Source organism: Vicugna pacos, chromosome 36 (genome assembly GCF_048564905.1).
Source record: "Vicugna pacos chromosome 36, VicPac4, whole genome shotgun sequence".
In the NCBI taxonomy this organism is placed as follows: Eukaryota; Metazoa; Chordata; class Mammalia; order Artiodactyla; family Camelidae; genus Vicugna; species Vicugna pacos.
This window is the reverse complement of record NC_133022.1, coordinates 7,871,434-8,015,612: the sequence shown is the minus strand read 5'-3', so window position 1 is coordinate 8,015,612 and position 144,179 is coordinate 7,871,434. Positions and strand designations below refer to the sequence as shown.

At 51.4% G+C, this 144,179-nt stretch overlaps 1 protein-coding gene across 1 annotated transcript; it reads right to left on the bottom strand.

Moving 5' to 3' along the window:
* Positions 1-38,928: 38,928 nt before the first annotated feature.
* LOC140691683 (uncharacterized) lies at positions 38,929-112,142 on the bottom strand. The gene is made up of 4 exons (XM_072955535.1): positions 111,998-112,142; positions 107,201-107,265; positions 103,615-103,798; positions 38,929-39,826 (listed from the first exon to the last, which is right to left on the bottom strand). The coding sequence occupies exons 1-4, from the start codon at positions 112,140-112,142 to the stop codon at positions 39,543-39,545; spliced, it is 678 nt and encodes a 225-aa protein (XP_072811636.1). The 3' UTR covers positions 38,929-39,542.
* Between the last annotated feature and the right edge of the window lie 32,037 nt (positions 112,143-144,179).

The following is a 144,179-nucleotide window of genomic DNA, read 5'->3' as shown; positions in this document are numbered from 1 at the left end:
CATCTACACCTGTCGTGTCCCTGAGGACTGCTAGACATCCAGATGATGGTGAGGTCAGGCCCGGGTCTCCTTCCTCACCCCACGCATCTCTCCAGGGTCCCCCTCTGCCCTATGTGCTCAGACATGACCCTGTGTCCTAGTTGGCACACTCTGTGGACATGAGTCAGCCATAGCCATGACCGGGGGCTGCAGAGGACCTTCTGGGGGTGGAGGGTCCTTGGTACCTGCAAGTCATGGCACCCACCCCTTCCATCTTCCAGACCTCAGAGCACCTGGCAAAGGCTCCGCACAGACTACCTGAGGATCGGATCTCTGATGTCATCCAGACACTGGTGGAGCTCTCCCAGGATGGGACCAGCTACAGTGGGGACTTACTCTCCACCATCGACATCCTGAGGAACATGACTGAGATCTTCCAGAGGGTGTATGACAGCTCAGACCCGGGGAAGTGCAGGTGGGCACCCAGGGGGGCGGTCCTCAACTCCAGCCTTAGACTGCGCTCTCACCATGGTTACAAACTGAGCCCTGATCCTGGTCACATACTGAGCCAAGACCCTGGTCACATACTGAGCCCTGATCCTGGACACATACTGAGCCCTGATCCTGGTCACATACTGAACCAAGACCCTGGTCACATACTGAGCCCTGATCCTGGACACATACTGAGCCCTGACTCTGGCACATACTGAGCCAAGACCCTGGTCACATACTGAGCCCTGATCCTGGTCACAAACTGAGCCCTGATCCTGGTCACATACTGAGCCAAGACCCTGGTCACATACTGAGCCAAATCTGGTGCCTTATTCTCAGCTACAGGACTTTCTTCCTCTTCTTTCCAGAACTTTGTCCAGGTCATCAGCCACCTGCTGGCAGAGGAGAACCATGACAAGTGGGAGGAGGCCTGGCTGGCACGGACACCAGTCTGGGGCCCTTGGAGTCAGAGGAGCGGGATGAGGACAGAAGTCTCATATGCTTCCCTGAGCCCCAGGCTGGACCAGGGTGGGATCTTGGCCTCTGCCATCATGGCCTCTGCCAGTCTTGTGACTTTGAAGAAATTGCTTGTCCTTCTGAGACCTAGCATCCCCATCTGTTAGAGGACAGTGGCTCACCACGTGGGGCCCAGGGTGGGGTGTGAGAAAACACGTTGGCTGTGTGGCATGCATCACGGGGACCGGGACGTGGCGGTTCTTTGTCATCTGGAAAGAGCCGCCCACCTCCCTTCCTCCAAGACTGACCTGGAAGCTGCCACTCCTCGGGTGCCCAGGGCAGCACCTGAAATGAGGGCTCCACTCTCCTGCCCTCTGGGCTCTGTGTCCTCATCCACAAAGTGGCAGTGGAGTCTCAGAGGTCCCGACTCAGCTTCCTGAGTCAGGTCCAGAGCCCTGTGGTGCTAGGGAGGGAGAGTCAGGAGCGTGACAAAGAGGGACCGGATGAGGGGAGGAGGTGGGCGGAGGCAGAGGAATGAGAGCGTGTGTCCCCTCTGGCATCTCCGATGACACTCATCTCCGGTGGCTGGCATTCTCGGCAGGGCTCCCCACTGTCTTGGGGGCTCCCTGAACCCTGCCTCTCCCCAGATGGGCCCCAATGCCAAGGAGGTGTTCTGGCTGACGGAGGACTTCGTGGATGTCATCGGCTTCCGCAAGAAGGAACTGTGGGATGTGAACCAGGTGACAGAAAACCTGGGTAAACCCTCCTGTCACTTTACCAACTCCCACTCCCATGCTCTGCAGCCCTGGGCAGGGCCCTTGGGCCTCAGTTTCCTCATCTTTATACAGGTAGTGGCCAGACCCCCTCTGCGGGCCCCCCGGACCTGGTTCTAAGATGATCTTTGTGTTTTCAGGGGCACAGACCTGTGTCTCCTGACAATGGGTCCATGTGACCCTGGGAGGGGGTCGGCAAGGGGGCTCTTAGATGCAGACAGGGCCCTGGAGACCTCAAATTGCGGGGCACACCAGGACCCGCAGGCCGCAGCCAGCCCCTTGTTTGCACCTCCTTAGGGCCGGGCCCCGCTTCCACATGTTGCCCCCAGTGCCCTCCCTGGGCTTGGATGGCCTTGTAGATTTCAAGGCAGGACTGTGTCGCCCTCCAGGCCCAGGGCACCTTGTCAAAGAGGCCTGGTCTCCACCCAGCTCTGTGGCATTGACCGTGCCCCTCAAGCGGGAAGGCGGCAGTGCTGGCATCACGGAGGGCAGAGCGCAGGGCAGGGGCCTGGGGCCTGGCAGGTGAACGGGGTCATGCAAGCACCTGCTACCACCGTATTTAGTGGTGACCACCGGTGTCACCTGAAATAGCTCTCTTGGGCCCCATTTGTCAAATCCTCCCTGTGTCAGGGCACCTCCCCAGACTCTGTCTGTTGTCAGGGTCCCTCCTCACAGTGGAGAACCCAGAAGTGGGCGCTGGACCCGTCTGTGGTCCGAACAGCACCCAAGAGGGAGATTGTCACCTCCCTTGTAGAGAGACTCAGACCTCTAGTGACATGCCCTGGGTCAGCTGTGCTGCGTGAGCACATGCTTGGGGATTGGCCTGGGCTGGGACACATGTTTGCTGAGCTGGAGGTTCCCAGAGCAAGGGCCCTGCCTTCCTGCCTTTGAGCTCTGGACCCCAGAGTTCGGTGAGAGCTGGGGAGACCTCTGCGTGCAGTGGGGCAGGGGCAGCCATCATGTCACAGGTGGGGAGACTCGGGCCTGGGGGTCCAGTGCTGTTGGAGGTCACCTGGCAGGTGGGGTCAGTGGTGGCTCCAGGCTGGCTGGGTCGGACTGGCCCTTCCTTCCCTCCCTCGCTGGGCTGGGCTGGCCCTTTTCCTAGGTGAGGTGGGGGTGGCTCGGAGAGCGGCGGGCTTTCTTGCGGCTGCCCGGAGGGGCCGCTGCAGGCTCTCACTGTGGAGGTCTGCTCGCAGGGGTTGGGTCCTGCAACCTCCTGGCTCCAGGAAGCTAGTCCATAACTGATGGACATCCAGTGCCAGCTCTTGTCACCAAAGGAAGCCCTGAGCACCTCCCCACCTCCACTCATGACCAGTCCCACCTTGTACATCCCCCACACCCCCATAGACCCCACACACGCCATACAGCCAACATCCCCATAGACCCCATAGACCCCATACCCTCTATGCACCTGTATGCACCCCACCCACCCCGTGCACCCCACACACCCCATCCACACCATACACCCCGCATTCCCTGTACACCCGGCCCACCCACAGGTTCCCTCCATCCTGCGCCTGCAGCGCTCACCCCAGGAACCCAAGCAGCCTGACCCCCTCCAGGCCTTCATCCAGAGGCCACCTCCTCAAGGAGGACTTCCTGACCACCTGTTTGGAAGGACACCCCCCCGGGGTCATCACTGCCCCACAGACCACAGACCACCTGTTTTCCCCTCTGCTCCGGTCGCAGTCTGTCTCCCCTGCTACACATCAACACCAGGAGAGGGTCTGTCTCCTGCATCCACAGCGTTAGACCCATCCCGGACACATGGTCGGTGCTCAGAGACGTGTGCGTGATGCATTTGCTGCCCTGTGCTGTCATCAGTGATGTCCTCAGCAGCAGAGGGCCAGCCTCGTGCGGGGCTAGGCATCCAGAGGTGGGGCGCATCCCTGTCCCCAGCCTCTTGCAGGGAAGACTTCCTGGGCCCCAGAGCTGTGCACGAGGGAGCAGGGAGGGCGTGGTCTGTCGTGGAGGGAGGGCGTGGTCTGTCGGGGAGGGAGGGCGTGGTCTGTTGGGGAGGGAGGGCGTGGTCTGTCGGGGAGGGAGGGCGTGACCAGCACGCTGGGCCTGGAGGAGAAGTGCACGTGGGCCAGGCACTGCGTGAGCAAAGGCACAGAAGTGGGAATCAGCGGGGGGGGGGGGATGCTGTTGGGGGAAGACCCCGGCGATGGAGGACGTTCAGGTGACAGCTGGACGTGTGAGGCTGTTTCCTACGGCCCTCCCCATTCACCGCACACCGAAAGCACCCCCCCGTGCACACCCAGACCCAGGCCACGGGCGCTGGGTGATGGGAGCAGAGTCTGCCTGGAGTGGGTGGGCCTGGAATTAAGGGGCTCGGAGACGCTGGGGCCTCCACCTCATCCTGTCCTCCCAGGCCAGTCTGCCACTTTGCCTGGGATGTCTCTGTCAGGGCCAGACAGAGCCCACTGTGGCTGTTTTTCAGGCGCAGCTTGCTGGGGGCCTAGCGGGGCACAGAGTTCTCAGGAGGTCAGCTGGGCCCCCGCAGCAGGAGGAAGGAGGAAGGACTGCAGATGCCACCAGCTGTCTCTGCTCTGGCTTCTCCCCAAATGTGCTGTGTCCCCATCAACCCCTTCCCCACGCCCAGCATCTTCCTTCCCGGGTCCCCCTCTCACCTCCTTCCATCCATTGTCCCATTACAGTCGCCAGCCCCTTTTACAAAGCAGAGCCAGGGGGGATGGCTTGGGCTCCAGCATCCCAGGCAGGGACGCCCAGGGGACACCACTCCCTGTGGTCTCAGACCTGCTGTTGGAACGCATTTCTGGCACCCTCTAGGGCTGTGTGCAGGCCTGGGTTCTCACCGGGGCCAGGGGACTCCTGCTGGGGTCAGGGGTGTCAACAGAGGGCTTGGAAGGGACCAGGAAGTTGTCCAGGCCCTGGGCCTCATGGGGAGTTTGGCATCGGGCAGCAACCTGACTGGGTGGCCCCGGGGGTCCTGCACCCACGCTGAGCCACGAGCACCCCCGTGTGATGACGCTGGACTCCTGGGCCCGCTCCCAGGCTCCTCAGCGTGAATCCTCTCTCCGTCTCTGCCTCCCTCTCTCTGTCTCTGTTGTCTCTCACCCACTGCCACCCTCTCCAGTCCTCGCCATACATGAGCTCCCGGCCAGAGGAGCCATGGACATTAGCTTCGCCATGAAGGGCTGGTGGGCCATGGGCGACTGGGCCAAGAACAGGGTCACTGTGTCCAAGATGATCTTCTCCACGGGGTGGGAAGGTGAGGGTCATCAGAGTGTAGAAGGCGGCACTGCAGTGTTTGAGGCCCACCCACCTGTGATCTACCTTCTGGAGTGTGGTCTGCTGTTTTAAGGGCGAGGGTGGCATCCATTTCTTCTCCATGTTTCTGCAGTTGCCCCCTCCTCCAGGAAGCCCTCCCTGCCCTCCCTGTGTTGGGAAGCTCTCAAGCGACCTTGGCTGAGTGGACCAGTGGACTGCCTCCTGGAAGGGAGGGCAAGGGCCTCACCTAGAGTCACACAGCAGGTGACTCTGGGTCCTAGGAAGAAGAACTGTCTCCTGTGGGGTCACCAAGGGCTCCATGGCAGCCACCCCATCTCCACTGCATACTGCATCCGCGGTGAGGGTGGATGTGACGGCAAAGCTCGGGCACACGCTCCCCTCAGCTGAGCAGGTCCCTGGCCTGTGGGTGGGTCGGGAGGAGGGTGACTGGCGGCGCTCTCCTGCAGAGGGAGGCACCGTGGGTACGTGGGCTGGGGGGGGCCAGGGTGGGGAAAGTGGGGACCCATTTGCGGCTTTTGCCCCCAACATGGCCCGCTGGCTCCCCCAGAAACACAACAGTTCTGAACTCCAAGGTCATCTCCGTGACCATGAAGCCCATACCTCGCTGCCATTGGAGATCAAGTTTGTCCATGTGTGTGATGTGGTGCCCTCCATGTGCAAGTCTGAGAGCATGTGTCACACCTGACCCCACGTGTGGTGAGCGTGCTTGCGCATCTTGGCCTCATGGCAGCCTTCAGAGGGAGCTGCCTTTACCTCCAGGTGATGGTTGGGGCACACCGAGGCTGGCAGGGGACATACCGGGGTCACACAGCAAGGTCGTGTGGGGGCCAACACCCAACCCACGTCTGATGCCACTGCACCCATGGCATCTTCGGCCTGGCCGTTCCCTTGGGGAAGACAGAACCATCCTCTGCTAAGAAATGAGTCTGCCCCCATCACGGGCCCTCCGTGCACTGTGCCTTGGGGCAGTGGGCACCGAGATGCCCTTTGGACCAGCTGAGGGCCAGGACAGGGCTGCGAGGAGAGCCGGGCCGCCCTTTCCCGCCGCCGTGTGGCCTTGGGCCTTGCTCACCGTCCCTGTGCCCTGGCTCCCTCCCTTACCAAGTGGGAAGCCCCGCTAGTGTCACACCGCAGCCTGCGGGACAGGGGCATTTGCTGAGGCCCTACCTGCGCCCCCTGCCCCAGGGTCTCCCTGTGGCCCCGCTGTGCATTAAGCTGGACTGGCCACCTGGACATCAAGAACTGGGCTTCAGCGCCTGCCCCCCAGCCCGGCCCAGAGAGGGGACAGGAGCTGCCCAAGGCCACACTGCGGGGCTGGGGGGCCCAAGCCAGGCCCTTCCTCTCTCTGGGCCTCAGTGTCTCCTCAAACTCTGCCTCTGTGGGAAGAGCTTAGGCAGCATGCCCAGCACAGGCTGGGCCCCGCAGGGATGGGCGGGTGGGGCTCACAGGGCGGACAGGCGGCCTGACGGCTCCCCCTCCCTCCCAAGGCCCCATCGACCAGCTCTGTGTCCTGTGTGATGGGACTGGCCTGTCAGTTCGTCTGCACTTTGTGACCCCGGGGCCTCGGGCTTGGGGGCGGCCAACCATGCAGGGGAGGGGTGCAGCCTTCAGGTTTGGGGTCTGCTTACTCCCCCACTCTGTCTGTCCTGCACAGTCTCTCCATACCCAGGTCAGGCTCTGAGGCAGCAGGGGGCCCACCCAGCTGGCCTCCCACCCCTCCCAGGGAAGGCCATGGTTGCTGGTCCAGAGGCGTGTCGAGGTGCCCCCCACACCAGCCAGGTGACAGGCAGGTAGTTTAGCCTTGCAGGAGCACCATCAAGGACTGGGGTGGTGGGATGCGCCCCCCAGTGATCAGATGGGAAGCAGACCCAGTGGCTCCTGGGGTCCCGGGCCCAGTCCCTTGTCAGGCAGTAGCGACAGCCCGTGTCCGGAGCAGCAGCAGCAGGAACCAGGGGGGCAGGGCACTGGGCTGGACTGGCCGGGCTGCGATTTGGAGTCACAGGGAAGAGTTTGTGCAAAGGCCCCAAAGTAGGGGTGGCAACCAGATGAAGGGGGTCAGAATTTGGGGAGATAGAATGGGAAAGAACTTAGTGACCAGATCCCAACGTGCCAGGTGGGCCTTGTGGGGGCGGGGCCTCCCTTCCCAGAGTTTCGGTGTCCATTGAGGTGGGTGTGGTGAGAGCTGCATGTCACTGTCACCACCCGCCCCCCTCAGCCCCGGCTCTGGCATCCTCAGGCCAGCTGCAGGCCTGAGGGTACATGTGCCAAGTCCCTCATGCCGGGGGCAGGGCAGCGATGGATGTGAGTCTGGGAGATCAGGGAGGCTCTCACAGTGGCTGCCCCTAGAAGTAGGTGTCTTTTTCTGACAGAACAGGAAAAAGCGGCTTAGGCAGAAGGACACTCGGTGCACAGTTGTGGAAGTTAGAGGGTACAGGAGGAATGTGAGGCCAGGGCGAGTGGGCCACCAGAGGGGAGGCTGGATGTGTGCAGGGTGCTGGGGGGAGGCTGCAAGGGGGTGGGGTCAGTTTGTAGGGCTGTGTGTCAGCAAGTCTGGAAGTTGTTGTGGAGGAACGTGACTGCCATTCATCCGTCCATCCTCCATCCACTTATATCCATCTTCCATTCATCTATCCACCCACTCAGCCATCCACCCACCCACCTTCTATCCATCCACCCACTTGTCTACCCACCCACCTCCCTGTCCACCCATCCACTCGCTTATCTGCCCATCCAGCCCTTATCCATCCATCCATTCATCCATCCATCCACTCATCCATCCACCAACCTAATTATCCACCCATCCACTCATCTACCCATCCACTCACCCATGTAGCCCCCATCCACCCATCCACCCATTCACACACCCATCCATCCATCCATCCATCCATCCATTCACCCATCCACCCACCCATCCAGTCTTCAGTGATTTCTGGCCACTGACAAGGCACTGCTCTTTGACGACTCCCTTGTGCGTGGTCAGTAATCACTCAAGACCTCAGACTCCTCCAATCCCCAGTGAGAAGGGACAGGAAAGAAGAACATACAGATCTCTGTGAAACCGTCAGGTCATGGCACAGGCCAAGAAGTGGACCCAGTGGACCGAGTGGCAGGTGGGGTGAGGTGCCTTTCAGGGCAGGTGGACGGAAGCCTCTCTGGGATTGTGTGTGAGAAGCCTGACACAGCACTGTGCACGTGGGTGTCTGGGAACAAGTATTTTGGCAGAAGGAACAGGCAGTGCAAAGGCCCTGTGGTGGGAATGTCCAAGGCCATATGGCAGATTCCACTGCCCTTTCCATCTCTAGGTCTGGGGTTGTGAGGACAGGGGCTGGGGCAGGGGCCTGGGCGAGGGGAGAGCTGGGGGAACCTCATACCCTTAGGAAACTGGCCCTCTGGTTTTAGTTGCTGTCAACTGCTTTTCTCTGGGTTTTGCATGTGACACATGCTCTTTGTACAAATTGGAGTATTTAAAAATGATGAAAAAATAAAAAGCAAGAAATAGGGCCCACGTGCTCACAGGACCCATGCTGGCCATCGTGGGTGGTTACGCTGCGGCTGCAGATCCATTTTGTCTGGCTGCTGATGTTGGAACAAGCCCCCCCCCACAGCCCAGAAACCCTCCCCAGGGGCTGTTCCAAGGCTGCCCGCAATGCCCTAGGGGTGCCCGTTCACCCAGCGGCCCGGCACCCTCACTTGGACAGCTCTGCCCACGTTTCTAATTGTTTCTTTGCCATTGAGCCCCCTGGACAGTTTAAAGATCTTGGTGGCAAATTGCTTTCCAGAAAGTTGGCCCCATCCCCTTGGCCCCTCCCCCTGGGCCAGCAGGCTGTGAGCGGTCTGGCCAGTCCCCTGAGTGTGGTCCCCAGGGCTGCGTGACCTGGGGCAGATTCCACCGTCTAGGTGCCTCAGCTTCCCATCCCCAGGACCAAAGTCTGCCTGCTTGTGGGAGGGGGAAGAGTGGGCGATGGGGAGTGGGCTCCAGCCAGGTCCATGGAGTGCTCACCAGTGGCCTCCACACCCACCCACTGCCCACCCCTGGATGAGGCTTACAGGGTCACTATGCCTGGGCCCAGGGCTCTGAGGACAGCAGGAAGGTGCTCCAGAACACACTTTGCCCGCAAGCTCCCTGTTCAGTCCCGGGCACAGCCCTAGGAGCCCGGTTAACTGTGCCTGTTACCTCTGGGGAAGCTGAGGCTCTGAAAGGACCACGGTCCAGCTCAAGATGGAGAATGTGGTATCTGATCAGAACTGGGAAGCTTGGGCCAAAGGCTTGGGGAGGGGAAGGGGAGGTGAGGGTGGGGGCTGTCTCACCCCTCCCCCAGCCTTCCCCATTTTGCTCTGCCCTGTGCTGGACAGAACCTCCTTCCTTGTTCAGATGGGACCGCCCCTCACATAGCCAGGCTCAGAGGAGCCAAGCATTTCCTGAAATGGCGACCAAGGACAGAGCCCAGGTCTACTTCCACCAGTGAGCCCAGAGATTGCGTCTGTGCTGACCCTTCCACAGGGAAGGGTCTGTGTTTGTGTGTGTTTGGGTGAGAAAATGTCTCACGTCTGCAAAATTGTGTGTGTTGGGGTGGGTGCCACTGAGGGCTGAGAACCATCAGTGACATGACCATCCTCTGAGCAGGAGTTCAATGTTTTGATCCATGACTGTGATCCATGACTCTGTCCCTGGTCACTGATGGGGCCTAGATTCCAGACTCAGACTGAGCCCTGGTCCTGGTCACTGGTCACACGCTGAGTCTTGACCCTGGTCACACGTTGAGCCCTGACCCTGTGTCTCATCAGGAGCCACTTGTGCACGTTCACATATAGTTATGCATGTGTCATGTTCTTGAAGGGCTGCCTGCTTTTCCAGCCACACGCAGCTGTCAGCCATGTGACATGCTTGTCTTGGAAAGTCTGAGCCACAGGCTCCACCAACAGAGCAGACCCTCTGCCTGCCTCGCCCCCAGTTGTACACACACACTTGCACACATGGGCTCAACTTCTACACTTGAGGTGACTGCTCCCAACAGGGCCGACGGCCCCACCTCCCACACACACCCCTACACCAGCCTGGCCAGTGGCACTGAGGGCCTTGGGAGCAGGGCCACTAGGGAGGGAAATGGGCGGTCTTTGCAGAATTCCCAGATGTTTAGGTTGGTGGGTGGAGGATGCGCCCAGGACGGACGGACTGGTGCTGGGGGTTAAGGAAGGCCAGGAGCACATCGTGGGAATTAAGTCCTGTGGTTCTGAAGGGACAGCTCCTTTCCCTCATGGAGGCTGCGCGTAACCCGGAGTTACAAGGAGCAAAAAATTCAGAGCAGGCAAGACCCTTGTGAATCACCTGTTCTGCTCTCAGTTGAAAATGGTGGAGGTGAGGGCCAGCTTAGGGACATCAGTGCAGGCCAGGCCTGGGCCAGACACCCTCCAGGGTGCTCCTGCTGCTACAGCAGCCTTTTAGGAGATGTTCTGCCTGACGCCGATGCCACGCGGGCTCCAGGAAGGGCAGACTTCCATACCCGCCAGCTCTTTTGCTCCTGGGTCCTCGTGCTTGGCAAACGTAAAGGCTCTGAGAAGTCCTACAGCAGGCTTCTGTTCAGTCGGGTTCAGGTTTCCTTAATAGTGGGCACTGGGTACCCTCGCTGAGCTGGCAGATCAGACACTGGGACTGGCTGGTGGAGGGTGTAACCTTCCTGCACAGTCTGTTGGGGTTTTTTTCTCAAAGCCTGACCCTGCTCTAGGCAATGTTAGACCAGCCTGGCTGAGGAGACTGGGACACGGGGTGGCACTGACATGCCCAGGGTTGCCCCATGGGTCATGACAGTCTGTGCCGTCTCCCTGCCCAGGCAGACCATAACTGTGTGGGGTGCAGCCGTCCAGGGGGCGCTCAGGACCCAGGCTCAGCCCCTTCCCAGTGTTCCTAGCCCAAGTGCTTGTTGGTCCCTGAAAGAGCCTTGCCCCACCCCATCCCTGGTTTCCTTGGAGACGGCAGTGAGGGGGCAGGCCCAGGGAGGCAAGCGAAACGGAGACTTCTCAGGGTTCCTTGGTCACTGTCAGCCGCGGCTCAGTTCCCTGCCTGATGTCTCCCACGCTGGCTGGTTCTCGATGGGGGCAGAGGAGGCGGCTCCGGGTGGGTGGATTATGAGGGGGATGGGACGGGAGACGGGATCGACACAGACGTCCTCTTTGGTGGCCTGGGAAGGGTCTCAGGGTCCGCACCGCCAGTGAGCGTGGGAGGGGGGTGTGCTGTACCCCCCCATCTGGGTGGGGTGCTGGGGCTGGGGAGATGATGCTCTGTTGCTCTCAGAGGGGAGGTCACCTACCCATGGGCTGCTCTCAGAGGGCCCTGGATTCAGCCCCCTGCCCCTTCCCCAGTGCCCCTTCCTTCTCTGAGTTCACACCACTTTGTCCTTGGGGAGCAGCGGGGCTGGCAGAGGCCCAATGTGGGCCTGCCCTCTCCTCAAGGGTGTCTGAGCCCGGACCTGCCTGTCCCCTGCCAGGCGTGGGAGCTGGAGGGGACAATGAGGGCGTGGCTTAGGGACTGCCGCTGTGCTCTGAGCCTGGGGCAGTGAGCATCTCCCCTGCCCAGGCATGCAGCCCTGTCCCCCCGAGCTGCTGCCCTCCACCCTGTGGGCCCCCTTGTCACTCTCCTCTGCAGCGCCAGCTGGAATGCTTGGTGCTCTTGTCCCTGGTCCCGCCGCCCTCTTCTCCTCCAGCCTCAAAAGCCACCTGCTCTTGGAGGCCTTTCTGCCCATTTTCCGACGTCCTTGGCCCTGTCGACTTCCACAGCTTGGACCTCAATTTTGCAGGAAGTCCGTGTATCCTCAAGTTTGCCCCCCCCAGCAGAGCGTGAGCCCCATATCCCCCTGTCACCTGTGCAGCAAGCCCTCGGGAGGCAAACAGAAGCAATTGGAATGGGCTGCATGTGAAGAGGGTCCATGATCCACCAAGGACCGGGGATTTACTCATTCATTCGTTCATTCATGAACTCACTCATTCATTCCCCCAAACACGTCATTCCTGCATCCAGTCTGCCCAGGGTGGTCTGACCGTGGTGACGGGGTCCTGCCTCCAGGTGCCCCCATACACCACCCACCCCGCAGGACATCCACCACGGTGCCTGGCCCCGGTAAGCCCACCCCCTCCCACTCTTGGATATGGGGAGAGGGGCCCACCCAGGAGGCTGGGGACCGGAGGGGCTGGGCTCCTAGTTGCCCCCCCCGCCGCAGTGCCTGGTTAGGTCTGTACATCCGAGCATTTGGGGTCTGTCATGTCCTTGAGTGGCAGATCAGGATGATCAATCCTTCCATCCCAGGAATCCTTGTCTCTGCCCGCACCGGCCACACAAGCCCCAGCCTCAGTTTCCTTAGCTGTGCAATGGGACTAAGGAGGAGAGGCCCAACTGCCCCACCCAGCCCCAGCCTCCGCCAGATGCCTCCCAGGCTCCCGCAGAGGATGGGCGGCCAGTGCCGGCCTGGAGCCGCCTCCTCCCCACCGCTCCTCTTTCTGGGGGGAAGCGGGCTGCCAGCTGTTGCTAGGCCAGTGATGCTGATGAGGTGTGTCTGGGGGGGACCATCACAGACATGCGCTTGAGGGTCGGGGCACACTGGCGTGGTGGGGGCAGGGGGCACCTGGGTGTGGGAGCTTTCCCAGGTGGAGTCAGGGCGCAGGAGTCTCCCGCGGCATCTCATCCGTGTGTTTCCCCACCTCTGTGGGGCCCCCGTGTCTGGGTCCCCGTGTGTCGGTGGTGGGGGTCTGCAGTGCAATGAACGTGATGCTCACAGATACTCGAAGGTAAGGGGCTGGGACTGACAGTCAGGGGAGGTAGTGGGTATGGCCAGCCCTGAGCTCACGGGATGTGTTGGATGGGATGGGGGTGCGCAGGGCAGCTGCGGGGTGGGGCCAGGTGGAGTCAAATGCTGAGTGGTCGGGGAGAGTGGCACCAGCAGGGGAGCTTCGAGGCCTCCCTTACTCCCTGCCTCCTGGCCTCTGCCATCATCCAGCCAGAATCTGCGCAGGCACTGGTTTGGGGGGTGGGTGGGACAGAGCCTTAGACATTGTCAGTGCCTGGAGAACCCGCCCACAGGCAGGAACACAGGCCTGAGGGGACATGGCTCAGCAAGACTGAGATGAGGCAGATCTCCATCCCCTAAGGTCCCCTTGGTGACAAGCAATGCCCCCAGGACCTGAACCGAGAAGGCATGGCACTGACCTGGGGAAGCAGACGTGGGCCTGCCCGGGGGTGGGCTGGTTCTAACAGGCTAGTGGTCAGATGGGAGATGGGATGGAGTGGGAGGTTGAGGAGGCTGCCAGGAGATGGCAGAGCCTCAGGAGAGCCCTGAAGGATGAAGCTGAGTCAGCCAGCGGACAGGAGGGGATATGGTCAGAGGGAATGGCCAAGATCAAGACCTGGATGCAGGAAAGGGCGCCTGTGCTCTGAGTCACCAGTGGTTGCATCCTGGTTGGCACAGGAAGGCAGGGCTGCCAGGCCTGAGGGGGGCTTAAGAGTCCTGATGAGCTATAGATGCTGGGGGAGGTAGGACCCAGGAAGGGATCACCAGTCCAGCAGCCGGGTAGGACCTGTAGGAGGAGCCAGGTGCAGTGTGCAGGAACTCACAGCTTATCCAGGTGGGCTCGCTGGAGGCGGCAACCCAGCGCAAGCCGTGGTCTGTGGGTGGGAATTCAGTAGGCAGACGTGGGAAGTGGGCACTCTGGACGTGTGAAGCCTGATTCACCAGGGCCTGTAAATGGAATGGGTGGTTTCAGGAGCATCAAGGCACAGCTGAGGAGTTTTGAGGGTCTCCTAGACGCCCCTGCCTGCAGAAACATCTTGCCCACTCCCTGTTCCCTCACTGGGGCAAGCTGTGCCCTCTCTGGCTTCTTTCTGTGTGGAAGGACAGCTAAGAGTCATTCCCACTCCAGTGTGAATTAGCCCATCACCCCAGGAGACCCCGATGCACACAGTCCTATAATAACACCTGCTTCCTGGGCCAGCACGAGGCATCCTGAATGCCGAGAATGCCTAGGCCCAGTGGGAGGCCGGGCAGACGGGTGCTCTCCATGCACACTGTGTTACTGGCCCCTGCTGTCCCATGAGCATGCTGGACCCTGTGCTGAGCCCTGTGTCCCTGCGGCCTCCCTGAACAGCACATGGGGTGAGGGTTTGTGCCCCCGATAGATGAGGCAGCTCAGACCTGAGTGGCCCGCGGCGGTCTTTGCTGCCCAGTTTCCCCTCCTGGGGATGGGCTGGGCCAGCAATATCTGGGCTCTGCAGGGAGTAGGGTGGCATGGGACCCCAGGCTGAGCCTCCTCCCAGGGCCTCCAACATGCCTGGGCCCTGGGGGAGGTCCCCTGGGTCCTGCTCTGAGCCGAGTGGGGGCCAGGCTGCTCCCCTCTGGTGGCTGGTGGCGGGAGCCAGGCTGCCTTCTCTGAGCCACCTCACCTGGGACACCAAGATAAGGCTGTGGCCCCACACAGGCGCTGGAGTCAAAACGAGGCGGATCTCCCAGGGGGAGATTGCCGCGAGCTAGGGTTCCCCGCCTGAGTGTGGCCGGAGGATACACATGAGGGGAGGTGGGGAGGGTCAGGGATAATGGGCCAGCCCCTGTGGGCTGTGGGTCCCTGAGGGCTGCATGGCCTTTGTTCTGAGTGAGGAGGGAGTGGCGGGGAGGTTTTGAGCAGAGCGTGTGTCCTGGCAAATTGCAAATGATGGCAGTGTTCTGGGGACAGGCAGAGGCGGGCCATACTGCCCAGCATCGGGACCTCGCTTATACACCCATAGCAAGTCTTGGCTGGGCTCTCTGCCCCTACTGGGGTGCAGGCAGTGGGGTGAGCCAGCGAGGCCCCGGGCCCGCCCTCCCAGAGGAGGATGCCAGCAGGAACATAAAGCCATCATGTGGTGCGAGAACCCGGCAGAGTTGGGAGAACCCACAGGTGGTATGCAGCCAGTGGGCGTGCAGGCCAGGTACAGCCACCAGAGGACAACTTGGGGTGGGGGTACACAGGATCAGAAGGCCGGCTGTCCAGGGAATGAGGTGGGTGGATGGGCTGGTGTGGGGTGAAGGGAGGACGCTGCATGTATTCAGGACTGGCCAGGGGGTCCGAGGGGTGGGAAGCAGCAGAGGAAACTCAGGTCTCTGCTCAGGGTCAGTCCCTGGGAGCCAGTATGTAGGGGCTGCTGGCTCAGGGCAGCAGAAGAGCCCAGAAGTGGAGCAAAAGGGACAGGCAGCTGTCCCTGGGGTTTGATGACAGGGGGACTTTGGCCAGAGCAGGGTGGGAGGAGCACGTGGTGAGGAACTGGTGGCCTGCAGAGGTGTGGGCAGTGGCTGGACCTTCTTGGGGACCCTGGTCAATGGGAGAGGCATAGCCCTGCTCTGGGGGATCCTAGTCTGAAGGGGAAGGCATGGCTCTGTCCTGGAGACCCTGATCTGATGGGGGAGGAACAGCCTCTTCTCTGGGAGCTCTGATTTGAGGGGCCCAGGGCCACATGCATCCTGTCCTCAACTCAGGCAGAAAAGGGCTTCCCCTCGCCCAGTGCTGGGAGGGACCACTGCTCCAGCTCCTTCTGTCACCCTGGACCGGCAGGGTGGGGAGCAACAGGTGTCACTGACCTACATTCCTCCGATCTGAGCCCAGGAGTGGGGACCTGGCTCTGTGACCCCCAAAGTTCCAAGTTTCTGAAGCTCAGACGAGAGGTAGCAAGTGGTCTCCCATGCGTGGGAGCGGTCGCTGTGTGCCCGAGGAAGCAGTGACCAGCTTGTGTTGCAGCGATGATAACAGGTGTCCCCTGCAGCAGGAAGGATTGCAGTCAGACGTGGGGAAGAACTTCCAGATGTTGTGGGTACAAGATGATGTGTCCTAGAGGTCTCACTGAAAGGAGGGCCAAGGGGCCCCTGACCTTTGCCAGGCCAGGGTGTGCCTAAGATGCAAGTGAGGGTCCTCTAGCCAGAGACCATCACGCACCTGTCCTGCCTGGGGCCAGTCCTTGGCCGATGCCCAGCACAGCCCAGAAGGATGTGCAAACAATTTTGTAAACCTCCTTTGAAGGGCTCTGCCCTGGAGTGGGATGAGCCTTAGGCAAGTCCCCTCTCCGCCTGGTCTGGGTGTTAGGACATCCTTGAAGGTCACTGTCAAGTCTGTGTTTCAGAGTCCCGTGGCTCAGATGTTGCAGGCCGTGGGGAGGGGCAGTGCGAGGCGGTCAGACAGATACAATCTGCTGGAACCCTCGCCTTCCTGCTGTCTTGCTGTGTGGCGTCTGGCAATCCCACCACCTCTCTGAGCCTGAGTTTCTATATCTACACAGCTGAGCTGAGGATGACTTCTGAGATTAAATGATAAAATGCACAGGAAGCTGTTAACATTGAAAAGGTGGGAAGGGACAAGGAGAAGCGGCCTGTGCAGGTGCTGGAGGCCAGGAGCCTGCACGTACTCCCCTGATCCCGGCTGCCAGGGCCTGCTGGAGCCAGGGGACACTGGATGGGGGACACCTTGAGGCCCAGGAGCCTGCAGCACAGTCCTGCTCCCCCAGCTACCCACCTCCTAGGCTGCCAGCCGAAGCAGCTGGTTGTCTGGACCAGGGGCAGAGGCCTCCTGGCGCCCTCTGTGAGGGAGGCTGCAGGCGTAGGCCCAGGCCGAGCCCCTCAGCGAAGTGGGCCGTGCCCACTGCCCTCCCCTCTGCTGGGAGGCTGACAAGCTTATTAGTGTCCGTAGCAGGAATCCTGTGAGGGGAGTCAGAGGGGGCCGGCAGCTGTCACCCTGGTGCCCTGCAGGGCCACCAGCGCTGCCTGGGAACCTGCCAGGCTGCTGTCCCCAGCCAGCCTGACTCCTGTCACCCCAGGCCTCAGGGTGCTCTCCCCTCCTGACCCTCCCAGCAGCCTTCGGCCAGCAGGAAAGCTGGGTTCTGGGTCCCACCCTCCACTCGGAGGAGGAAGCCTGAGACAGTGTCCAGGCCTGGACCATGAGAAACTGAGCTGGGGTTTGAAACCCGGACCGGCCAGCCACGGACCCCCGCTCTTGGGACGAGGACGATGGTGGCAGCGGGGCTGGCCCAGCTGGTGGTTCCCGGAGGGCAGGGCCCCCAGTCCGGACCTGACCCTGCGGCAGGCGCGCTGGGTGAGGACACCCGGACGCCTGGCTCTCAGGATGAGCAGGAAATGCCGGTCCTGGTGGAAGGCCCGGGGGCACCTGTCATCCTCGCAGCTGCTGACTAGCGCCGCCTAGTGTTACATGGATAAACGAGATTTACTTTTTCAGGACTAGCGCTGAAGAGGGCTGGTTCAGATACTCGAAAAGCAAGACACGTCACTGGGGAGAGGATGTAGCTCAAGTGACAGAGTACGTGCTAAATACACACGAGGTCCCAGATTCAACCCCCAGTACCTCCTCCAAACGGAAATAAATGAACACACCTAATCTTTAACAAATACTGAACTTTTAAATCTTAGATTTAACTGAATGATAAATAATGTTGCTGTTATTAGTGGGTTCTATGTCTATTTTTGAATTAATGTTTTTATTTGGGGGGCATATACGTCAAGAGTGGAATTCCTGGGCCGTATGGTGGTTCAATGTTTAGGCTTCTGAGAACCCTCCAAATTGGTTTCCATTGTGGCTGCACCAATTTGCTTTCCTACCAACACTGTACAAGGGTTCCCTTTCCTCCACATCCTTGCCAACATTTGTTTTTGTGTTCCATTGGAGAACGCTCATTCTTACAAGTGTTGGATGATATCTCATTGTGATTTAGATTTAAATTTCCCCGACGTGAGTGATGTTGATCAACTTTTCGTGTTCCTCTTGGCCATCTGCATTTCCTCTTTTGGAAAAAATGTCTGTTCAGTTCTTCTGCTCATATTTTAAATGGGTTGTTTGCTTTGTAATTGAAGCACAGTTGATTCAAAATGTTGTATTAATTTCTGGTGTACATGATGTTTTGAAGAAGTTTCAGGGATATCATTTTGAGTTACTTATGGCTGAGTTAATAAATGCTTCCTAAAATAAGTCTTTGAAAATAAGACTGTAATTAATACAGCTTATAAAGATGGATTCTAATGCCCTAAGCCTTTCTCTGAACTACAAGTATTTGATGCTAATTTGAGTTGCATTCTAAGCAGCAGTGACTTGCAGGGTTAAGGAGAAATCATACCTCGTAGTTTAGTAAGATGATCCACACATTTTTCTAAACATAACAAAACAAAACAAAACAAAACATAAAGCCTTGATTCTTATAATCCTTTGTGACTCTCCACAAAATAAGGGGACGTGCTCAACAAAAAGAAACGAACCAACCAACCTGCTGGAATCTCAGTGACATTGACTTGCGAAGAAATACTTTCCTTCAGATATAAGGATTTATTTAGTAAGACAAGGTGAGTGGATATGGTGGTTTTAAAACATGTCTACAGATTCTTTGAGGCTTCTCTCATGGACTTCCCTCCCCTTAAATATATGCAGGCCTCAGTAACTGGTTTCCTGGGGACAGAATATGGGGGAACTGCTGTGTGATTTCTAAGGCTAAATATATTCTAGCTCTCACTCCATGGGGATGTTCACCCTTAGAATCCTGCTACCATGTTGTGAAGAATTCCAGGCCACATAGTGAGCCTTTGTACATGCAGGCGTCCCAACCAATGCCAAATGTAACTACCAAGCATGTACATGAACAAGTTTTAGATGATTCCAGTCCTCACCTTCAAGTCATCCTGGTTGATGCCAAATGGAGAAGAAATGAGCTGGCTCCACTGAACCTTGCTGAAATGCAGATTTGTGAAATGAGCAAATGCTCTTTTAAGCCACCATGTTTTACGTGGTTTAGTATACGATTTACTAGCAATAAATAACTGGCACACATATTGATGTTAAAAGTGGGGTGCAGCTATGAAAAAGAATGAAAACATATGGGGATGCCTTTGGACCTAGAGGTAGTTGCATTCTGAACGGATATACAGAAGAGTAAGTAGGGAAACACAAAGGGCTCCACAAGGCTGTTAGTGGAAGCCTCAGGGCCCTTGAAGGGCTGAGAGTGAAGGCCTCTAGGCCAGGGAAGAAAATGACACTGAAACTGGAGGAAATGGGACTCTTGCTACCAAACAGTAAAAAGTAAAATTGATGAGGGAGATAATTTAAAAAAAAGAGTATTAAATATAAAGGAATCAGGACATACTGGTTTCTAATATCTGTATCTCATTTACAGCCTCTCCACGTGTCCAACTGTCAAATAATGGTAAAACAGAGAAACGGCTTCTGGGCTAAGATCAAGTCTAGGATGCAGCCAGGAAAACATGGTATAAAGATGAAGCTGAGACTTTGTTAAGATCTTGGAAAGGTTCAAGATGCTGTCTCAGATTCCTTTAAGGGTCTTAAAAGCTTAAGAATTTTAAAGGCTGTTGTCCCACTACAGCTTCGCAGGAAGCCCCAAGTGAAGAGCTTATCTCAAAAAGACTTGTGAGGGTAGCTTTCCCAATAGCATGAACCCCAATAAAAATTCACAGGAAACTCAAAGTTTTAAAGAGAACTGGGGTAGCAGAAACACTTCTTGCTAGCTTGGACTGAAAGAGACAAAGACTGTACAAAATGCGAAGAGACCTCGGGTTTTTTTCTTAGAAGTTCTATAAGGAGGAAGCGGGCTTGGGGAAAATTTTAGTCAGCTGCAAACACAGGTCATTTGTTATGAAAGGGACAGAACAAAGAGTTCAGAGAGGACAGCAAAGGAGAACCCTTCCCATGGTTAGGACTGTATTTCGAAATGCTATGGACCAGTGTGCCTCCATTTTCCATTTGTGAATGGGAAGGTCTTTAGAAGTTTAGCAGAAGGTTGGGTGTGTGGCGGTAAATAACCTGTCCCTTTCATCATCAAGTCTCAGCATTGAAAGGAGCGTGCTCAAGAGGCTAAACTCTAGAAATCACACCTTCAGCCCCATCTTTATATGATGAAGATGGTAAGATCTTGGGATGGAGCCCGACCCTAACACCACAGCAATGGAGACGTGTGTCACTACCGAGAAGTGTATTTTTCATGTGGAAGCAATATAAAGCAGCATGGCAAGTGATTAGATTATGCTGGTTTTTCAACGTATGCATACGTTTTTTTTAAATTAATTCCATAAAAAGGTAGACATTGGGCCAACCTTAAATCACTTGCTCCTAATGAGCAGAATGTGGTGAGGGTGGCCCTGGGGGAATTGCAAGGCCAGGTTAGAAAAGGCAACACAGCATCTTCCTGGCTCTAAACCCTGGAAGCCAGCCTCATGTGTGGAGGAAACTCAGGCCACAGAGAGGGCGTAGGTGTTCCAGGGGAGGTTCTCCACCTGCGTACCCCAGCTAAGTTTGCAGCCAACCACCAACTTCAAACATGAGTGGACAAATCTTCAAGTGATTCCAGCTCCCAGCCTTCGTGCTGCCCCACCTGAAGCTGAGAGGAATACAGGCCAGCTGTCTTGGCCGCACTTTTCCTAAGTGTAGGCTGTGAACAAAATAAATGTTTATTTAAGCCGCTGTGCTTTGGGGGAGTTTGTTAAGGGAAAATAGATACATAGAATAGTGGATTTAAAAAGCTAATAAGAAATGTAATTTAAATACAGTAGACATTGGCTCCTATAAATGGGAATCTAATGAAAATTGAGATTAACTTACTAATACCAAACAATGCTGATGAGAAGCAGCAGATAATGAGAAGTGAGTGCTAAGAACGATTGAGAAGAAAGTTTTTTCAGAGTTTCCTTCAGTTACAATTTCTTACACATAGGCACGTATGCCTCTTTAGAATTTCCCCTCAAGTTTGAGGATAAGGAAGACAAGTAAGCAGGGAGACATATGGTCTGAAGCCTAATGGTTGAAAAACAACTGGAAACAGTCAGTTTAGTTACCAAAATCAGACTTTTTACCTCATTTATTGAACTGAAATTCTAAAAGAGATAGGCAACTTTGAGATTTATTACTCTAGCACTCAATTTTTATTTTCCTTTCATCAGAGAGAAAATAAAATATTATGAAATCATTTTTAATCTTCTCAGTCATAAAACAAATGTAGTGTCCTTGGGCAGCATTTAAATTAAATACAAATTTTCCTTTACTTTACTTAAACTTGTTTGCATGGGAATGTAAGACTACCTCACCTTTATGTTGTAACACAATGCTTCTTTTTTTTAACTTTTTTTGTTGATTTATAATCATTTTACAATGTTGTGCCAAATTCCAGTGTAGAGCACAATTTTTCAGTTATACACGAACATATATATATATTCATTGTCACATTTTTTTCACTGTGAGCTACCACACGATCTTGTGCATATTTCCCTGTGCTACACAGGATACTCTTGTTTATCTATCCTACAAATTTGAAATCCCAGTCTATCTCTTCCCACCCCCTGCCCCCTTGGCAACCACAAGTTTGTATTCTATGTCTATGAGTCTGTTTCTGTTTTGTATTTATGCTTTGTTTGTTGTCGGGTTTTTTGTTTGTTTGTTTTAGATTCCACATAGGAGCGATCTCATATGGTATTTTTCTTTCTCTTTCTGGCTTACTTCACTTAGAATGACATTCTCCAGGAGCATCCATGTTGCTGCAAATGGCATTATGTTGTTGGGTTTTATGGCTGAATAGAATTCCATTGTATAAATATACCACAGCTTCTTTTATCCAGTCATCAGTTGATAGACATTTAGGCTGTTTCCATGTCTTAGCTGTTGTAAATAGTGCTGCTGTGACCATTGGGGTGCTTTATGTTCATGTCCACGATGCTTCTTGATATCATATAGATCGACTTTGAAATTTAGAAATTAAAGTGCCTAATATATTATCTGTTCCTGATGAATTGATTGATTATTATCTGATTTTAACAGCTGTACTCTTGAAAAACTTTCCTTGGATGGGATGAAATATTTGTTTCACTAATCATGTATTAAGCTATAGAATACAGCTGGGCATCTCTCTTTTATAAGCAAAAGGAGGGAGACACAGGGGGCAGTGGTTTCTGAGAATGCAGGATCTATGCTAAGAACAAGTTCAGCACCAGTGTTACGCACAAGAACCAAGTCAAAAAAGAATTTGATTGTGAACTGCAAGATGATGGATTAGGGAGACTTCCAAAATGGAAATTTGACAGCCTAGATTTAATCTTTTGCTTCTGGAGAGTGAAATCTATGGATGAGTCTATGAATTATAATGAGTTCAACATAATGAAGTATATTGCAGACTGATTCAGCAGATCCTGAGACCATGATTTGATGGAAATTGGAGTGAAGTGGGAGGCACTGGGTGAGAAACTAAAGGTTTGAATGGAGGGGGGGGAAGGAATGGAATTTATCTTTGTAAGCCTACTTCCCATCATGTCATGGAGTCAGCAAGGCATAAGCTGGTCACAGGCTCCTTCAAGAAGCAGAAAATGTCCACCAAAATAGAGTTGAAAACATTACACTACACTGACTTTTTATTTTGTAAAATGACTGGTAATATGAAAGAGGACTGGGAAAAAGTTCTCATAAAATCTGACTAGGTACTGGCATAGGACAGACATCAAGATCAATGTATTACCACTGAGAATCTTAAAAAACAAAAACAAAAACAAAAACTCACATTTATGGTCAACTGATTTTCCAAATAATTGAATGAGAAAATAATAGTCTTTTTAAGAAATGATACTGGCACAATTGGATATCCACATGCAAAAGAACAAATTTCAACCTCTACCTCACACCATATATAAAAATCAATGCAAAAAAAAAAATCAATGCACAATAAAAGAGCTAATACTACAAAATTATTAAAAGAAAACATAAGTATGTATTTTCATGACTGGATTTGACACTTATTTCTTAGATAGGACACTAAAAGATAAAAACAGATTAACTGAACTTCGTCAACATTAAAAATTTCTATGGTTCAAAGAACATCATCAAGAAGGTGAAAAGTCAAGCTCCTGAATAGGAGAAAACATTTGAAAGACCTATATTTGATAAAATGTTTAAATCCAGGATACTAAAAGAATTCATACAATTCAATAATAAAAGACAATCCTATTTAAAAATGGGCAAAAACTTGAATAGACAGTTCTTCAAAGAAGATACACAAATGTATAAGCACATGAAAAAATCCCCAACATTATTAGTCATCAGAAAAATGCAAATCAAGACCACAATGAGATACCACTTCACACCTACCTGGATGGCTGTGTTAAAAAAAAAAATTACAGCTACTGAAAATTGTTGACAGGAATGTACAGAAATTGGAACACTTGTACACTTTGGATAAAATGGTGCAGCCACTCTGGAATCCAGAATGGAAGTTCTTCAAAAGGTTAAACAGAATTACCGTGTGATATGGTGATTGCATTCATAAGTATAATCCCCCCAAAATGAAAACATGTTCACACTCAAACTTGGGCATAAATGTTCACAGCAGCATTATTAACAGTAGTCAAAAAGTGGAGACAAACCAAAGGTCAGTCAACTGATGAATGGGTAAGTAAAATATGGTATGTCCAAACAATGGAATATTATTCGGCAAGAAAAAAATGAAATGCTGATACATGCTACAAAATAGATGGACCTTGAAAACATTATGCTAAATGAAAGAAGACAGTCGCAAAGGACCCCATATTATGTGATTTCATTGATATGAAATGTCCAAAGACAGGGAGTAGAGTAGTGGTTCCCTAGGGCTGGGAAGAGTGGGGAAGGGGAAATTGGCACAGAGTGATGGCTAAAAGATACAGGCTTTCCTTTTAGGGTGATGACAGTGTTCTAAAATGGATAACTGCATAACACTTTGAATAACTAAAAGTACTGAATCAAACACTTTAAATGAGCGAACTGCATGGTATGTTCATTATATTTCAATAAAACTGTCACCAAAATACAATGGATGCCTGGGGGTCTGGGATGGTGCACTGCTCAGGTTCAGATCACTAGTCAGGGTTCATGACATAAGGGAGTTAATATTAATATTAAGCCCTTTTTATAGAAAATGATATAGGACAAATGCTGTCTTTTTTTACTGGTATGAAATTTGGAAAATTAATATTAAAAAAATCTATGTTTCAGTGGTCAAAGCACTGAGTGACTTATATTTCCCCAAATTAAGTAATTTTGATGTCCCAAAATTGATTAAAAATTGCCTTATGCTTTAGCATATTAATCTGAATATCCAATTCAATTTGATTATTTTTCAAATCTCCATGGAAACTAATCTCTCCATTTTCATATTCATACAACTTCCTTCTTGTCATTTTAAAGTTTCTTAAATCTGTAGAAATGTGCTCAATGAGTAAGTCAAGTTCTTTAAAAGTAAATATTGAATTATTATTTAAACAGATATATATGTTCAAGCATATAAAATAAACCAATAAACTATGATCTTTTCTCATTTGTTCTAATCTAATATTGTTTGAAATCATAATAAATATATTATAATTTTAGGTAAATAATATGAAGAAAAACCTTATGAAGTATATGGCAGGTAAAATTTAACATAATATATGTATTACATAAACAATTTTAAACATAAGTTATAATTAATATCCATTTTTAGTATATTAATATGAAACATTCACTTATTAAATATTAACAGTAAACCAAAGGTCAAAGTATCCAAAGTGAAGAAGACCATATTTATAAAATGAATGTTTTGAAAAGACACAAAAATACATTTCGGTACATACTGGACCACAGCCTACAAAAAGAAAAGAAAGTACACACAAAAAAAATCAAGGTACTCACTCAAAACAGAAAAAGAAACAAGGAAGATAAACCTTTGGCGTCTGAGTTGTTGGCGGGGGGGATCCAGAGCTTGAAAGAAGGGGAATCAATGGAGAGTGAATGTGTAAGTCTCCTCAAGAATGTTTTAAGGGATCTAGAAATCTTGGCGAGCGCAATGCTGACAAAATATAAAACAATGTAGAGAAAATTTAATGAGAGAACAATGTTGATATGCATCAGGAAACACCGTAAGTATAACCATCTCTCAGTGTGCACAGAGGTTGCAATACCCCTTCACACCCCATGGATTCCAAAATCCACAAACGCTCGATCTCCTACATAAAATGGCATAGTATTTGCATGTAACCTGCACAACATCCTCCCACATATTTTAAACCATCTCTAGATCACTTATAATAACTAAAATAATGTAAGCACTATGTAAATAGTTGTAAATTCAATGTAAATGCCATGTGAATATTTGCCAGCCTGAGGCCAATTTAAGTTTTGCTTTCTGGAACTTTCTGGAACTTTTTTTCTGCATTCTTTCCATCTGAAGTTGGTTGAATCTGTGGATGCTGGAGCTAACTGTGCTCAGCAAATAAATGGAAAGGAAGCCAGGTGGGCACTTCACAGACTTTGGGACGCACTTTAAAAAATCTGAGTGGTTGAAACATGATCACTAATTTTATTATTAAGTCATACATATATTTTTGTATGTACATTTTATGACTAAAATGAGAAGAAATTATAAGCCCAATTAAGATAAGTTTTGATATTAAACACTGACACAGGTAAGTTTTTAGATACTAAAGTACTTGAGTTTTGAACAACACTACTTAAAGAAGGAAAAATTACCAAAGAGAGCGAAGATATCTTACAGAGATGAAAATTCAAGGAAGACAATGAAGAGCAGAGTAATATTATTATATGCAAGCAGCATGATTCTTATTGTTTTAGATCTTTATAAAGCAAGTGTAATATTGTCGCATTCAAAAAAGTTTCAGAATGTGCTGTGAGTGTCCAAAGTAAATATTTAAATATGATAGTTTGTTTACTTATGAAAATACATACATAAAATGAATTTGCATCTAGGTTTTAATAAAATATAATCATAGTTAAATCAATGAATTAATAATTGAAATGATCTGAAATATTAAAATCTTATCCAGTAATCTCTTTCTTTCTAATTCACTATTTTTCTTCATTTCTTGACCCAAACTATATTCCAGAGATCGCTTTAACTCTGTTAATTTTTTCATTGTTCCTTTTCATCCTCAGACTTTGAAAAAAAAATTAAAGAAAATTATTTTTAAAAACCTAGAGACTTCTTTCTTAAAAATATTATTTTTCATGAGTTTGAGTCATGTGTGTTAATACTGAAACATAGTTTATAAACCGAATGCCAATGGCGACAGATTTCCAAAAAAAATGACTTTCCTTAAAACAGCTTTAATTGATTTTTCATTATCATCATCCATCTTCTGAAACTTAAATTGCCAAAATGTATCTGTTACAAGCAGAGGTTTTTACACATAAAATGTGAAGTGTTAATGAAATTCTTTGAGTGGCTACATTTACATTTTAGCTTCTAAAGATGCCCTAGAAACATTTTCATCAATAGTTCCAAGATAATTGCAGTTTTTATTAAATCACAACTTACTAAAACACTCTTTGAAAAATTCTCATGCAATCTGCATTACATTTTTTATGATCAGGTGACTACAGCTTTTGATAAAGCCTCTCATTCTCTGTAAGTATCCTTCCACAGGATTCAATTTCTCCTTTTCTATCAACCATTTTTCTCTTTAAATTAAGTGTAAGTCTTCTCTATACTATATAAATATGTAACTTTTTCTTGACCCTTGTAGCTTTTTCTATCATCCTTTTTATTCCCCTTCTATTGGACTCTTAACATTCTTTAATGCATGGTCTCATCCACAGATTCATCTTTCTTTTATATTAAAATCTCGTTCTTCTTTGACACTACAATCTGAATTTCAACTTTATAATTCCCCTAAAAAAATAGTGAGGGCTACCAGGAACCTTTTTCTTTAGTCTTTTTCCTGCTTTTTTCTCAGCAGCAGCTGATAACATGGCCACACCCTCCCTTTGCTCCTCTAAGCCGACCTCATGTCTGAAGTTCGGTCCTTGACCCTTCCTGATCCTCTTCTAGAATTCTCTGAGTTCCTTAAGTTCCAAGGCTTCAATTCAGATTCCTGAACCTACATTTCTGACTTGAGCCCTTCACTGAGGTCATCTGTATTTTTCCTCTCCCTTCTAGGTCCTCCTACACAATATCTTCAGCCACACTCATGAACCATCACTTGCTGTGGGGTTGCCTCTATAGCGCGCTCATCTTAAGACACTTGAGGTTTATTCTCATTGGTGTTATTTTGATTAGAGTGTTATTTTCCAGTCTTGTTGATAAGCATATTGTGTCGGTTTTCTGTTATAAAAAAATGCAAAAGTTTTCCACAAAGGTCAGGTTTTCACCTTTCTTTTCTCTTGAATAATTTCCAGTCGCATATAGAGACCTGATCTTATGGAAGCCTTTTTCTGACGCTCCTTTCAGATGAATGACTCAACCCAACTGTTTGGAGCTTTGAGTCAGCAAGAGTTATCTCTTCTTCCCAATCCAGATTCCTCCCCTCAAAACTGTGTTGTTCAGATATCTTAACCCAGGTTAATCTCTCGCCAGGGGATTCATGATTTGAGAACCCTGCAGAGAAGCTAGCGCTATTGACTGAGTTTGTTAAAACCTGACTCATTAAATTTTTCATTCAGGTCGACCTTAAAGTAGCTAATAATTCTATGTCACAACCCTAACTCATTTCTATAGGAATTTACAGAAAATCCCTCAGTATTAAAAATAACATGCTTAATCAGTGTTCGGTATTCCTACAATTTCTTTTCCATTTCTGATACCTTAATAGATTTCCATTTCACAATGTAAGGGGACTTCTGGCACATTCAAAGAAAAGTCTTTTTATCAACAAATTGTGTTGTCACTTGTATGAAAAGTACTTTAATACAATGTGACTACTTCATGTCAAGTCTAAATAACTAATTTTCATTCTTTCTTCAAACACAGGAAGGATTAGTCAACTGAATGTTCAAGTTCCCCTGATAGGTGCATATCTGCAAAGTGACCCTGCATGAATCTAGCTACTGTGACTAAAAGAAATGAGTTGGACACCTCACTGCTCCATCTCAGGGTTCACAATGCAATCTTCTGATTTTTATATCGTGGGTAACTTCTACAAAGGAGACTATAAATGGAAGGAGAATCCTGCTCTGCTTGCTAAACTGATAAATAGTTTTCATTCTCCATCGACAAATTGCAATTCTGAATTACACGTCAATCTTTTCTGAGGCTGGCTGTTAAATCTTTGAAATGCTGATTAACTCAAGCTAATGGGAAAAAGAAATTACTTCTGAACTTGCAATACCGGGAGCACCTGTTCCTGTGTAAGGCCCTGACTGAGCAGCCATTTCCACTTTTGCTCTGCTATCTCTTTCCTTTTTAATTTTAATCCAACAAAGGAAAAATATATTCCTTTTTGTAAAATGCTTGTATAGTGACCCAGTAATCATTCTTGATGAAGAGAACAGAATACATTAAGGGTAATTCAGTCTCAAAACCCCACTGAAGCATTTAGATCGCAAGAGAAATTCAGAATTCCAGATCAAATCATTACTCAGATTTCTGGACTTCAGGAAATATCTGTAGATCCATGTTTATAGCAGCATTACAAACAATAGCCAAAATGTAGACAAACACAGATGTTCACTGACATTTCAATGAACAAAATGGGGTATATATTGCTTTTGGACTGTCACAAACTTTTCAACTAAAATCTTACTATGAAAATTATTTGTGAATTTAGTCAGCTTCCTCTATAAAGGGAATTATATTACTAGTACCAAGTAATATCAGTATAAATGCAAAAAATACTTTTATCAATGAGACAGTTCATATTATCTCAAATATTCTTATATACTACTAGGAAAGAAATTAGAATTCTTCTTCTCTATGACACAAATTAAGAGATTGACTCAACCAAATTTGTACTTAACAGGTTCTTCGTAAGCTGTTCAATTTTACCCCCTTGCTTTTTGATTATAACTTTTAACTTGGAATCTTCAATTTCAAGCCTAAATGTCTATTTTAAAATAATTATTCTGATTTTTAAAATACTACACAGTTTCTGAACAAACAACTCCGTGTTCAAGAACGTAAGTTCTTAAAAGTTTGAAGAGTAGATGATTTGGTAATTGTGGCCTTTTTTTAGTTGGGTTTTGTGGAGAATGTGCAAAATTTACAAATAACAGGGAAAAATTACATATTTCAAAACAGCTCAAAACTGAAAATTTTACCCAGCTTCACAAAGATGTATTTACTATCATTACTGACTTAATTCTCAGGTTAATTACTGCTTTCTTCTTATACTCATTAGTTTCTTGCTGCTTCAAATTCTACTTTTGTATGTGACCCTGCATCTTCCCAGCACATCTCACGGTCTCTGTATATCAATCCTGTTCTTCTCGGAACCAAAACAAAGGGAAAAAATGTTTTTAATGACGGATAGCCTAGTACGTATCTGCCATTGTCTATTTTGTGTTTTTCATCTGCACAGTGTTTATGGCTACTTTGGGGCCATCACAGCAGAGCTGAGTTACAACAGAGACCTCATGGCTGGCAAAGCCTAAAATATTTACTATCTGGCCCTTTAAAAGTTACCGATCTCCCCTCTAGTACTAAAATGCAACATTATTTGTGCTTGAAAATATATTTTATCAAGTAAATACAGAATTTTATAAATTGGCCAAATGGGAAAAGACATTTACCTTATGGTAAATATTTTTATTTTTGGACTCCAAGCTCCACATCAGCTATAACTTAAAATATTTACATATGTGAATGATCAGGGCTATTTCAGTGAAAATAAAAGTTAACACTGCTTTGGGTGACAACCAGAAGTTTCATGTACTAGTTAGAGAGGCTGTATCTATGCAGGAGGCAGAAAGCATGGGTCTGAGTCTAAATCTCCACCAGTTAAGCTGTGTGTCCTTGAGCAAACTACTTACATTTTCTGTGTCTGTACTTCTCCATCCATCAAGTGGAGATGATCAGAGCATCTATCTCACTGGGAAGTTGGGAGGATAAAACTGAGGAAAATACATAATGAACTTAGAAGAGGATGTGGCACATAATAAGTGTTAAGTGTTTGCGGAGATGGGCCAAGATGGCAGAGTAGGACGCTTTTAGCTCACCCTCTCCCACAGATACACCACACGCTCACACCCACAGACCCACCTAGCCAACCAGAGCATCTGCTGAACTCCGACAGAACATCATCCTCTTTAAAAGACAAAGACACTATTAATCTGGTAGGAGAAAGGGGAAAAAAAGAAGAAAAAGCAAAACAGTGCGGGACCAGTCCCGTGGGGAGGGAGCAGCAAAGAAGGAATAGTGCTTGTTTGCTAGGTCTGCCCCCTCCAATGTAGAAGTCAGAGGGATGGAGGGGGAGCCTCTGAGTCTCAGATCTGTATGGAACAGACCTTGACTCACAGAAATAAGTTAATTGGGCACAGAGGGTCTGCACAACCCCCAGACACAGAGGCAAATTGGCAGGTGGGGAATGGGACAAGCTGACCGAGTAGGGCAGAGGACTGGGGCAGGCTGCCCTGAGACAACCCCGGGGGACTGCAGGGTGCTGCGTGCCATGGATATGTGGGTACACAGGGCAGAACAACCTGGGCCCTCCACAAAATATGGAAAAAAAGCAACATTGCTCATGTGCCCTGGGGAGAAGGGTGCCATACCCCCATCTCCAAATACCCACCAAACTGGTTTTCAGAAGAGAGGCGCAGCTCACCCACAGCTGCCATATCCTACAGTGCCTAGCACTCAGATATGGGTGGGGTCAAATCCTGAATTGACCTTAGGTGTACCTAAGGGCTTAGGGGCCGCAAAGGCGAGATGGAGACTTGTTTACAGGCCGAGACAGATAGGATCGTTCTGCCCTGGTACCTCTGAGAACTTGTGCCTCCACACAAACAAACAAGGAGCTGAGTTTTGGCATGGAATGGGCAGGGCTGTTCTGTGGTCTTCCCCGAGCCCACCTATGAAGCGTGGACCTGAGGTGGAGTGGGCAGCTGCACAGAGCAGGAAGCGACCGGCACCAGGAGAGGGTGAGTGGTCACCTCTTTCCAGCAGGAGCACAGCACGTGATCGCAGTGCTGGGAGGGGGCAAGACCTGCCCGCCTACCTTGTAAGAGTACAGCACCTGACCGTACTGTTGGGGGGGCACGACCTGCCCACCTAACTTGCTCAAGTGCAGCAATGACCACAGCACTGGGAAGGGGAGTGATCCATCGCCCACCATACAGGAGCTCAGCTCCTGACTGCAGTGTTGGGAGGGGACATGATTTGCTTGCTGACCGGCACTGGGAGCATCACAAACCAGGGGAATGAACTGAGGGCCTCAGGAAGCAGCGGGCTATGTCCACGCATCAGGGAGAGAACAGAAAGACTTCTCAATAAAATAATTAAGAGTGCACAGTCTCCATAAAAACACATCCACTTTTTTTTTCTTTTATCCTTTTTTCTTTGTTCTATTTTCTATTACTTCTTAAATTTTTACTTTTTAAACAATTGTGTATGTCTCCAGTTTTAATCCCTTTAAAATTTTTCTTTTCAAATATTTTTATTATTTTTTTAATTAACCTCAATTTCATTTTTATTTCTCTTGGTTTTGATCTCCTGTTATTGATTACACTCAGGTTTCAAATATCTTTTTCTCCTTTTTTAAGGTTTTTAAAAGACTTCTCAACTCAATTGTTATTTTGCTTCAATTTGTTCTTCTGTTATTGATTATATGAGTTTTCAAACCTTTTATCCTCCCTTCTTTTACAATTCTCTCTCACTTTTTTAACCTTTATTCCTGCATAAGCTTTAGATAGATAAATAAACTCCTTAAGGACCACAATAGATAACTGATACTCCATAGGCCACAGTGCCAGAGATATGAGCAAGATGAACAAGCGGAGGAACCACTCCCAATTAAAACAAGAGAACTTCCCTGAAACCATGATCAATGAACTGGACATTGATGGCCTACTAGATCAAGATGTCCAAAAAGGAGTGATCAAGTACTAAAGAAACTAACAGAGAGTGTTAAGAGATATAAAATATGTCAAAAATGAAATTGAAGCTATAAAGAAGAGCCAAGTAAAGTTGCAAAACTCATTTGCTGAGATGAGAGCTGACCTAAAGGCTGTACAAAGCAGGCTAGATAATGCAGAGGAATGAATAAATGACCTAGAAGACAGGACAACAGAAAGCACCCAATCAGAACAGCTGAGAGAAAAATAAGTAAAAAGCAATGATAACAGTATAAGGGATCTATGGGGTAATATAAAGCAAGGCAATCTACGCATAATAGGGGTCCCAGAAGGGGAAGAAAGAACAAAGGGGACTGAAAAGGTATTGGAAGGAATCATGACTGAAAACTTCCCGAACCTAAAGAAGGATCAGATATCCAAGTACAGGAAGTTCAGAGGGTCTCAAACAGGAAGAACCCAAACAGACCCACACATAGACATATTAGAATCAAGATGGCCAGGGCCAAGGATAAACAATGATCCTAAAAGCAGCAAGAGAAAAGCAAATAGTGAGTTACAAGGGAAGGCTTTCAGCTGATTTCTCTACAGGCCAGAAGGGAGTGGCAAGATATATTCAAAGTCCTGAATGAAAAAAAAGATGCAGCTTAGGATACTTTATCCAGCAAGTCTGCCCTTTAGAAGAGAAGGAGATAAAAGAACTTCACAGATGAGCAAAAACTAGAAGAGTTAGCAACACTAAACCCACGCTAAAAGAAATACTGACAGGTCTACACTAAATAAAAAAGAAGCAGGATGTCACAGAACTGAGAAAATCATAACTGAAAAGGTGGTAACTACCATAAGTTACAAATAGAATAAACATGAAATTGTAAAAGAAGACATCTAAATCATTAAGAGTGGGAGAGGGAAGCAGGAAAATACAGAATTTTTTTTTTCTTTTTTAAATTTTCTGTTCTCGGTAGGATGGGCTTGAGCTAATATTACTACTTGTTTAATACAAACTGTTACAGTAGTAGGTTAATAGACTTAAAAAAACGGGTAACCGCAAGACAAAAACTTACAAATGAGTCACAAAAACTAAATAAAATCCAACATAATGCAAAGGAAAATTATCAAACCACAAAAGAAGAAAGGAACAAAGAGGAAATATCAAATCAACTGAAAAAATAAGTTCAAAATGGCAATAAACACTCATCTATCATTAATTACTGTATATGTCAATGGACTAAATGCTCCAATCAAAAGGCATAGAGTGGCAGATGGGATAATAAAGGAAGAACCCTCAATATGCTACATACAAGAGACTCACTTCAGTGAGGACACGTACAGAGTGAGTGAAAGGATGGAAAAGGATACTCCATGCAAATGGAAAAGCCAAGAAAGCAGGTATAGCAATACTGATTTCAGACAAAATAGACTTTGAAACAAAGGCCTTAAAGAAAGATAAAGAAGGACACTTTATAATGATTAAAGGAGCAATACAAGATGAGGACATTACACTCGTTAATATATATGCACCCAATATAAAAGCACCTAAATACATAAAACAATTACTAACAGAGATAAAGGGGGAAATTGATGGGAATACAATTGTCAGAGAATTTACCAATGCATTAACATCACTAGACAGATCTTCCAGACAGAAAATAAATGAGGTAACAGAGAAATTAAATGATACAACAGAAAAATCAGACTTGGTGGATATTTTCAGAGCATTACACCTCCCAAAAATAGGATATACATTCTTTTCAGGTTCACATGGAGCATTTTCCAGGATCGATGAGGTACTTGGACACAAAAGAAGCCTCAACAATTTTAAGAAGACAGAAATTATCTCAAGCATCTTTACTGACCACAATGCCACAAAACTAGAAATCAACTACAGAAAAATAAAGGAGAAAATAATGACAGAATGGAGATTAAACAACGAGCTACTAAAAAACCAATGGGTCAATGAGGAAATCAAAGTTGAAATTAAAAAATACCTTGAGACAAATGAAAATGAAAAAACAAGCACAAAAAATTTATGGGATACAGCAAAGGCAGTGCTAAGAGGAAAGGCTATAGCAATACAGGTCTTCCTCAAAAAAGAAGGATCTCAAACAATCCAACCAACCAGCTTAAATAATTAGAAGGAGAAGAGCAAAAAAGCCAAAGTCACCAGAAGGAAGGAAATAATAAAAATCAGGGAAGAAATAAGTAAAATAGAGTTTTAAAAAAGACAGAAAAAATCAATCAAACCCAAAGCTGGTTTTTGAAAGATTAAATAAAATTGACAAACCTCTGGCCAAACTCACAAAGAAGAAAAAAAGGGAGAGCACAAACCAGCAAAATAAGAAAGGAAAATGGAGAAATTACAACAAATAACATAGAAATACAGAATATCATACGAGAATATTATGAAAAACTATATGGAAGCAAACTGGATAACCTAGAGGAGACAGACAAGTTTCTGGAAATATACAGTCGACCAAGACTGAATCAACAAGAAACTGACCACTTGAACAAACTGATCACTAGAAATGAAATTGAGTTAGCAATAAAAACTTCCCTACAAATGAAAGTCTAGGACTGGACAGCTTCACCAGGCAATTCTATCTAACATACAAAGAACTCTTACCAGTCCTTGTCAAACTCTTCCAGACGATTGAAAAGGAGGGAATACTCCCAAACTCATTCTATGAAGCCACCACCACCCTGATACCAAAACCAGGCAAAGACACTAACAAGAAAGAGAATTACAGACCAATATCACTGATGAACATAGACGCCAAAATCCTCACCAAAATATTAGCAAATAGAATCCAACAACACATGAAAAAAGATTATACATCATGATCAAGTGGGGTTCATCCCAGGGACACAGGAGTGGTTCAACATATGCAAATCAATCAATATAATACATCACATCAACAAGAGAAAGGACAAAAACCACATGATCATCTCAGAAGATGCAGAAAAAGCATTTGATAAAATTCAACACCCATTTAATGATAAAGACTTTCACCAAAGTGGGTATAGAGGGGACATATCTCAACATAATAAAAGCTATATATGACAAACCTACAGCCAGCATAGTACTCAACAGTGAAAAACTCAAAAGCTTTCCACTAAAATCTGGGACAAGACAAGGATGCCCACTGTCACCACTGCTATTCAACATAGTCTTCAAAGTCCTAGCCACAGCAATCAGGCAAGAGAGAGAAATAAAAGGGATCCAAAATGGAAAAGAAGAGATAAAATTGTCAATATACAGATGAAATGATACTATATATAGAAAACCCTAAAAGATCCACACAAAAACTACTAGAACTAATCAAAGAATTCATCAAGGCAGTAGGCTACAAAATTAATGTACAAGAATCCGTTGCATTTCTTTACATTAATGATGAATCAACAGAAAAAGAAAGTAAAGAAACAATCTCCTTTAAAATAGCACCCAAAGTAATAAACTACCTAGGAATAAATCTAACCAAGGAAGTGAAAGAATTATACACAGAAAACTATAAACCACTGATGAAGGAAATTAAAGAAGACTTTAAAAATGGAAAGATCCCCCATGCTCCTTGATTGGAAGAATCAACAGTGTTAAAATGGTCACACTGCCCAAGGCAATCTACAGATTTGGTGCAATCTCTATCAAATCACCCAGGACACATTTCACAGAACTAGAATAGATCATATAAAATTTATATGGAACCATAAAAGACCTAGAATTGCCAAAGCATTATTGAAGAGAAAGAAAGAGGCTGGAGGAATAACTCTCCCAGACTTCAGACACTACTATAGAGCTACAGTCATCAAGACAGCATGGTATTGGTACAAAAACAGACATATAGACCAATGGAACAGAATAGAGAGCCCAGAAATGAACCCACAATCTTTTGGTCAACTAATCTTCGACAAAGGAGGCAAGGACATACAATGGAATAGACAGTCTCTTCAGCAAATGGTGTTGGGAAAACTGGACAGCAGCACGTAAATCAATGAAGCTAGAACACTCCCTTACACCATCCACAGAAATAAACTCAAAATGGATCAAAGACTTAAACACAAGACAAGATACAATAAACCTCCTAGAAGATAACACAGGCAAAACATTATCTCACATACATCTCAAAAATGCTTTCCTAGGGCAGTCTACCCAAACAATAGAAATAAAAGCAAGAATAAACAAATGAGACCTAAGGAAACTTACAAGCTTCTGCACAGCAAAGGAAACCATAAACAAAACAAAATGACAACCTACGGAATGGGAGAAAATTTTTGCAAAAGATGAAACTGACAAAGGCTTGATCTCCAGAACATATAAGCAGCTCATGTGACTTAATAAGAAAAAAAAAAAACAATCCAATCCAAAAATGGGCAGAAGACATAAACAAGCAATTCTCCAAGGAATAAATACAAATAGTCAATAGGCACATGAAAAATAGCTCAATATCACTAATTATCAGAGAAGTGCAAATCAAAACTACAATGAGGTATCACCTCATACCAGTCAGAATGGCCATCATTCAAAAATCCACAAATGACAAATGCTGGAGAGGCTGTGGAGAAAGGGGAACTCTCCTGCACTGCTGGTGGGAATGCAGTTTGGTGCAGCCACTGTGGAAAACAGTATAGAGATTCCTCAAAAGACTAGGAAAAGACTTACCATATGACCCAGGAATCCCACTCCTGGGCATGTATCCAGAAGGAACTCTACTTCAAAAAGACATCTGCACCCCAATGTTCATAGCAGCACTATTTACAATAGTCAAGACATGGAAACAGCCTAAATGTCCATCAACAGATGACTGGATAAAGAAGAAGTGGTATATTTATGCAATGAAATACTATACAGCCATAAAAACGACAACATAACACCATTTGCAGCAACATGGATGGTTCTGGAGAATGTCATTCTAACTGAAGTAAGCCAGAAAGAGAAAGAAAGAATACCATATGATATCACTCATTTGAAGAATGTAAAAGGAGGAGGTGGAGAAAAAAATGAAATTATATATAAAACAGAAAGAGACTCACAGACATAGAATACAAACTTGTGGTTGCCAGGGGGGAGGGGGGGTGCAAAGGGACAGAATTGGAGCTTAAGATTTGTAGATACTGATAGGTATATATAGAATAGATAAACAAGTTTATACTGTACAACACAGAGAAATATATACAAGATCTTATAGTAGCTCATGGTGAAAAAGATTATGAAAATGAATATATGTACATTCATGTATGACTGAAAAATTGTGTTGTGCACCAGAAATTGACACAACATTGTAAACTGACTATAACTCAATAAAAATGTTTTAAATTCACAAAAAAGAAAATAATAATTTTTTTAAATTTCTAAATGATGAATGGATAAAAATGTTGAACACACGCGCGCGTGCGCACACACATACACACAAACGGAATTATTATTCAGCCTTGAGAAAGGAGGACATCCTGACACTTACAACATGGATGGACCTTGACTATATTATGCTAAGTGAGCTAAGCCAGACGTAGAAAGACAAATACTGCATGACATCACTTACATGTAGAATTTAACAAAGCCAACTTTTTAAAAACAGAATAAAATGATGACTACCAGGGGATGCAGGGAGGGGAGGACTCGACAGATGTTTAGGATACAAACTTACAACAAGCAGTATGTAAATCCTAGAGATATGATGCACACTACAGTGAACAGAGACTATATTATATTACAATGATCAAAAACCAAGACACGATAATAATTCTTCCAACTACTAAAAAGAAAGGATAATTTTCTAATGAGACAGAGGTGCTAATTATCACTATAATGGCAATCATATTACAATACATTCATGCATTAACATACCTTACATCATACATTTACATACATTTATTTGTCCAATACATTTTAATTAAAAAAAAAAAAAAGAGGATCAGGGTCAAGGAAGGTCTGGGTGAGGCTGTCATGTTCAGTATCAAGGCAAGGGTGAGCAGGAGGGTCACAGTCAGATACAGGATAAGGGCCAGGGTCAGGTTGAGGATTTAGATGAAGTTCAGAGCCAAGGTCAGTTTCATGATCAGTATGTGGGTGGATCTGGGTTCTGAGGGTCAGGGACATAATCAAGTCCAGCTGAGTTTGTCAAGGTCACAGTCAGCGTAATGGTGAGGGTCAGAACTTCTGGTTAGCCAGTATTAGGATGAAAACGTGGAACAGAGGGTCAAGTTCAGATGAAAAGGCAGGTTCAGGATCAGATTGAGGGTGAGGGTTTGTCAGAGTGAAGGTCAGAGAGGGTCAGGGTGAGGGTCAAAGTCCAGTCAGCTTGAATTTTGTCACAAGGGTACCAGTGTGAGTCTCAGGGCCTGAACGACAACTTTGCGATTGTTGAGTCTTAGAGCAGGGTCAAGAGCAAGGATGGATCTGTGTGAAGGAGTGTCTGGGTGAGGGCTGTGTTTCAAGGTCAAGGTCAGCCTCAGAGTCTGGTTTAGTGATGAGCGAGAGCCAGAGTTAGGGTCATATTTAAATGATTTACTGGTTCGTGGAAAAGGTTATGATGAACGTTTGGGTGAGGATCACGGTCAAAGGAAGCATCAGTGTTACCAGTTAGGATGAGTTGAGTTGGGGTCACAGGAAGGGTCGGGACAGTGTTAGCATGAAGTTTTCAAAGCGAGGTTTTCTGCATGTCAAGGGCACAGGGTCATGGTCAGGGCCAGGGTGAGTCCATCAGTCTAAGGCCCTGGTGGACACCCTCAGGTAAGTGAGGTTGAGGGTAAAGGTCAAGTTGTGGGTAGAATCAGGGAGAATCAAGGGTTAGGATCAGAGTGGGCATTAGCGTCCAGGACCAAGTTAAGGGTATCAGGGTCGTGGTCAAGGGGAGGGTCATCGGCTTCTGGGTGGAGTCGAAGGTCAGCAAACCCCGCCCCATTTCCCAGTACCACGTGCAGCTCCCGCAGATAGCACGTCCCTGAAACGTTCTTCCCTCGTTTACAGGCCTACCTACCTCCCTCACCTGCCTGGAGTCTTCGATGCTGCCCATCCGTCTGCCCCCTTCCACTGGGATACAAGTGCTGTGAAGGCCAGGATCCTGGAATGGAAGGTTCTGTTCCTTGATGGGCTCCCAGCTGAGTGTCTGGCACAGTGTAGGGGCAGTTAAAAGCTTAATAAATAATGAGCATGCAGTACAGGATTTCTGGGGGGAAAAGTACACCTGGAAATAAACTACAACAGTTTACAGTAGTCCTTCCTGGGGAAGCATTACAAGTAAGCTTCATGGTTAACGTCATACATGTCCATATTGTTTTTACTTGTTTTTTGAGGGGGAGGTAACTCGGTTTATTTATTTAGTTATTTCAATGGAGGTACTGGGGACTGAACTCAGGACCTCGTGCATGCTAAGCATGTACTCTCACCGCTGAGCTATAACATTCCCCACCATGTCGGTATTGTTTTGATTTTTAGAAAATTAACACTGCTTGAATCTTTCCATTTTTAAGAGGCAACGAAGAACTTCAGGTAAAGTTCCTGACACAATTGGCACAAAATACTCAATGAACTGTTAAATATTACCTAAACCTTACGTAACTAGCCGCCTTCCTGGGAAGCCTACAGCATCCTCAAGGAAGCCCTGTTTTAGTTCCCTAGATGGACTGAAAGGCAGGACAACATGGAATAAGTCTATTTATTCGAGGGCAACTTTGAAAACAAAGCCTCAGTAGTCCGATGGGACCTACTTCCCCCATTTCTACTTCAGCCCTTTCCCACAGGTTTCTGTCCTTCACAGGCTAGAGCTTGATGCAGAAGGGGCAGATGGCCTAGATGTACTTATACACAACCTTGGAGGGCACAGTTTGCAGGTGCAGACGCACAGGACACTTGTAGAAGTGGGACAGCAGGGTCTCGCTGTAGCCCACGAGGAAGTAGAACTTGTGTGCTGGCAGCTGTCTCAGGACCAGGGCACAGATCTCCAGCTGGTTAGCCCGGCGCTTGAGGACAAGCTGGTCAGCCAGGCAGCCTGGGAAGGTGCCCAGCATAAATTTGCGGAGGAAGACATCTTCCACTGTCCGCTCTGCGGCATGCTCCTCCCCATCCAGGTTACCTGAAAAGAGAAGGGCACCACGGCACGTTGGTCAAAACTCTAGCGGTAACATCCAAGGGCCCTGGGCACTTGATTCCACACCCGACCCCAGCCTCTTCTCTTTTGTCCTATAAAGGGAATAAAAAGAAATACACTTTAAACGCAAAGTACATTATGCCAATAACCCCCAAACAAATCCTGTGAAGTACATATGATCAGTACCCTTGTTTTACAAAAAAAAATTCGCCAGGGCACAAGACTCAGGTGATTCCTCTGCCAGCCCCCTTCCCGCTCCTTCTTCACCACCGTATAGAAGCCCTCGCCAGCCCACGGGCCAGAGATGAGGCCACCAGCTACTTCTGAGTTTAAGGATGTGAGTTCTCTCACTGGCCAGCGCCGTGACCTCAACCACTGGATTCTCGTTCTGGACCCTTAGCTGTTAAGGGTCTCTACACCCACCCCCAGACTTTAGACCCAGAACTTGAAATGGGTGGGGAAAAGAAATCCGTATTTTAAGTACGTTCTCTAGATACATGTATCTCAAACATTCAAGTTGAGACTCTCATAGGAAACAAAATACTATTGATTCTCATTAATCCATAGTAGTTATATTCTATAAACTCACTAGTTATGTTCCATAAAATCACCGTGAATAATGAATTAGCAAATAATGAATCACTGTTCCTGATGGAAATACATGGTTAGGTTTCTCAAGCCTTTGGTTACAATATTTTTGTCAACAGATCAATATGTAAGGTTTTATTTTGTTTTTCTGTTTAAAGATATCTGCGTGTGGCTGGTTAACACTGAACTCTTTCCCAACACCTTTGTTAACTCATGCCTGAAGAAAGCTTTTTTATCATGTTTTCCCTGTAAGGTAAATTGAAGCCTTCTTGTGCTTAGGAACACTAGACAGAACTTCAGTATTATATGCTACTTTGAGGCAGTGGAATCACCAAAAAAAAAAGCACAAAACTTGAAAACACAGCACTAATACATTTCAAAATGGATATCTGTTTACAGCATGAAAGCTGAAGCTAAAAGGCAGAGCCTTGCTTGCATGGCAAGATGCATGAGGGGTTCTGCTCCGCCCATGTCTCAGAATGAACGTGAAAGACCAAGAGTGTGCAAATTCACAAACATGGAATCTGTGAATAATGGAGGGCAACTTGTAGTGAAACGTGTGCTTCGGGGGGAAACTGCAATATTCAGTTTTCCGGGTCATCGATTTCTACTGGGTTATAACTCTTTCCACTGCCTCTGAGCTAGTCTACATCTCCTTAAATTACAGACACCCAATAGCAATACAAAATAATTGCCTTCAGGCACCGTGAATGAAAAATATTGCCAGCCGTATCACGTCTCTCCCTTTTTACTTCTCCTTTGAAGGCGCTAACTGATTTCTGTCTCTGCCACTAATTAGTGAGTCAAATAAAACTTCTGACACGTGTTCATTTCCTGTTTTTGCGACAATCACGATTAAGAACTCCTGAGGTGGGGCCTGGGGTCGCATCACCGACCCCCGGAAGGCCTCGTCAACCTCTACAAACGAGACAGGCATCGCCCCCTCACTTGTGTGCAGCGACAGCCAGCCTTTGCGGTGCGCGATGTAGTGAGGTGCGTGTGCCTCCTCGTAGGTCACTGGCTAGTCCCCCTTGCCCACTCGGACTCGGGCCGCGCGATTCTAGAAGAAAAGAAGAGTCATGACTTCACGCGACCACTAACCCAAACAGCGACCACTGGCCCAAACCGCGCCTGAAGTCAGGATCCCATAGCCACTGACCCAAACGGCGCCCCAGGCAAGGCCCCAGCGACCACTAGCCCAAACCGCTACCCAAACCAGGCCCCCGCGACCACTGACCCAAACTACTCCCCAGACCAGGCCCCCGCGACCACTGGCCCAAACCGCGCCCCAGGCCAGGCCCCCGCGACCACTGGCACAAACCGTGCCCCAAGCCAGGATCCCGCAGCCACTGACCCAAACGGCGCCCCAGGCCAGGCCCCTGCGACCACTGGCCAAACTGCTCCCCAGACCAGGTCCGCGCGACCACTGGCCTAAACCGCTCCCCAAACCAGTTCACCACGATCACTGGCCCAAACCGCTCCCCAGACCAGGCCCCCGCGACCACTGGCCGAAACCGCTCCCCAGACCAGGCCCCCGGGACCACTGGCCCAAACCGCTCTCCAGGCCAGGCCCCCGGGAATACTCCCCAAACCGCTCCCCAGGCCAGGCCCCCGCGACCACTGGCCCAAACAGCTCCACAAACAAGGCCCATGCGACGACTAGCCCAAACCGCGCCCCAGGCCAGGCCCCCGCGACCACTGGCCCAAAACGCGCCCCAGGCCAAGCCCACGTGACCAATGGCCCAAACCGCTTCCCAGGTCAGGCCCCCGCGACCACTGGCCCAAACCGCTCCCCAGACCAGGCCCCCGTGACCACTGGCCCAAACCGCTCCCCAGACCAGGCCCCCACGATCAATGGCCCAAACCGCTCCCCAGACCAGGCCCCTGCGACCAATGACCCAAACCGCTCCCCAGACAAGGCCCCCGCGACCACTGACTCAAAACGGTCTCCAGGACAGGCCCCCGCGACCACTGGCCCAAATCGCGCTCCAGGCCAGGCCACCGCGACCACTGGCCCAAACCGCTCCCGAAACCAGGCCCCCATGACCACTGGCCCAAACCGCTCCACAAACAAGGCCCCTGTGACCACTGGCCCAATGCGCGACCCAGGCCAGCCCCCCGCGACCACTAGCCCAAACCTCTCCACAGACCAGGCCTTCGTGTCCACTGGCCCAAACCAGGCCCCCGTGACCACTGGCCCAAACCGCGCCCCAGGCCAGGCCTCCGCGACCACTGGCCCAAACCGCTCCCCAGGCCACGCCCCCGCGACCACTGGCCCAAACGGCTCCCCAGGCCACGCCCCCGCGACCACTGGCCCAAACCGCGTCACAGGCCAGGCCTCTGCGACCACTGGCCGAAACCGATCCCCAGACCTGGCCCTCGCGACCACTGGCCCAAACCGCTCCCCAGACCAGGCCCCCGCGACCACTGGCCCAAACCGCTTCCCAGGCCAGGCCCCCGTGACCACTGACCCAAACCAGGCCACCATGACCACTGGCCCAAACCGCGCCCGAAGCCAGAATCCCGTAGTCACTGACCCAAACGGCGCCCCAGTATAGGCACCCGCGACCACTGGCCCAAACCGCGCCCCAGGCCAGGCCCCCGCGTCCACTGGCCCAAACCACTTCCCAGGCCAGGCCCCCGTGACCACTGACCCAAACCAGGCCACCATGACCACTGGCCCAAACCGCTCCCCAGACCAGGCCCTCACGACCACTGGCCCAAACCGCACCCCAGACCAGGCCCCCACGACCACTGACTCAAAACGGTCCCCAGGACAGGCCCCCGCGACCACTGGCCCAATGCGCGACCCAGGCCAGGCCCCCGCGACTACTGGCCCAAACCGCGCCCGAGCCAGGATCCCGTAGTCACTGACCCAAACGGCGCCCCAGGCCAGGCCCCGCGACCACAGGCCCAAACCGCGCCCCAGGCCAGGCCGCCGCAATCACTGGTCAAAACCGCTCCCCAGGCCAGGCCCCCGCGACCACTGGCCCAAACCTCTCCCCAGACCAGGCCCCCGTGTCCACTGGCCCAATCCAGGCCCCCATGACCACAGGCCCAAACCGCTCCCCAGACAGGCCCCCGCGACCACTGGCCCAAACGACTCCCCAGACCAAGCCCCCGCGACCAAAGGCCCAAACCGCGCCCGAAGCCTGGATCCCGGAGCCACTGACCAAAACTGCGACCCAGGCCACGCCCCCGCGACCACTGGCCCAAACCGCGCCAAAGGCCAGTCCCCCACGACCACTGGCCCAAACCGCTACCCAGGCCAGGGCCCCGTGATCAGTGTCCCAAACCTCGCCCGATGCCAGGCCCCCGCGACCACTGGACCAAACCGCTCCCCAGGCCAGGCCCCCACGACCACTGGCCCAAACCGCGCCCCAGGCCAGGCCCCTGCGACCACTGGCCGAAACCGCTCCCCAGACCTGGCCCCCGCGACCACTGGCCCAAACCGCTCCCCAGACCAGGCCACCGCGACCACTGGCCCAAACCGCTCCCCAGGCCAGGCCCCCGCGACCACTGGCCAAAACCGCTCCCCAGACCAGGCCCCCGCGACCACTGGCCCAAACCGCGTCCAAGGCCTGGCCCCTGCGACCACTGGCCGAAACTGCACCCCAGACCAGGTCCCCATAACCACTGGCCCAAACCGCTCTCCAAACCAGCTCACCGCGAATACAGGCCCAAACTGCTCCCCAGACCAGGCCCACGCGACCACTGGCCCAAACAGCTCCACAAACAAGGCCCATGCGACCACTAGCCCAAACCGCGCCCCAGGCCAGGCCCCCGCGACCACTGGCCCTAACCGCTCCACCAACAAGGCTCCTGCGACCACTAGCCCAAACCGCGCCCCAGGCCAAGCCCCCTTGACCACTGGCCCAAACCGCGCACCAGACCAAGCCCCCGCGACCACTGGCCCAAACCGCTACCCAGACCAGTCCCCCACGACCACTGGCCCAAACCGCTCCCCAGACCTGGCCACCGCGACCACTGGCCCAAACCGCTCCCCAGACCAGGCCCCCACGACCACTGGCCCAAACCGCTCCACAAACAAGGCCCCTGTGACCACTGGCACAAACCGCGCCCGTAGCCAGAATCCCGTAGTCACTGACCCAAACGGCGACCCAGTATAGGCCCCCGCGACCACTGGCCCAAACCGCGCCCCAGGCCAGGCCCCCGCATCCACTGGCGCAAACCGCTTCCTAGGCCAGGCCCCCGCGTCCACTGGCCCAAACTGCTCCCCAGACCAGGCCCCCGTGACCACTGACCCAAACCAGGCCACCATGACCACTGGTCCAAACCGCTCCCCAGACCAGGCCTCCACGACCACTGGCCCAAACCGCGCCCCAGACCAGGCCCCCGCGACCACTGACTCAAAACGGTCCCCAGGACAGGCCCCCACGACCACTGGCCCAAATCGCGCTCCAGGCCAGGCCACCGCGACCACTGGCCCAAACCGCTCCCCAAACCAGGCCCTCACGACCACTGGCCAAAACCGTTCCACAAACAAGGCCCCTGTGACCACTGGCCCAATGCGCGACCCAGGCCAGACCCCTGCGACCACTGGCCCAAACTGCGCCCCAGGCCAGGCCGCCGCAACCACTGGCCCAAACCTCTCCCCAGACCAAGCCCCCGCGACCAAAGGCCCAATCCGCGCCCGAAGCCAGGATCCCGGAGCCACTGACCAAAACTGCGACCCAGGCCAGGCCCCCGCGACCACTGGCCCAAACGGCTCCCCAGGCCACGCCCCCGCGACCACTGGCCCAAACCGCTACCCAGGCCAGGGCCCCGTGACCACTGACCCAAACCGCGCCCGATGCCAGGCCCCCGCGACCACTGGCCCAAACCGCTCCCCAGACCAGGCCCCCGCGACCACTGGCCCAAACCGCTCCCCAGGCCAGGCCTCCGCGACCACTGGCCCAAACCGCTCCCCAGGCCACGCCCCCGCGACCACTGGCCCAAACCGCGTCCCAGGCTAGGCCCCCGTGACCACTGGCCCAAACCGCACCCCAGGCCTGGGCCCTGCGACCACTGGCCGAAACTACTCCCCTGACCAGGTCCCCGCAACCACTGGCCCAAACCGCTCTCCAAACCAGCTCACCGCGAATACTGGCCCAAACTGCTCCCCAGACCAGGCCCCCGCGACCACTGGCCCAAACAGCTCCACAAACAAGGCCCATGCGACCACTGGCCCAAACCGCGCCCCAGGCCAGGCCCCCGTGACCACTGGCCCAAACCAGGCCCCCGTGACCACTGGCCCAAACCGCTCCCCACACCAGGCCCCCGTGACCACTGGCCCAAACCAGGCCCCCACGATCACTGGCCCAAACCGCACCCGAAGCCAGGATCCCGTAGCCACGGACCCAAACGGCGCCCGAGGCCAGGCCTCCGTGACCACTTGCCCTAACGGCGCCCCAGGTCAGGCCCCCGCGACCACTGGCCCAAACCCCTCCCCAGACTAGGCCACACGACCACCGGCCCACACCGCGCCCGAAGCCAGGATCTTGTAGTCACTGACCCGAACGGTGCCCCAGTACAGGCTCCCGCGACCACTGGCCCAAGCCGCTCCACAGACCAGTCCCCCGTGACGACTGGCCCAAACCAGGACCCCGTGACCACTGGCCCAAACCGCTCCCCAGGCCAGGTCCCCGCAACCAATGGCCCAAACCGCTCCACAAACAAGGCCCCTGTGACCACTGGCCCAAAGCGCTCCCAAGGCCAGGCCCCCGTGACCACTGGCCCAAACCGCGCCCCAGGCCGGACCCCCGAGACCACTGGTCCAAACCGCTCCCCAGATCAGGTACCCGCAACCACTGGCCCAAACCGCTCCCCAAACCAGGTCCCCACGTCCACTGGCCCAAACCGCTCCACAAACAAGGCCCCAGTGACCACTGTCCCAAACCGCGCCCGAAGCCAGAATCCCGTAGTCACTGACCCAAACGGCGCCCCAGTATAGGCACCCGCGACCACTGGCCCAAACCGCGCCCCAGACCAGGCCCCCGCGTCCACTGGCCCAAACCACTTCCCAGGCCAGGCCCCCGTGACCACTGACCCAAACCAGGCCACCATGACCACTGGCCCAAACCGCTCCCCAGACCAGGCCCTCACGACCACTGGCCCAAACCGCACCCCAGACCAGGCCCCCACGACCACTGACTCAAAACGGTCCCCAGGACAGGCCCCCGCGACCACTGGCCCAATGCGCGACCCAGGCCAGGCCCCCACGACTACTGGCCCAAACCGCGCCCGAGCCAGGATCCCGTAGTCACTGACCCAAACGGCGCCCCAGGCCAGGCCCCGCGACCACAGGCCCAAACCGCGCCCCAGGCCAGGCCGCCGCAATCACTGGTCCAAACCGCTCCCCAGGCCAGGCCCCCGCGACCACTGGCCCAAACCTCTCCCCAGACCAGGCCCCCGTGTCCACTGGCCCAATCCAGGCCCCCATGACCACAGGCCCAAACTGCTCCCCAGACAGGCCCCCGCGACCACTGGCCCAAACGACTCCCCAGACCAAGCCCCCGGGACCAAAGGCCCAAACCGCGCCCGAAGCCTGGATCCCGGAGCCACTGACCAAAACTGCGACCCAGGCCAGGCCCCCGCGACCACTGGCCCAAACCGCGTCAAAGGCCAGTCCCCCACGACCACTGGCCCAAACCGCTACCCAGGCCAGGGCCCCGTGATCAGTGACCCAAACCTCGCCCGATGCCAGGCCCCCGCGACCACTGGCCCAAACCGCTCCCCAGGCCAGGCCCCCGCGACCACTGGCCCAAACCGCGCCCCAGGCCAGGCCCCTGCGACCACTGGCCGAAACCGCTCCCCAGACCTGGCCCCCGCGACCACTGGCCCAAACCGCTCCCCAGACCAGGCCACCGCGACCACTGGCCCAAACCGCTCCCCAGGCCAGGCCCCCGCGACCACTGGCCAAAACCGCTCCCCAGACCAGGCCCCCGCGACCACTGGCCCAAACCGCGTCCAAGGCCTGGCCCCTGCGACCACTGGCCGAAACTGCACCCCAGACCAGGTCCCCATAACCACTGGCCCAAACCGCTCTCCAAACCAGCTCACCGCGAATACAGGCCCAAACTGCTCCCCAGACCAGGCCCACGCGACCACTGGCCCAAACAGCTCCACAAACAAGGCCCATGCGACCACTAGCCCAAACCGCGCCCCAGGCGAGGCCCCCGTGACCACTGGCCCTAACCGCTCCACCAACAAGGCTCCTGCGACCACTAGCCCAAACCGCGCCCCAGGCCAAGCCCCCTTGACCACTGGCCCAAACCGCGCACCAGACCAAGCCCCCGCGACCACTGGCCCAAACCGCTACCCAGACCAGTCCCCCACGACCACTGGCCCAAACCGCTCCCCAGACCTGGCCACCGCGACCACTGGCCCAAATCGCTCCCCAAACCAGGCCCCAGCGACCAATGACCCAAATCGCTCCCCAGACCACGCCCCCGCGACCACTGGCCCAAACCGCTCCCCAGGCCAAGCCCCCGCGACCACTGGCCCAAACCCCTCCCCAGACTAGGCCACACGACCACCGGCCCACACCGCGTCCGAAGCCAGGATCTTGTAGTCACTGACACGAACGGCGCCCCTGTACAGGCCCCCGCGACCACTGGCCCAAACCGCTCCACAGACCAGGCCCCCGCGACCACTGGCCCAAACCAAGACCCCGTGACCACTGGCCCAAACCGCTCCCCAGGCCAGGCCCCCGCGACCAATGGCCCAAACCGCTCCACAAACAAGGCCCCTGTGACCACTGGCCCAAAGCGCTCCCCAGTCCAGGCCCCCGTGACCACTGGCCCAAACCGGGCCCCAGGCCGGACCACCGAGACCACTGGTCCAAACCGCTCCCCAGACCAGGTCCCCGCAACCACTGGCCCAAACCGCTCCACAGACCAGGCCACTGCGACCAATGACCCAAACCGCTCCCCAGACCAGGCCCCCGCAACCACTGGCCCAAACCATTCCACAGACCAGGCCACCGCGACCACTGGCCCAAACCGCTCCCCAAACCAGGCCCCCACGTCCACTGGCCCAAACCGCTCCACAAACAAGGCCCCTGTGACCACTGTCCCAAACCGCGCCCGAAGCCAGAATCCCGTAGTCACTGACCCAAACGGCGCCCCAGTATAGGCCCCCGCGACCACTGGCCCAAACCGCGCCCCAGGCCAGGCCCCCGCGTCCACTGGCCCAAACCACTTCCCAGGCCAGGCCCCCGTGACCACTGACCCAAACCAGGCCACAATGACCACTGGCCCAAACCGCTCCCCAGACCAGGCCCTCACGACCACTGGACCAAACCGCACCCCAGACCAGGCCCCCACGACCACTGACTCAAAACGGTCCCCAGGACAGGCCCCCGCGACCACTGGCCCAATGCGCGACCCAGGCCAGGCCCCCGCGACTACTGGCCCACACCGCGCCCGAGCCAGGATCCCGTAGTCACTGACCCAAACTGCGCCCCAGGCCAGGCCCCGCGACCACTGGCCCGAACCGCTCCCCAGACCAGGCCCCCGCGACCACTGGCCCAAACCGCTCCCCAGACCAGGCCCCCGCGACCAATGGCCCAAACCGCTCCCCAGACCAGGCCCCCAAGACCACTGGACCAAAACGCTCCACAGACCAGGCCCCCGCGACCACAGGCCCAAACCGCTCCCCAGACCAGGCCCCCGCGGCCACTGGTCCAAACCGCTCCACCAACAAGGCCCCAGCGACCACTAGCCCAATCCGCGCCCCAGGCCAGGCCCCCTTGACCACTGGCCAAAACCGCGCACCAGACCAAGCCCCCGTGACCACTGGCCCAAACCGCTACCTAGACCAGGCCCCCACGACCACTGGCACAAACCGCTCCCCAGACCTGGCCCCTGCGACCACAGGCCCAAACCGCTCCCCAGACCAGGCCCCCGTGACCACTGGCCCAAACCACTCCCCAGACCAGGCCCCCAAGACCACTGGACCAAACCGCTCCACAGACCACGCCCCCGCAACCAATGACCCAAACCGCTCCCCAGACCAGGCCCCCGCGACCACTGGCCCAAACCGCGACCGAGCCAGGATAACGTAGTCACTGACCCAAACGGCGCCCTGCCAGGCCCCCGCGACCACTGGCCCAAACCGCGCCCCAGGCCAGGCCCCCGCGACCACTAGCCCGAACTGCTCCCCAGACCAGGCCCCCACGACCCCTGGCCCAAACCGCTCCGCAGACCAGGCCCCCGCGACCACTGGCCCAAACCGCTCCACAGACCAGGCCCCCGCGACCACTGGCCCAAACCGCTCCCCAGACCAGGCCCCCACGACCACTGGCCCAAACCGCTCCACAAACAAGGCCCCTGTGACCACTGGCACAAACCGCGCCCGTAGCCAGAATCCCGTAGTCACTGACCCAAACGGCGACCCAGTATAGGCCCCCGCGACCACTGGCCCAAACCGCGCCCCAGGCCAGGCCCCCGCATCCACTGGCGCAAACCGCTTCCTAGGCCAGGCCCCCGCGTCCACTGGCCCAAACTGCTCCCCAGACCAGGCCCCCGTGACCACTGACCCAAACCAGGCCACCATGACCACTGGCCCAAACCGCTCCCCAGACCAGGCCTCCACGACCACTGGCCCAAACCGCGCCCCAGACCAGGCCCCCGCGACCACTGACTCAAAACGGTCCCCAGGACAGGCCCCCGCGACCACTGGCCCAAATCGCACTCCAGGCCAGGCCACCGCGACCACTGGCCCAAACCGCTCCCCAAACCAGGCCCTCACGACCACTGGCCAAAACCGTTCCACAAACAAGGCCCCTGTGACCACTGGCCCAATGCGCGACCCAGGCCAGACCCCTGCGACCACTGGCCCAAACTGCGCCCCAGGCCAGGCCGCCGCAACCACTGGTCCAAACCGCCCCCCAGGCCAGGCCCCCGCGACCACTGGCCCAAACCTCTCCCCAGACCAAGCCCCCGCGACCAAAGGCCCAATCCGCGCCCGAAGCCAGGATCCCGGAGCCACTGACCAAAACTGCGACCCAGGCCGGGCCCCCGCGACCACTGGCCCAAACCGGGCCACAGGCCAGTCCACCGCGACCACTGGCCCAAACCGCTACCCAGGCCAGGGCCCCGTGACCACTGACCCAAACCGCGCCCGATGCCAGGCCCCCGCGACCACTGGCCCAAACCGCTCCCCAGACCAGGCCCCCGCGACCACTGGCCCAAACCGCTCCCCAGGCCAGGCCCCCGCGACCACTGGCCCAAACCGCGCCTCAGGCCAGGCCCCTGCGTCCACTGGCCCAAACCGCTCCCCAGAGAAGGCCCCCGCGACCACTGGCCCAAACCGCTCCCCAAACCAGGCCACCGCGACCACTGGCCCAAACCGCTACCCAGACAAGGCCCCCTTGACCGCTGATCCAAATCGCTCCCCAGACCAGGACCCCGCGACCAGTGATCCAAACCAGGCCCCCACGACCACTGGCCGAAACCGCTCCCCACACCAGGCCCCCGTGACCACTGGCCCAAACTAGGCCCCCACGATCACTGGCCCAAACTGCACCCGAATCCAGGATCCCGTAGCCACGGACCCAAACGGCGCCCCAGGCCTGGCCACGGTGACCACTTGCCCGAACGGCCCCCAAGGCCAGGACCACGCGACGACAAGCCCAAACCGCTCCCCAGGCCAGGCCCCCGCGACAACTGGCCCAAACCGCTCCCCAGACCAGGCCACCGCGACCACTGGCCCAAACCGCTCCACAGGCCATGCCCCCGCGACCACTGGCCCAAACCGCTCCCCAGGCCATGCCCCCGCGACAACTGGCCCAAACCGCGCCCCAGGCCAGGCCCCCGCGACCACTGGCCCAAACCACTCCACAAACCCGGCCCCTTCGACCACTAGCCCAAACTGCTCCCCAAGCCAGGCCCCCGTGACCACTGGCCGAAACCAGGCACCCGTGACCACTGGCCCAAACCGCTCCCCACACCAGGCCCCCGGGACCACTGGCCCAAACCGCTCCCCAGGCCAGGCCCCCGCGACCACTGGCCCAAACCGTGCCTCAAACCATGCCACCGCGACCACTGGCGCAAACCGCTCCCCAGACCAGGCCCCCGCCACCACTGACCCAAACCGCTCCCCAGGCCAGGCCCCCGCGACCACTCGCCCAAACCGCGCCCCAGGCCAGGCCCCTGCGGCCACTGGCCCAAACCGCTCCCTAGACCTGGCCCCCGCGACCTCTGGCCCAAACCACTCTCCAAACCAGCTCACCGCGAATACTGGCCCAAACTGCTCCCCAGACCAGGCCCCCGCGACCACTGGCCCAAACAGCTCCACAAACAAGGCCCATGCGACCACTAGCCCAAACCGCGCCCCAGGCCAGGCCGCCGCGACCACTGGCCCAAACCGCGCCCCAGGACAAGCCCCCGTGACCACTGGCCCAAACCGCTCCCCAGGCCAGGCCCCCGCGACCACTGGCCCAAACCGCAACCCAGGCCAGGCCCCCGCGACCACTGGCCCAAACCGCTCCACAAACAAGGCCCCTGTGACCACTGGCACAAACCGAGCCCGAAGCCAGAATCCCGAAATCACTGACCCAAACGGTGCCCCAGTATAGGCCCCCGCGACCACTGGCCCAAACCGCGCCCCAGGCCAGGCCCCCGCATCCACTGGCGCAAACCGCTTCCTAGGCCAGGCCCCCGCGTCCACCTGCCCAAACTGCTCCCCAGACCAGGCCCCCGTGACCACTGACCCAAACCAGGCCACCATGACCACTGGCCCAAACTGCTCCCCAGACCAGGCCCCCACGACCACTGGCCCAAACCGCTCCCCAGAAGAGGCCCCCGCGACCACTGACTCAAAACGGTCCCCAGGACAGGCCCCCGCGACCACTGGCCCAAATCGCGCTCCAGGCCCAGGCCACCGCGACCACTGACCCAAACCGCTCCCCAGGCCAGGCCCCCGAGACCACTGGCCAAAACCTCTCCACAGACCAGGCCCCCGTGACAACTGGCCCAAACCAGGACCCCGTGACCACTGGCCCAAACCGCTTCCCAGGCCAGGCCCACGCGACCAAAGGCCCAAACCGCTCCCCAGACCAGGCCCCCAAGACCACTGGACCAAACCGCTCCACAGACCAGGCCCCCACGACCAATGACCCAAACCGCTCCCCAGACCAGGCCCCCGCGACCACTGGCCCAAACCGCTTCCCAGGCCAGGCCCCCGCGGCCACTGGCCCAAACCGCTCCACCAACAAGGCCCCTGCGACCACTAGCCCAAACCGTGCCCCAGGCCAGGCCCCCTTGACCAGTGGCCCAAACCGCGCACCAGACCAAGCCCCCGCGACCACTGGCCCAAACCGCTACCCAGACCTGGCCGCCACGACCACTGGCACAAACCGCTCCCCAGACCTGGCCCCCGCAACCACTGGCCCAAATCGCTTCCCAGACCAGACCCCAGCGACCAATGACCCAAATCGCTCCCCAGACCACGCCCCCCGCGACCACTGGCCCAAACCGCTCCCCAGGCCACGCCGCCGCGACCACTGGCCCAAACCCCTCCCCAGACTAGGACACATGACCACTGGCAAAAACCCCGCCCGAAGCCAGGATCCTGTAGTCACTGACCCAAACGGCGCCCCAGTAGAGGCCCCCGCGACCACTGGCCCAAACCGCGCCCCAGGCCAGGCCCCCGCAATCACTGGCCCAAACCGCTTCCCAGGCCAGGCCCCCGCGACCACTGGCCCAAACCGCTCCCCAGACCAGGTCCCCGTGACCACTGGCCCCAACCAGGCCACCATGACCCTGGCCCAAACCGCCCCCCAGACCAGGCCCCAATGACCACTGGACCAAACCGCTCCACAGACCAAGCCCCCGCGACCAATGACCCAAACCGCTCCCCAGACCAGGCCCCCGCGACCACTGGCCCAAACCGCGCCCGAGCCAGGATCCCGTAGTCACTGACCAAAACGGCGCCCAGGCCAGGCCCCCGCAACCACTGGCCCAAACCGCGCCCCAGGCCAGGCCGCCGCAACCACTGTTCCAAACTGCTCCCCAGGCCAGGCCCCCGCGACCACTGGCCCAAACCTCTCCCCAGACCAGGCCCCCATGACCACTGGCCCAACCAGGACCCCGTGACCACTGGCCCAAACCGCTCCCCAGAACAGGCCACCGCGAACAATGGTCCAAACCGCTACCCAGACCAGGCCCCCGCGACCACTGACCCAAACCGCTCCCCAGGCCAGGCCCCCGCGACCACTGGCCAAAACCGCGCCCCAGGCCAGGCCCCTGCACCACTGGCCGAAACCGCTCCTCAGACCTGGGCCCCGCGACCACTGGCCCAAACCGCTCCCCAGGCCACGCCCCCGCGACCACTGGCCCAAACCCCTCCCCAGCTTAGGCCACACGACCACTGGCCCAAACCCCGCCCAAAGCCAGGATCCTGTAGTCACTGACCCAAACAGCGCCCCAGTAGAGGCCCCCGCGACCACTGGCCCAAACCGCGCCCCAGGCCAGGCCCCCGCAACCACTGGCCCAAACCGCTTCCCAGGCCAGGCCCCCGCGACCACTGGCCCAAACCTCTCCCCAGACCAGGCCCCCGTGACCACTGGCCCAAACCAGGACCCCGTGACCACTGGCCCAAACCGCTCCCCAGAAGAGGCCACCGCGAACAATGGTCCAAACCGCTACCCAGACCAGGCCCCCGCGACCACTGACCCAAACCGCTCCCCAGGCCAGGCCCCCGCGACCACTGGCCCAAACCGCGCCCCAGACCAGGCCCCCGCGACCACTGGCCCAAACCGCTCCAGAGACCAGGCCCCCAAGACCACTGGACCCAACCGCTCCACAGACCAGGCCCCCGCGACCACTGGCCCAAACCGCTCCCCAGGTCAGGCCCCCGCTTCCACTGGCCCAAACCGCTCCACCAACAAGGCCCCTGCGACCACTAGCCCAAACCGCGCCCCAGGCCAGGCCGCCTTGACCACTGGCCCAAACCGCGCACCCGACCAAGCCCCTGCGACCACTGACCCAAATCGCTCCCCAGACCACGCCCCCGCGACCACTGGCCCAAAGCGCTCCCCAGGCCACGCCCCCGCGACCACTGGCCCAAACCCCTCCCCAGACTAGGCCACATGACCACTGGCCCAAACCCCGCCCGAAGCCAGGATCCTGTAGTCACTGACTCAAACGGCGTCCCAGTACAGGCCCCCGCGACCACTGGCCCAAACCGCTCTCCAAACCAGCTCACCGCGACCACTGGACCAAACCGCTCCCCAGGCCAGGTCCTCGCGACCACTGGCCCAAACCGCGTCCCAGGCTAGGCCCCCAAGACCACTGGCCCAAACCGCGCCCCAGGCCTGGCCCCTGCGACCACTGGCCGAAACTGCTCCCCAGACCAGGTCCCCGCAAACACTGGCCCAAACCGCTCTCCAAACCAGCTCACCGCCAATACTGGCCCAAACTGCTCCCCAGACCAGGCCCCCGCGACCACTGGCCCAAACAGCTCCACAAACAAGGCCCATGCGACCACTAGCCCAAACCGCGCCCCAGGCCAGGCCGCCGCGACCAATAGCCCAAACCGCGCCCCAGGCCAAGCCCCCGTGACCACTGGCCCAAACCGCTCCCCAGGCCAGGCCCCCGCGACCACTGGCCCAAACCGCGCCCCAGGCCAGGCCCCCGCGACCACTGGCCCAAACCGCTCCACAAACCCGGCCCCTTCGACCACTAGCCCAAACTGCTCCCCAGGCCAGGCCCCTGTGACCACTGGCCCAAACCAGGCACCCACGAACACTGGCCCAAACCGCTCCCCAGACCAGGCCCCCGCAACCACTAGCCCAGACCAGGCCCCCACGACCACTGGACCAAACCGCTTCCCACACCAGGCCCTCGTGACCACTGGCCCAAACCAGGCCCCCACGATCACTGGCCCAAACCGCACCCGAAGCCAGGATCCCGTAGCCACGGACCCAAACGGCGCCCCAGGCCAGGCCTCCGTGACCACTTGCCCAAACGCGCCCCAGGCCAGGCCCCCTTGACCACTGCCCAAACCGCTCTCAAGGCCAGGCCCTCGCGACAACTGGCCCAAACCGCTCCCAAGACCAGGCCCCCACGACCACTGGCCCAAACCACTCCCCAGGCCAGGCCCCCGCGGCCACTGGCCCAAACCGCTCCCCAGACCAGGCCCCCGCGACCACTGGCCCAAACATTTCCCCAGGCCAGGCCCCCGCGACCACTGGCCTAAACCGCGCCCCAGGCCAGGCCCCTGCGTCCATTGGCCGAAACCGCTCCCCAGACCAGGCCCCCGCGACCACTGACCCAAACCGCGCCCCAGGTCAGGCCCCCGCGACCACCGGCCCAAATCGCTTCCCATACCAGGCCCCAGCGACCACGGACCCAAATCTCTCCCCAGACCACGCCCACGCGACCAGTGGCCCAAACCGCTCCCCAGGCGAGGGCCCGGCGACCACAGGCCCAAACCGCTCCCCAGGCCAGGCCCCCGCGACCACTGGCCCAAACCATGACCCCGTGACCACTGGCCCAAACCGCTCCCCAGGCCAGGCCCCCGCAACCAATGGCCCAAACCGCTCCACAAACAAGGCCCCTGGGACCACTGGCCCAAAGCGCGCTCCAGGCCAGGCCCCCGCGACCACTGGCCCAAACCGCGCCCCAGGTCAGGCCCCCGCGACGACTGGTCCAAACCGCGCCTCAGGCCAGGCCCCCGTGACCACTGGCCCAAACCGCGCCCCAGGCCAGGCCCCAGCGACCACTGGCCCAAACCGCGCCCCAGGCCAGACCCCCGCGACCACTGGCCCAAACCGCGCCACAGGCCAGGGCCCTGCGACCACTGGCCCAAACCGCGCCCCAGGCCAAACCCCCGCGACCACTGGCCCAAACCGCTCCCCAGGACAGGCCCCCGCGACCACTGGCCCAAACCAGGCCCCCGCAACCAATGGCCCAAACGGCTCCCCTGGCCAGGCCCCTGTGACCACTCGCCCAAACCGCGCCCCAAGCCAAGCCCCCGCGACCACTGTCCCAATCCGCTCCCCAGACTAGGCCCCCACGACCACTGGCCCAAACCGCTCCCCAGACCAGTTCCCCGCTACCACTAGCCCAAACTGCTCCCCAAACCAGGCCCCCACGACCACTGGCCAAAACCGTTCCACAAACAAGGCCCCTGTGACCACTGGCCCAATGCGCGACCCAGGCGAGAACCCCGCGACCACTGGCCCAAACCGCGCCCGAGCCAGGATCAAGTAGACACTGACCCAAACGGCGCCCCAGGCCAGGCCCCCGCGAACACTGGCCCAAACCGCTACCCAAACCAGGCCCCCGCGACAACTGGCCCAAACCGCTCCCCAAGCCAGGACCCCGCGACCGCTGACCCAAACCGCTCCCCAGACCAGGCCCCCGGGAGCAGTGACCCAAACCGCTCCCGAGGCCAGGCCCCTGTGACCACTGGTCCAAACCGCTCCCCAGGCCACGCCCCCGCGACCACTGGCCCAAACCGCTCCCCAGGCCAGGCCCCCACGACCACAGGCCCAAACCGCTCCCGAAGACAGGATCCCGGAGCCACTGACCAAAACGGCGCCCCAGGCCAGGCCCCCGCGACTACTGGCCCAAACCGCGCCCAAGGCCAGTCCCCCGCGACCACTGGCCGAAACCGCGCACCAGACCAAGCCACCGCGACCACTGGCCCAAACCGCTCCCCAGACCAGGCCCCCGTGACCACTGGCCCAAACCAGGCCCCCGTGACCACTGGCCCAAACCGCTCCCCAGAGCAGGCCACCGCGACCACTGGCACAAAACCCTCCCCAGACTAAGCCACGCGACCACTGACCCAAACCGCTCCCCAGGCCAGGCCCCCGCGACCACTGGCCCAAACCGCGCCTGAAGCCAGGATCCCGTAGTCACTGACCCAAACGACGCCCCACTACAAGTCCCCGCGACCACTGTCCCAAACCGCGCCCCAGGCCAGGCCCCCGCGACCACTGGCCCAAACCGCGCCCTGGCCAGGCCCCGCGACCACTGGCCCAAACCGCTCCCCAGACCAGGCCCCCGGGACCACTGGATCAAACCGCTCCCAAGGCCAGGCCCCCGCGACCACTGGCCCAAACCGCGACCCAGGCTAGGCTACCCCCAAACACTGGCCCAAAAGGCGCCCCAATCCAGGATCCCGCAGCCACTGACCCAAACGAGGCCCCAGGCCAGGCCCCCGCGACCACTGGCCCGAACCGCTCCTCAGGACATGCCCCCGCAACCACTGGCCCAAAGCGCGCCCCAGGCCAGGCCCCCGCTACCACTGGCCCAAACCGCTCCACAAACCAGGCCCCCGCAACCACTGGCCCAATCCGCTCCCCAAACCAGGCCACCGCGACCACTGGCCCAAACCATTCCCCACATCAGGCCCCCGCGACCACCGGCCCAAACTGCGCCCCATGCTAGGCCCCCGCTACCACTGGCCCAAACCGCTTCCCAGACCAGGCCCCCGCGAACACTGACCCAAACCGCTCCCCAGACCAGGCCCCCGCGACCACTGGCCCAAACCGCTCCCCAAACCAGGCCCCCGCGACCATTGGCCCAAACCGCTCCCCAGACCAGGCCCCCAAGACCACTGGACCAAACCGCTCCACAGACCAGACCCCCGCGAACAATGACCCAAACCGCTCCCCAGACCAGGCCCCCGCGACCACTGGCCCAAACCGCGCCCGAGCCAAGATCCCGTAGTCACTGACCCAAACGGCGCCCAGGCCAGTCCCCCGCGACCACTGGCCCAAACCTCGCCCCAGGCCAGGTCGCCGCAACCACTGGTCCAAACCGCTCCCCAGGCCAGGCCTCCGCGACCACTGTCCCAAACCTCTCCCCAGACAGGCCCCCGTGAACACTGGCCCAAACCATGACCCCGTGACCACTGGCCCAAACCGCTCCGCAGGCCAGCCCCCGCGACCAATGGCCCAAACTGCTCCACAAACAAGGCCCCTGTGACCACTGGCCCAAAACGCGCTCCAGGCCAGGCCCCCAGGACCAGTGGCCCAAACAGCGCCCCAGGCCAGGCCCCCGTGACCACACGCTCAAACCGCGCCCCAGGCCAAGCCCCCGCGACCACTGGCCCAATCCGCTCCCCAGACTAGGCCCCCACGACCACTGGCCCAAACCGCTCCCCAGACCAGGTCGCCGCATCCACCGGCCCAAACCGCTCCCCAAACCAGGCCCCCACGACCACTGGCCCGAACCGCTCCCCAGACCAGGCCCCCACGACCACTGGCCCAAACTGCTCCCCAGACCAGGCCCCCGCGACCACTGGCCCAAACCGCTCCCCAGGCCACGCCCCCGCGACCACTGGCCCAAACCCCTCCCCAGACTAGGCCACACGACCACTGGCCCAAACCGCGCCCGAAGCCAGGATCCTGTAGTCACTGACCCAAACGGCGCCCCAGTACAGGCCTCCGCGACCACTGGCCCAAACCGCGCCCCAGACCAGGCCCCCACGACCACTGGCCCAAACCAGGCCACCATGACCACTGGCCCAAACCGCTCCCCAGACCAGGCCCCCACGACCACTGGCCCAAACCGCTCCCCAGACCAGGCCCCCGCGAACACTGACTCAAAACGGTCCCCAGGACAGGCCCCCGCGACCACTGGCCCAAATCGCGCTCCAGGCCAGGATCCCGTAGTCACTGACCCAAACGGCGCCCCAGGCCAGGCCCCCGCGACCACTGGCCCATACCGCGCCCCAGGACAGGCCGCCGCAACCACTGGTCCAAACCTCTCCCCAGACCAGGCCCCCGTGACCACTGGCCGAAACCTCTCCCCAGACCAGGCCCCCGTGACCACTGGCCCAAACCGCTCCCCAGACAGGCCCCCGTGACCACTGGCCCAAACCTCTCCCCAGACCAAGCCCCCGCGACCAAAGACCCAAACCGCGCCCGAAGCCAGGATCCCGGAGCCACTGACCAAAACTGCGACCCAGGCCAGGCCCCCGCGACCACTGGCCCAAACCAGGACCCCGTGACCACTGGCCCAAACCGCGCCCCAGGCCAGACCCCCGCGACGACTGGTCCAAACCGCTCCCCAGGCCAGGCCCCCGTGACCACTGGCCCAAACCGCGCCCCAGACCAGGCCCCCGCGACCACTAGCCCAAACCGCTCCCCAGGCCAGGCCCCAGTGCCCACTGGCCCAAACCGTTCCCCAGGCCAGGCCCCCGCAACAACTGGCCCAAACCGCTCCCGAGGCCAGGCCCCTGTGACCACTGGCCCAAACCGCTCCCCAGGCCAGGCCCCCGCGACCACTGGCCCAAACCGCGACCCAGGCTAGGCTACCCCCAAACACTGGCCCAAAAGGCGCCCCAATCCAGGATCCCGCAGCCACTGACCCAAACGAGGACCCAGGCCAGGCCCCCGCGACCACTGGCCCGAACCGCTCCCCAGGACATGCCCCCGCAACCACTGGCCCAAAGCGCGCCCCAGGCCAGGCCCCCGCTACCACTGGCCCAAACCGCTCCACAAACCAGGCCCCCGCAACCACTGGCCCAATCCGCTCCCCAAACCAGGCCACCGCGACCACTGGCCCAAACCATTCCCCACACCAGGCCCCCGCGACCACCGGCCCAAACTGCGCCCCATGCTAGGCCCCCGCTACCACTGGCCCAAACCGCTTCCCAGACCAGGCCACCGCGAACACTGACCCAAACCGCTCCCAAGACCAGGCCCCCGCGACCACTGGCCCAAACCGCTCCCCAAACCAGGCCCCCGCGACCACTGGCCCAAACCGCTCCCCAGACCAGGCCCCCAAGACCACTGGACCAAACCGCTCCACAGACCAGACCCCCGCGAACAATGACCCAAACCGCTCCCCAGACCAGGCCCCCGCGACCACTGGCCCAAACCGCGCCCGAGCCAAGATCCCGTAGTCACTGACCCAAACGGCGCCCAGGCCAGTCCCCCGCGACCACTGGCCCAAACCTCGCCCCAGGCCAGGTCGCCGCAACCACTGGCCCAAACCGCTCCCCAGGCCAGGCCCCCGCGACCACTGTCCCAAACCTCTCCCCAGACCAGGCCCCCGTGAACACTGGCCCAAACCATGACCCCGTGATCACTGGCCCAAACCGCTCCGCAGGCCAGCCCCCGCGACCAATGGCCCAAACTGCTCCACAAACAAGGCCCCTGTGACCACTGGTCCAAACCGCTCCCCAGGCCAGGCCCCAGCGACCACAGGCCCAAACCGCGCCCCAGGCCAGACCCCCGCGACCACTGGCCCAAACCTCGCCCCAGGCCAGGCCCCTGCGACCACTGGCCCAAACCGCGCCCCAGGCCAAACCCCCGCGACCACTGGCCCAAACCGCTCCACAAACAAGGCCCCTGTGACCACTGGCCCAAACCGCTCCCCAGGCCAGGCCCCCGCGACCACTGGCCCAAACCTCTCCCCAGACCAGGCCCCCGTGACCACTGGCCCAAACCAGGACCCCGTGACCACTGGCCCAAACCGCGCCCCATTCCAGGCCCCCGCGACGACTGGTCCAAACCGCTCCCCAGGCCAGGCCCCAGCGACCACTGGCCCAAAACGCGCCCCAGGCCAGACCCCCGTGATCACTGGCCCAAACCGCTCCCCAGGCCAGGCCCCAGCGACCACTGGCCCAAACCGCGCCCCAGGCCAAACCCCCGCGACCACTGGCCCAAACCGCTCCCCAGGACAGGCCCCCGCGACCACTGGCCCAAACCAGGCCCCCGCAACCAATGGCCCAAACAGCTCCCCAGTCCAGGCCCCCGTGACCACTCGCCCAAACCGCGCCCCAGGCCAAGCCCCCACGACCACTGGCCCAATCCGCTCCCCAGACTAGGCCCCCACGACCACTGGACCAAACCACTCCCCAGACCAGGTCCCCGCAACCACTGGCCCAAACCGCTCCCCAAACCAGGCCCCCACGACCACTGACCCAAACCGCTCCCGAAGCCAGGATCCCGGAGCCACTGACCAAAACGGCACCCCAGGCGAGGCCCCCGCGACCACTGGCCCAAACCGCGCCCAAGGCCAGTCCCCCGCGACCATTGGCCCAAACCGCGCACCAGACCAAGCCACCGCGACCACTGGCCCAAACCGCTACCCACACCAGGCCCCCACGACCACTGGCCCAAACCGCTCCTCATACCAGGCCCCCGCGACCACTGGCCCAAATCGCTTCCCAGAGCAGGCCCCAGCGACCACGGATCCAAATCGCTCCCCAGACCACGCCCACGCGACCACTGGCCCAAACCGATTCCCTGGCCAGGCCCCCGCGACCACTGGCCGAAACCTCTCCCCAGACCAGGCCCCCGTGACCACTGGCCGAAACCTCTCCCCAGACCAGGCCCCCGTGACCACTGGCCCAAACCGCTCCCCAGACAGGCCCCCGTGACCACTGGCCCAAACCTCTCCCCAGACCAAGCCCCCGCGACCAAAGACCCAAACCGCGCCCGAAGCCAGGATCCCGGAGCCACTGACCAAAACTGCGACCCAGGCCAGGCCCCCGCGACCACTGGCCCAAACCAGGACCCCGTGACCACTGGCCCAAACCGCGCCCCAGGCCAGACACCCGCGACGACTGGTCCAAACCGCTCCCCAGGCCAGGCCCCCGTGACCACTGGCCCAAACCGCGCCCCAGACCAGGCCCCCGCGACCACTAGCCCAAACCGCTCCCCAGGCCAGGCCCCAGTGCCCACTGGCCCAAACCGTTCCCCAGGCCAGGCCCCCGCAACAACTGGCCCAAACCGCTCCCGAGGCCAGGCCCCTGTGACCACTGGCCCAAACCGCTCCCCAGGCCAGGCCCCCGCGACCACTGGCCCAAACCGCGACCCAGGCTAGGCTACCCCCAAACACTGGCCCAAAAGGCGCCCCAATCCAGGATCCCGCAGCCACTGACCCAAACGAGGCCCCAGGCCAGGCCCCCGCGACCACTGGCCCGAACCGCTCCCCAGGACATGCCCCCGCAACCACTGGCCCAAAGCGCGCCCCAGGCCAGGCCCCCGCTACCACTGGCCCAAACCGCTCCACAAACCAGGCCCCCGCAACCACTGGCCCAATCCGCTCCCCAAACCAGGCCACCGCGACCACTGGCCCAAACCATTCCCCACACCAGGCCCCCGCGACCACCGGCCCAAACTGCGCCCCATGCTAGGCCCCCGCTACCACTGGCCCAAACCGCTTCCCAGACCAGGCCACCGCGAACACTGACCCAAACCGCTCCCCAGACCAGGCCCCCGCGACCACTGGCCCAAACCGCTCCCCAAACCAGGCCCCCGCGACCACTGGCCCAAACCGCTCCCCAGACCAGGCCCCCAAGACCACTGGATCAAACCGCTCCACAGACCAGACCCCCGCGAACAATGACCCAAACCGCTCCCCAGACCAGGCCCCCGCGACCACTGGCCCAAACCGCGCCCGAGCCAAGATCCCGTAGTCACTGACCCAAACGGCGCCCAGGCCAGTCCCCCGCGACCACTGGCCCAAACCTCGCCCCAGGCCAGGTCGCCGCAACCACTGGCCCAAACCGCTCCCCAGGCCAGGCCCCCGCGACCACTGTCCCAAACCTCTCCCCAGACCAGGCCCCCGTGAACACTGGCCCAAACCATGACCCCGTGACCACTGGCCCAAACCGCTCCGCAGGCCAGCCCCCGCGACCAATGGCCCAAACTGCTCCACAAACAAGGCCCCTGTGACCACTGGCCCAAAGCGCGCTCCAGGCCAGGCCCCCGAGACCACTGGTCCAAACCGCTCCCCAGGCCAGGCCCCAGCGACCACAGGCCCAAACCGCGCCCCAGGCCAGACCCCCGCGACCACTGGCCCAAACCTCGCCCCAGGCCAGGCCCCTGCGACCACTGGCCCAAACCGCGCCCCAGGCCAAACCCCCGCGACCACTGGCCCAAACCGCTCCACAAACAAGGCCCCTGTGACCACTGGCCCAAACCGCTCCCCAGGCCAGGCCCCCGCGACCACTGGCCCAAACCTCTCCCCAGACCAGGCCCCCGTGACCACTGGCCCAAACCAGGACCCCGTGACCACTGGCCCAAACCGCGCCCCATTCCAGGCCCCCGCGACGACTGGTCCAAACCGCTCCCCAGGCCAGGCCCCAGCGACCACTGGCCCAAAACGCGCCCCAGGCCAGACCCCCGTGATCACTGGCCCAAACCGCTCCCCAGGCCAGGCCCCAGCGACCACTGGCCCAAACCGCGCCCCAGGCCAAACCCCCGCGACCACTGGCCCAAACCGCTCCCCAGGACAGGCCCCCGCGACCACTGGCCCAAACCAGGCCCCCGCAACCAATGGCCCAAACAGCTCCCCAGTCCAGGCCCCCGTGACCACTCGCCCAAACCGCGCCCCAGGCCAAGCCCCCACGACCACTGGCCCAATCCGCTCCCCAGACTAGGCCCCCACGACCACTGGACCAAACCACTCCCCAGACCAGGTCCCCGCAACCACTGGCCCAAACCGCTCCCCAAACCAGGCCCCCACGACCACTGGCCCAAACCGTTCCACAAACAAGGCCCCTGTGACCACTGGCCCAATGCGCGACACAGGCAAGACCCCCGCGACCACTGACCCAAACCGCTCCCGAAGCCAGGATCCCGGAGCCACTGACCAAAACGGCACCCCAGGCCAGGCCCCCGCGACCACTGGCCCAAACCGCGCCCAAGGCCAGTCCCCCGCGACCATTGGCCCAAACCGCGCACCAGACCAAGCCACCGCGACCACTGGCCCAAACCGCTACCCACACCAGGCCCCCACGACCACTGGCCCAAACCGCTCCTCATACCAGGCCCCCGCGACCACTGGCCCAAATCGCTTCCCAGAGCAGGCCCCAGCGACCACGGATCCAAATCGCTCCCCAGACCACGCCCACGCGACCACTGGCCCAAACCGATTCCCTGGCCAGGCCCCCGCGACCACTGGCCCAAACCGCGCCCCCGGACAGGCCACCGCGAACACTGGCCCAAACCGCTCCCCAGACCAGGCCCCCGCGACCACTGGCTCAAACCGCTCCCCAGACCAGGGCCCCGGGACCACTGGCCCAAACCGCTCCACAGACCAGGCCACCGCAACCACTGGCACAAAACCCTCCCCAGACTAGGCCACGCGACCACTGACCCAAACCGCTTCCCAGGCCAGGCCCCTGCAACCACTGGCCCAAATCGCGCCCGAAGCCAAGATCCCGTAGTCACTGACCCAAACGACGCCCCAGTACAGGCCCCCGCGACCACTGTCCCAAACCGCGCCCCAGGCCAGGCCCCCGCGACCACTGGCCCAAACCGCGCCCCAGGCCAGGCCCCCGCGACCACTGGCCCAAACCGCTCCCCAGACCAGGCCCCCGGGACCACTGGCCCAAACCGCTCCCAAGGCCAGGCCCCCGCGACCACAGGCCCAAACCGCGACCCAGGCTAGGCCCCCGCGACCACTGGCCCAAAATGCGCCCCAATCCAGGATCCCGCAGCCACTGACCCAAACGGGGCCCCAGGCCAGGCCCCCGCGACCACTGGCCCGAACCACTCCCCAGGACATGCCCCCGCAACCACTGGCCCAAACCGCGCCCCAGGCCAGGCCCCCGCTACCACAGGCCCAAACCGCTCCACAAACCAGGCCCCCGCAACCACTGGCCCAATCCGCTCCCCAAACCAGGCCACCGCGACCACTGGCCCAAACCACTCCCCAGACCAGGCCCCCGCGACCACTGGCCAAAACCGTGCCCCATGCTAGGCCCCCGCTACCACTGGCCCAAACCGCTTCCCACACCAGGCCCCCGCGACCACTGACAGAAACCGCTCCCCAGACCAGGACCCCGCGACCAGTGACCCAAATCGCTCCCGAGGCCTGGCCCCTGTGACCACTGGCCCGAACCGCTCCTCAGGACATGCCCCCGCAACCACTGGCCCAAAGCGCGCCCCAGGCCAGGCCCCCGCTACCACTGGCCCAAACCGCTCCACAAACCAGGCCCCCGCAACCACTGGCCCAATCCGCTCCCCAAACCAGGCCACCGCGACCACTGGCCCAAACCATTCCCCACATCAGGCCCCCGCGACCACCGGCCCAAACTGCGCCCCATGCTAGGCCCCCGCTACCACTGGCCCAAACCGCTTCCCAGACCAGGCCCCCGCGAACACTGACCCAAACCGCTCCCCAGACCAGGCCCCCGCGACCACTGGCCCAAACCGCTCCCCAAACCAGGCCCCCGCGACCACTGGCCCAAACCGCTCCCCAGACCAGGCCCCCAAGACCACTGGACCAAACCGCTCCACAGACCAGACCCCCGCGAACAATGACCCAAACCGCTCCCCAGACCAGGCCCCCGCGACCACTGGCCCAAACCGCGCCCGAGCCAAGATCCCGTAGTCACTGACCCAAACGGCGCCCAGGCCAGTCCCCCGCGACCACTGGCCCAAACCTCGCCCCAGGCCAGGTCGCCGCAACCACTGGTCCAAACCGCTCCCCAGGCCAGGCCTCCGCGACCACTGTCCCAAACCTCTCCCCAGACCAGGCCCCCGTGAACACTGGCCCAAACCATGACCCCGTGACCACTGGCCCAAACCGCTCCGCAGGCCAGCCCCCGCGACCAATGGCCCAAACTGCTCCACAAACAAGGCCCCTGTGACCACTGGCCCAAAGCGCGCTCCAGGCCAGGCCCCCAGGACCAGTGGCCCAAACAGCGCCCCAGGCCAGGCCCCCGTGACCACACGCTCAAACCGCGCCCCAGGCCAAGCCCCCGCGACCACTGGCCCAATCCGCTCCCCAGACTAGGCCCCCACGACAACTGGCCCAAACCGCTCCCCAGACCAGGTCGCCGCATCCACCGGCCCAAACCGCTCCCCAAACCAGGCCCCCACGACCACTGGCCCGAACCGCTCCCCAGACCAGGCCCCCACGACCACTGGCCCAAACTGCTCCCCAGACCAGGCCCCCGCGACCACTGGCCCAAACCGCTCCCCAGGCCACGCCCCCGCGACCACTGGCCCAAACCCCTCCCCAGACTAGGCCACACGACCACTGGCCCAAACCGCGCCCGAAGCCAGGATCCTGTAGTCACTGACCCAAACGGCGCCCCAGTACAGGCCTCCGCGACCACTGGCCCAAACCGCGCCCCAGACCAGGCCCCCACGACCACTGGCCCAAACCAGGCCACCATGACCACTGGCCCAAACCGCTCCCCAGACCAGGCCCCCACGACCACTGGCCCAAACCGCTCCCCAGACCAGGCCCCCGCGAACACTGACTCAAAACGGTCCCCAGGACAGGCCCCCGCGACCACTGGCCCAAATCGCGCTCCAGGCCAGGATCCCGTAGTCACTGACCCAAACGGCGCCCCAGGCCAGGCCCCCGCGACCACTGGCCCATACCGCGCCCCAGGACAGGCCGCCGCAACCACTGGTCCAAACCTCTCCCCAGACCAGGCCCCCGTGACCACTGGCCGAAACCTCTCCCCAGACCAGGCCCCCGTGACCACTGGCCCAAACCGCTCCCCAGACAGGCCCCCGTGACCACTGGCCCAAACCTCTCCCCAGACCAAGCCCCCGCGACCAAAGACCCAAACCGCGCCCGAAGCCAGGATCCCGGAGCCACTGACCAAAACTGCGACCCAGGCCAGGCCCCCGCGACCACTGGCCCAAACCAGGACCCCGTGACCACTGGCCCAAACCGCGCCCCAGGCCAGACCCCCGCGACGACTGGTCCAAACCACTCCCCAGGCCAGGCCCCCGTGACCACTGGCCCAAACCGCGCCCCAGACCAGGCCCCCGCGACCACTAGCCCAAACCGCTCCCCAGGCCAGGCCCCAGTGCCCACTGGCCCAAACCGTTCCCCAGGCCAGGCCCCCGCAACAACTGGCCCAAACCGCTCCCGAGGCCAGGCCCCTGTGACCACTGGTCCAAACCGCTCCCCAGGCCACGCCCCCGCGACCACTGGCCCAAACCGCTCCCCAGGCCAGGCCCCCACGACCACAGGCCCAAACCGCTCCCGAAGACAGGATCCCGGAGCCACTGACCAAAACGGCGCCCCAGGCCAGGCCCCCGCGACCACTGGCCCAAACCGCGCCCAAGGCCAGTCCCCCGCGACCACTGGCCCAAACCGCGCACCAGACCAAGCCACCGCGACCACTGGCCCAAACCGCTCCCCAGACCAGGCCCCCGTGACCACTGGCCCAAACCAGGCCCCCGTGACCACTGGCCCAAACCGATCCCCAGAGCAGGCCACCGCGACCACTGGCACAAAACCCTCCCCAGACTAAGCCACGCGACCACTGACCCAAACCGCTCCCCAGGCCAGGCCCCCGCGACCACTGGCCCAAACCGCGCCTGAAGCCAGGATCCCGTAGTCACTGACCCAAACGACGCCCCACTACAAGTCCCCGCGACCACTGTCCCAAACCGCGCCCCAGGCCAGGCCCCCGCGACCACTGGCCCAAACCGCGCCCTGGCCAGGCCCCCGCGACCACTGGCCCAAACCGCTCCCCAGACCAGGCCCCCGGGACCACTGGATCAAACCGCTCCCAAGGCCAGGCCCCCGCGACCACTGGCCCAAACCGCGACCCAGGCTAGGCTACCCCCAAACACTGGCCCAAAAGGCGCCCCAATCCAGGATCCCGCAGCCACTGACCCAAACGAGGCCCCAGGCCAGGCCCCCGCGACCACTGGCCCGAACCGCTCCTCAGGACATGCCCCCGCAACCACTGGCCCAAAGCGCGCCCCAGGCCAGGCCCCCGCTACCACTGGCCCAAACCGCTCCACAAACCAGGCCCCCGCAACCACTGGCCCAATCCGCTCCCCAAACCAGGCCACCGCGACCACTGGCCCAAACCATTCCCCACACCAGGCCCCCGCGACCACCGGCCCAAACTGCGCCCCATGCTAGGCCCCCGCTACCACTGGCCCAAACCGCTTCCCAGACCAGGCCACCGCGAACACTGACCCAAACCGCTCCCCAGACCAGGCCCCCGCGACCACTGGCCCAAACCGCTCCCCAAACCAGGCCCCCGCGACCACTGGCCCAAACCGCTCCCTAGACCAGGCCCCCAAGACCACTGGACCAAACCGCTCCACAGACCAGACCCCCGCGAACAATGACCCAAACCGCTCCCCAGACCAGGCCCCCGCGACCACTGGCCCAAACCGCGCCCGAGCCAAGATCCCGTAGTCACTGACCCAAACGGCGCCCAGGCCAGTCCCCCGCGACCACTGGCCCAAACCTCGCCCCAGGCCAGGTCGCCGCAACCACTGGCCCAAACCGCTCCCCAGGCCAGGCCCCCGCGACCACTGTCCCAAACCTCTCCCCAGACCAGGCCCCCGTGAACACTGGCCCAAACCATGACCCCGTGACCACTGGCCCAAACCGCTCCGCAGGCCAGCCCCCGCGACCAATGGCCCAAACTGCTCCACAAACAAGGCCCCTGTGACCACTGGCCCAAAGCGCGCTCCAGGCCAGGCCCCCGAGACCACTGGTCCAAACCGCTCCCCAGGCCAGGCCCCAGCGACCACAGGCCCAAACCGCGCCCCAGGCCAGACCCCCGCGACCACTGGCCCAAACCTCGCCCCAGGCCAGGCCCCTGCGACCACTGGCCCAAACCGCGCCCCAGGCCAAACCCCCGCGACCACTGGCCCAAACCGCTCCACAAACAAGGCCCCTGTGACCACTGGCCCAAACCGCTCCCCAGGCCAGGCCCCCGCGACCACTGGCCCAAACCTCTCCCCAGACCAGGCCCCCGTGACCACTGGCCCAAACCAGGACCCCGTGACCACTGGCCCAAACCGCGCCCCATTCCAGGCCCCCGCGACGACTGGTCCAAACCGCTCCCCAGGCCAGGCCCCAGCGACCACTGGCCCAAAACGCGCCCCAGGCCAGACCCCCGTGATCACTGGCCCAAACCGCTCCCCAGGCCAGGCCCCAGCGACCACTGGCCCAAACCGCGCCCCAGGCCAAACCCCCGCGACCACTGGCCCAAACCGCTCCCCAGGACAGGCCCCCGTGACCACTGGCCCAAACCAGGCCCCCGCAACCAATGGCCCAAACAGCTCCCCAGTCCAGGCCCCCGTGACCACTCGCCCAAACCGCGCCACAGGCCAAGCCCCCACGACCACTGGCCCAATCCGCTCCCCAGACTAGGCCCCCACGACCACTGGACCAAACCACTCCCCAGACCAGGTCCCCGCAACCACTGGCCCAAACCGCTCCCCAAACCAGGCCCCCACGACCACTGGCCCAAACCGTTCCACAAACAAGGCCCCTGTGACCACTGGCCCAATGCGCGACACAGGCAAGACCCCCGCGACCACTGACCCAAACCGCTCCCGAAGCCAGGATCCCGGAGCCACTGACCAAAACGGCACCCCAGGCCAGGCCCCCGCGACCACTGGCCCAAACCGCGCCCAAGGCCAGTCCCCCGCGACCATTGGCCCAAACCGCGCACCAGACCAAGCCACCGCGACCACTGGCCCAAACCGCTACCCACACCAGGCCCCCACGACCACTGGCCCAAACCGCTCCTCATACCAGGCCCCCGCGACCACTGGCCCAAATCGCTTCCCAGAGCAGGCCCCAGCGACCACGGATCCAAATCGCTCCCCAGACCACGCCCACGCGACCACTGGCCCAAACCGATTCCCTGGCCAGGCCCCCGCGACCACTGGCCCAAACCGCGCCCCCGGACAGGCCACCGCGAACACTGGCCCAAACCGCTCCCCAGACCAGGCCCCCGCGACCACTGGCTCAAACCGCTCCCCAGACCAGGGCCCCGGGACCACTGGCCCAAACCGCTCCACAGACCAGGCCACCGCAACCACTGGCACAAAACCCTCCCCAGACTAGGCCACGCGACCACTGACCCAAACCGCTTCCCAGGCCAGGCCCCTGCAACCACTGGCCCAAATCGCGCCCGAAGCCAAGATCCCGTAGTCACTGACCCAAACGACGCCCCAGTACAGGCCCCCGCGACCACTGTCCCAAACCGCGCCCCAGGCCAGGCCCCCGCGACCACTGGCCCAAACCGCGCCCCAGGCCAGGCCCCCGCGACCACTGGCCCAAACCGCTCCCCAGACCAGGCCCCCGGGACCACTGGCCCAAACCGCTCCCAAGGCCAGGCCCCCGCGACCACAGGCCCAAACCGCGACCCAGGCTAGGCCCCCGCGACCACTGGCCCAAAATGCGCCCCAATCCAGGATCCCGCAGCCACTGACCCAAACGGGGCCCCAGGCCAGGCCCCCGCGACCACTGGCCCGAACCACTCCCCAGGACATGCCCCCGCAACCACTGGCCCAAACCGCGCCCCAGGCCAGGCCCCCGCTACCACTGACCCAAACCGCTCCACAAACCAGGCCCCCGCAACCACTGGCCCAATCCGCTCCCCAAACCAGGCCACCGCGACCACTGGCCCAAACCACTCCCCAGACCAGGCCCCCGCGACCACTGGCCCAAACCGTGCCCCATGCTAGGCCCCCGCTACCACTGGCCCAAACCGCTTCCCACACCAGGCCCCCGCGACCACTGACAGAAACCGCTCCCCAGACCAGGACCCCGCGACCAGTGACCCAAATCGCTCCCGAGGCCAGGCCCCTGTGACCACTGGCCCAAACCACGCCCCAGGACAGGCCCCCGCGACCACAGGCCCAAACCGCGCCCGAAGCCAGGATCCCGGAGCCACAGACCAAAACTGCGCCCCAGGCCAGGCCCCTGCGACCACTGGCCCAAACCGCTCCCCAGGACAGGCCCCCGCGACCACTGGCCCAAACCAGGCCCCCAAACCAATGGCCCAAACGGCTCCCCAGACCAGGACCACACGACTACTGGCCCAAACCGCTCCCCAGACCAGGCCCCCGCGACCACTGACTCAAAACGGTCCCCAGGACATGCCCCCGCGACCACTGGCCCAAATCGCGCTCCAGGCCATGCCACCGCGACCACTGGCCCAAACCGCTCCCCAAACCAGGCCCCCACGACCTCTGGCCCAAACCGTTCCACAAACAAGTCCCCTGTGACCACTGGCCCAAAGCGCAACCCAGGCCAGACCCCCGCGACCACTGGCCCAAACCGCGCCCGAGCCAGGATCCCGTAGTCACTGACCCAAACGGCGCCCCAGACCAGGCCCCCGCGACCACTGGCCCTAACCGCGCCCCAGGCCAGGTCGCCGCAACCACTGGTCCAAACCGCTCCCCAGGCCAGGCCCCCGTGACTACTGGCCCAAACCGCTCCCCAGACAGGCCCCCACGACCACTGGCCCAAACGGCTCCCCAGACCAAGCCCCCGCGACCAAAGGCCCAAACCGCGCCCGAAGCCAGGATCCCGGAGCCACTGACCAAAACTGCGACCCAGGCCAGGCCCCCGCGACCACTGGCCCAAACCGCGCCAAAGGCCAGTCCCCCGCGACCACTGGCCCAAACCGCTCCCCAGACCAGGCCCCCGCGACCACTGGCCCAAACCGCTCCCCAGGCCAGGCCCCCGCGACCACTGGCCCAAACCGCGCCCCAGGCCAGGCCCCTGCGTCCACTGGCCGAAACCGCTCCCCAGACCAGGCCCCCTCCACCACTGGCCCAAACCGCTCCCCAGACCAGGCCACCGCGACCACTGGCCCAAACCGCTACCCAGACCAGGCCCCCGCGACCACTGGCCCAAACCGATCCCCAGGCCAGGCCCCCGCAACCACTGGCCCAAACCGCTCCACAGACCAGGACCCCGTGACCACTGACCCAAACCGCTCCCCAGACCAGGCCCCTGCGACCAGTGACCCAAACCGCTTCCGAGGCCAGGCCCCTGTGACCACTGGTCCAAACCGCTTCCCAGGCTAGGCCCCCGCGACCACTGGCCCAAACTGCTCCCCAGACCAGGCCCCCGTGACCACTGACCCAAACCAGGCCACCATGACCACTGGCCCAAACCACTCCCCAGACCAGGACCCCACGACTACTGGCCCAAACCGCTCCACGACCAGGCCCCCGCGACCACTGACTCAAAACGGTCCCCAGGACATGCCCCCGCGACCACTGGCCCAAATCGCGCTCCAGGCCATGCCACCGCGACCACTGGCCCAAACCGCTCCCCAAACCAGGCCCCCACGACCTCTGGCCCAAACCGTTCCACAAACAAGTCCCCTGTGACCATTGGCCCAAAGCGCAACCCAGGCCAGACCCCCGCGACCACTGGCCCAAACCGCGCCCGAGCCAGGATCCCGTAGTCACTGACCCAAACGGCGCCCCAGACCAGGCCCCCGCGACCATTGGCCCTAACCGCGCCCCAGGCCAGGTCGCCGCAACCACTGGTCCAAACCGCTCCCCAGGCCAGGCCCCCGTGACCACTGGCCCAAACCGCTCCCCAGACAGGCCCCCACGACCACTGGCCCAAACGGCTCCCCAGACCAAGCCCCCGCGACCAAAGGCCCAAACCGCGCCCGAAGCCAGGATCCCGGAGCCACTGACCAAAACTGCGACCCAGGCCAGGCCCCCGCGACCACTGGCCCAAACCGCGCCAAAGGCCAGTCCCCCGCGACCACTGGCCCACCGCTCCCCAGACCAGGCCCCCGCGACCACTGGCCCAAACCGCTCCCCAGGCCAGGCCCCCGCGACCACTGGCCCAAACCGCGCCCCAGGCCAGGCCCCCGCGTCCACTGGCCGAAACCGCTCCCCAGACCAGGCCCCCTCCACCACTGGCCCAAACCGCTCCCCAGACCAGGCCACCGCGACCACTGGCCCAAACCGCTACCCAGACCAGGCCCCCGCGACCACTGGCCCAAACCGCTCCCCAGGCCAGGCCCCCGCAACCACTGGCCCAAACCGCTCCACAGACCAGGACCCCGCGACCACTGACCCAAACCGCTCCCCAGACCAGGCCCCTGCGACCAGTGACCCAAACCGCTCCCGAGGCCAGGCCCCTGTGACCACTGGTCCAAACCGCGCCCCAGGCCAGGCCCCCGCGACCACTGGCCCAGACCGCTCCCCAGGCCAGGCCCCCACGACCACAGGCCCAAACCGCTCCCGAAGCCAGGATCCCGGAGCCACTGACCAAAACGGCGCCCCAGGCCAGGCCCCCGCGACCACTGGCCCAAACCGCGCACAAGGCCAGTCCCCAGGGACCACTGGCCCAAACCGCGCACCAGACCAGGCCCCCATGACCACTGGCCCAAACCAGGCCCCCGTGACCACTGGCCCAAACCGCTCCCCAGTCCAGGCCACCGCGACCACTGGCACAAAACCCTCCCCAGACTAGGGCACGCGACCACTGACCCAAACCGCTCCCCAGGCCAGGCCCCCGCGACCACTGGCCCAAACCGCGCCCGAAGCCAGGATCCCGTAGTCACTGACCCAAACGACGCCCCAGTACAGGCCCCCGCGACCACTGTCCCAAACCGCGCCCCAGGCCAGGCCCCCGCGACCACTGGCCCAAACCGAGCCCCCGGCCAGGCCCCCGCGACCACTGGCCCAAACCGCTCCCCCTGACCAGGCCCCCGGGACCACTGGCCCAAACCGCTCCCAAGGCCAGGCCCCCGAGACCACTGGCCCAAACCGCGACCCAGGCTAGGCCCCCGCAACCACTGGCCCAAAATGCGCCCTAATCCAGGATCCCGCAGCCACTGACCCAAACGGGGCCCCAGGCCAGGCCCCCGCGACCACTGTCCCAAACCGCGCCCCACGCTAGGCCCCCGCGACCGCTGGCCCAAACCGCTCCCCAGACCAGGCCCCCGCGTCCACTGGCCCAAACCAGGCCCCCGCGACCACTGACCCAATCCGCTCCCCAGGCCATGCCCCCGCGACCACTGGCCCAAACCACGCTCGAAGCCAGGATCTCGCAGTCCAAAACAAAGAAACAAGAGTAACACCTGAATGAAGGCTCCCGGCGGTGAAACACCCTGAGCAGAGGCGGGGGTGCGGGGTGGGGACGGTGGCCCCGGGGTGCATGCCCCTCAGAGACTGGCTGTGAGGCCCACAGCCTGCACCTGGAGGGTGAGGGGAAGCCTCGGTCTGGACATGTCTTAGCCAGCAGCCCCGGAGCCCAGAAGAGAGGGGACAGTCAGCCCTCCCGGCCCACGCTGTGTGCCGGGAGCCCAGCGTGGCAGGAGCTGAGGCCATTCGTCACCCCTCCGCCCTGGATCTGAGCAGCCCCCGGACAGCTCCAGGCAGCAGTGGTGGGTCGGGTATCATGACACCCAGGTCACACCCTGTCCCAACTCTGGGGCTGGGGAGAAAGTCAAAAAAGACTCCAGGTTTTTCAGACAGAACCCCCCCAGCAGGACACCCCCACCCCCACGAGGCGGGAAGAGGAGGAGGGGCAGCCAGGTGCCCTCGGACGCTCTTTCTGTGCTGCCACTTGGAAGACGGTGGCAGGACATTTTGGCTAATTTTACAGTGAAGTCCTGCCCTTCAACATGTAAGTATAGGGGTCAATAATTTAAACTGAAGTCTCTGTACATGATAGCCAGCTCCTTGGGAGTTACAGAATCATGTAAACTCGAAAAAAAGTAAATAAATAAAAGCAAGAAAACACCTTTGACAGACGCCTCTGAACACACAGACCTACATGTAGCAATCACTCAACCCTTGCTGGCAGGTGACTTGAGAAGGGTCAGCTTCAAAGGCCACCAGTGGACATGTTTATTCTGCTTGGCCCACAGCACTGTTAAGATAAGGAAACTCTCCAGAGAAACCTAGATTTCCAACTTTTCTGAAGAGCCCAAAGGCCTGTCCACGATCGCCTAGACCACGAGTGGTACCTACCCTGTCCCTCCCACCCCGGTCCCAACACGCCCTTCACACGATGAGGCAAGGTCACACCACTTCTTTCCCATCACTCAGGATGCGACAAAGCTGGGGGTCCATGAGACATGAGGCAAATATCATGGGACCTGCAACAGGCACTTCAGGATAATGAAAAACCAGCATCTCCCAATGACCAGCAAAATCCACACTCCTAAGGGGGGAACAGGAGATCTTATTTCGTCACCATTCACGTCTACGACCAGCCTAGCGCAACCACAGTGGGGGCTGGTGACCTGGAGACATAGGACCCGGGGGGGACCAGCCACCTAGAGACACAGGGCCTGGGGGGGACCAGCCACCTGAAGACATAAGACCCGGGGGGGACCAGCCACCTGGAGACACAGGGCCTGGGGGGGGACCAGCCACCTGGAGACATAGGACACGGGGGGGACCAGCCACCTGGAGACGCAGGGCCGGGGGAGGGGCACCTGGAGACACAGGGCCTGGGGGGACCAGCCACCTGGAGACGCAGGGCCCAGGAGGGCAGCCACCTGGAGATGCCGGGCCCGGGGGGGCCGGCCACCTGGAGACATAGGACCCGGGGGGGACCGGCCACCTGGAGACAGGGAAGTTGGGGGGCGTAGGCACTGGACGAGGATCACGTGGGGGTCCGGCCTAGCAAAGAGAACACAATTCTGAGAGGTTTGCTAGCGGATAATGGACAGTCCAGGCAGCTGGGGACCTGGTGCTCCAAATGGACCCCAGATTACCTAAAGGTTTCATGAGGGACCCAGGACGAGTTCATCACAAACCATTACCAAGCACTGAACACACTCCGGCTCTTAGAGCAAAGGCCCGCTCAGATAGACAGTCACGGGGCAGGAGGGCCCCGGGCCCTTCACCATTCGCCCATCCCTTAGGGCAAGTGACCCCAGGTCAGACATGCACACCCCGTGGGACAGGAGACTTGGTGATGGATGCATGCGGCTCATGGCTCGGTTTCGGCCCAAGTCTGTGACTTGTCTGGACAAAGGCTGAGGAAGGAAGGGACCCTCAGGTACCATTTTTGCAACTGGGGCCGAACCAGGCTCTGGGTTCTCAGAGCTCTCCCCCTCTTTCCCACCCTTGGAAACAGCCTGCCCATCTCCACCGCCTTCCCCAGGGTGACCCGGAGGGGCAGGGCTACCCTGGCTGACACTCCGAGCACTGGACACTTACCCTGAGCACCGAACAAAAGGAGGTACTTCCTTGCCCCCAAAACTACGTTCTGAACAGACACCCAACTCTACGGAGAATACTTTGCCCTCTTCCCAGACGAGAGAGCGTGGAAATATTCTAAAATAAATCCCCTTTATATATATATATAAAAAAAAATCTGTGTATTTAAAAGCCTGCACTCTCATCCTTTCTAAAGAAAAAAAATGGGACTCCCAAATCAGGAAAAGGCTCATTTCCACCCACTCCCACCAGGGTGACTGCAGGGACTGAGAGCCTTGTCCAGGAGAGCAGCCCCTGGGTCGCCCACAACAAGACCGGGCCGCTTCCCAGGGTGCCCCCCGGAGCCCAGGTGCCGGGGGTCCGGGGGCCAGAACAGTCAGGCACAACGAGGGGGGCCGCCAGACAACACCCGTGCTGGGGAGAGGGCACAGCATTGGTCCAAGGACCCCAGGCGGAATCCAGATTCCTCACCTTGCATAACACGGCCATCAGAACCAAAGGGGTAACAACATCAGCCAACAGGCCAGTCTACCTGCCACGACAGCCTGGGCGCAGGGCGGACGGTCAGCCCGCCTCTGAAAGACACCTTCAGTGTCCGCACGCACGCGCTGGTGTTTTAAACCTCTGTGTCTCGTAACGGGGGGAAAACTTACTTCTGTCCAAATGAGCAAACATAGCGTTTGACCCAGAAATCATACATGCCGCCGGAGGGAGAATAAACTTGATTTAAAAAAAAATTAACTTTCTGAAAGTCAAGCTGGTAAGACATAGCAGATGCCCTTAAATCCGTCAATCAGCTCTGGTCTGTCTGGTTATTCCATTTTTAGAAATCTACCTTAAAAAAAATCCAAAACAAGTAAAATGCAATAAAATAAAAATCCCAAATGCACAAAGAGGCTGATCTTAGGATCCTTAAAACCTAGGAAAATGGGGAACAAGCTGAATGTCCAGCATCTGGAGAATGGATGACTCACTCCATCAAAAACCACCTCGAAATATTACAGAGCCACTGCCATGTTTATGGGCTCATTTTTAATGGAATGCAAGTGCTCATGACAGAAGAATGCGAAAATTTACGCATGCTGTGACCACTGTATGAATAATGCAGAAAACAAAAGCTGCAAGGAGACGTCATTCGAGGTTAATGGCTCCTGTCTTGGTGAATTAGGAGGGGCATGGTTTTGTTCCTCTGCATATTTCTCTGCTTTAAAATTACTCCATGATTAGAATGCATTCGTTTTATTTTCGTAATAAATATCGCAATGGTTTAACTATGAAGTTTGGAAGTCGGAGATTCCTTTTGGCTTGAGAGATCAGGGCAGGCTTCCTGGAGGGGGCCGTGTTTGAAATGAGAACAGAAAGCCAGGGAGAGAGGGCGTTCCCAGAGGAGGCAGCAGCCCCAGCAGAAGCAATGGGGTTGGGTTCTTCTGTGAAAACACAGAACATTCCTGCTTGGTTGGCAAATTCCCCACAGATTTCCTCCTGGGCTGAAACAGCACACAGCGCGCTCAGTGCCAAATCGGATTCTGAGAACTTCCGGAAGCGTATCTCAAAGGTCAATCTTCCCATCCAAGGAGAAGTCTAAGTGCAGAAAATCACAGAAGGTACATCTTTTTCCTTCTTCCTACGAGCAACCCTGAGTGGGGAGGGGGCAAGTTCCTTCTCTGGTACAGCAGGGGGGCAAACAGAAACGCACCGAATTGGGGCTGGGGGGGACTGGAAGCTGAAGCAGGAAGACAAGGCAAAAGTGGGTGTTTGCTTTCTAAAAAAATGAGGTATATTTATTTATTTTTAACAGCAGTACTGGGGATTGAACCCAGGACCTCATGCATGCTAAGCATGCACTCTGTCACTGAGCTGTACCCTCCCCATTAAACAGGTAACAAAGGATGGAGAGGTGGAGGCCCAGCGCTGGGAGCCAGGTTGGGGACCCTGGTGTCACAAATAAAGTCCAGGAAAGCTAAGTGACATGACCCCCAAAATGAAAGGCTGGAACCGGCTTAAAACTCAGGTCTGCCTGGCTCCAAAGCTGCCCTTTTTCCTACCCCATTTACGTCACCTCCAAAAACTGGGGGTTAGACCTCAGGTCGTGCAGCCCGACCTCGCTCCTAAGGCAGGAGTCTGATCTCCCAGGTCGCTGACGGGGAACTCACTCATGGAAGAAAGTGACAAGGCGGCCGGGGGAGCAGGGGACCTCTCCGAGAGCCACCTGTGCTGAAGTCAGAAAGGTGACAGTACACTGGGGGGACAAGACACAGGATCGCCCAGACTGGACCCTTGAACCCAAAGGAAAAAGTCTACGCGGGGCTGTCTACACACTGCTCATAAACATTTACACACTTTGGGAAAGACGTGCAACCAACACCCATGCCTTGCACCCTTCAAAGTCCGGGTGGAGCTCTCTGTCTGGGTTTCAGCGGTGTTGCTACAGCAGAAAACGACAAATGCTTGACAACATAATTACAACTGTCACTCTTTCTAAAATGTATTAAGCTTGGAAACATTCAGGGAGTGACTGTGTAGGCCCAGGAGTTAATTACATCTCATAACCTTGTTGCCAGTGCACGTTAACACTGCCAGGAAGCATTGCTAGAAAGGAACCATAATTCATCTATTGTGTCGGCTATTTTTAAATTTTGGATTCAAGAATTTTTTTTTTTTGACTAGGAATAGACTTACCATATGACCCAGGAATCCCACTCCTGGGCATATATCCAGAAGGAACCCTACTTCAGGATGAGACCTGAACCCCAATGTTCATAGCAGCCCTATTTACAACAGCCAAGACATGGAGACAGCCTGAATGTCCATCCACAGATGACTGGATAAAGAAGATGCGGTATATTTATACAATGGAATACTACTCAGCCACTAAAAATGACAACATAACGCCATTTGCAGCAACACAGATGTCCCTGGTGAATGTCTTCTAAGTGAAGTCAGCCAGAAAGAGAAAGAAAAATACCATATGCGGTCGCTCATACGCGGAATCTAAAAAAAAACCCCCAAAAAATAAATATAGGACAGAAACAGACTCATAGACATAGAAGATAAACTTGTGGTTGCCATGGGGGTCAGGGGTGGGAAGGGACAGACTGGGATTTCAAAATGTAGACTAGATAAACAAGATTATACTGCATAGCACAGGAAAATATATACAAGATCTTGTGGTAGCTCACAGAGAAAAAATGTGACAATGAATATATGCATGTTCATGTATGACTGAAAAATTGTGCTCTACACTGGAATTTGACACAACATTGAAAAATAACTGTAACTCAATAATAAAAATGTTAAAAAGAATTTTTTTTTTTGCAAAAAGGAGAAGTTTGGGGGAAAGCTTCTTTTTTATTTTACTTTTTTGGTGGGGGGAGTTTTTAACACCCCTACTTAGTTCCACCCCCTCACAGAATTTAACGGGGCTATATTCTGTGTGTGTGTGTGTGTGTGTGTGTGTGTGTGTGTAAAACACATACTTTATTTTTTTACTGAAGTACAGTCAGTTTACAATGCTGTGTCAATTTCTGGTGCACAGCACAGGGCTTCAGTCATACATGAACATACATATAATTCTTTTCATACTTTTTTCATTGAATATAGTTCCCCGTGCTGTACAGTAGAAACTTGTTGATCTATTTTATATGTAGTAGTTAGTATCTGCAAATCTCAGATTCCCAAGTTATCCTGTTATTTCTCCTCCTGCACCGCGTATGACGAGGAGTCAGGGCAGGCTGATGGAATCCGCATCAGTGAACAATCTTTGTTAAGAGGCCCGCTTTCAAAGGGAGGGAAAGATGAGCCTGGGGAAATGGGCTGTTTACCTACAACACAGACCCTGAGACAAAGTTACTAGGTTTGGCTGCATGTGCCAATTCATTTGCTGCAAGACGAATAAAATTTTGATTATAAACCTAGGCCAAAATATTTTGGTTTTTCTTTAAATATTTCCTTTACCAAAACCAATAAGACAAACTGGGGGTCAGAAGTAAATATGGCCCTCAAGCCTGCCGGGTGCCCCCATTCTGTGTCTTCAACCCCAGCCCCACCCCCCACACACCATGCCTACTTGTCACGCATCACCATGTAAGAAGGCCCCCCTACTTTTGATTCCACTGTGTTCCCTCTCCTCCATCCTCAACACACACCCCGTATACACATGTATGCGTGCACACACACGTTCACTCACTCTCCTCCTGTGGCATCACAGTCAGCCATCATTTCCGTCCTCACAACAGGACGGCTCCCAGGTCTGCCCTGTTCAGTCTCACGGGTGGCGCACTGCACAAATCAGTGGGTGCCACTGAGAAAGACTGCACGTCCTGGTTGCAGCTTAGCAATGTACCCTGTTCCAAATTTGCAATCTTGGATCTCTTTCCCTCCCACCCTTTGTGATTTCCAAATTGTGAAAGCTTATCCGGGGCTGGATCCCCGACAAAGAGGAGAGGCAGAGAGAACTTGCCACTCACAGGCCCTCCCTTCCTCACCTGCTTACTGCTGACGAGACAGGCTCTGAAACTTGTACAATGATCAGTTAATTCTCCTACGATAAAACACACTTAAAAATGTGTGATGTCTGCTCCCTCACTCCTGGACAGAGCAGCTGGTTCGGGCAAGGGCGTGGAGCCAGACAGCCAAGGGGCAGCACGGCCACACCACCACGCACTCCCTAAGGAATGGACAGGTGCCAACGGGAGCCATCAACTAAGCTAAGGTGGGACGGAATTTCAGGGCCACTTGTGGATTGCCAGTAAGGAAGTGACAGGCTGGATTAGGGTTTCAAACGATCATACAGGCAGAAGGAGGAGGGTCCTCCACAGGGAGAAGGGCCTGGACTGCGGCAGGCAAGCCAGATGGAGGCCTGAGAGAGGTGAGTTCTGGGACCTGGGAGGAGGGCGAGTCGCAGGACTGGGGACGGCAGAGACCGCACGGAGGGTGGGGCTGGAATGGTCCAGGTCTCCGGGGCAGCGTGCCGGGTGCGTGGCAGGGCCCGCCGACTGAGATAAAAATCCACGGATGGGCTCTCTTTCGGATACAGGACCTGAGAGATTCCTATTACATCACTGGATCCCCAGGGGCCGGCACTCAGCAGGGCACTCAGGCTAGAAGCATAGATTTGGGAGACAGCATAAGTACCGTGATGGAAGATTTAGAGGAGGCTGAGATCCCTCAGGATCGTTCAGAGAATCAGAAGAGGAAGAGGTCCTCAACCAAGCCTGGAGGACGTCAGCAGCCAAGGTGTACGTGAGAGGTGCGGGAAGGGGGCGCAGGAGGAAGAACCACGGGGCCGGGAAACTCTGCCGTGCGCCGGGAAGGGAAGGAGCAGGCGGGAAGGAGCAGGCGATGTCACCTTCACCAACACGTGCTGTTTCCACGCTAAACCACTACAGTAAAACATGCTTGGAAGCCAAAGACAAACCCATCGGGAACAAGTTTCACAGAGAAATATATATACATGTATTTTAAGCTGAAGTATAGTCAGTTACAATGTGTCAACTTTCACGTTTCAGTCATACACATACATACGTATATTTGTTTTTATATTCTTTTTCGCTAAAGGTTACAAGATATTGAATATAGTTTCCCGTGCTGAAGAAACTTGTTGTTTACCTATTTTTATGTATAACAGTTAATATTTGCAAATCTTGAACTCCCAATTTATCCCTTCCCACCCCCTTTTCCCCTGGGGTAACCATAAGATTGTTTACTATGTCTGCAAGTCTGTTTCTGTTTCGTAGATGAGTTCCTTAGTGTCTTCTTTTTTTCTTTCTTTAGATTCCATATATACGTGATCTCATATGGTATTTTTCTTTCTCTTTCTGGCTTACTTCACTTAGAGTGACATTCTCCAGGTCCATCCATGTTGCTGCAAATGTTGTGATTGTATTCTTTTTTATGGCTGAATAATATTCCATTGTATAAATACACCACAGCTTCTTTATCCAGTCCTCTGTTGATGGACACTTAGGTTGCTTCCAAATCTTGGCTATTGGAGAAATACACTTTTTAAAGGTCTTTAAAAAAATTTTTTTTCAATTATCAGCCTGCCTGCAGACTTCAGAGAAGTAGTTGAAAGAAAGCGGCAAACCATGGGCCAGAACGGAAGGCGGGGACCCGTGTCGGCACACACCCCACCAGGCACACGGCTGCTCCCTCCCCCTCCCCCATCAGACACCAGCCCACGAAGCATAACGGGGCTTCACGGATGCCGACTTGCAACAGTCTTCAAGCTTCAGTGCCTCAGTTTCCGCACATGTCAAAACTAAACAGAAAACCCCCATCTCCTTTTACTGCACGTGTGACCTGTAACAAATCACCTAACTTCTCAGCCACAGCGGAGTGACCGTGTGACAGGGTTACCGTGGGGACACAGGTAAGGCACGCAGCACATTGTGGTTTGGCGCGTTGTCCTGGGTGGCCTTGTCCCTAAGTGTCCCCCTGTCAAAAGCTCTTTAGCCCCGGGCTCCCCTCCTACTCCCCGGCCCCAGGCCCCCTTATTAAGCACAGCGGCGGCCAGTTTCTTTCACAGGAGCTGTATGCCTTTGGCTGCGAGCATGATGCTTTATGATGAATTTTAAAAAGAGACCAAATTTCACTCACATAATTTCTACTTAGAGAGGCCTTTCAAGGACTATAATCCTACTGATTTAAAGACGGCTTGCACTAGAATTCCTTCAGTGAGTGCAAGTAAAACAGAGTCCACAAATATAAATTAACAAATAAGGCCAAACTGTCTACGAACCAACACCCACTTGTTTTCTTTTACACGTATTATAAGATGTTTGCCAACAGATTCTCCTAATAGCTCGTGCTTGGCGATGGCCCAGTGGGGACGTCTGCCCAGGGCCTCCCACCCCACCTGTGCAGGCACCATGCGCTCACAGTTACGAGGCAGAAGGCCACCGCCTTGCCTGCCACCTGCGCAGCCGAGCTGGTGACGTGGGGGTCTGGGGGAGGGGGGCGCTGGCAGGGCTGCCCCGCAGAAGATGTGACACAGAGGCCACAGAGACAACCCAGTGGGGCACACTAGTTCCTGAGCTGCCTTCCTGAACTTAAGCTGGTTTATCCGTTTCTGGATTCCATGAGCCGGACTCCCCATCTTCCTCATTTCCACATCCTATTTACAATAAAGTCGCACCACTTAGGGTAACACGGCTGAGTTTCTCAGACTCTTAAGAACCAGAAAGCCCTAAATGTGAACCATCCAGCAGGACCTCCTTCCAGGCCAGGCCAGGCAAGACCCCCAGAGAAGAAAATATTATTATTATTATTATATAAATATATACATTTGGGGCAGGGGGACCACAGTATTTAAGGACACAGACTCTGAAATCAGTCTGATGAGGTTAGCATCCTGGCTCTAGCTGGAAAGTCTGGGGCAAGCTTCTCCATCTCCTGTGCCTCAGTTGGTTCATCTGCAAAATGGACACAACACAGCACTACGCTCAGAGAAGGGCGCTAGAGATGAAACGCCACGTGTCTAAAGCAGTGTTTGGCAGGATATCCGCGTGATGTAGAGTAAGAGGTCCCCAGCTCATGCCCCCCACCCCAAGAACAAACTGGCATCCATCCACAGGCAACAGTATCTTCGTGGGAGCTTTTCGATTCAGGCAGGAAGCTGCAAAACCCTAGTGAAGCCCGAGATCAAGACCTGGAGAAGGCAGGCTGGCTGACGGCAGCCCTGGCTACAGGCCCAACGCAGCTCTGTCCCCCGTGGACTTGGCTCTGGCCCAGCCTGGCCGTGGTCCTGCACAGAGCCAAGCTGCCAAGGGGCCAGGGGAGCCCCACGCGCCCACGTCCCTGGTAACGGGACCTCCAACACAGACCCTGAAGTGGCACTGTGACCAGGCTGCAGCCCTGCCCAACCACAGGCTTGGAGGCAGCCCCGTCGCCCAGGGGACAGACAGTAATGGGCCTGCCCACGGTGGACACAACTGTAGATCTGACAGCAGCCGTGTGACCAGGCTCCAGCCCGCTCAAATTCAGGTGCAAAGGCAACGCCACCAGTCTTGGTTCCCCCTAAAATCAGCCTGTTAAGACAGGAGGAGGGGTTTGCCCCTTCAAATGCACAGACAGCAATGCCAGGCTTCGTGGACCACAATGAGTCAGGCAACCATGAGCCACCACAGAAACCAACCACAAAGAACTGGAAATCAATGACTCCGCCCTACGACGAACTCAAAATAATTGTCTTAAGGGAGCTCTGCAAACTGCAAGAGAACACAGACACGTAATCCAACAAAATCAGGATAATGCTACGTGAATGAGATGAGAATTCCAACCAAAAGAAATCACACACACACACACACACACACACACAAGATGCAAACAGAAACGCTGGAGCTGAGGAACACAATGAACAAAATGAAAAATCCAGTAGATTCATTCAACGCTCTGCGATCAAGCAGAAGGAAGAATCTATGAACTCAAAGACGGGTCATCTGAAATTATCCAGGGAGAGTGAAAAGGCAAAAATGAGGAAGAGTGAAAAAAAGCCTATGGGACGTATGAGACGTCATCAAGCAAACCAAAAGATGTACCACGGGACTCTGAGAAGGAGGGAAGAGAGAAAAGGGCAGGGAGTTCGTTAATTAAATTATCCACAGTCAAATGCAAGGCGGAAGTTTTAAAAGCAGCGAGAGAAAAAAGATTTATAGTTAGAGGAACCCCTATAAGGCTGTAAGTGGATTTCTATGAGTGTATAAAACTTACAAGCCAGGAGATACTGGGATAATTCAAAGATATATTCAAAGTGATGAGAGAAAAAGATGACCAATGAAGAATTCTACACGCAGCAAAGCTGCTCTTGCCGAAATGATGACGAGATAAAGACTTTCTCAGATAAACAAAACCTGAGGGACTGACTCATCACCACTAGACCTGTCTTCCGAGACATGCGAAAGGGAATTCTTCCAGTTGAAATGAAAGGAGGCTATTGATTGAGGAACACGAAGACATGATGGAAGCATCAAACTCACCAGTAGACACATAATCAAATTCAAAATACTCTAATACAGCAGGGCTGATGGGAAAATTACTTTCAACTCGAGTATGCGAGTTAGACACAAAATATTACAAACAGCTATGGCCGCGATGATTTGTTAGTGGACAGACAAATACAAAAAGAAGTTTGACATCCATAGCATACAATGTGCTGTGGGGACTTCTTGTGTGCGGCTGACGGTAAGCGACTGGCTTAAATTAGACTGTTAGAACTGTAAGCTGTTTTATATAAACCTCATGGTAATCACCAAGCTAAGGCCTACAGCATAGGAACGAAAGCTTAAGAGAACTGACTCAAAGGAAATACTGCAAAAAATGATCGAATCCCAAAGCAAGAAAGCAAGCAGGCAGGAAAGGAGCAAAGAAACTATAAAAAAAAAAGTCAGAAAATAATAAACAAAATTGCAAGAGCAAGTTCTTACCTGTTAATAATTAATAATTTAAATTTAGATTAAATTCTTCAATCAAAAAAAAAGAGTGGCTGAATGAATGGAAAAAGAAGATCCAGCTGTATGCTGCACATGAGAGACTCGAGCTTCAAAAGCACACAGAGGCTCAAAGAGATGGAAAAAGATATCCCATGCAAACAGCAACCAAAAGAGAATGTGGTGTCTATAAGCTTAACAACACAGGCTTGAACTTCACGAGTCCACTTACATACTACACTGGTGTTGCTTTCATTTCTTTCTTTTTGAAAAATTTTTTTTATTGAGTTCTAGTCAGTTTACAATGTTGTGTCAAATCCCAGTGTAGAGCACAAGTTTTCAGTTATACGTGAACATACATATATTCATTGTCACATTCTTTTTTGCTGTGAGCTAACACAAGATCTTGTATATATTTCCCTGTGCTCTACAGGATAATCTTGTTCATCTATTCTGCATATGCCTGTCAGTATCTACAAATTTTGAACTCCCAGTCTGTCCCTTCCCACCCCTTCCCCCCGGCAACCACAAGTTGGTGTTCTATGTCTATGAGTCTGTTTCAGTTTTGTATTTATGTTCGTTTGTCTTTTTCTTTTTTCTTTCTCCCTTTTTTTTTAACTGGTATTGTTTTCAATACATACATACTAAATAAGGACTACACGAGCCACGGTTGAATTCATGGATGTGGAATCACGAATACAGAGAGCTCACTGTAAAGTTACATGTGGATTTTTAACTGCGTGGGCAGTTGGCACCCTATCCACCAAAATGTTCAAGGCTCCATTGTTCTTATATCAGACAAAATTGACCTTAAGTCAAAACTGTCAAAAGAGACCAAAAAGGTCATTATATAATGATAAAAGGTCAATTCAACAGGAAGCTATGACAGTTATAAATATTCACCCAACATCAAAGTATCTAAATATATAAAGTAAATATTGACAGGTCTGAAAGGAATTATAGACAGCAGTACAGTAATACTAGGAGAGTTCAAGATCCCACTTTCAAATGGATCAATCACCCAGGGAGAATGTCAGGAAGGAAGCAGCCATAGTACACTGCACAACAAATGGACCTAAAGGACATATCCAGAACTTTCCACCAACAGTAGAAGAACATACATACTTCTCAAGTGCATACAGAACATCCTGCAACATAGATCACGTGTTAGTTCACAAAAAAAATTCCAAACAGATCAAAGCATTCCAAGTTTAAAGCCTTAAATTTTAAGAGCTAAAACTATAAAACTCCCAAAGAAAACATAGGGGGAAAGCTCCTTAACATAGGTCTTACCCATATTATTATTTTTTTAATATGACACCAAACACACAGGCAACAAAAGCACAAATTAACAGGTGTGACCACATCTAACTAAATGACGTCTGCACAGCAAAGGGAACAGTCAACAAGGGGAAAAGGCAGCCTACAAAGTGGTAGGACATATTTGTAAACCGTACATCTGGCAAGGGGTTCACATGTAAAATAGACAAGGAACTTAAACCATTCAACAACAAAAACAACAATAAAAATTTGGCAAAGTACCTGAATACACATTTTCCCGAAGAAGGCATACAATGGCCAACAGGCACAGGGAAAGGTACCCAGCATCACGAATTATCAGGGAAATGTAAATTGAAACCACGATGAGGTTATCACCTCATACCTGTCAGAATGGGCATCACCAGAAACACACGAGAACAAGGGTCGGCAAGGACGTGGAGCAAAGGGAACCATCAGTGGGAAATGTAAATTGGTGCAGCCGCTATGGAAAACAGTGTGGAGATTCCTCAACAAATGAAGAACAGAGCAAACACAAGGTCCAACGGTCCCATTTCGGGGTACAAATCCAGAGGAAATAAAATCACTATCTTGAAGAGATATCTGAAGCCTCATGTTCACTGTAGCATTTTCCATAATAGTTAAGATCACAAAACAATGTAAGTGTCTGTCAGTGGATGAATGGATAAGGAAAACGTGATGTAGTGGGGGTGGGTACAGCTCAAGTGGGAGAGCACCTGCCTAGCAGGCGTGAGGTCCTGGGTTCAATCCCCGGTACCTCCTCTGAAAATAAATAAATAAACCTAATTACCTCCCCCTAACGCAAAAAAAAAATTATAAAAAAAAAGAAAATGTGATGTATATACATATATATATATACACACACACTATATTTACTTATTTAAATAAAAGTTACATAAATAAACATGTGTTTAAATACAAGTAATTATTTATATATAAATATAAATATATTTATTTAAAACATATAATATTATATTTATAGTGGAATATTACTCAGCCATAAAAAGCATATTCTGCCACTGGACAACACAGATGACCCTGGAGGACATTACGTTCAATGAAATAGGGCAGATTCACAAAGACAAAAACTACACAATCTTACGTATACATGGAATCTAAAAAAGTCAAACTCGTAAAGAGGGTAGAATGATGTCTGCCAAAGAGCTGAGTGGATGGGGAAATGGGGAGGTGTTGGTTAAAGGGTACAAGAGTTCAGTTATATAAATCAATAAAAAATGGTAAAAAAAAAGAGTTCAGTTATGTAGGAGGAGTAAGTTCTGGAGATCTAAAGCACAGCATGGTGACTGCAATTAATAAAACCATTAATTTGCCAAGACACTTGTTCTCAGTACACACGTACAAAAGGTAACTGTATGCGGGGATGTTAATTAGCTTGGCTGTGTCAGTCACTTCACAATGTACATATATATCAGACCATCACATTATACACCTTAAATGTACGTAAAATTTTAACTTGTCCACTAGATCTCAGTAAACTCGGAAAAAAGAAAAGAAAATTCAAAAGACCCAAATTTTTTTATTTGGATAGTGTTTGGCACAGAATAAACACGCAGGAAGTGCCAGCTACCGCATCACCCCCATCATCTTTTAAGTCAGAAAAAGTAAAGAATGTTGGAGAGTCTGAAAAATACTCCAGTGTAAGATGTTTCAAAAAAAACAGTTACAAAACCCCACATCTCAGCAAGAAGGTCTCTGTGTGTGTTTACACCTGAATCACTGGGCTGATTTTTGATTCCACAATGCTGATCCCTAAGGACCCATCTAACACCATCCTCGTCCAAAATGTGTTTCTCACCGGGGAAACCTGGGGCTGGGGGAGCCAAGCAGCACCGCTCGGCCGGAACAGAACAAACACATCGATGTCTTAACAGACGCGTGGGAAGCTGGCTTATCTGCATCTCGCACAGAACCAACTACCCCCACCCACGACGCGACCACAAGGACAGAAGCAGCCCCAAGTCGCGGCCGAATGACAAAGCAGAAAGGCCCCGAGGACAGCACAGAGCCGCCGCGTGAACTGACCCTGAGGGGGCCCCAACCACGCGGGACTTCTTACCAGAGGAAGGAATACACGTCCTCAAAGTTTACATCAGTTGAATGGGTTTCCTCCTGCTAACCCAACCGGTAACACAGTCTAACACACGAGAAATAAATGTAAACTCACACAGCAGCCACTATGGAAAACAGTGTGGACATTCCTCAAAAGACTAGGAATAGACTTACCGTATGACCCAGGAATCCCACTCCTGGGCTTGTACCCAGAAGGAAATCTACTTCAGGATGACACCTGCACTCCAATGTTCATAGCAGCACTATTTACAATAGCCAAAACATGGAAACAACCTAAATGTCCATCAACAGGTGACTGGATAAAGAAGATGTGGTGTATTTATACAATGGAATACTACTCAGCCATAAAAACCGACAACATAATGCCATTTGCAGCAACATGGATGCTCCTGGAGAACATCATTCTAAGTGAAGTAAGCCAAAAAGTAAAAGAAAAATACCATATGAGATCGCTCATATGTGGAATCTAAAAAACAAAAACAAACAAACAAAAACAAAGCATAAATACAGGACAGAAATAGACTCATGGACAGAGAATACAGACTTGTGGTTACCAGGGGGGTAGAGGGTGGGAAGGGATAGACTGGGATTTCAAAATTGTGGAATAGATAAACAGGATTACACTGTATAGCACAGGGAAATATACACAAAATGATATGATAAATCACAGAGAAAAAAATGTGACAATGAGTGTATATGTCCATGAATGACTGAAACATTGTGCTGAAGACTGGAATTTGACACAACACTGTAAAATGATTATAAATCAATAAAAAATGTTAAAAAAAACAAAACAAACAAAAAAAAAACGTACACTCACACAAATGACGTGAATGTTTCACACCCACTGACTTGCGTACATGCTCACAATCGCACGGAAGATCGACACTGGGTTCAACAGCGGTTGGACCCTGCCCCCCTGGATGCTGTGACGCCAACTCCAGCCATCTGTGCTCGGGCTCCCAAGAGCCACGATCAGAGCCTGGGACACGGGCAGCGAGACCGCGCCGTGGGCTGTGCCACCCCCACCGCCCACGCTCACCCACCTATCCCCCCGCGTGCTCCCCCCAGCCTCCCTGTGGACACAGACCCCACGGGGTAAGGACTTCAGACTGCGGCCTGAAACATGGGATGCTCAAGGGCTGCCACCAGACCCCGCATCACTGCTGGCGCTGGGTGTCAAAGAGCGAGCCATGTTAGTGCCCTGAGACCTTTTCCGCAATAATGTGGACTTGCTGAAAAACAAGAGAACGCCAAGGGGAGGTCGGGGTTCAAGGTCAGCGAGGAGTAGCTTCACTGGAAAGCCTTCTAGCACTTCAGGTTTCCTTCCGAAGGCTTAACTGCATTACTGATGTTTGTGCTCCAAGTACACAGACACCTTAGGTCAGGAGGACGTTAGGTGTAAGGTGGACAGTCAAGGCGGTCCTTCATCCAGGAGGAAGCCTCCAGGAACAGCCCCTGGCCAGCTGTCCCAGGGACCACACCTCACGCCCGGCTCAGCTGACCGAAGCCCGGGGGTCATGAGCTCAAACAGCAGCTCCTTGCCTGCGAGGAAGTGGTCGAAACACCAATGGCACCAAATAACCCGAAGCCAGCTCCGTCGTGCCAGAAACCTCTTCCTTGTCCGCGATACTGAAGGAACTTAGAAAAGTTAGAAGGAAACCCTCACCTTCCACTGACGTGACCGCCGCCAAGAACCCAGAGCACGAGACAGACCTCAACTTAATTCAGCAAATCCTTAATGAGGCTTTGAACTGCTCAGGTCAGTGACCAAAGAGCTGCCTCATTATTTGCCAATGAACTGCAGAAATATGCTACTAACAGTGGCTCAGGTGCAGTACATATTTTAAGAAATAATTTTTTTTCAACCCTGTGGTGAGCAGAATTCTCTTCTGCCCCTCAGAGATGTCCCCGGTCCACCCTCGGAAGCTTCCCCGGCAGAAGGGCTTTGCAGGTGGGATCAGCCAAGGATCCTGAGCTGGGAAGATGCCCCGGCTAATGCAGGTGGGCCCAGTGTCACCCCGACAACCGTTGTACTTGACAGAAGGAGGCACAAGGGTGAGGGAGACTGGAAGACACCACGCTGCCGGCTTTGAAGATGGAAGAAGGGGGCACCAGCCAAGGACTGGGGACAAGTCTCTAGAAGCTTTGAAAGATGAGGAAACAGATTCTCCACTAGAAAGAGTGCAGCCGTGCAGCCCTGCTGACACCCTGGTTTTAGCAAGACTCTTGTAAGACTTCTGACCTGCAGAACTGTAAGACAAAAACCTGCGTTGTTTCAGGCCATCGGTGTACGGTAATTTGTCACGGCAGCCATGGGAAACTAACACAGAGCTCACAGCACAGCATCTCCACCCTCACCCTCTCCCGAAGGCTCCCGTCTGGTGGATCTGCCACACAGACTCACCTGGCTCCCAAGGGACCTCCACTTTTTTCTTTGCCATCATGCAGTCCTCATTTCCCAAGCCATCAACCCCCTTCTAGCCTCACATACTCCAGCAATGACCCTCAGTGACCCTCAGGTGGTTGTCAGCCACCTGAACACTAACCCCTTAGAACTCCTACTCCAGGCACGCCGCCAGGCCCACAGCACTAAACCCAGCTCTGGTGCCACCTTCCCATTCATCTGTCCCCATGCCACTGGGGGGCAAGCCAAGGACTCCCGGCTGTATCCACAGGACTATCAGAAACGCTCAACCCCGGGGCAGCCAGTGTGGAAAACAGGGTGCAGATTCCTCAAAAGACTAGGAATAGACTTACTGTATGACCCAGGAATCCCACTCCTGGGCTTATATCCAGAAGGAACTCTAATTCTAAAAGACACCTGCACCCCAATGTTCACAGCAGCATTATTTACAACAGCCAAGACATGGAAACAGCCTAAATGTCCATCGACAGATGACTGGATAAAGAAGCTGTGGTATATTTATACAACGGAATACTACTCAGCCATGAAAAAGGATAAACTAATGCCATTTGCAGCAACATGAATGGCCCTGGAGACTGTCATTCTAAGTGAAGTAAGCCAGAAACAGAACAAAAAATACTATATGAGATGACTCATATGTGGACTCTTAAAAAAAAAAGACACATGAACTTATATATAAAACAGAAACGGACTCACAGACATAGAATACAGACTTGCGGTTGCCGGTGGGGGGGCGGGGTGAGAAGGTATAAACTGGGAGCTTGAGATTTGCAGATACTGACTAGTAAATATAAAACAGATAAACAAGATTATACTGTAGAGCACAGGGAAATATATTCAATATCTTGTAGTAGCTCACGGTAAAAAAAGAATATGAAAATGAATATATGTATGTTCCCGTATGACTGAAGCATTGTGTTGTGCACCACAAATGGACAGAACGTTGTAAACTGACTATAACTCAATTAAAAAAAAAAAAGAAAAAGAAAAAGAAAGGCTCACCTTCACCTCCACCATGGATGCTCTGAGATGCTAGGATGCAGCTCCCTGGGGACCGGTCCCCCAGCTGCTCTCTTGGACCTTCCCCACTACTTGAAGTAAGACCCTTCTCACTCATCTTCATGGTTAACAAAAAGTTCAGGACATCCCACCAGTGTTGCCTCAACCTCTTTCCACTAAACCTCAAATATACGTGCAACTTCCCTCCAGCTCATCTGCCTCCTCAGACCCCCACTCTCTTTCCTGGCGCTAACCTCTATATCCAAGCTCTGCTCTCCCCCCGTCTCTGCTCGAGAAGACCTAACAGGCAGGCGAGGAAGACCCCTGAGCTAGGAGCTTCTGGGAGGAGACTGGCCAGGTCCTGCTACTCTTACCTGCGGGGACCATCAGCACTGTCTTCCCAGACATCATCTGAGGGTCTTTAACCACAGTGGGAGCTGAAATGCCAAAGTCAGGGGGAAGGGGAAACGCGCAGAGGAAGTGTGGTGCCTTCAGGGACCCTGGCTGGAAGGACCGAAGGCTCCCATCTCACCATCTCATCAGAAGTGCCTCTCAGAAAGCAGAGCTGCCTGGGGCCAACACCCGGGGACACACGCCGTCGCTCTGCGCTGCAGCCCAAGGCGCAGGTAATGGCTCAAAGCTCCCCAGGATCAGACGGGCAGGGAGGTCCTCGGAGGATCAGAGACTTAACTAACGGACACTCCTTCGTGCTGTTAAAAACCCGATTTCTAGACCGTAACTCCCATAGGCCCTCTTTTCCTAAAACTGACCTGCCAGGGAACTCAGGTTCTGGTGAAGATGCTGGTCAAGTGACCAAGGTGGTCCCCCTTTCCCGGTCACCCTTCTCCTCTTTACAAAGCAAGGCACACCTCCCCCCCGACTCCTGCTCTTACTGGGATGCGCTGTCCTCGAACTGCAAACTGTCCCGGGCATCAGATACCAACCCTGACCGCGGGGACTGACTCTGCTGCTTGCTGAGACGGTAGGAAAGGGTTCGCTCATGGCTCTGCACTTGCAGAGAGGGTGACAGAGCTCAGCTCCAAACCCAACGGGGACAAACGGGGGTTTACAGCCACGGAGCAGAGCGACGGGGTCAGGGAGTAGAAAAATCACTGGGAGGACGCACTGAGGGCGGGGATATTTTTGCGAAACTGACTGAACAGAATTCTTGCTGAAGGCAGGTCAAAGCAGTTGGATACCAAGGGTAGGGGGCTACTCGGCAAGATTCTTGCTGAACTTGGCTCTGTGCAAACCGACCCAGAAGGGCAACTCAGGGGCCTGGTCAAGAGACCCTCAGAAGAAGCTCACTGAGGGTCTGTCAAGGAGGTGGTCTCCGTCAGGACACACTTGACCGCTGCTCTTAAACTCTTTGCTTCCAGCTAAAGTGAAAAAATGACCTGATCACAGCTGACTATGAGGTTTGGGCACATGAGTCAAAAGAAGTTCAGTACAAAACTTCTTCCATTTCTACCAGTGATACATGATCTAATTGGAAAAAAGAAATCCTCACCCAGCTCACCCAGAAATTCGCTTCCAGTAAACTTGTCTGTTGAAGACTATTCAGCTTGGAATGTAGTTATTGTTTCAGTCAAATGTGTAATGATAAATCCATTAGTCAATTTTTTTTATTGAGTTATAGTCAGGTTCCAATTTCTAATCTTTGAATGGCTTATCTGAGGAAATGCTTTTAAAATTAACTCAAGATATGTATTTCTGTTACAAAAAAAGATAGATATTAAAAAAAACAGACTTAAGCATGGGTTTCATTAAAGTTCTGCAGGGTAAAAAGAATGGACGCAGAAGGTCAGAGAAAAGGAGATGACATAAATTTTCCAACTGTTAGAGATGAGCTTGTTTGTCTATTTTTAAAGGAATGATAATGTTAACTGAAGAAAAATGCACAACCTGAAAGTTGAGAATTATGGGGTTTTTCCCCTTCTATTTTTGGTTTGGTCTCATATTTCTTTTTTTCTTTAATTTTTAATTTTTTTTTGAGAATTATGTTTTATTTGGCGGACATACTGAGGACTTCAGCCCTGGAGACAGCCTCTCAGATAGCTTGGAGGGACTGCTCCAAAGAGGTAAGGGATATATCAGAGTTTCTGCAACAAAGACCAGGTAGTCTGAACATCAAAACATTGCTGTTAATTAAAGAAAACCAGACATCTTGCACTTTTCTCTCCATGGGAAGATGCAATAGTGTGGACTCTGAAATCATTTCTTTGACGTGCACCTTAGCTACTAAGGCCAGTATGCTGTTTTTCTGCATCCTGAATCCCCTCAGGGTGCCCAGTCATGGCAGCTGCAGTGGCTGATGGCTTGCCGGCCGCAGCATCCTTTGTCTACTGATACGGCAGGCGACGCTCTCCATCCACAAGAATCAGTATCAAATTGCAGCTGGTATTTTGATTCCATTGGATGCATTAAAAGAATGATGTTCTAGTTTAATTTCAAGTAGTTTTCAGAATACCGGAGCGATTAATACCCATTGATTTCACTGGAATAAATTTATCGATCATTTAAAATCTGTAATGCAAAGGATTCCATAAAATGTGCGAAGGGGTATACGGGTTTTGAAAATGCCTCCAGAGAGCATACAAACCCAATTTTTGACAATCTCTGAGCTAGAGAAAAGTGGTCAGGAGGAAAGCGACATGAAATAAATTGAAAAAAAAAAAACAAACAGAAAAAAGAAGCCAGGGTTCCTGAAAATAGAGCGTAAGGCTGAACTCCTTGGACTGTATCTTGAGGTCAGCAGACAGCAGAATGAGGTTCTAGAGGCTTCATCAAAGACAGGGGTGCCCTGAGGCTGGGGGACCTGCCTCATACACGCCACACCCTGCCAGCCCTGCTTCTTTTCCATCTGACTGAGGAAACGAGGTACCACAACTACACTTCACAAACACACTCCCCACCCCCCATAAGAGTCTGCGATGTGTCCCCACCCTCCGCGAAGCCATGGTTGGTTTGATTCTTGGGACAACACTGGTCACAAATCACCGAACGCCACGAGACTGAGATGAGCTACAAGGGTGTCACTCATTGTCACTTGGTTAAAAAGTCAAGATGTGACCTGCGTGGCTGCTGCCTTCCAGCCCACCACCCAAAAAAGCATAGACGCGGGGAGAGAATGCCCGCTGGGACCCTTTGATGACCTTACCCAGGGCAAAAATTACGAGCCAAAGGTGACAGTAATCGCAATCTTCCTTTGTTTCGGCCGCTAATGACCGAGCCTAGTCACATATACCCTAAAAAGGCCCAAAAAGCATCATTTTTAAACAAAAAGGTATTTGGGGCCCTCCCTCTCTGCAGATGTGCAGCCTCCATTTCTGGCAGGAAACCCGGGCGAAAAACCTTGCTCACAAACAGCTGACCGTGTTCGCAATCTGTTGGCGCAACCTGTGCGGAGCTAAACTCCAACCGGTGGCCCTTCCCACCGCTTCCCTCAACAACGAGGGCCTTCTCTTCCTACAAGGGGCTCAGCTAAGCCAAGGACAGCCTGAGTTTACTACAAAGGCTCCCAGCCGATCCACAAAGCGCCGAGGTCCCACAACACGGGGCTATGGCGCCACCTGCTCTGGCCTGAATGTTCATGTCCCCCCCTCTCAAAATTCACGTTGAAATCCTAACGCCGATGTGGTGACTTAGGAGGTGGGTGGCTTTGGGGTGTGATTAGATCACAAGGGTTGATGGGATTAATGTTTTTATAAAAGAGACCGCGCAGAGATTGTGTGTCCCTCCCACCACGTGAGGAGGTGCCAGGTACGAACCAGGTATGAACGAGGAAGAGGTCCCTCACCAGGACTGGACCAGGCTGCTGTCTTCCCAGCCTCCAGAACTTCTGCTCTTTGCAAACCACCCAGTGTTCTGAAGTTTGTTACGGCGGCTCAGATGGACTGACACCATCTAAACAAAACACCACCAGCAGGCGTCTTCTGTGCTTCAAGTTCAAAATCAATCATCAATCAACGTCCAACCTGATTTATAAGATACTACCTCAGTTCTGTGCCCTTGTCAAAAGCTCTGAAGTCCACAGCTGCATTTCCTGAAAGTGTATATATTCATACTCACTGCCTCCCTGTGTTCATCCACCACCTGACTCCTTAAGTAGCGAAGGGTCACCGTTTCCTGGTCACCAAACAACGGTGTTGCATAAGGCTTCTGGATTGCTCGGCAGCATGAGTGCAAAGAAGACACACATTTAGATACTTTGCCAGAGTTCCAGGCCCTCATTTGCTGGGTCTTTCTTCACCAAGAGCAAGTGATCAAGCACTTAAAAACAGTGAATATTTACAGCTAAATTCTGACTTTTAAAAATTAAGGATATCGGTGTCAAAAATCTTAGCCATATACTTCACCCTCGATGTAGCAAAACCATAAAGGATACTGGATTTTTAAAAAAAATAGTATTCAGACAGATGTTGACAGGCTTAAGAACTTGAGATGAAAAGTAATGTAAAATATAATTAGAATCAAGATATCGTCCTCAGTTTGGGTTTTAAATATGATGCTAAACAGCTCTGCAACTGCAAACTCAATGTGCAACTCTTGGCTTCTCTTCGGGATGAAAAGGTCCAAACGGGGGCGGAGACAGTGCCAGAGAGACGGCACCTGCAGGGTGGAGTGTGTCTACCACTCAGACAAGGCCCAGGGGGGAAGAGATGGGAGGCACGCCGGCTGACAAAATGCACTCAGCACCGAAGTCACCCCTTCTCAGACAGCGCCACGTCGCACGAGCTGCTCCGGGTCAACCTCAGAGGGCAGGATCCCAGGACAGTCCAACACAGTGACCATGACCGTGACCATGCAGATCTCCCAAAGACGCAGTGGCTCATGAAGTCTATGAAACAGACAAACGGATGTGGCAGGTACCTGTTGGTAACAAGCCAACAGGTGGCTTCATTCCTTTGATAACTATGTAAGTTCAAAAAGCTAAAGCTCTGAACATTCTTAGAAACAATAAACAGTACATATATGTAAATTAAAATTTAAAAATATATGTGCAGTTAAAAAAAAAGGCTTACCAAGCCATGAAAGACATAGAAGAAACTTAAAAGTTACATTAGTAAATGAAAGAAGCCAGTCTGGAAATGCTACAAACCGTACGATTCCAACCAAATGACATTCTGGAAAAGGCACAGCTACAGAGACAATAAAAAGATCATGGTTTCCAGCGGTTTGGGGAGAAGGAGGGAGGGAGGGAGGAACAGATGGAGCACAAGGGAATTTTAAGGCGATGAAATTATTCTGTGTGACACCATAGTGGTGGCCACATGTCATCATGCATTTTGGCAAAACCCACAGAATGTACAACATCAAAAGCGAGCCCTCATGTAAACTGTGGACTTTGGTTGATAATAATGTGCCCATGTTGGTTCATCGATGGCATCAAAGATGCCACACTGACGAGGGATGTTGAGGGTCGGGAGGACATATGTGTGGGTGGGGAGGGCTCTGTGCGAACTCTGTGTGGTCTGCTCAATTCTGCTGTGAACGTGAAACTCCTCTAAAAAAATAAAGCCTATTAAAAAGAAATAACCCAACAGATGCCCAAAGGAAAAGTGATATGATTTAAAAAGACCAAGAGAAGCTGGAGGTGGACGTAAGGTGGGCTTTGATTAAGAGACTAAATAATTCTGGGGGAAAAAAAAAGAAATAAAACCCTTACTATGATCATGCCCTTAACTTGCAAAGTCAAGTGAAGACTGTGCTGTTACACATCACAGGATTTTAGCAGAAAAGTGAATCTCCCTTCCTCGCCCCCACATTGACTCAATTCTAAAAATGGGTACTTAGGATAAAATTCATTCATCTTTGGGGGAGGGTGCAGCTCAGGGGTAAAGAGCGTGCTTAGCATGCATGAGGTTCTGGGTTCCATCCCCAGCACTGCCATTGAAAAAAAAAAAAAAAAGAAAAATGAAGAAACCAAATTGCATTCCCTCTCAAAGGAAAAAAAGAAAAGAAATGAGAAATGATAAGACAAACAACAAATTAATTCATCTTTCTCATCTGGGCTCTGCTTTCTGAAAACAACGCTCCATCAAGCTTTCTCCCCCCACTATCAGCTATGAAATTTTGATCCCTCTTTTGAAGTGGATCCACTCTGAGGGGCCGTTTTCTAGGACCACTTTTTTCAGACAGTGATGGTTTCCTGAGCGCTGCCCATGCAGCTTGGCGGTTTTCAAATTCGAAACCACATCTTGTGAGAAACGACAGATGGAGATGGAGCCTGGAGGAGAACACAGTGGGGACCAGCACAGCTGTGTTCAGACACCAAGGGGCCGTCATCGTGATGGCACTTCCTCTGGAAAAGCCCAAGGAACAGAGCTAGAGCCAGGCGCAACGGCGCAGACATTTCCGCTCAACGTTAACAGAAAACTTTAACTGCGGAAATGGGCTGCAGAGTTGATGCTTTGTTTTGAGACAGTGAGTTTCCAGCCCTAGAAATATTCAAATAAAAGTCAGCTCCAAGTTGAAGCACACGTGGCCCCCTTCAGAGCCCACGGCTAATGGATCGCCTTCCCCTCTCTTTCTAGAGACCTATTCAGACTCTTCTCCATGGTCATCACCCCCTGATCTATTTATTCACTCAAATACGCACTGAGTCCCTGCTCTGTGCCAGATACGGTTTCAGATAACACAATGGACCACTAGATTATGGAAAGTATATTCCATGTTTTGAAGGTGATAGACACAGAAAAAGGAGGGGCTTGGTCAGAGCAAGATCTTGGTAGGCCTCATTGAGAGGACACACATGGGTTCTAAAAAAATGACGTGCCACCCCATGGTGAGATATCCAGTGGCCACCAGCCTAATCTATGGACTTCTGGAGTCACTGACCGACCTCCCCCCCAAGCTGTGTACAAACCAAAGGACACTAAGGGCTCACGAGGCTCCCAGGTCTGGGCCCAGAGCTCTGAGACCTCCTCACACACCGGGAGCCAGTTTGCCCCACTTCGGAGTGGTGTCCGTGCCACCAGGTTCGCTGATCACTGCCACCTTGCATCCTCGCGCCCCCGGCCTCCCGTGGAGCTTCCAGCCCTAACAGACTCCCTACAGGCTCCTTTCTCATTCAAACTGCATGTTGCCCAGAAATCTAAAACTCTTCAAGAGCGGGAGGCTTGAAACGATGGATTTCAGAAAATTGGCACCCAGAGGCTGCCACATTCGTGGCAACAGGAAACACTCTTAAAACATGACTTGGGTCTCATTTCAAGACTCCTGGGCCTCAAAATACAAAGGACTTGAGAAAAATACTCAATAACTCTCTTATTTTTCCCTAGTTGCAAAAGACAATGCTTCCTTCCCGACCCTCTCTCTCTAAGACAAGACCACTCCTTTCTTTCTAGCCCAAGGAGGGCTGTTCATTGGCCAGAATAATTATGAAACACACGGTGGCCTTGCTTAAAGTTTTCCAGCTTTTGGCTCCAGGAGAGGGTCAGAAAGCTACTGATGCCAGTCTCTTAATAAGGTCACCTGGCACAGAGTTCTTTCCCCCGTGAATGGGCACAGCGGGACCCCCGACACTGGCACGGGAGGGTGTCACACTGAACGGGGCGCTGTGCAGGTCTGCGCTCATTTCCGGAAGGACAGAAGCCAGAACAAACACCACTCAGTCTATTACAAAAGTGTCAACAACCCGGCCCCTGGGAAGAAACTGCAGTGACAGAGCTAGAAAGCCACGCCCTCTGATGAAGGCCCACAGGAGCGCATATGCTCGGGGCCTAATGGCTCCCCAGGGTCAAAGGCACCATCAGCTTTCAAACCTCTTTTCTTTTCCAGTTTCTAAGGTGCTCTGCAGCCCAGGGACGGCCACTGGGAGCTGCTTCACCAGGGCTTCTGGGAGGCGGCTCTTAGCATTCTCCCTCTTCCTAAAGGCGCTGTTCTCAGGGCCTCATTGAACCAGGGGACAGAAGACCATCATAGAATTTTATGACCCCAAAAGACCCCTACTGTGTGGCCACGCTCATGGCCCGGGGGCCTGGGATGTATGCAGAGTGACCGGGGAAGGGGGAAGATGAAACAAGGGTCCTCGCCGGCTCCCCATGCAACTCACAGGCAATTCTGAGTTAACAGGAAGGAAAGGCCACTGCGGGAATCAGGAGCCTCCCCGGGGAAGTGACACTGCGATCAGCGGCCTGTTCCCACTTTGTTAAAGCCCTGCCTGGGCTTCTGGCGAGGGGTGCACACCAGGGCTTCCAGGACGGTCTCGCTGCCTGGGGTACAGCCCCCGATTTCAGTGTGGATGCCAAATTCTGTGGTCCCCTAAGGAGATGTGGCTGAGTTCCTAGAGGGCACTTTGCTGGTTTAGCTCCTGCGTGGACCGAACACCTCTCCGAGCCCACCACCGGCCCTGGGAGCACCCGTGTACAAACCCTTTCCATGTCTGTCTGTCCAGGAGCACAGCACAGGGAGCGGGGGCCACCGCCTGAGCTGACATCTCAAGCCCTCCCACCTCACAGCAGAGGGACTGCGGACAAGCTCTTTTAACACCTCCCATTTGAAACAAAAACGGGTACAAGCAATTGATAAGATGAAGGAGTTAATGTTTGTCAAGTGCTCAGAACAATGCGTGCCTCAGGGTACACACTCTGGAAGTGCTTGCTAAGTAACAAACACGCAGTCTTTATGTGTAGCAGCGAAGTGAATTTTTATAAGAGGATGTGAGGCAGAGGAGGAAGGCCCTTCTGAGACGGCTTTCAGACCCCTCTCCCTGCTCAAGGACCCCTTGCTAGCTTAACCCCCGCCTGCAATCTTCCTGCGTGGTGCTGGCTAGGAACAGTGTGCCAGAGGAGGGGCCCGGACAGCTTACAGGCTGCCAGGTGGCTTCTGATCTACCACACCAGGACTGCAATGAAGCCAGCTCAAGCAGAACAAAGAAACAAAGACAAGAATCCCAGGTTGCAGCTGGCTGTCAGAAGCCTTCAAACATCTGCCTCGATCGTCTTATGCCCTCACCTGGAAGACAGCCCTCGGCCTCTCCACATAATCGGCAACTGAAATCGCACATTTATGCATGTGATTCAGGGCTTCAAAAGCACGCGAGGTATGCTGGTAACACCCAATTTTAGACAAAATTCAGAGCAACCCCCTTCAGGTGACAACATCTCACATGTATACCCCATGTATAAAATTCCACGCGATAAATTAGAAAGAAATCTTCTTAGTAATTCCTTGGAGAGATACCTCTGCCACAGACAGAACAGGTGCTTGGAATAACCATCCCATGAAAACAAAAATCACCAGTCATCTAAATATTTGACTGTGTGCCAGCATCCATTTCGTCACTTAAATTTTAGTGTTGTCGCAGTTCCGCCTAAGATTGTTTGAAGTTTTCAGACATGACTTGAATTCTCTGTTAAGACCATAAATTCCTGTGGGCAAAGAATGTCACCTGCCATGTTCAGTGAACAAAGGATGTGGCATCCATCTAGCCACCAGCCACTGCAGCTGCCCCAGACAGCACCCTGTGGGGATTCAGGACGGAGAAAAACAGAATTCTGGCCCCAAGACAGTTAAGTTGCAGATCAAAGGAATGATTTCAACGCGCCCAGACTCTTCCAGCATCTTCCCATACAGAGAAAGGCGCTAACTTTATTAACCTGAGATGTCTGGTTTTCCTTAATTAACAGAAATTAATTATTTCTATAATTTATTTTATTTTATTTTATTTTTGCAAAAATATATAACCTGGCTCCTCCCTGACCTCTTCCCAGCAGTCCCTCAGAGCTGAAAGGCTGTGTCCGGGGCTTCAGTCCTCAGTAAGTCTGCTGAATTAAACTTAATTCTCAACTTTGCAGTTGTACATTTTTGTTTTTGTTTTTTTCCCCCACAGCAACACTCCTGTGCAACTGAGCATCTATTTTGGGAAGAGGCAGTCTACCCTACATTCAGGGGACAGCACCACACAGACGATCTGGGGAAGACAGAAGCAACAAATGCCAGATTATTTCATCAAGTGCTGATTGAAAAGTGCGGGGACTGCACGTGTAAGAACAGATACATTTGTTTTTTTATGTGAATAGTGGCCTCAGACTCATTTCCCCATTATCCTGTCTCGTAATCACCGAGGCGATGTTATTCGTGAGGTCATAGAATTCTGAATGAATGAAAAGAATGCAAGTGGAGGGAAACCACAAAAACAGAAACCACTCTGCCAGGGAGATGTAAGAACAGAACAGGAAGCCTTTGTTATGGCGGATCCTGGGGCCAGAAACTTGGCCATCAACCTACCTTTTAGGAGAGCATTTGTAACGTATCTTTCTTTATAAATGGAGAAAACCAAGGGGTGATTTCCAACACGAACACCCCACTATTAAAGAAAAGAGTTGAAGACCACAAATATTCAAGACAGAAACGGAAGGCAGTCTCATCACTCACTCTCACTTCATTAATTTAATACACATTCACTTCAAAATAATGGAGCTGAGCAGGGGACGGAACAAACCCGAATGCAAACGACACCCCAGAATCCCACGAGCTCACATTTGAAGGAAGCCGCTCTGGCAAGAAGGAGGTGGCCCGCATCCGAGGGCGCGACCTCCCAGCCGGGGACAGCCGAGGTCCCCACGGGGGCTGCGGTCACCAGCGCCCCCGCCGCGACCGCTTCAGCAAGTCCAGTCCCCGGTCCAGGCTCCGAAGGCCACACCCACCCTGCCAGCTCTCCAGGGCTTTCCTCTCGCATCTGAAGCTTTTGCGCTGTGTTTTCTCAAGGGCGACATTCCCTCTTACTCAGCCCTGCCGTCCGCCTCGCGCTCCCGTGACATGTCCCACATCCGCGTCCCCGCGCGCTTGCACCTTGACCCGGCGGCACCCCACCCCGCCCCGAACCGCCGGGCCGCTCCCTGGACCCTCATCGCCCCCCCCACCCGAGCCGGGCCCCTCGGGGAAGATGCTCCGGGGTCCTCCCCACACGCGCGGCGGGCGTCAGAGGAGCGGGGGGCACTGGGGCGACTCCCCGACACAGAGGGACCCGTGGCTCTCGGCCCTCGGCCTTCCGGGCTCCCCGAAGAGGGGTTCGCGTGCGCCTCGGGGCGGCCCCCGCCCAGCCCGGCCCGGCCCGGCGGGGCCCTACCTCCACGAGCAGCCCGAGCAGCAGCGCCGCCACCCTCCTGGCCAGGCGGCCCATGGCGGCGCGCCCTCCTCGCCGCAGACGCGGGATAGCGGCACGTCCCCTGCGCGGCGGGCGGGATCCGGCCCCGGGGGCGCACGAGCCGGGGGCGCGCGAGCGGGCGAGGAGCGGGGATGCGCCGCGCAGCCTTCGTCGCGCCCCGCCCCCGCCCCGCCCACCCCCGGCTCGCGCGCAAGCCCCGCCCCCCGGCTCGCGCGCCCCCGCCCAGCCCACCCCCGGCTCGCGCGCAAGCCCCGCCCCCCGGCTCGCTCGCAAACCCCGCCCCCCGGCTCGCGCGCCCCCGCCCAGCCCACCCCCGGCTCGCGCGCAAGCCCCGCCCCCGTCTCGCGCGCAAACCCCGCCCCCGGCTCGCGCGCCCCGCCCCAGCTCGCAACCCCCTGGGCACACCCCTGGGGACCAAGGTCCGCCCTGCCTGAGTGCGCGCGCCAGGGGCCCCGAGGGCAGTGGCTGGGCCGCCGAGGTGGAGTGTTGCTGCCAGGGGTCTCCTCCCTCTAGGACACAGTCCTGTCACCCTTGAATAAGCCTGGCAAGGTTTTGGAAAGAAGCGAAGTCCCTGCGGGCTGAGGCTTGTTCCAGAGGGCGGTGACTGGCCGTGAACCCATTGCTCTGTCTCGCGGCGTCGTGTGCTTCTAGGTTCTTCAAGGTCCCTTCGATCTCTGCGCCCGGTGGGGCCATGCACTCTCCCCACGTGTGACAGCAAGGACAGCCAAAGGATGAGGAGGCAGACCGCGGACGGAAGGCTCCCTGAGCCTCACCTCTGACTTAGATGTGGAGCTTTCATGCCTGGATCTTCCCGCCCTGGCCCTGCCCCGCGCTCCCCTACAGTTGGCCCACACTGAAGCCCACCCTCCAGCTGGTGACTTTGAGATGTCCTTCACCTCTGCTGAATTCCCCTTCCACCCCCCACTACCTCTTACCCACCATGTTTTTTTTTTTCACAACACGGCTCAGATCCCATCTTATTCGTGCAGTTATTCGAAAACCATTTATTGAACTTGTAAGTTGTACCAGACCCCGAGCAGGAGAGCCAGTACACAGAGGGTTGCAAGAAAATTCTGCCTGGTGTCTAGAGAGAGAGAGAATCAATTACGCCAGCAGGATGCAAACTGCTGAGTGCAGACGGTGAGGCTACAAGTTAGTTAAGGAGGTAAAGGAAATGAACTTACCCGTGACTGGAGGTGAAGGGAGGGGGTTCAGGGAAATAGACAACACCTAAGGCGAGTCCCAGACACTTTTCCAGATCTCAGCAAATGTGCACATCTGATTGACTGAATCGTGCAACACCAGACCACACCTGTTGGAACCAGAACTTGCCAGTAAAGCAGAAAAGCCGCCCTTGCTCTTCATTGCAATGGTAACACACCATTGGACAGGATCGCCAAGGGTCTTTGGACTCCAGTAACTTTGACTTACTATTTAAAGTGAGAGCATTTTATTACTCTTAAAGGGCAGAATTTAACTTGCAGAATACGAAGCCCAGGCTGTGTTGTGTAACAGAGATGCAAAGTTTTTTTTTTCCCCAATGATGATGTAAATGATCTTATCCTGTAAAAATGCAAGTGACCTCTGCCACGCTCAGAGCCTTAACCAGTTTTCTGTCTGATTCATCAATTTCACCCCAAGAGTTTTCTGTTTCTCCTTTGTCACTTGCTCTGTATACACACTTGCTTGCATTCTCCCTTGAAGTAGCTTTGCTGGTTCCTCATTAATGGGTTGTTGCCCTGAAACAAATAAGTAATTTCTCCAGCAAAGATGGGTTCATTCAGACACAGCAGAGAATTGCAATTTGAGGTGTGTGGCCATGGCATGCCACATGCATGCCCCACAGTGGAAAGAGGGAGTACCCTTTCATAGAGGAGGACGTTGAGGTGGCTAAAGTAAACAGAGTCCATGACTTTCCTTTGCCTGGGTCCTCCCTGAGCAAGAAGAGAAATCTTGCTTCTTTCCTATTGGGTTCTGCTATCATCATAGGTTATGAGAGCTCCCCCTTCTGGTCTCTCAACTATTTAACTGAGATTTCTTTTCATTAATTTTTTGCATTTACCCCTTTTGATCAAGATCTTCCTGTGAAAGCGTCACTGATGGCTTTTCTAGTGTCAACAGCTTTTTATCCCTTAATGTTGGGAAGAATCTTTCCTGGGTGCAGTGTCTTATGTCAGAGGGAAAATGCACAGGTTGGAAAACTATTAAAGCCACAGCTGAGTAACAAAGAGGGGTTAGGAAAGAGAACTCAGGCATTTTTTCATCTGAAGTTCATATGTTGTCAAGACCATAGACTCTGGAGATCATCTGAAGTGTTACGTCATTGTCAAAGGTTTGGCGACAGACTTCCAGCTAAGCCTGATCCAGATATCCTGGGAAAGCTGTTTCATCACATGTCATCAGCTTCAGTTCAGGTAAGTCTCTTCTTTCTGGTCACCAGATGGTGTGAAGATCTAGTCAGGGTTTGGTGCTTTTTAAAGATGTGCCATGCGAATCACGAGTCTTTTCCTTGGAGTTTGGCAGCCCCAGACTTGGTTATCAGAACCTGATGGGGGGAGGGCGCTCCAGTGAGGCTGAAGAGAGTTCTGGAGGAATCCCTTCCAATGGACAAAAACTCCACGTTGAAAAGTGTGATACTTCAGGTCTTTGAATCCCACACTGTGGGGGCACACTGTGAAAAGATTGCTCTGCCAAAAGATGGTTATTTTTTGACAAATGCTGGAGAGGCTGTGGAGAAAGGGGAACCCTCCTACACTGCTGGTGCGAATGCAGTTTGGTGCAGCCACTGTGGAAAACAGTGTGGAGATTCCTCAAAAGACTAGGAATAGACTTACCGTATGACCCAGGAATCCCACTCCTGGGCTTGTATCCAGAAGGAACCCTACTTCAGGATGACACCTGCACCCCAATGTTCATAGCAGCACTATTTACAACAGCCAAGACATGGAAACAGCCTAAATGTCCATCAACAGGTGACTGGATAAAGAAGAAGTGGTATATTTATACAATGGAATACTACTCAGCCATGAAAACTGACAACATAATGCCATTTGGAGCAACGTGGATGCTCCTGGAGAATGTCATTCTAAGCCATGCTGCTGTATACCTGTTCTGACCCCACTGCTATAAATAATTTTAAAAACCAGAATAATTCTTAAAATATTAAACCTCTCCAATGAGTTTGTGAGAGAGCTAGGAATTCTCTGGTTAGGTAAAAGAAACAGAGAAGTGGAACGAAACAGCAACCGTGGTCTCCTTCTTGGGGATCTTCACCTTGCCAGGTGAACTTGAATTTGAGCTTCCACAGCCTCGGGTATTTGAAACACAGAAAACATCCCTCAGACCCACCCACGGCAGGGACTGTAAAAGAACAGACTTCATCCCTAAGCTGGGACCCCAAAGGCCATACCCACAGTATTGAGAGTGAAGCTGCCCTCCACTTCAGAGGAGAGTCGAATGTCTCCAATTTGGCTTAGGAGGAGAACTTCCAATAACACCAAAGTGACAATGGTCCTCATTATAGGTTTATAGCCTGAATCCACCCTACCTGGGTAATCTGAAAATTGAGAAGGAAATTTCGAGAGATCCCGGATTGGGAGGCCTTCTGGAACCCTGGAAGACACAAGGACAAATCACCTCTGGAAGAATAAATGACCTCATTTATTCCAGGCCTCAAAGAATTTCTGAAATAAAATTCCAAGTAAAACGAGCATCTGATAGTCAAAAATAACACGAACAGTGACAAGGCACCATGGATGAGAAAAACACTAGAACAGACCTTCAAGAATTTTAGATAAATAGGGGTGGCAGGGTATAGCTCAAGAGCTAGAGTGCATGCTTGGCATGCCTGAGGTCCTGGGTTTAATCCCCAGTACCTCCTCTAAAAATAAATAAATAAACTTAATTATCCCTGCCCAAAAAATTAAAAAAAAAGAATTTTAGATAAATGGAATTGTTAGACACAGATTTTATAATAACTGTTTAATATTTTAAAACAAATAAAAGATTATCTTGAATATACAATATAGAAAAAAGGATGAATGAGACTCAAAAAAGAATCAAGTCAAATCAAATATAATTTAAATTACGGATGTAATGGATGCTTTTAGCTGCAAATTAGACACCCTGAAAAGAATATATAACTAAAAAGATTATTTGGAATGGAGCGAAAAGCCAAAGACATGGAAAATATGAAGAAGGGTTAAGAAATAACAGAGGATAAAGTAAGAAAGTTTAACATCTATGTAATTATGGACATAATAACGCCAGCTGGGAAGAAAGAGAAAATGGAGAAGAAGCAATATCTGAAAAGATAAATGACCAAGAATTTTCCAGAACTGATGAAAGATATCAACTCACGGATTGAAAGAGCTAAACAAATTTCAAGCAAAAAATAAAAATGAAAATAAATCCACACCTGGTTAAATATGAGTGAATAGCACACCACCAAAAGACTGTACTCTAGGGAAGAGGAAAATTGGCAGACGGAAGATCTGAGCTGCAGGAGGTAATAAAGGGCACAGAAATTAATAGCTGTGTGGGTACATTTAAACAAACATTGGCCTTAAAAACAAACAAAAAACAACAATTATAATAACCATAGGTTAAATAAAACAACTTTAAAGGCAAGATTAGTAGGCAAACTAATGTTCCCCCAAAGGTGCCCATGTCCTAATTTCTATCACCTGTGAATACGTTATATGGCAAAGGGAAATTAAAGGTTGCAGATGGAACTAAGGTTGGTAATCAGATGATTTTAATACACAAAGAGTATACAGGTTACTGGAGGAGGGGTAATGCCCATTATTACAAGGGTCTTTAAAGGCACAAAAAGAAGGGAGAAGAAAAGGTCAGATAGGATTAAATGATTTGACCTGCTGTTGCTGGATTTGAAACGCAAGGAAGGGGCCATGAGCCAAGATATACAGGCCACCTTTAGGAGTTGGAAAAGGCAAGGAAACACATTCTTTCATTGGGGCCTCTAGCAAGGAACACAGCCTTGCCAACACCTTGATCCCAATGAAATCCTCATTGAATTTCTTACCTACAGAACTGGGAAATAAACTTGTATTGTTTCAAGCCAGTAAGCTTGTGGTAATTTGTTACAGCAGCAATACAAAACTAATACAGAGTTAAAACACATGCCAATAACAGCTAATAGGCAGCAAATGAAAGTAAAGTATTCTAAGACCTTTTGATTTATTGAGGGTATAAGCAATGTGAAACCAGCTCAAAGTCACTTACAAGCCATTTCTGTACATTTCTTTCCAACTCCACATTCCAATGATGGTAGCTTGAAATCAGCCATGATGGATTTACATGACAAAAATAAACAAATGCCACAAATCAGACTTGTATTTTTAAAATTTATTTGTTTTTTTAAAGAGAAAAAAAGTTGTCATTCTTGGAGTAAAATATTATAGCCCTAGTCCAAAGTTCCAAACTAATCTCTGTGTGGTGGGGAGGGAAGTAACAAGGGGGAGATGAGAAAAACTACTGAATATATCCAAAACAGGGCAAGAAAAGAGAAAAGGAAATGTAAAACATGTTCATACAATAAAAAGATGATGGTTGTAAATTGAAACATATCAATGATTACAATCATTTAAATGTGCTGAATGTTCAAGTGAAAAGGAAAAGGTTGTCAGAATTTTATTTAAGTGTGCTACATGCTATTAGAGGGACACTTCTGAAGCACAAGGATACTGAGAAGTTGAAAGTAAAAAGTTAGAAAAAGATACTTAGGGAAATTCTAACCAAGAGAAAATTGCTATAGTTACACTAATATCAGGCAAAGTAGACTTCGAGGCAAAAAAAAAAAAAACTGCAAATGATAAAGAAGGAAATTTCATAAAGATAAAATATTATTTCACCAAAGAGATATTTTATACAATTTTAAATCTGTATATGCCTAGTAATGTAACATTAACCATATAAAGTAAACACTGATATAATTATGAAGGGAGACTAATCTACCATCATGGTGGGAGATTTTAACACATTTATCACTTGAGAAACAGACAAAACAAATCAGTTAAGCACATAAAATATTTGAATAAAAATTTGACATAAGGGATAGTACAAAAAATTTGCAATGATTGTATGTTTCCCTATGTTCCTTACCCAGCATCCTCTCATGTTAACATTTTATAATTACCATGGTATATTTTTTATACATAGTAATATATAATTGCCATAGCATAATTACCAAAATTAAGAAATTAACATTGTTGCAATACACTAACTTAAGATCTCACTCAGACTTTCCCAGTTTTCCTACTAACGTTCTGTGTTTCAAAATCCAATTCAAGATTCCACTTTGCATTTAGTTGTCATGTTTCCTTACTGTCTTCTAATCTGTGACAGCTCTTCAGTCCTTCTTTGCCTTTCATGACCATGACACTTTTGAAGAGCACATGTCAGGTATTTTGGAAAATGTCCTTCAATGTTATCTCATACATGGACCGAGGTTATAGGTTTTGGAGAATATCACACAAATACTGCTCAGTTTTGTGCAGCTGTGACCATGGGAGCTCTTTCAGGTTGGCTCCTGTGTCCTTCTATGTACCTTCATTCCATCTTCTTTTTTTTTTTCTAGCACTTCCTTACTTTCCAAAGACACTCCAGGATTATCTTGTATTTTCCTTGCCATAGCCCTGGAATCAACGACTTCTCCAGGGGCCCCTGGTCCCTTTTAATGAAGAATGGTACTTAGAAACCAAGATCTGGGTGCTAGGTGTGCTCACTGCTATTGGTCTGCCACTGCTTTGAGACCCCCCTCAACTTACAGAGCAAAAAAATATGTGTATACTAAGTCATATATACACATATCTATATTTTAAAACCTATCTATATTTTTTTCAGCAGAAAATAAGAAGTGTTGGCAAAGATACGGAGAAACTGGGAAGTTTTGTACTTTCATAGTGGAAGTACAAAATGATGCAGTCATTGTGGAAAACAGTATGGCTGTCCTCAAAATATTAAACATAGAATTAATATTTGATTAAGCCATTCTCCTTGTGAGTACACAACTAAAAGAACTGAAAAGATGGACTCGAGCAATTGTCTATTATCAATGTTCTTGGAAGCATTGTTCATGAGAGCCAAAAGGTGGAAGCTACCCAATTGTCTATCAGTGGGTAAATGGAGAAACAAAATGTGGTATATACAAGCCTTTAAAAAAATGAAATTCTTGTTCAGGTCTTTTGCCCATTCCACGGAAGACATACAAGGTATCACCTCACACCAGTCAGAATGGCCATCATTCAAAAATCCACAAATGACAAATGCTGGAAAGGCTGTGGAGAAAAGGGAACCCTCCATCACTGCTGGTGGGAATGCAGTTTGGTGAAGCCACTGTGGAAAACAGTATGGAGATTCCTCAAAAGACTAGGAAAAGACTTACCATATGACCCAGGAATCCTGCTCCTGGGCTTATATCCAGAAGGAACCCTACTTCAAAAAGACACCTGCACCCCAATGTTCACAGCAGCACTATTTACAATAGCTAAGACATGGAAACAGCCTAAATGTCCATTGACAGATGACTGGATAAAGAAGAGGTGGTATATTTATACAATGGAATACTACTTAGCCATAAAAACTGACAACATGACGCCATTTACAGCAACATGGATGCTCCTGGAGAATGTCACTCTAAGTGAAGTAAGCCAACAAGAGAAAGAAAACTACCATATGAGATCGCTCATATGTGGAATCTAAATACATACATACATACATACAAAACAGAAATAGACTCACAGACATAGAAAGTAAACTTGTGGTTGCCAAGGGGGCAGCGGGTGGGAAGAGATAGAGTGGGATTTCAAAATTGTAGAATAGGTAAATAAGATAATACTGCATAGCACAGGGAAATATATACAAGATCTTATGGTAGCTCACAGAGAAAGAATTGTGACAATGAATATATACATGTTCATGTATAACTGAAAAATTGTGCTCTACAGTGCAATTCGACACAACATTGTAAAATGATTATAAATCAATTAAAAATGTTTTAAAAAATGGTCAAAAGCAAATAAACTAAACTTCAATTAAAAACTAAAATAAAATTTTAAATGACTAGACCAAACGAAGTAGACCCATTACTATATAGTAACGGGTTAACATACATGAAAAACAGGGTACCCACAAATCAAACATTTACAATTGAGTCACAAAAGCCAAAAAGGAGAGGGCTGAGGCATACCAAAAACAAAATCATCAAACAATAAGAAACAGAAAAGAAGAAATTTTTAAAGATCAACTGGAAAAAAAAGGTTTAAAATGGCAATAAGCACGTATCTATCAATAGCGACCTTCAATGTCAGTGGACTAAGCGCACCCATCAGAAGACAGAGGGGGCCCGGGTCCCCGCCCGCCCTGCGCTCCTCTTCCAGCCCCTCCGGCCGCCGGGCAGGGTGAGGCGGGGGCGGCCGGGGCGGCGGGTCCCCTGCGCCCCGCCCGTGTGCCCGGGCGGAGGCCGCCATCCGCCGCGCAGGCCACACTCCCTCGGCCCGCGACGGCGATGCGCGGCGGGACCGCGGGACAAGGAGGCGGCCGGGCCCAGGCGCCAGGCGCGGGCCTCCGGAGACGAGGGGCGGCGGGCGCACGGCGCAGTGGCGGCCCCGGCCGCCCCGCCGGCTCCCCGGCCCCAGGCCCGGCCGTCCGGCCGCCACCCTCCTCCTCGGCCGCCGCGGCCTGGGTCAGCGGCGGGCCCAGCGGTACCGCGAGCCGCGCGGGAGGACGCGGATCCAGCCGCCCCCGCCGCCCCGCCCGCCGCAGCAAGCGGCGCCGGCGCCGGGGCTGGGAGAAGCACGCGCTCACGGGCCAGGGCGCGAGGGCACCCGCGCGCGCGCGCGCGGAGCGGGCCGGCCCCGCGCCACCAGCCACCGCGCGTCCGCCAGGCCGGGCCGCGGCGGCCAGGAAGGCAGCGCTGCGCCGGGACAGAGCCGGAGACGCAGCCAAGGTGAAGGCAGAGGCCAAGCCCCGGGTGGCCGCGTCCCCCGGCCGGGGGACCCCGCGGAGGAGGAGCCGCGGGCCCGCGCGCCGCTGCAGCGGGACAACGCGAGCCTGCACCCGCCAACGCCGCGCAGGCGAGGGGCTGAGCCCCGGGGGCGGCCTGCGGGGCAGCGGGGCACACGAAGCGGCCGCCGGCGCTGAAGCTGGCGCTGGAGCACATCGTGCGGGGCGTCTGCACCGCGGATGACTTCCTGGGCGAGGACACCCGGGCAGCAGCTCGGCGAGGAGGCGATCGCCCTGCACGACGCGGGCAAGTTCACAGACGGGCAGCAGGACAACCACAGACTAAAAAGGAAAAACTGCATGATCATATCAATAGATGTAGAAAAAGCACTTGACAGACTCCAACACATATTCGTTACAATAATTCTCAGTAAACTAAGAATAGAGGGAAATTTTCTCAACTTGATAAAGACTACCTACAAAACTAAAGCTAACAGCCGCAGTGGGAGAAACTTGAAGCTCTCTTACTATGATCAGGTGGGAGGCAAGGTTATTCCTTCTTACAACTCTTTTTTAACATCAGACTAAAAATCCTTGCTAATGCAGTATAAGAAAAGGAAAGAGGTACACAGATTGAGAAGGAAGACTTAACAGTGTCTTTGTTTACACATGTTCTTTGTAGAAAATCTGAAATAATTGACAAAAAAAATCCAAACAAACAAAACCTTCCTGTAATTCATAAGCAATTCTAACAAGGTTGAAGGATACAAAATTAATACATAGAACTCAATTGATTTCCTCTCTAACAATCTGAAATTACAAACACGATACCATTTGCATCAGCACACCAAGAATGAAATACTTAGGAATAAATCTGACAAAAATATGTACACAATCAGCATGAATAAAACCACAAATTCTGATGAATGAACTCAAAGAAGCACTAAACAAATAGGGAGATATTTCATGTTCATGGACAGGATGACTCAATATTGTCAAGATTTCAGTTCTTCCCAACTTGATCTATAGATTCAGTGTAATCCCAACCAAAATCGCAGCAAGTTGTTTTGTGGATATCAACAAACTGATCCTCACATTAATATGAAGAGGCAAAAGACTTTTTAAGACTTACTGTAAAGTTACAGTAATCAGGACAGTGGGTACTGGCAAAAGAATAGGCAAATAAGTCAGTAGAGAGCCCAGAAATATGTTCCCACAAATAGTCCACTGATCTTTGACAAAGGAGCAAAGGCAATGCAATGGAGCAAAGACAGTCTCTTCAACAAGTGGTACTGGGACAACTGGACATCCACAAGCAAAAAATAAATAAATAAATAAAGAATCTAGACACAGACCTTACAGCTTCACAAAAATTAAATCAAATGGATCACAGACATAAATTTAAAGTGTAAAACTGAGAAATTCATAGAAGACAACATAGAAGACAATCAAAACAGCGTTGGGCATGACCTTTTTAGATGAAGTGCCAAAGACACAATCCATGAAAGAAATAATTGATAGGCTGAACTTCATTAAAGTTAAAAACATCTGTTCTGTGAAAGATGATGTCAAGAGAATGAGAAGACAAGCTGCAGAATGGGAAAAATATTTGCAAAAGATATGTCTGGTAAACTATTTTCCAAAATATACAAAGAACTCTTAAAACTCAACAAAAAAACAGCAACAACAAAAATACTGATCAAAAATTAGACCAAAGATCCTAATAAACATCTAACCAAGAAGATACATAGATTTCAAATAAGCATAAGAAAAGATGATCCATATCGTATATCATGAGGAAAATGCAAATTAAAACAGTGGGACATCTATTAGAATGGCCAAAATCTAGGGCACTGACAGCACCAAACACTAGTGAGGATGTGCAATAACAGGAATATTCAAAGATTGCTGGTGAGAATGCAAAATGGTACGGCCATTTTGGAACACATTTTGATGATCTCCTACAAAACCAAATATACTCTTACCATATGATCCAGCCCTCACACTCAGGTATTTATCCAAAGAAGCTGAAAACATGTCCACACAAAAACCTGCACTCAAATGTTGACAGCAGCTCTGTTTATAATTGCCAAAACTTGGAGGCAACCAAGATGCCCTTCAGTAGGTGAAGGATAAATTAAGGTACATCCTGATGCTGGAGTATTAGTAAGCCCTAAAAAATGAGCTTTCAACTCATGAAAAGGCATAAGGGAACCTTAAATGCATATCTCAAAGTAAAAGAAGCCCATCTGAAAAGGCTACATGCTGTAGAGTCTAACTACAGAACATTCTGGAAAAGGTAAAACTATGGAGACAATTAGATCAGCGGTTCCTGGCAGTTGATGGGGAAAGATAAACAAGCAGAGGACAGAGGATTTTTAGGGCATTTTTAGCACTATGGATATCATAATGATGGATGTATGTCATCGTACATTTGTCCAAACCTTTAAAATATACAAGACCAAGAATGAACTCAAATGTAATCTATGGACTTCAGGTGGTTATGAAGTAAAACAGAGATGACAGCACTGCATGGTGATGTTGAAGGAAACTGTGAGTGCAGGCTTCATCCTTGCTCATAACGGTACCATTTTGGTAAGTGGTGTTGATAATGAGGGAGGTTTTATGTATGTGGTGGCAGAGGGTCTGAGGAAAATCTCTTTCCATTCCTCTCAATTTTGTTGTGAATTAAAAGTGCTCTAAAAATTGTCTTTTTTTAAAAATGGATATAAAATATTGCTTCTGCTTTCTTCTCAGTTTTCCCTCTGCTTAGACTTTCAAAGGCTCTTTATTTTCTGTATTAGTCACATCTTACAGTATTCTGCTGGATTTTACTATATGCCTCCAAACAGCAGTGTCCTCATCAGCTCCTGCCTACAATTTCCATACACCCTGTATTCCCAGCAGGTGTCTCTGTCTTAAGGTAGTTTCCCCAGAAGCAGATCCAGAGGCAAGCATTTGTGTGCAATTCTTTATTATCTGGGAGATGTCCCCGTGAAGCACCATAAACACTCAGGAAAGGAAGACAGGAAAAAAGAGAAACAATAAGGTGTGCATTATAAGTAGGTTTTAGAATGAGGGCAAATACAGATCAATCTCACTGGGGAACCCTGGGATACAGTGAGGAACACTCTTCCCTGTTATCCAGTGCCCAACCCCAATTGCTTTCAAGGGGTATGCATTCTCTGATCAATTTGCCACTGGCCAAGAACTGCTCCTGGACGCATTTGCTCCCTAGCATTTTTAGCCTGCCTCGTGCATGAACAGATAGAATGTCTCTGGCAGAGTTACAGGTGCTTCCAGCTGAACGCATGTTACCAAAATGGTGACTGCCAAGGACATATGGGTGGGCACGGACGCAGGACTATTTTAGTGGACATGACACAGTCTCACTTACACCTCCGTTGCTGTGCTTAAACAGTTACTTCTGTAGGGGCTGCCTTTTTGATTGTTGTTACCAGTGAAATTCTGCTCAACCTCTGGTCCCAAGGTCAGCTGTCACTTACTCTAATTCCATCTCTAAGTAAGAATTAATGATTTCCTCCTCTGTACATCCATCATACATCCCTAGAGATCAAAATGTCAATCCATACTCATCGTCTCCTTCCACATCACCATGCAGTGCTGTCATCTCTATTTCACAAATGAGGAAACAGTCAGGCAGGTCTGCCCGAGATTACCTGACTCCTAAAAGTTGGAGCCCAGACTCCAACCCAGAATCTTCTACTTGGCTCAAGAAACCAAACAACTTTGAAATGAACTCAACTTGTATCTTTTCCATGAAGTAACTGAAGACCAACTGGCCCCAATAAGTCCCCTGACATTCCAAGAATCAGAACTGCAGTGTGAAACAGATTTATCTGAACACAACCACTTTATATAAATGATTTTTATATGAATTGCTCCACAAAATCTGAGTACAGATATGAACATATTTGTATTTCCTATCAATAACTCAATCATTACCTGCCTTATAAAAAGAAGTGCAATTTCTCCCTCTTGATGTGCCTCATGTCCCTGTTTTGTTTTCTTTTTTCCAGAATCATGGCAGTTTACACAAACTAAAAAGATTTCACAGCCTTCCACACCCAAGCCTGCAGAGATTCGGTGTCTCAAATAACCACTTCCTCTGCATCCTGCCGCAACACAGTGGACAATGGAAATTGGTCCCGCACAGTCTACTTGTCAATGTTAGTCTCCTGCTGTGACTGTCTCGGGGTCTAAATGCTACGCAGCTGATTTTCAAGGAATTGCACTCATCTTGTGCCCTCAGGGCGGGCTCGGCCTTCCAGCACTGATTGAAGCAGTTAGTACTCAATCTTTTCAGTCTCCTATGCAGTCAGCTCACGGGGTCTGCTGGCCCCAGATTACAGGATAGGATGGTCCCAGTACCTAGCACTTTATGTAAGGATGTTCATTTTCCTTCCATGTTCTCCCTTGTCAACCCCACTCCCTGTATCATCAATCCAGAATTAGAGTCCTTGTGCTTCTTGACCCTATTAACAGGTGTGATGCTCAGCCCACAAATTCAATTAAGCAAGAAACAGACAATCCTGTGCAGCATAAAACTCAACTGAATTTTATTGAGACTCACCTTACCCACAAAGGTAGTGGGAAACTTAAGCTTAGTCCCATTCATGATTTTCTGTCTCTTTCTGGGGCCTTGGAGGGTGCCTTGGGATTCAGGAGTGGGAACTCTCTGATCCTCAAGCACTCGCCCATACAGATAGCTGCTGGGACGCCCTCAGCGCTAATGCTCATGCGCCTTTCTAACCCGCTGGCTCGCCCTGCTATCAGCACAGTGGGGCATGGGACTCCTCTCTGAGCTGATCTATGAATTCCATCTTCTCAGACACCCGCATAGCCATGTCCACTCAGAGATTCTGCCCTCGCTCACCATTCCTGGTGACGGCCGAGGCCCCAGCCACTACCACACCGGGTCCTGTGCGTGCTGTCTTGTTTTCTGCCTCCAGACTAAGACACATCCCTCTAGCCATGTGGGGCTGAGTCCCGCTCTGCCTGCTGCTTTGGGCCAAGTATTTTGTCCAATATGCCGCTGCTCTTTCCTCCATGGGGCTTTTGAAAATCAAACAGATAAGATAACAAATAAAAAGCCCCAAAGATGAGCAAGCTCTCTCTACTTTCTGCCTTTTCATACCTCTTCCCTGAATTGGATGGAAGGAAGAGAGAATAATTTAGGGAGAAAGATTCCAGAGCAATATTGCAAACTGTTACCTTAGATACACCTATAAGATAAAAATAACCCTTTCTACAGGTTCTGTCTTTACACTCCACAAAGCTAACACCCTAAGCCCTGCTCATGAATATCCCCTTTACACTGCATTTCTCTCCAAACACGTCCTTTTGCCCTGTCCTGCTCTTGCATACATAAAGAAATTGCAATTCTAGAAAGTCCTGTCCATCTTTTAAAGATTTGCTTCCTAAAACTCCAAGGTGGTTCTCTGAGTACAAATTCATTCTTTAATGGGCTATTCTACAAAAATATATATAATAAGAAAAAAATTAAATGTGTCAACTGATATAACTTGATAAACCTTAATATCAACACAAGTTACTCCCAGAGGACACAGGTGGAGAGGACGGCGAAGCTAATAAGTGGTCGGGAAACAATTCTGAGTTAGAACCTGGTCTTCTGTTTCTAAAAATATCACTTCATTTTAAAAGACCTAAGTATTTCTAGATAAAGCAAACCTTTACTTTTGCCCAAACAGGGGGAAATAGTTGCCCGAGTGTCTGTTCTTCTATTTTAACAAGCATCATGTTAGACAGTAAAAGAAATGATCAGAAAATTGTTAAAAAAAAAAAACAACCAAATCTGCTATTTAGATACAGGGATCATAGTCCTCCTTTTATGAGATACTCTGACGATGCTGCTCAGAGGCTGCTCAGGAGGAAAAAGAAAAGAAAAATGCAACTGTTAGGTCTCAGGTAAATAACTGTTTATTGCAATTTAAGCTAATAGTTATTCATTATTCAGTCAACTATTTGGTACAAATAAATATTCTCCCACTTGTTAGTCCCTGGGGCCTTTCTTAATCCTATCTGGGTTTACTTTCAGTGAATTTCTGAGTAAGCACAAGTTATAGGTTGGCTGCATCTTGAGCTAGGGACACCCATGGTGTAACTGCTTCTTTTTTTTTTTCATTTCAAAGGAAACGGTCCATCCGAAGTGAAACCTGCTGTGTTGTTTCAGTGGTAGAGGATGTTTTCGTCTTTGTTGGTGGTGTTACAGTTGCTGTTGTTTTAATCAGACAGTTACGTCAAACAGAAGCAATCAAGTTTCTTTTTTCATTGCCACCTCCCTCCACTCTTTCCAACTCAGTCCATGCTGTCAAGAAAATACCCTTGTTAGTAAAGTGATTCATCTCTTTTTTGTGCAGCTGAGCAGCTGGAAAGATCATTGTAAAGGAATCTTTTCAGATGGTCAGTGTAAGTTAAAATGTCCCTGGAATTATGGCAATGCCTCGGGGTCACAGGTATTTTCTGACGTCTAATGTGTCTTCCAGAGAAAGAAAAAGAAGTTTCCACTCAACAAGGCGCCAAAGAGGACATTTAACTCCAAGCTCCACAATCTGGCATTGGTCCATGCAGCTCCACCTGTCCCTAAAACTGGAAGCCACAGTCAGTTTCTCTTCTCTCCATCCACGTGTTTACTGAGACGAGTACTTTCTCTACAGACAAGCAGAAAATGCACTCCTCTCTGTTTAAGTAACCATGAAAACCCCACTGTGAATGCCATGACTGGGCTTTCCGATGGACAGCGGCCACGTCTGCACGCGTCTACTCAATAACGTGCTTTGGTTTACAGGCTGAGTCCCATCACTCTGCTGAGAGAAAACCTCTGAGGGGCCGGCGCACAAGGCAGTAAAGGGTGACGGCAGGAAGGAGGAGGAGGCCCTGAGGGGAGGCCCGCTTTCAGGGGAAGTCAGATTCAAAGTGAAAGCAGAGCGAAGAGAGAAAACACCCACCAAGCCTGGTCAAATCTCCACTCACAGCATTTTAGCTAATGCCACTCAGCGTCTCCTTTCTAAACAGAGGAGTGTGGATTGTAAACGCTGGTTGTGCCGCATGGTAGCTGAGACAACTTACCAGAAAACCAGCTGCATTTTCTCCAATTTAGTGTTTGATTATGTGAGTCACAATTAGAACTTACAAATTACAAAGAAAAAGATGATTTCATATTTTCTTAAATGTAATAAAAAGTTTCCTGTTTTTAATCAAAGTCAATGCATTCAAAGTGACTATTACTCTATCTGATTTGTAGTTATTTCTCCATGTGTTGTTTTGACCAGTTGGAAAAGTAGCTCTAAGAAGAGGGATCCAAAGAGGAGCTCGTGCACTTCTTCCTCAGCACTTCTGCTTCAGTGGAGGTGAGCCAGAGAAGGGACCATTACTGACATATAGTCATAACTTCTATGGGCGGTTTGAACTTGTTAAAAGTTGTAACTAGGATATTCTGTTCAAATTCTCCCCAGCCCATGTATCCAGAGTTCATCACAAGAGTGTTGACTAACCAGCTTCAAAGTTCCTGAAGGCCCACCAGTCAGAATGGCCATCATTCAAAAGTCCACAAGTGACAAATGCTGGAGAGGCTGTGGAGAAAAGGGAACCCTCCTACACTGCTGGTGGGAATGCAGGTTGGTGCAGCCACTGTGGAAAACAGTATGGAGATTCCTCAAAAGACTAGGAATAGACTAACCGTATGACCCAATAATCCCGCTCCTGGGCATACATCCAGAAGGAACCCTACTTCAAAAAGACACCTGCACCTCAATATTCATAGCAGCACTATTTACAGCAGCCAAGACATGGAAACAGCCTAAATGTCCATCAACAGATGACTGGATAAAGAAGTGGTATATTTATACAATGGAATACTCTTCAGCCATAAAACTGACAACATAACGCCATTTGCAGCAACATGGATGTCCCTGGAGAATGTCATTCTAAGTGAAGTAAGCCAGAAAGAGAAAGAAAAATACCATATGAGATCGCTCATATGTGGAAAAAGAAAGAAAGAAAGAAAGGAAAGGGACTAAGAAAGAAAGAAAGAAAAAAGAAGAAAAAGACAGTAAGACAGAGAAGTAGAATGGTCTGTCCACGGTGCCCTAAAGTGAAAAAGAACCTGTAGAGAAATTCGGAAGCAGAGTACTATCCATCTGCTTAGTTTTTATTCTTCCAAAACAGGATCTGAGTGCCCAAGATGTGCCAGACACTGAGGACTAGGGGGCGTGATGCCAACAAGCCAGGTCAGAAGCAGTCCGGTGGCTGGATACGTGGGCTGGAGAAAATTTGAACAGAAAAGACTTGAACCCAGGATCAAGAGATCTGACTTAACTGCAAGTCCTTAGGCTTTGAAACTGTGTCACCTGTTAAATGGCCACCCTTTCCTGTCCCTCCGAACACTCAGACTACTTGAAAATTTTCCTCTGAATGCCCTTGCATGGTTGCATGTGAAACCCCATTCCCCCTCACTTTAATTAAATGATATTCCTTTCACCAACTCTGTCTGCCCGACAAGTTCCCACTCATCTTTCAGGACGTAACACCTAAATTTCAGCCTCTGGGAAGTTTTCTCCTGACTCTCAGCAGGCAGGCCCTCCCTCCTCTGCCTCACCAGATATGGAACGTTCCTCTGATGGTCTTTTCCCCCGCTGGGCTGGAGGCTTCCAAAAGGCAGGCATTGTGATCTGTTTGTCTTAGCTTCCTCAGCATATGGCACAGCTTCTGGAACAAAACAGACCGTATCAGGAGGTGAGACAGTGAACAAGGATGGTAAGAGCAAACTTCAAGAAAATAAGGAATGCCATGCTCCCTAATTCTGAGAGTTTTATAGCATGTGAGAATGCCTCAGTACAAAATCCCACACAATTATTAGCAAACAACTGCATATTTTGTGCCCATATATAGTAAGCATAGAATGTGCACTGTTAGGTACCAAGCCAAGGGTAGATGGTGTGTGCTTCTTGTGACTTTATTAAAAGGCTTTCCAGAAGAAAAAAAAAATCCTGTCTCTTCATTTTAAATATATTCTCATGGAGACTTCAATTTCCCTGGAATTTAGATTAATAATTCCAGTAATACAATATGTGTCAAACATCACAACGTCTAAAAGAGATTAAATAACTTGCCTTGACACGTAAAAAGAAGAGATTGATGAAAAAAAATCTCTGGAAGGAGATTTTGATACCAAATGAAGATTTCAAAGGAAGTTGATAAACAGCAGCTTAAGAATTGGCGCATTTCCCTAGGAAGCTGTGTTCAGGCACGGCCTCCAAAACACCATGTGGCCGGGATTCTCCTTGTGTCCCCGCCCCTCGGCACTTGAATTCTGACTTGGTCTCTGTACCCGCTCCTCACAAGTACAAGTCTGGTCTTGCTTAGAGCTCTCTAGGCTTTTAAATATATTCTTTGTTCCCATTATTGCGTACATTTCTGCTAGTTGGATTCTGAGATGTAACTTCTTACAGCAGTTCTCATTTTGTTCAAGCTACTTTTCCTCAGGCTACTTTAGATAAATCCCCTGCCCAGGACCCTCCGACCTCAGGGTTTATCTTTTGCTCAGTCAGAGCCCAGCAGCTTATGAAATGTGACATATGGTGTCATCAGAGTGCCCACAGCTCTGAACCCAATGCCGGGCAGCTTGAGGGCACTCAATAAATACATGTGAAATGTACTAATTGTGTATTTGTTTCTTATCTATAGTGTGACTGTAGCTTTTGTCATATTGAGCCTGAGATAATAGAAAAAAAATCAATGAAATGAGATTTTAACTCAGGATAAGGAACACACACACACACACACACACACACACACACACACACACACAAAGGCAGAATGAAATTTAGGAGCAAATCTATGGGGCACTGTGGAGTAAGAAAGGAAAAAGGAACAAGAGTAAAAATAAGACGCAAGAAGTGGATTTGAGGAAAACTATTGAAAATTAATTTCTGGGCCCCTTAGTTCCATTGCACAGATGAAGAAACTGAGACACAGAGAGGTAAACATCATTGTGGCAGGCAGAATAATGTGCGCCCCCTACCCTTGATGTCCAGGCTCTAAGGTCTGAAACTTGCAAATGTTACCTTACATGGCAAAAAGGATTCTGTAGATGTGATCAAGTTTACAGACTTTGAGATAAAAAGTATTCTGGATTTTCCAACTGAGCCCAATGTCTTCATTGGAGTCTTTAATAAATGGGAGATATTGAAAGTGGAGGGTTGACGAGATGAAACAGAAGAAGAGGAGAAATTAGAAGTATGGGAGGAATGAGACTCACAGTTGTGGGTATTAAAGACAGATGAAAAGGGACCACAAGCCAAGGAAGGTAAGTAGCCTCTAAATGTGGGCGATAGCGCTCAGCTAACAGCCAGCAACACAATGGGCACTCAGTCCTACAGCCACCAGGAACTGAATTCAGTCAACAACACAAATGAGCATGGAGTTGGATCCTGAAAGGAATCCCAAGAGCCCCCTGAAAGGGACGCAGCTGTGCTCACACCTTGTTTTCAGCCTAGTAAGGCCAGTAAGCAGCCTGACTTATGCCCTGCAGAGTTGTAACATAGTAAGTCTGTGTTGTTTTAAGCTGCTTAGTTTATGGGAACTTGTCACACCCATAATAGAAAAATTAAGGCAATCATATCTAGACCAAAGACTACCATGCTGAACAAAGGTAAGCCTAGAACTCTGAGCTCCTGACTACTAGCCCACCTTGGATGAAAGGGTGACTCAAAAGTGATAAGAAATCTATAGCAAAGGAAGTACCCAAACATGGAGGTTTGATAAATCAAAAACCAGACAAGCAATTCAGAATAAAAGTCAAAGAAAAATCAGTAACTAAAGCAACAAATAACCAGCAACCAGAGTCAAAGCCTGTGCCAGATCAGTACACGCTTCTACATGTGCTTCTTCTTCAGCAAGAAAAAGGGCAGACAACCTAGAACATGACTAGTACATAGCACACAGAAAAAGCAATATTCAGTGGAAATTTATAATATTGTTATATAAAAAATGAATGAAAATTAGTAATTTAATGGTCTAACTTTAGAATTTGGAACAAAAAAAGAACAAAATAAACCCCAAGTAAGTATAATTAAAGATATACTAAACAGAGAAGCAAAATTAATAAACTAAAGGACAATATGGAGAGAACCAACAAAGCCAAAACTGGCTGTTTGAGAGCTCTGCCCCTGCATGAATACAGATGAAGCATAATTATAAAGGAATTTAGTGTTCACTTAGCCAAGAATCATGGCACACGCACTGATGTCACTGAAAAAAAAGAGTACATTCCAACCTTTGCAATAAGTAACATACACTTGTTTCTCCTTGTTTTCCCTGAGTGCCTCCTGCAGTCTCTAAGAGCAGGCTTCACGGCCACGCAGTGTCACACGCAAGGTTAATTTGGTTGGGGCTGTGGTGACATCCGTGCAGTGAATAATGCTATTTACACATCTGTGCGAGACGGACGTGAATGACGCAGCCCGCAACAGGGCTGCCCCTGAATGACATGGAGCTGTGCTTTGCTGAGGTGTAAGAACGTCACATGTTGCATGAGCCCCTTCTCCTTAGATGGAAGCTTCCAGGTCAAAGGTGAAGACTCCAAGGACCTGCTTACATAGGATTACGGGATGTTAAGGTTTGAGTCTTCTGGTTGTTTAAAATAATGGATTGAATGATCACTTTGGTTTTGTTTTTTTTTTTTTTTATCCCTCTACTCTGTTGATCTATTTGACTCAAAAATACAGGTTATTTGGGTATCTTTAAAACTCAGCTTATACCAACTTCAACACAACAAAGGACCGTTTTTCCTCGGCTGCGGCCAAGGGGCTCCGTCCTCCCGAGGGAGCCAAGGCGGCGGTGGGGTGAGGCCCCCACGTCACCCGGCGCCCAGCACTGCGCCCGCCCCGCCGCGCCCGCCCGGAGCTCTCCGCGCCCGGCCTCGCGCCGCCAGCTCGCCTGCATCTGCTTGGCCCTCGTCCTGCGCGACAATGAGGTGACGGTCACGGAGGACACGATCAATGCCCTCATTAAAGCAGCCGGTGTCGAACCTTTCTGGCGGGGCCTGTTTGCAAAGGCGCTGGACAGTGTCATCACCGGCGGCCTCATCTGCAACGTGGGGGCCGCTGCACCCCCCCACTCCCCCCAACCCCCAACCCCCACCCCTCACACCCCCCGCCCCTCACCCCCCAACCCCCGCCCCCCACCCCCCAACCCCCAACCCCCGCAGCCGGCGCCACCCTCGCTGAGGAGGAGAAAGCGGAAGCAAAGAAAGACCGATTCGCATCCCAGGAGTTTGATGATGACATGGGCTTTGGGCTTTTTGACTAAACTTTTGCAGGAACACATTCAATAAAAAGCTGAGCTCTTTGCTGCTGTTGGTCTTGCTGGAAAAAAAAAAAAAAAGTAACAGCAACAACGGACCTGAAGCCCGCTTAGCCATAGTGCGGATGTAAAATAAGAGGGGTAACTTACCAGTTTACCGTCTAATGTGAGACTCACCCAGCTCTCTTTGTGTGGACGGATGTGATGCTGATGGAAAAGGCGGCTTCAGAGCGGGGTAATTAACTAGCTCAGATGGAAGGGACGAGGGACATCTAAGCAGTCAGACCTACAGCCTCCTGCCGCTGATTCGGTGATGCCTTGCGCCGCTGGCCGAAGGGTGGAGTGTGACTCTGAGAAAAGCAAGCCCCAGGCACTTTCTAACTCAAGTGTCTGGATTAGAAGAGCTGTGATTCTGCATTTCTGTTGCTGCCTTGTGCCTATGTGTTTGCACTCAGAAGATAAAAAGAACATGTCATAGAGTCTCTGCAAATGGAACACAGGAAGGATAAATTATCTTAATTATTTATTTACTGAAAATATGTACAGCCACGGGGAAGACTTACCTTTTCCTCCACCCTGTGGGCCTTTTCAGCTCAGGCTCACTTGCTGCCCAAGAGAGGCACTTTCGGCTTTTTTCTTCTTTTTTTTGTTACAAAACTCAGCTATTTCCCTCACATATTACCATTTTGAAAATTTTTTTGAAACAATAGATGGTGTTGGCTCCTAACAAGACAACAGCTTTTGCCTCTGAACTAGACATTCCCCTCCATACCCCTGAATTTAAAGTTCTTCTTCTTACCAATAGCCTCTGTTTCAAAACTGCTCATTACCTTGAATAGATGGTGGCATATAGTACATCACAGTGCTGAGATTCTCTCTCTTTGCTGTTAAATAAAACCAAAATGAATCAACAGTTTCATATTTTAGAGACTCGGAGAGCATAAGGTGGTCCTGTCCCAGTGCCAGAATAACAGCCCCGTAAAAGCATTTAAGAATTTTATTCTTCCCAAGACATGAAAACGGAACCCACCTTAGCTTTCATCTGAGTTATGCATACCCAGTGAATGGAAGGTAGACCACTCAACTAAAACAGAAAGTTAAGTAGGGAGGTCTGGAGATCAGGAGAAAAGTGCAGGCTAAAATATACATTTAAAAGCCATCATTATAAAGATGGTGTTGAAGGGCTGAGAAACTGATGTCACCTCTTGGGAGAGGGCATAGGTAGAGAAGGTGGCGCAAGATGAGGAGGAAATCACAAAGGAGGCTGTGAGATGGAGTGGCCTGTGGGGTGGAAGAAAGGGCAGATGAAAACAGAATCTTGTGGTTCTCCAATGTCTAACATCTTACCCGGCAGAGATAAAATGGGTGCCCCCGGAGATGAGTATGACATATGGGTAGCTCCCATTTTCTGGCAATTATGAATAAAGCCTTTATAATTTTTACATAGGTTTTTCTGTGAATTGACAATTCCCATTTCCCTTTAGTAATATCTAGGGCTGGGCTTGATGGGTCATATAGCAAGGGTATGTTTAATTTTTTTAAAAACTGCTGTGCCTTTTGTCAAAGCGGCTGTGCTCTTTCTTCATTCTCACCAGCAACGTATGGGAGTCCCATGTGCCCCAGCACTTTCACTTTCAGTGTTTCATTAGTAGTAGTGGTGGTGGCAGTATTCTAACCATTCTAGTGGGTACGTAGTGCTAGGTCATTACCATTTACTTTGCATTTCCCTAATGACTAAAGATATTTAGCATCTTTTCATGTGACTCTTCTCTGGACTTTCAGCTCCACTAGCACGCGGTTTACATGTTGATGCTGACCACTGTACCCTCAGCTCTCACTTCTCGGGTACATATTGCTTTTCAAAAAGTACTTGTTAAACGAAAGAACAGGAGAACCACAAGAAGTTATAGAATCCAGTCTTTACTCCTGGTCTTGCTAGCCTCCATAAAAGTCAGAGAAAATGAAACGACAGGAAGTAAAAGGAATGCCTAAATTACAAGAATTCCTCGTAATTCTAGAGTCAGGGCAAGAATGGAACCCCGGAGGCAGGCCGTGGTCACTGCTGCCACACCAGAAAACGCCCATCTGAGCTGGAGACAGGAAGAAGGGCTCAGAGGTGCTCAGCATCCCAAACGAGGAGGTGCACGTGACAAACAGTCTGGCTCCAGCAACATCAATATCACTCTCTCAGAGACCAGTCAGGTACGAGACCCCTTGTCCCCTCCATCTCCACTTCCTCCTCCTTCTCTTTCACTTCATCATCACATCTCTGGAGCAATTATGCTGTGCCAGCATGTTCCAGAAACACTTTGCAGGAGGTGTGTCACACAGGCCTCACAGCAGCTCTGAGGACCTTGTAATACTATTGCTTCCATTTTGTAAATAACTAACTGGTGCTTACAGCCCACTGGAGGTCATAGCTGACCTTCACAGCTGGTTTCATGACTGGGCCTCAAAGTCTGCCCTGTTGGACAGCGAAGCCCCTGCTGCTGTGCTCTGCGCAGACGCCTGCTCAGTGAGGTTTCTTTGCTGTCTCTTCCAACAAGATTCATTCTACAGTAATCTACTTCCACTTTGTCCATTTCCTTGGATGTGAGGCCCTCAGGCCAGCCTATTGCATAGATCAATCAGGTAATGTGATTTCGGGGACACTGGGGAGGCCCAGATGGCCTAAATTCTCTCTGATGCAATGATCAATAAATATTTCATCCTTTAACTTAAGAGTTTGGGCTGCAAGGTTGCCAAAGAAAGATAATGTTTTAGTAGCTTATAAAGTTAATCTGGGTGGGAAAAACCTGAGAGAAGGTTTTGATGGAAGGAGGGGGGAAAAGAAACATGAGAACAGTGAGTACTTGAGAAGACAGAGGTATAGGAGAAAAGATACAAACTAGAGCGACTAGGGGAACCAAAGATAGAGTGCTTGATATGCATTTAGTCAATAAAAATAAATAAAAAGTCACCTGGAGCCACTGTCCAAGTTTGCCCGCTGGGAGCTCTGGCCTTTCTTGTGCTCAGCGTTCTTCCTGGCAGAGGGGCAGGCTGAGGAGTTCTCCGCATCGCTCCATCCTTCACCTTCATCAACGGGGGAGCCCTGGTGGGTGGAGACTCTCCTCCAGCATGAAGGCTAAGGAAGTAACTGCCAGGCGATCCCCCCACTTGCATCGGCTTTGATTCCACTGAGCCGAATGTCATCCTGCTCAAAGAGACCATCAAATGGTTTCTGAGCAGCTTGAGGTTCAATCAAGTGCAACACATTTTTTCTCCAGCACTTTGCCCTTAGTCTTTGTGACCAAACAGCCAAAGTAAAACTCATTTGTGGAACTGGGTAAAACAGAGAAATGAAGACACAGAGCGTGGTTGGCCAGGCCAAGTCCCTCACCTACCACAGTTTAAGAGTTTGAGGCTCTTGTGGATGAAGCAGGGATACCAGGAGGCACAGACAGTCTATATGGTGGGGAGACTGTGATGACAGTGGGTCGTGGGTGTGACCAGGAAGAAGAGCAGAAAAGCTTGGGAATGGACTAGAGACAAACTAGGAGCTTCTACACCTCCCACTCCTAATTCCTTCCACACTGGAATTGAACACTGACTCATCCAGACCCTTTTTCATGCAGGCTGCTCTGTCCACTTCTTGTATTTACAGGGACAGATGATATGACCAGGAGTGGTGATGCAGTTAACCAGGAGTGGAAACTGGAGGGTGAAGTTTGGAGAAGAAAATGAGTTTTGCATTATGTATACTGTGAATTTCTGGTAGATAATTCATGTGAAGATGTCCAGTGGGGACATGAGTCTAGAAATTAAAAGAAGTACATGGGGCTGGACCCAGAGATTTCAGAGTTATCAGCAAGTGGGTTGCAATCAAAATCAGTCCAGTGCAGCTCTTATTCAGGAACCAGTCACCCTTGCTCACCTTGCTGAGTTTGCCACACACTGGACTTGATTATGCTCCAGTTCCTGGGTCTGGATCCCTGCCCTATTCACAACTCCTCAGCTCCTCTTTTGGTCCCTTACTTACATCATTATTCTAAGACTGAGAAACCCTCCCTTGCTCTTTTGGTACCTTCCCATCTGCCCCTTAACACTGCCCTATATGAGACAAAGATTGACCCCCCCTTGCTTGTGCCTGGTGTATTTGCCCATCACTACAGTGTGGGCACTTTCTGGCCTTTGCTGTGCCAGAGGAGAGTTTCACTGATCTCCAAACCTCATGCAGAGGTTGCATGTCCCATCTGGGCATCACTGCTAGAGCCACTTGTGAGACCATCCCAGAGGTCCATCGCTATAGCTGTCTGACCTCCAATTCTATGTTCGCCAAGCTGCCATGTAGTGAACACATTGATTTTCCTGGATCCATCTCATCTGGTCTCTTCTTAGTCCTTTTTCTGCCTCTCTAAACAGCATGCGTTAGCATCCACCCAAACTCATCTATTCTCATTGCCTTGGCTCCAAGTCTGCGTCCCACTTCCTCTGTGACTGGAAAGCTGCTTCTTCTCCTTGGGGATTCTGAGAAACCTACCCAGCTCTTTCATGTATGACTACAACGTTAGGTTGGAGTTCCTGGGAAACAGACCCTCAGCTGGAGATCCGCGGGTGGGAGGCTTATTGGGAGCACTCCACAGAGCAACGCTGGTCAGGAAGTGAGGGGAGCAGGACTGGCTGGGCAGAGGGAGAAGCTGAACTGTGTTGCTTTTGCACCCGGGGTCTTAGCCAATCCTACATGGGCTCTGAAGCTGGATGGCACATCAAAGTTACCTTGAATTGGGGCAAAAGAATCAGGCCTTTAAGACTCCCCACCAACCAGTCATTGGACAGAGGCTGCTTCTGGGAGTGGTGAAACACCTTGGGCAAACAGTTCCTTTCAGCTAAGACCCATTACAGGGAGAGGAACCCTCTGCTGCCAGACAGAAGCACTGGTGCCCAGGGTTCAGTCCTAAACAGAGATCCGGGTGCCCTGCTCCACCCACCACGTCTGTCACTAACTGACAAAGCCAGCCCCACTCCTCCTTTATTTTAAACAAGTGCAGACTAGCTTCGTGCCTCTCCTTCTCCGTCAAGTACAAACAGCTTACTTAAATACGCAGTTGTTACCAGCTGTGTGTTGCAGCCCTCACGACCGCCGTGTACAAAACAAGACCTGCAGCACCGAGTGATTCCACGGATGTGAGTGGGTAAGCTATTAAGCTCTCATGGCTGCTTTATTCTGAACCATTCTAGCCCACCGGGAACTCTGGGTGCTGTTAGCATAGCCGGCTGTAACAGATACATCCCATCCATTACATCCAGCTTAGTACTTGGTTATTATACTTTAATAATAATAATAATAATAATAATAATAATAACAATAACAATAACAACAACAACTTCAGGGACCTTAAAACTCTACCACCAAACACATTGATATTGTGCATGAAAATTTTTAACTAATTTTGCAGTGTGAGAAGAAAAGGTTACACCCTCTATGAAACAAATACTTATCCAAAATTCTGAGTAAGAAACAATGTTCCTCAAATATACACCATAAACACCAGGAAAAAACGTGCCACACTTATTGTCAGGAAACCTAGATTTGAGATCAAGTTACGCATACTTGCTCGCTGTGTGATCTTGTACAAAGTAAAACCCGTTTTGAACCTAAATTATTCTTATCTGTAAAATGGTAAGGATAATAATGATGAAATCAACCTCACAAAGTTAACTGAAAAGTTGAATAGTATCAGCAATAACAAAATTAATATTAATTTTTAACAAAATTAATTGATTAATTGCTTGCTAATCATTCTGCTAATTGCACTACATGTATTTTCGTATTTTAAGCCTTAGTATAACTCTAAGAAGTACATACTGTTATTCTTTCTACTTTAAGGAATAAGCAAAGTGAAACCTGCAAAGGTTACATAGCTTCCCCAAGGCCACACAGCTAGTGCCCACCGGGGCTGTCTCGCTCCAGAGACCGTGACTTAATTCTCTTCTATGATCCTTCAGTAAAACATACCTGAAAGTATTTTAAAGCTGGCAAAGCCTCATTTTAAATGCTCCTTTGTGTTGTCTTTTGTCTTTGTTGAGCTCCTTTCGTCCCTGGGCCTGTCTCTATGGTGAGAAGGTAATTCGTGGAGGTTCTGTGTTGTCTGTCACCTTGTCTGGTCAGTCCATTCTGGAGCTTTATGCTGGTTAAGAGGCAAGGGCGATGACAGCATTTTCTGGCACCGAAAGGACATGAAAGTTGAACTCACATTTCCTGGCACTATCTGATGGCGAAGTCATTCCCAAAGTCCAATGAATCAACTCTAAACATAAGCTTTAGCACCATTTAGTAATTCTTACAAGACTGAGGACACATCGCATTTTTTAAAGTGATACTTCTCACTAATTTATTTGTATGTTGGTGAACACCCAATGATATGAACATCTTACCCCTTTTTGTAAATTCAGAAAGGCGCTACTCTCTAAATATACTTTATTATTCCAGTGATGTAATGGGAAATCTCAGCCTCATTCCTTTTTCAATTACTTTATTTCACTGTGCCAAAAAAAATATTTTTCAAAGTGTATCAGAACTCAGTCCAAAATACTAGCTATTCACATGTAAAAATTGGGTTGAGAGGATTTAAAAAAAAATTGAGTTACTTTTTTTAAGATGCAAAAAAAATTTAATTGCTAATTTTATTTTTCCAAGGTCTCTGAAAACTCAAAAGAGGGGCTACACAGATTCTGGACTTTATAAAAGAAATTAACTTCCCAGATTAATATATTGTTTGCCAAGTTTCAGTTTAGAGTGAATTTTTACAACCAAGTTATAAAACTCCTGAAAAGACCATGGGGACTAGGCATGGAAAAGCTCAGAGAAGTCCAGTGTATCTGATAATAATCTAAGAGCCAAAAACACGTGAGATTGCTCTCCCAGATGGTGAAAGAGGGACAGAGTCAGCTCATATGGTAAAATAAATGATGTATTTTATAGTGCTCATATATTTTGGAAGGCATGCCATAGGCTATTCTGTAAAACTTTATTTGGATCTGTGGGGGACTAAATGACTCATTGGCTGGTAATGGGATACAGAGCTCTCTGCTTTGGGGCCACCAACACAAATCTTCCCTGGAAAGAGAGTGAGAGAAAACTGTTACAATGGATCAACTTTTGTTTAATCCCCACTCACCACCCACCCCTGCACTCTGCATACCCCGTGACTTGCCCCGTCCTCCCATCTTACAGCTGAAAAACCTCCCATTTATAATTGAAAGATACATACATGTTCAATAAACTAAAAGTTGATGATTCTCATTTATTTTATCTCTAAGGCAGTCAATAAATAATTCGTGGAAAATTTAACATCAAGAAACTAACGTCACATATCAAACTTATTAGCAAATATTATAAAAGGACATCCTTCATGCTTAAAATATCAGCAGAAAATATAAGGGAAGTATCCATCTAGTGAGAATGTATGCAAAGAACAAATAACCGAACTGAGTATTTAAAGGAAGTAGAGGAACAGGAAACACATGCATTGAGCACTTTCTATGGCCTGAGTGTCAGCTAAGTTCTTCCATTTCTCATTACCCTCTGAAATAGCTGTAGATTTTTTTACATGTTGAAAGATGAGGAAACTGATGCTTAAAGAAATTAAATTGCTCAAGAGATAGGGCTTAGACACAAACACAGACCTCTATGATTCTGCAGTTGTCCCTCATTTTAGCCTCCAGCTTCTGAGAGTATGCTAAAGATATAAAGCTCACTGTCCTCTGCCCCTAGCAAACTAAAACAACTGTGTTGCCAGCGCATCTCCACTACTCAGTTTTCCAAACACAAGTAGTCTATTCTTACGGGGCAGATCTGCACCCAAAATTTGAAGTGCGTTAGCAGCCTGATTCTAACTCTCCCGTGGGAGCACACCCCAAAATGACAAAGTGAGCATCTCCATTCATAGAAATGCTTCCCCTACTGGCCAGTCTGGCCTGTGACACTCAGAGTAGATAATTTTTAACACATCCTCCTCTCCATGACAACATTATTTTCAGGAATAATCAAGAAATAAAACAAATAAGGAACAGAAAAGAATTGCAGGCAGAGGAAAGTTTTTTTTATTGAAATGTATATGCATTATGTAGGTAATTGTCCAGTAACTACTATGTAGATTTTAATAAACTAAAACATCTGCAAAAAGTACAATTTAGCACTAATGTGACATGGTGATTTTTTTATTTGTTTTTTTAGGTTTAAAACAATATAAAAAGAAATTAAATTGAAGTTTAAAGCTGTTATTCAATTGCAGTAAAGTATTTCAAGTTTAAACAATTTGTGCTTCCAAAGAACTTTGTAGTGCATGTTTTATATTTTAAACGTAGACTTAAAATGCCAAAGGGTCACATAGGACGATAGATTTGAAGTAACTCAAGTTCTAGTTCTCCTTTTTGACAAACACTTTATTAAAGAACGTTTATTTCAAATATACTGTTTAAAACACAGGAACATGCAGTGCCCTAAGAGCTGAAGACACAAATCGTGCCTGAATATTTGAATTCTTAACTATCTTCTCAAAACAAGCACTTACATCTGAGTCCGTGTGTTGAGGACCCAACTGTATAACTGGGAGTTCTCCATAAAAAACAATGTTTATTGAAGGCCAAGCAACAAAATTGTGTTAATTTGAAGCTTACATATAGATTATTGAAATTTGCCATTATAAATGTTTAGAACTTAGGCCAACAAACATTTTTTTCAGAGAGAAGTATTTTGTTAATGACATCGTCTAGAACTTCCAGCATGTGGGTATAATGAAATCCAACCTACTTTCCATGAGTTTTATCACAGTATTTAAAATCTCCCAGGGCAGAGCTGCACCCAGGGCAGACCACGCTCACTGCCCCCACTCTCAGTGCGCCCTTAGCGCAGGTGCCTGTGCGACACTGACTCACCAGACGTGTCTGCGATGCGGGGGATAGCTCCTCTACGCCATAGGACAAGAAACTCCTCCCCCACGAAGTACAAGTGAACCTTCCATGGAGACTCTTCTTTGTGGGGGAAACATGCTTCTTTTCTGACCCTATGCAGCACTTCTATCAAGCGCTCATTTGAAATCACGTGCCCTTAACACCACCTCCAGTCACAAAAGATGGAAACACGTGGCTGCTTTGGGTTTTTGTCATCTTAGTGCTATGTCCTAACTATAACCAAAAGGAAATGGCTGCGTTACAGGATGAATGGGATAATAAACATCTGGTGACGTGGCTAGTCATGGGACAAGAAGAGCTCAGGCCGCTGTCCATCCATAAATGGCTGGTAGTATAGTCCAAATCCTTATATCAATATTAACTTTTCAATTTAAATAAAGGTTAAACTTGAATGTGGACATGTTTGTCAGCTATTCTGCAGGAAATCATGTCCAGCACAATTTTATTTTTAACATTTTTTATTGAGTTATAGTCATTTTACAATATTGTGTCAAATTCCACTGTACAGCACAATTTATCAGTTATACATGAACATACATATATTGTCACATTTTTTTTCACTGTGAGCTACCACAAGATCTTGTATATATTTCCCTGTGCTATACAGTTTAACCTTGTTTATCTATTCTATATTTTGAAATCCCAGTCTATCCCTTCCCACCCCCCGTCCCCTTGGCAACCACAAGTTTGTATTCTATGTCTATGAATCTATTTCTGTTTTGTATTTATGTCTTTTTTTTTTTTAGATTCCACATGTGAGCAATTTTATGTGGTAGTTTTCTTTCTCTTTCTGCCTTACTTCACTTAGAATGACATTCTCCAGGAACATCAATGTTGCTGCAAATGACGTTATGTTGTCATTTTTATGGCTGAATAATATTCCATTGTATAAATATATCACAGCTTCTTTACCCAGTCATCTGTTGATGGACATTTAGGCTGTTTCCATGTCTTGCATATTGTAAATAGTGCTGCTATGAACATTGGGGTGCAGGTGTCATTTTGAAGTAGGGTTCCTTCTGGATATACGCCCAGGAGCGGGTTTCCTGGGTCATATGGTAAATCTATTTCTAGCCTTTTCAGGAATCTGCATACTGTTTTCCACAGTGCCTGCACCAAACTGCATTCCCACCAGAAGTTTATTCTCTCCAGCATTTGTCATTTGTATGTCCAGCACAATTAACAATCAGTTGGGGGGATATACAAAGTCTGTAATTTAAATAAAAAATAAACAAAGATTAATTCCATAAACTGCAAAACAAAGTCATGTGTCTATCACCAAGATCAACCCTCACAATGGCTAGAAGGTGCAAAGATGATAAAGAAAATTATAATACAAACTGAAAGCCTGTGATTAGGAAACAGCAGATGGGAAATGGGAAAAACAAAACCCAACTAAGTATATCCAATACTGCATTCCTTACAGTTAGAAGTACAGCTCCACACATGAATTACCTTCTGTTCTATTATATAGGAAGAGCACAACTTTGTGCCTTACCTTGTCTACAAATTACTCTATATAATGTACTACCTGCCAAACACACACCCACAACACCAGCAACAGTAAAAACCACAACATGGGATAAAAAGTCTTGACTGTCAAAATTCTTCCCTGCATTACACTTAAGTGATATTTGTAACAATAACTTGATTATAAGTTAAGCCAAGTATTCATCAGGACATTTGATCTGTTCTTTGCTAAATCTCACAATGGTTCTTCATTCTGGACCTGGATTTTTATTTGGTGTCCATAGGCTGCTATGTTATAGGAATAGATGCCTCTGCATAAACACTTCTCTGATTGCTGCCTTCAGCTTCACCTCCTTGCACTAACTGAAATCTGAAACCTCTTGGGGCATCGCTGTCTCTGCAGCCCTTCCAGAGGGTGGCTGCTTACCCTTCTCCACCCCACTTACCACTAAGCCTGAAAATGGCACGTACACTCATTGCCTTTCATTGCTATCCCCAGTCGTCAGTCCCTCCACGTCCCTAACAGGGCCCTGCTCCTCTGAAGCACTTGCCGCTGGACTCTACTCCCCCGCCACGTTGCAGTCATCTGCCATCCTTCTGGACCCAGCCTTCTGATCTACCACTCTTCCGGCCACTCTCCCTCCTTCAGTGAATGTTTGGCTTCAGTTTGCTGCCCTTCTCTCCACTGTCTCTCTTGTCTTCCTTCTCCAAAAACTCAATGGAAACTCGATTCCTGGAGATTCACTTCCTTGATGTCCTTACCATCAATCACGTCTCCTTATATCAGGCCCCTCACTCCACGTTCACACCACCAATAACCAAATCATCTCAAAAATATCAACTATATGGTCATGCAATTAGTTGATCCCCCACCAAGGAGCTTAAAAAACTGACCAAATCAGCTTTTCACTGTATCACCCTGTCATATCCTTGTTTCCTTCTCTAAACAACTTGCATTCCATTCTATGCGCCGTTGTTATAACTATTCCCACGTATATACCTGGTCTCCCTGCCCGTCTTTAATTCTGCTATAATTACTTAGCAAAACCATATTCCTGATTAAACAGGACTTTCCCTCCACTCTCTGCTTTTACGCTGATATCACTATAAGTTTGCGTCCACACACCTCAAAGCTTCAGTCTTGCTTAACAGTCCAACTGCAACACCCAACCACCTCACTTCCCTGCTCTCTGGGATGACTCTGCATCTTGCCTTTTACCCTCTGGACCCTAACATCCTCTAGCCCCCTTATTTCTCTCAGCTGTTGATGTCAAGAAGCAGCCAGGAGAAAACCTCCTTCTCTCACAACTAAATCTGTCATCCTACTTGCCTCTAAACTTATACACTCTTCTTTCTTCATGTTTCAATGGATCAATTATTGTCCACACTCCTTTCAAAGGCAAACCCCAACGTGCTTATGCTGGATTGTATCCCTGCCTGCCAACTCAGGGACTTCATTCCTCTGGTTTTCAGTTCTTTCCCCTGCATCAGTCTTCCCGCCTTTCCAAATAATTTTCATCAACATAAAATTATGCATATCTACCATTAATTTTTTTTAAAAAACTGTTCTCTTAATTAGACATCTCTAGCTACTGTTTCATTTCTCTGATGCTCTTTAAAGAAAATCCTTTAAAATTTAACTATACTAGATATTTTACAATCTCCAATTTTCTCTTGAATAAGCATCAATCAGGTTTTTATCTCCATCCTTCTATTGTCTTATATTGCTCTCTAATGACTCCACGTTGTTAATCCAGTGGTCAGCACACCACTGGAATCTGACTTGACCTCTCAGGAGAATTTGGCACAGGGGGGCACTCTCTTTTTCATGAAAACCTTTCCTTAGTAGATCACTTGACACCCCACTTTTGGATTTTCTCCTGCCTCACTTGACTCTCCTTTCAGTCCCCATTGCTGCCCCCTCCTCTGCTTGTTGGCTTCCAAATGTTAGAGTGCTCTGGGAATCAGCCTTCTGTCCTCTTTTCTTCTCTATCTACACTCATCTTTTAAATAATCTTAACCAATCACATGGCTTTTAGTGTCATTTAATAGTATCTATTTTGTATCTCTAGCCCAAACTCTCCACTGAGCATTCAGCTTGCACATATAACTGCCTATATGACATTTTCACTTGAGTAGCAAATAAGCATCTCAAATACAACACACATATACACTCCACCCCCTCAACAGATTTCTCATCTCATTTATTGGTACATTGTTCATCTAACTGTACAGTAGTTCTTGGAGCCTCACATATAAACCATTAGCAAAGTCAGTTAGCTGAACATCAAATGTACCTCTGGTCCAACCACTTGTCAACATCTTCATTACAAGCACCTCATTTCAAACCATCATTACTCTTATAGTGAATGCCACCACAGCGACATTCGACCTGGTCAGAACTCCTGACATCTGCAGCTCATTCTCCACACAGAAGTCAGAGCTATCCTTTAAAAATATGTCAGATCACATGACTTCCCCATTTAGAACCCTCCAACGGCTTTCCACCACACTGACAAGGAAATCTGAAGCTCTTCCCAAGACCTGCAGTGTCCTACCTGGCCTCACTCTGACTGCGTTTCTAGCATCATGTCCTTCTAGTGACCTCTCACTCACTCAGCGTCACCTCAATGGCATCCTTGCACTTTCTCAAACAGGCTGAGACCGTGTCTGCCTTGAGACTTTGCCTCTGCTATTCCTCCTGCCTGGAAAGTTCTTTCACTTGATCTCTGCACGGCTTGCCTCTGTGCCCAATTTAAGCCTCTGCCCAAATGTCACCATCAGTCAGACCTTTACTGAGCACTCTCTTTGAAATAGCACATACGCATCCTGCTCTTCTCTTCTTACAGCATTTGTCACCAGCTGTCATATTAGTGTGTATTAAGTATTGTGATACTGGGATGCTCCTATGAAGGTGGACATTTAATCCAGAGCCACGAGAGAACTTATCCAATTAGGTGTGAGCAAATAAGAAAGATGGTAAGAGGCCAAGAACTAGCATTAAACCCCAAACCATAAAATTGGAGGGGGGAAATGTGGAAGTGTAGGCCAGTTGCTAACACTAAAGTGTCCAATGTGGCAACAACAATGGTGCCTTGAGGTAGACAGGCAGCATCTGGGCGGTGAAGAGGTTATCAAGAGTTCTAAAATGCCCGAACACCAAGGCATGACCAAGGTTGCTATGTGACTCGACGAATTGTCTAGATTGCTGTCCCCTCTTGAACCGTGTCAGGTCTGCTGATCTGTTTTGTCATCTACTTACAACACTACTCCTACTTTTCGGCTAGAACTTAATATTTGCCTTTGCGCTTCACCCATCCAAAGCCAGAAGAGGGCCTAGGTTAATGAATAAATTTCTGTGAATCAACACATAAAGCTAAGTTAAGGAGTAATGAGTTTTCCATTAGCTTTCCAATTGTCTCTACCACTAGGCTGGCAAAGCCTTAAAAACATCTTTCATTCCTTCATCTCATGAGCCACTTTATTGTCAAGTGTTTATGTTTCCATCTTCTCCATTAACTTATAAACTCAACATGAGTAACCTCCCACACCCTGCTGCAGTGGCTGGCTTATTCTTCTGACTTTCTTCTTTAACTGAATACCACTTCAAATACCCTGACTGTGTGATTACCAGCCCTCACAGGGGATCCAGGTAGGTCCTTAGGGGGAAAAATGTACATGTGATTAATGTTAGGTTCTGCCCACTGCGTCAGAGAGATTGCAGTCAGATTTTACCATACCGATTATTTCAAGAGAGAGAGTTTAATGCAAAAACTGTTAATCAGGTATCAGAAAACTGAAAAGGTGAATTGGAACAGCAAGGTATCACAGAGTTATGAATTACAGGAAGCAACTAGCACTCCCAGGACCGGGAAACAAAGGGAAGAGACTGAAATTATTCAAACTTAGAAGCTTAGGCGAGAAGGCAGAGTTGGAACTCAGTACTTGAAGGAGTGGCTCTGGTGCTAGGAGATAAGGTTTGTTCTGTGAATACTGGAGAAACCGCAAATCAGTCATGAGGCGACGGACTGCTGCCAGCCTCAAGAGCTGGGCTCATCTTGACATGAACGGGAACCGACAGAAAGGGGCAAGTCCCTCCTTCCTGCTCCAGCCTTCCAGTCTCCATCTAGGGATTCATTATAATTATATAATTATTTGTGTATTGTTCATCCTTTTCGTAAGCCTTTGAGTTGCATTACTGTTTGGTCCACCATGAAATCTTTAAGCCTGGCACACAATAAGGATGAATTCCCAAATAAATGAATTAGACCCATTCATTTAACCAACTTTCCTGGGAATGAGAGAATTTGTTGAACGTAAGAAAAGACTTTGCTCGAGAAGGTAAGAGTTCTAGGATAAACATCTTCTCCATGATTTTCCTGATGATGCATTAATAGTATGGCTGTAAACAGTGCACTGCCCTGATCATGGTGGATTTTTAGATTTCATTTTAACCTAAAGGCAAAATTGTTTCCCTATTTTCTCAATTTTGTTTGAAATCATCCAATGAGCACAAAACTAAATTTTTAAAAATTAAAAAATCCACGAGATCAAAGTATATTATTGTGTGCATGATGAACTTTGAGGACTCACATTCTAAGACTTATCAATCCCATGAGGGAATTTGCTTTAGGGTAAACTTCCCCGCACTGCTGATGGCAGCCCAGGAGAGCACAGGGGAGACCTCCTAGCTTATTGCTAACATCCCTGTGTTAAAATTTCATCAGAGCCTTCTACCTCTGCCTCTCAAAAGAACTTTTTACTTCTTAGCTTCTTATCTCACCTTCACATTTGTATCTTCATTATAACATTCTGAAATCAGACGGGATACAAAGAGAACAGCATTTCCTCCCTTCTTCCACTGAGCATAGGAAGGATATGTTGGTCCTGAGGGCAGGACCAAGCGCAGAATCAAAGGATACCTGCTAGTGAATCATTTCCATGGGAAGAAGCAGCCTAGCATGTGCGCACCATTGTCTATGGCCTTCTCCCTTTAAGCCTAATTATACCAAAGAAAAGGGAAATGTGGCCAAGTCACACAGTGCAATTGGGAAAAGTCTTATTCATAGATGATGTAAATACCTAACACAGGAGGACATTGATAAAGTTCAAAATAATGAAAGGAAAAGACAATTTAAAACTAAATGACTCACCTTAAAAAAAAATATGTGGTCAGATTTCCAAATGGCCCACTCTGCTTCTACTTCTCTGTTTTTCCCAAATGCCATTTTCCTCAAGTAAGTCAACTCCATGCGATAAGGTTAAAAAAGAGACCTGTGTTATATACAAAGGCATTAAACATAATTTGAAATTTAAAGTGTGTTCCAAAGAAATTGCAGCAACTAGATTGTGTTCAACATTTACTGCTGTTATTCAGTCTATTTACATATAGCAATAAAGGATGGTTATGCCATTAAATTACATGACTTTTTCAAAGTTGCTCTTCAGTTATGATAAAATTAAGCTTTTGCATCCTATTTATAAACATGGAACATAGCCAGTACCTGGCTGATACCACTCTGCTATAACCAAGTTTGATTTTCAGTAGTTTCCCCCAGGCTTTGGTCATTTACGGATATTGGCTAACAAACTTGTGTGTTTGTGTGTGTGTGTCTGTAAGCTGTGTTAAAATTATCTTTAAGGAAGGAAGAGGGGGAACCATATAACTCCTTGAAAAATGCAAGAAACGGAACAGCACTGAACAGCTGTGTAAAATACAAATCAGGTTTGAGAAAATCTCAATTTGAAATTAGCCACACGGCAAATGTAGATGGGTGTTCTCAGATGACAGCACTGGTTTTCCCTAGTTTAAGGGCTTTTTGTTTTTGTTTTTAATATTACAGAATTTATAACTTATAAAAGATCTTAATTCTCAGTGATTTCTAAAGAATTTTTACATCATCTATAAACCTCAAAAAACCTTGAGTCCTTGTTCCAGGATAATGTTGTGTGATGAGAAAGCAGAATTTTATGTATTTGCCCCAAGATGACTTCTTGTCTGGGATGTCTGCCCATCAATGCTGCACAAATCCACTGGAATAAACAGTAAGTTCTTCTCTCCACTTAGACTATAATCCCATTGGGAGTAATTTCTCTTAACTCCAAATTTCTTTCTTGACCAATTAAAAAGCCCAGAGAGTAAATAGGGATCAATAAAACTAAAATCAAACTGTAACTTGTATTATTTACCAAGATGAGTAAATTTGAGAGAAAACCAGTCCAGCGAATCATGTAGAACTTGTAATGTTACTTCTTTCACTCTTGCGATTTAGCGAATTTACTTCCACATCCACACAGCACACGTTAGAGTGTTGGCAACATTCTGGTGAAATTGCAAAGCGCATATAGCCAACTTGGAAAACTCAGGCCTAAAAGACTGTCTTGGGTTCAGTTAGGAATCTGGAGGTAATCCTCTCTAGAGCAAGTTAGTGGCTTAGCATATAAAAAAGGTAATGTATTGGGGTCCATGATTATCACCAGTGAGATAAAAGTGCATTTTAGTTTATGTCACTCATCGAGGTGATACGAACCAAGAGCACCTGTTTCCAGTTGAAACCCGCTGAACTAATTTCTGTTTGCAAAATGAATTGAAAAAGTGAAGAAGGTCTGCAGCAGATTAAAAGACAGAGCCTGCCTGTCCTGCCCGAGGTGGGAGTTGAGTACCATACGTTAAGAAAATGCCAATTAAGAGGAGGAACAGTCTTGTGCTCTGGTGGCAGCCAGAGGGTTGCGGCCAAAATTCCGTCAGTGCCCCAACCTGCAGTCTGTTCCCTGACCAGAAGTGGGACATGATCATGTTGATGGGAACCCTAGGGAAGCCATCCCAAAATTAAGGAAATCCAGGCTCTCAGTCACAGCACCAGTCTTACTGGGAGAGCAGAGCTGAAACAAATAAAGGTGCAGACTTTGAACAAAAATGGTGACCAAATGTCCAGACAGGCAATTTGACCACTGATCTCATCAGGCAGCTGGAATACATTTTATAATAATAAGTGTCTTGCAAATCTCATTACCAAAACCTAACAAAGTACAGAACTATTACAGAAAATTGGCTTCTTATCCTTGAATATTTACAAAGGTCCCATTTTCTCTTACGAGATCTTAATGCAGTTTAAGTGTACCTACTCCTAAACCAAGGTAGAATTTAACAGAAAAATTTATCATTTTAAGCTAATCAAATATTTTTGTAAAGATCAGGAAAACACAAGCATAACAAAAAGTGTTTCTAGCGCTCTACCTAATTAGGTATATCTCAAATACTGTGGTTTTACAAAAAAAAAAGTTTAGTGAACTCTATAGAATCACAATTTAAATTGTGAGGTTTTTATATTCTTTCATTATTACAAAAATTGGTAATCTGGTGTCAAGAATGTTTCTTACTACATCTAAATTCCCTTTAGAGTTTCTACCTACTTGTTACTTAAAAACTGTATTATTGAAACCTTCCCCTATTTTTCTGATGATCCTGTGCTGCTTTATATTTTTTATAAATCTTCAGTGTGGAGATATTCCATTTATATTCCTTGGTTTTAAAAATTGATGGAAAGTATGCTTGACCTTGTGATCTGGGTCTGCAGTTTATAAACATTTATTCACTGTTTTGTTTGTTTCCATTTGTGTTATTGTTCATCTTGTTGCTTCTGGAAACTTCTGTTATTGGGTATAAGGATAAAGTTAAATAACTTGAAAAATTTTGTGTTAGTAACTATTTTTTTTCTTTGTTGCTTGGTATGTCAGGGGAAGGTTCACATTTTCAAATGTTTGCATTCCCCATAGCACTTACCATAGCATTGGGTGCTAGAACACATCTCTCCATTCTATCTGCTACTATCCCCTTCAAACCAGCATCATCTCTCATCTTGATTAATACAGAAGCCTCCAACTGCTCTGTGCAATGTACACATTTCTACGTTCATCTTGCTTGATGATGTGTCATTGCAGACATCTCCTCTGGTATTACTTTAAGAGATGGTCTCAGCTTTGTTTACACATCTCCAGTAAAAGAGAGTTCAGTGCCATACATTTAGCTGCCATTGATTTTTCACTCAAACTTGTTTCAAAAATTTAGTGAAACCTGCCTCCCAGTAATTTTGTGTATTAATTTTAGTTCTTCTCAGTGGAGTTACACAGATTAAAGTTATTTTTACTATTTTATATCTATAAAAACTCTGCTTTCTGGCAACTCTTCAATGTTTTAGTTCTCCTAGATATTGCTGTATGGCCTAGTTTTCAGACCCATTAGCAATTCTTTCTCCTCTTCTAAGCACATTTCACTTGCCAACATCTCAATTAACAAATGACAACTAAAGAGGCAACTTCTGGAATGACAATGTGAGAAGCTCTGGACTTTCTCCCCAGGGAAACAATCATTAAGAGGTGAAAAGTATTAAACAGCACATGCAACTAAGGCCTCTGTAAATTGTCCTATGGGCGCACGGATATATTTATTCAAGAAAATTCACTAAATCTCAGTAAAAAGATAAAGAATTTGTGACATTTAACCCACAGTCCACTCCCTCCCCTTCTCTCCAGCTCAGCACAGTTAAAACTCTCCCCCTAAAAGTGCAGCCCAGAACACAGGACTCCTCCATCTCTAGCTCCCAGTCTAGGGCTGTAGTTCCTCCCTATGAGGGGCAGGCCACCAACATTTATGACACACACCCAGCTCTGTGTTGCAGAAGCTTTACTCTGGGCAAGAGCAGCTGAGAAGCCTGGGGCTCTTTCCTTACTTAGTCCCCTATTATAGGGCAGGACTAGGCCAAGGGTGACAGACCAAGACTAACTGCCTTTGCCCA

What these genes read in the sequence shown, in the direction of transcription:
- LOC140691683 (XM_072955535.1), bottom strand. Translation starts at nt 112,142, where the DNA reads ATGGCGGCCTCCGCCCGGGCACACGGGCGGGGCGCAGGGGACCCGCCG. An exon ending in CCCCCTCTGTCTTCTGATGG is followed by an intron (nt 107,266 to 111,997) that starts GTGCGCTTAGTC and finishes TGTGTCTTCCAG; the next exon opens with GGTTCCAGAAGGCCTCCCAA. An exon ending in TGCTCGGGCTGCTCGTGGAG is followed by an intron (nt 39,827 to 103,614) that starts GTAGGGCCCCGC and finishes TTCTCTTTTCAG; the next exon opens with GTAACCTGGATGGGGAGGAG.